The 121,896-nt window shown below is 42.8% G+C and overlaps 1 protein-coding gene across 2 annotated transcripts; it reads left to right on the top strand.

The window, feature by feature from the left end:
* Positions 1-14,338: 14,338 nt before the first annotated feature.
* LOC141476719 (uncharacterized) lies at positions 14,339-60,361 on the top strand. 2 transcript variants are annotated; one of them, XM_074165525.1, is made up of 13 exons: positions 14,339-14,840; positions 23,918-24,051; positions 33,660-33,775; positions 37,122-37,286; positions 38,312-38,490; positions 39,100-39,230; positions 40,057-40,171; positions 40,955-41,074; positions 47,634-47,868; positions 47,935-48,110; positions 53,923-54,009; positions 54,845-54,980; positions 58,112-58,605. In XM_074165525.1, the coding sequence occupies exons 1-13, from the start codon at positions 14,575-14,577 to the stop codon at positions 58,262-58,264; spliced, it is 2,013 nt and encodes a 670-aa protein (XP_074021626.1). In that variant the 5' UTR covers positions 14,339-14,574; the 3' UTR covers positions 58,265-58,605. The 2 variants fall into 2 exon arrangements, with proteins under 2 accessions (XP_074021626.1, XP_074021625.1); XM_074165524.1 differs by having other exon boundaries at positions 47,634-48,110; positions 58,112-60,361.
* Positions 60,362-121,896: the final 61,535 nt, after the last annotated feature.

The following is a 121,896-nucleotide window of genomic DNA, read 5'->3' as shown; positions in this document are numbered from 1 at the left end:
GAAGCAGGGTTGCCCAGAGCATGTCAGAGCATGTTACTCAGGACTGCATCCAGGTGGGTCTTGAAAATCTCCAGAGAAGGGGACTCCACACCCTCCCTGGGCAGCCTGTTCCAGGGCTCTGGCACCCTCACCGTGAAGAAGTTTCTCCTCATATTCGAGTGGAACCTCCTATGTTCCAGCTTGTGCCCGTTGCCCCTTGTCCTGTCACTGGCAACCACTGAAAAGAGTTTGGCTCCCTCCTCCTTCAACCCACGCTTTAGGTACTTATAAGCATTGATAAGGTCTCCCCTCAGCCTTCTCTTCTCCAGGCTAAAAAGTCCCAGCTCTCTCAGCCTTTCCTCATAAGGGAGATGCTCCAATCCTTGAATCATCCTCGTTGCCCTTCGCTGGACTCTTTCCAGTAGTTCCCTATCCCTCTTGAATTGGGAAGCCCAGAACTGGATGCAGTATTCCAGTTGTGGCCTCACCAGTGCAGAGTAGAGGGGGAGAATGACTTCCCTCGACCTACTAGCCACACTCTTCCCTATGCAGCCCAGGATTCCGTTGGCCTTCCTGGCCACAAGAGCACATTGCTTGCTCATTGTCATTTTGCTGTCTACCAGGACCCCCAGATCTTTCTCTTCAGAACTTGGCTCCAGCAGGTCCACACCTAACCTGTATTGGTGCCTAACATTCTTCTTCCCCAGGTGCAGGACCCTACACTTTTCCCTGTTGAACCTCATGAGGTTCTTCCTTGCCCAGCTCTCCAGCCTGTCCAGGTCTCTCTGGATGGCAGCACGGCCCTCCGGGGTGTCAGCCACCCCTCCCAGTTTGGTACCATCAGCAAACTCGCTGAGGATACACTCGGTCCCCTCGTCCAGGTCGCTGATGAATATGTTGAACAGGACTGGACCAAGTATTGACCCCTGGGGGACACCACTGGTTACAGGCCTCCAGCTTGAACCTGTTCCATTAACCATTACCCTTTGGGTCCTGTCACACAGCCAGCTCTCAATCCACCTCACTGTCCCCTCATCCAGCCCACACTTCCTTAGTTTTCCAATGAGGATGTTATGGGAGACAGTGTCAAAAGCCTTGCTGAAGTCAAGGTAGATGACATCTGCTGCCCTCCCCTCATCCAGCCAACCAGTTATGGCATCATAGAAAGCTATCAGATTGGTCAAGCATGATTTACCCTTGGTAAACCCATGTTGCCCACTTCCAATAACCCCCTGCTCTTCAACTTGTTTGGAGATGACATCTAGAATGAGTCTCTCCATTACCTTCCCAGGGACGGAGGTGAGACTAACTGGTCTGTAGTTCCCAGGGTCCTCCTTCTTGCCCTTTTTGAAGACTGGAGTGATGTTGGCCTTCCTCCAGTCTTCAGGCACCTCTCCTGTTCTCCATGACTTTTCAAAGATGATAGAGAGTGGCCCAGCAATAACATCTGCCAGCTCTCTCAGCACTCGTGGGTGCATCCCATCAGGGCCCATGGACTTATGGATGTCCAGTTTGGCCAAGTGGTCCCAAACCTGGTCCTCCTCTACTGGAGGAAAAACTTCCTCTCTCCATACCCTCCCCCCGGCCTCCAAGGCCAGAGGTTCATGAGGGGCAGCCTTAGCAGTGAAGACTGAAGAAAAGGAAGGCATTCAGCAACTCTGCTTTCTCCGTGTCTTCCACCATCAGGGTGCCTATCTCATTCCTCAGTGGGCCCACATTATCCCTAATCTTCCTTTTACTGTTTACATACTGAAAAAAACCCCTTTTTGTTATTCTTAACTGTAGTGGCCAAGATGAGCTCAGCTTGAGCCTTGGCCCTTCTAATTTTCCCCCCGCATATCTTCACCGCTTCCTGGTATTTCTCCTTGCCTGCCAGGCCCCTTTTCCAAAGATCATAAACCTTCTTTTTGTTCCTGAGCTCCAGCCAAAGCTCTCTATTTAGCCAGGCTGGTCTTCTTCCCTTCCTGCTTGATTTTTGGGACTTGGGTATGGCTCTTTCCTGCGCTTTTAAGAGTGCCTCCTTGAAGTGCGACCAGCCTTCCTGGGCACCTTTGCCCTTCAGGACTGTCTCCCAAGGGACACTCTCAACCATGCTCCTAAACAGGCCAAAGTCTGCCCTTCGGAAGTCCAAGGTGGCAGTTTTGCTGGCCCCTCGCCTTGCTTCAGCAAGAATTGAAAATGTTATCATTTCGTGATCACTCTGTCCAAGATGACCTCCAACGTTTACATCCCCCACAAGACCTTCTCTGTTAACAAGCAGCAGGTCCAGTAGGGCACTTTCCCTAGTTGGTTCCCTCACCAGCTGTGTTAGGAAGTTGTCTTCCATGCACTCCAAGAATCTCCAGGACTGTTGCCTCTCTGCTGTGTTATATTTCCAGCAGATATCTGGGAAGTTGAAGTCCCCCATGAGTACAAGGGGGAGTGATCGTGAGGCCTCTGCCAGCTGCTTATAGAATATTTCATCTGCCTTTATATCCTGGTTGGGGGGTCTATAACAAATTCCCACCACGATGTCTGCCTTATTGGTCTTCCCCTTGATTCTTATCCATAGGCACTCAACACTGTCATCGTGCGTATTGCTAAGTTCAAGGCATACAATACTACTCTTAACATAAAGGGCCACCCCACCACCTCTCTTTCCTTTCCTGTCCCTTCTGAAAAGTTGGTAACCATCAATCACTGCACTCCAGTTATGCGAGTCCTCCCACCATGTTTCTGTGATGGCAACCAGATCATAGTTTTCTTGCTGTACGATGGCCTCCAGCTCCTCCTGTTTGTTGCCCATGCTGCGTGCATTCATGTAGATACACTTCAGCTGGGCTAATTGTCCCACTATTTTTCTGGGAGGGCAAGCACTAATTCCCACCTGTTCATGTGCAGACATTTCTGCAGTTACCATCTTATCACTACTCATGTCTTCACTGCCACATGTGTCCTTCTCTCCCTCATCAACTGCCACAACAGGCTGCAAGGCCTTGCTGGCACCTTTACCTACTAGCACTGGCACGCTGCTCCCGGGCACCACTTTAGTAACCCTGGTTCCAACCCCGTCCCCCTTCAAATCTAGTTTAAAGCTCTCTCAATGAGCCCTGCTAATTCTTGTCCCAGTATCCTTTTTCCCCTTTGGGTTAGGCTTCCCCCCCCTGCTGCCAGCATGCCTGGTGACCTGTAGATCTGCCCGTGATCAAAGAATCCAATGTCCTGCCGTTTACACCAGTCTTTCAGCCATGAGTTGATCTTTTGATTCTTCCTATTTATCCCCCCATCCATCCCTGTGCCTGGTGGGATAGAAGAGAACACCACTTGTGCTCCTGATCCCTTAACCAGTCGTCCCAGCACTCTGAAGTCCCTTTTCATTGCCTTTAGGCTTCTGGGGGCTACCTCATCATTGCCCACTTGAAATATCAGTAGTGGGTAATAATCTGAGGGCTGAACCAGGGAGTGAATTTCCCTCTGTATATCCTTAATCCTGGCCCCAGGGAGGCAGGTGACTTCCCTGTGGGACGGGTCTGGTCTACAGATTGGGCCCTCTGTTCCACTCAGAAGGGAGTCACCTATTACAATCACCTTTCTTTTTTTCTTAGTTGATGAGGTCCTGAGGCATGGGGGTGGGTGACTAGTCCTGGGTGCCTCACTGGGTAGATCGTCCTCTTCCTTCTCATTTACCTCGTCCCCAAAATCCAGAACTCCGAACCTATTATGCAGATGTAAATGGGAAGGTGAGGGAGGCTGTTGGGGGTTCCGCCTGCCTCTCCGAGGAAGGACCAGCCTCCATTCCCCCCCTTTCTATCAAGTCCCCTCTCTCTGCCCGGTGACAGGGCGGGAGGGGATCATCTACTTTTATTAGAGCCTCTTCTTGCTGCCTTTGCCTCAGGGTACGGCTCCACCAGTCTATTTCACTTTCGCATTCTCTAATGCTCCTTAACCTTTCCACCTCTTCTCTCAGTTCCACCACCTGCCTGAGCAGGTCGTTTATCTGCTCGCATCGCACACAATGGGTGTCTCTGGGTCCCTGTGGCACCACAGCCAGGCTCAGGCATTCGGTGCAGCCGGGGCCCTGCACGGCCGCGTCCTGGCGCGGGAGCTCGGTCTGAGTTCCCACATTCTCCTTCACGGGGGCTTTGAGGCGTTTCGTTGCCGTTTCCTCTCCTGAACCCGAACGGACCGTTCGCCCTCTCCCTCTTTGTCCTGCGCACGAGCCCCACACGCTCTGCACACGTGCGCCTCACGCGCGCCCGGCACGCGCTCTGCCCCCAGCCGCGTCACCCTCGCGGCTCCCTCGCGAGATTCCCGACTCGCTTCGGGTCTCTCCGCTCTCCCTCGGCTTCTCCGTCTCCGGGAAGCCCCCTCTGCGTCTCGATCTAAATCAAATTTAAAGCCGCAGCACTCACCGCTGCTGCTGTCGCTCTCCGCGTGGTCTGATGTGCTTATTTTTAAGGCATCTTAAGATATCTTAATGCTTAAGATACCAGCATTAGTACTTACTGAACTCAATTTGTTTTGCAATAATGTATATTTTATATCACTTTCAAATAAAAGTTATAAATAAAATGTTAATGTTTATTCATACTGAGTTATGTTCTAGTATATTTTCTAACTTCACAATTATAAAGGTTCTAATACTTTTATTGTCAGTGGAAGCCTATATTCTGATGCTAAGAAGGAGGCTGGGAACTAGAATGACTGACAAAGTGTGATTGTGCCTAGACCTCCTTATCCTCAAATGCAGCAGGACATGCATGATCAGTTTGGGTTGTTTAAGTGTGCAATCTGCCATTATTCTTTTTTTTTTTTTTTATGTCTCAGATAAAAATAATTTGGTTGACTGATATGAGCAATACTGATATGATTTTTTTCAATTTAAAGCAAAAGAAATATTTTTTTAAATTCAGCATGTGAAAGCAAAGCAGCCACTTTAGCTGTGACAATACCTGGATTATCTTCCTTTAAAACAATATCCCCAAGCCAAAAACTCACTTCTGTTGTGATTTTCTAGTTCCAGGTGATAGTATCCAGCGGAAGATGATGTTCTATGATCTCCAGTTTACCAAACCAATACATATTTACCTGGCCAGGGGGAGGGAGCAGGAAGTCACCGCATGGAAGTGGGCTGGGGACTTCCATGGTCTGATTGGTGAGCAGTGGTACACTAATCGTGTTTTGTACGTTCCTCTATCAGTATTATTGTTGTTTTCCTCTTTCCTTTGTTGTTCCTTTAAACTGCCTTTATCTCAACTCACGAGTTTTTCTTCCAATTCTTCCCCCCATCCCACAGGTGTGTGTGGGGGGGGTGAGTGAGTGGCTGTGTGGTTCTTTGTTGCTGGCTGAGGCTAAAAGATGACAGTCCTTTTTTGGCACCCAACGTGGGGCACGAAGGGTTGAGATAACGACAGATCTGACCAGAGTGTGTTAAAACAAATTTGTTATATGCATTTATTATATTAGTTAAATAGTCACTGGTAACAATGTTGCTTTGTGTGTTTTCATGGCTGTGTTTATATAAAGTCTTATATGCTCTATGTACTCCCCGCAATGCTGTTTATCACCTCTGGAAGAAGGATGAGGATTATCATTTTGCTGTCCCATGTAATATCAATTTATGATACGATAACATCACTGTTCAGGTGGTTATTTTGGGGTGTTTATGCAGCATTGCTGTCCTGCCTGTACCTTGGGTGCCGTGTCTCAGAATTTATTAATAATCATACCCAGTCTATGGGGGAAACGGGTTGATGCTTTCCCCAGCTCTTTCACTAAGGAGAATCTCCATCCTTTATTAGACAGTGGCGGAAACATAGTGACAAAGGATGAGGAGAAGGCTGAGGTACTTAATGTCTTCTTTGCCTCAGTCTTCAGTAGTAACAGTTGTTCCCTGAGTACCCAGCCCCCTGAGCTAGTAGATAGGGGTGGGGAGCAGAACGAAGCCCCCATAATCCAAGGAGAAATGGTGAGGGAGCTGCTACAGCACTTTTAGACACAAGTCTATGGAGCCAGATGGGATCCACCTGAGGGTACTGAGGGAGCTGGTGGAAGTGCTCACCAAGCCACTTTCCATCATTGATCAGCAGTCCTGGCTAACCAGGGAGGTCCCAGTGGACTGGAGCCTAGCAAATGTGACACCCATCCACAAGAAGGGCTGGAAGGAGGATCCAGGAAACTACAGGCCTGTCAGTCTGACCTCGGTGCCTGGGAAGGTCATGGAACAGATCATCCTGAGTGCCATCATGCGGCATATGAAGGACACCCAGGTTATCAGGCCCAGTCATTGGACCCAATATTGACCCTGGGGTACACCACTACTGACTCACTGCCAGTTGGATTTTGTGCCACTGATCCCAACTCTTTGAGCAGGGCAGTTCAGCCAGCTTCCATTTTACCTGATTGCCCATTCATCTAGTCTGCACTTCATCAATTTGTCTATGAGGATGTTATGGGACGCAGTCACAAAAGCCTTGCTAAAGTCAAGATAAACACTATCAGCTGTTCTCCCATCATTCATGGAGCCAGTCATTTCTTTGCAGAAGGCTATCAGGTTGGTCAGGCATGATTTTCTCTTCATAAATCCATGCTCGCAACTCCCAATCACCTTCTTGTCCTTAATATCTTTGAAAATGGCTTCCAGGAAGATTTGCTCTGCCACTTTCCAAGGGATTGAGGTGAGGCTGACTGGCCTGTAGTTTTCCAGATGCTCCTTCTTGCCCATCTGGAATCTAGGGGTGACATTCACCTCCCCCAAACACCACAACCTTTCAAAGATAATTAATGATGGTCTCGCAGTGACATTGGCTAGATTCCTCAACACTCATAGGAACAGCCCATCAGGTCCCATGGACTTGTGTATGTCCAATTCATTTCAATATTCCCTAACCTGATTCTCCTCTGTCAAAGGTACGTCTTCCTTGCTCCAGACTTTCCCACTGGTCTCAGGGGCTTGTAATTTCCAGAAGCAAGTCTTGCCAGTAAAGACCAAGATGAAGAAGATATTAAGTACTCTAGCCTTTTCCATATACTTTGTCACCAGGACTCCTGCCCCATTTAGCAGTGGGCCCATTCTTTCCCTTGTCTTCCTTCTGCTGCTGCTGTGTTTGTAGAAGTCTGTCTTGTTGCTGTTCACCTCCCTCACTTGATCCAACTCTTTGTACGCTCAGATAGTGTCTCTGTATTCCTTCTGGGTGATCTGACCCTGCTTCTACCTCATGTATGTTTCTTTATTATGTTTTACTTCTGTCAGGAGCTCCTTGTTTACTTCTGCAAGCCTCCTACCACCTAGGCTTGACTTCCTGCACATCAGGAAGGACTGTTCCTGAGCTTGGAGGAGGTGAGCCTTACAAAAAAAAAAAAAAAACAGCTCTCTTGGGCCCTTCTTTTCAGAATTGTCTCCCATGGGATTCTTCAAGGCCAGTCAATGAGCAGGCAAAGGTCTGCTCTCCTGAAGTCCAGGGTTGTGATCCTGCTACTTAGTTTTTTACCTCCTCTCAGGACCCGAACTCCACCATTGTATTTGGGCTGCACAGCCTTAAGTGCCCCAGGAGTAGTAGAATCTGAAATTAAATTTTACCTTTTGTAAATTGCTTAAGACTTAGAACTATTTGATTTTATATCAAATATATATGCTCTGTGGATAACATTATTTTGGAAGTCCTTAAGGATCCGTTTAAAGAAGGCTTTCTAATGTTTCTGTCTTTATCTTACCTCATTTGCTTTCCATTCCCTAAGCATGGAAGTACAGTAAACGCAAAGACTTTTCTCCTGATTATTTTAAACAGGTTTTACTGTAGCCTCTTTCTGAATTTCAAATATTTTGCTACTGCTACTTGCAATTAACATTTCCCAGTAAATGCTTTTCAAACCTTGTGAAAAGACCAGGAAATACAATCTTAGACAAAAGATTAATAGTTGCTTTTGTTTAAAGACTTTACCTTTTTACACATAGGTAACATGGAATTTAAGTTTCATGATCTCTGTAAGGATAATGTATTGCTGTTGTTTTTCCAGAAGCTAAAAGGAAGAGGGAATGATGCAGTTTTAGGGGAAGATTATTTTCTATACACAGGAAAAACTCAGCTGACTAATGAAACAAAAAAAAGTATGTTGTTGTAAGGGCAAGCAAATGTTCCATATTCCGAGATTTTCCCTGTACCTCTAAAGAACCCCCACTTTTTTGTTTTCAGAAAGGATTGCTTATTTGTCCTCATGAACAGTCATATTGGTGATGCATGGATGGTGCATCATTTAGCATTTGCCTTCACAGTATTTGAAAACTGTGCTCACCAGGGGAACCCTATGAATTGTGAAGTCCCACTCAGTCTAATTTCTGGAGCAACTTTGAAGGAAAGGGAAAGAAGAAAGAGAATGTATGTGTTTTGACTACAGAATGGTTGCTGATAATTCAGTTCTCTTCGAAGCATAGTTTGCATCTGTTTTTACACATTAAGAATAGGAATTATTAAGTAATAATTTTCCTCTTCCAGGATGCAATGACTGTAAAGCTGTTCTCTCAAACACCCCATCAACTCTGGATAACTCTGTAATTGCAAAGGGCTTTCTGAAATCATGGTTAGAGTTCCAGGATTGGAGCTCAGTCAAAATCTATTGTTTGGATTGTCAGGAGATTGATGTTGGAATCCCCAGCTGGGAAAAGTTTAAGGCTTTCTGCACTGCAGGCATAGAATACCTTGGTCTTTGCTAGTTAACCTAATATAATTGCTCATGTGAGTAAGGTGAAAGTAAAATGAAATAATTTATTTCCTGAATCTAAGTGCAACGATCCAGTTACTAAAAGTATAAAAACAGGTGAGCAAAACTGAAAAAAGCCCCTACATGTATTAATCCAGCACTTAGATCACAGCTAAAGTTCTCTCTTGGCCTACAGCATCCTGTACGAAGATGGTAAGAAGAAGGCACGTCTGTTGACCACTGAGTAGAGAGAGAATGATGTTAGGGCACTGCTTATACATTGATTCCCCTCCTGCATGTCTACCCATTTTATTTAACTTTTTTCCTCAATGGCTGTTTTTTTATTATAAGAGAGGGAGTGGCCCTTAAATACTTTTAAATTTTGAACAGTTTGGCTAAAACAGATTCATTGTTTGCTTCTGGCATTTTAATGGTAGCTTGTGTGAACCAAGGCTTTCGGCATTGTTTCTTTTTTTTCTTGCTATTCTTCTGAAATCCAAATATATTTTTTTTCATATTATTCTCCAAGCTAATTTTGTCCTGTGCTAGGGACTGACAAATATAAAATTTAAGCAGGGTTTTGCTTCTGTTTTCGTTTTGGGAAGGAGACCAGTAGCTCAGAATTTCGTATTTACCTGAGGTGGGGTATTCCAGTCAGTTCTGACAGCACAGAATTTTTCTATTTGTGAATTTTAGAGCTCATTTTTTCTGGTACCCTCCACTGAGAGATGCAAGGAGAGAAGACACGAATGTTCAGAGCAGTAATAGATTCTACACCTCTGCTAACTGTCTTCAGATGAAATGTACTAGTCAAAACACAGGAAATCTTTATGTAATGATCCTATAAATAGAATAATCATACCAGAGTTTAATTTTGCATAATATATAACAAAAGATCTTGAATTCTCCAGTTAAACTTCTCTAAGTTTAAGCTAATTAAGAAGCTATCAGGATGGCTGAAAGAAATTATTTAACTTGGATCTTAAATCTGGATTCCATTTAGAAAAACAATATGAGTGCACTGATAAGCATTTTGAAATAAGTACTACCTGAAACAAATGCGTGGGCATTTTTAAATAAAATAAATTTCTGACAATTGCTTGGAATTACTTAAATTTCTGTAACATATTAAGCACTAATAAAGAAAGCACTTCCCAGGCTTATCTATGGAGATTCCATAACAACCGACCTACTTGCTCAGGGAAGTATCACAAATTTGTAATCTTTTTCAGCCCAGATAGGTTAAAAAATACTTCAGTCCCTTCTCAGTTCAGGTTTGGGGTACAGAAGGTCTTAAAAGCCAAAATATTTGTCTGAAACCTTAAGTCTTTCAGTGCCAAAATACACAGTTCTTTACCACCTAAGACAGACAGCAGTTAGATCCTTAATACTGATCACCTACATGCATAGTGCTCAGCCTCATTTTCTCCAGTTGACGTGCGGAAAGCAGACTCCACAACCTGTGGGGTTGTAAAGTAGGTATGTTTATTCGGCGCTGGGCAGCACGGGGGGTCACCCCACCAAAATCGTGCGCACCCACCGCGGCAGTTAGCTTAGCTTGGATTAGCTTAGCTTGGGATTTTTGCTTTCCTGGGCACATCGGTGGCCCATACCCTGGGGTATACCTGGTTCATGATTTCTTCGCTGATTTTTCCTTCTGTGGGAACACTAGCTAGGGATAAACTCATTATTTGGATATACTGCTGGTCATTTACCTCCAGAGTAATCACTCCCTTTTTAAATTTAATTATTGCACCCAATTGTTCCAACAAATCTCTCCCCGAAAGTGCTTTCGGGGAGTTGGGCATGTACAGGAATCTGTGGACACCCCATTGTTTTCCCAATTTATATCTCAGAGGTTCACAAAAATATGCCTTTTCACTTTGGCCAGTTGCCCCTTTTGCCATGATACAGTCATTTCCCAGGGGCATCAGAGCTTGGTTTAAAACCGAATACGTTGTCCCTGTATCAACCAGAAATTCCACCTCCTTTTGCTCCTTCCCTAGCTTCATTATAACCAGTGGATCCGCTAGGGTGGATTTCCCAGATCCCCGTCAGTCTTTCTTCTGCAGCTTTTGCAGCTTGTGCCTAGTATCTCCTGTAGACTGACCTAAGAATAAAGAAACTAGTTGTTGTATTCCTACCTCTGACCCAGGATCCAGCGGTGTGTTACGGCGCATTACGTCCCTTAGTCGATCCAAGAATTCGGATGGTGACTCGGAAGGACCTTGTCTAATTGCATATAATGCTGACCAATTTATGGTTTTGGGAATGGCCCTCTCCATTCCTTTTGAAATCCACCCCTGGTATGCCTGCAGTTTTCTATATCCACAGACCTGTTTGCATCCCATTTGAAGGGGGAGGTATTCTTTAACATCTCCTCCTGTAGTTTTATAATGATCCTCAGCCAAATCCCCTGCAGTTTTTAAAATTAATTGTAATAACTGTAAAATGTTTGGTTACACTTACCGGATCATTCCTGTAATCCTTGGCAACCCTTTTCCATGCCTCTAAATCGGTGGTGGAAAAAGTTACCTTGATTAGCATCGTCCCGCCATCTGGCCCTACCGCCTCTCGGAGAGGTGCCTGTAAGACTGTTAGGGTAGACTTTTTCTAGTACAGGAGGATACAGGGCTGTCCGGGGGAGTGGAGGTTCCGTCCGAGTCCACATCCTGTTCCTGTGATCGAGGGGGAGGCTTAAGCAAATCAGTTAGATCTTGTTCTGATGCCCGGTGCATTTTATTTACTCTAGTGCACCTTTGTCCAATACTACATGCCGAGCAACACCGCCTCAGTTTACCTTTAAGTTCTTTGTTATTTTCCTGCTCGAGGGCGAGTACCATAGGGTCCTGTGGCGGCACATTCCACAGTCCCTTTGCCACTCCGGGTGATTTCGGAGGGTGAAAAACGTGTCTGCATATGACACTTCATCCCATTTTCCTTCCCTCCTTAAAAATGACATTAATTGCAGGATGGTGTTATAATCGATTGACCCATAAAGTGGCCACTTAACTCCATCTTCCAGCTTATAAATCGGCCACCATTGATTGCAATATTTTATGAGAGTCTTCTTATTCTCTGTACCCCCGGTTCCAGCAATGTCCTTCCAGTGTGCCAATACACAACCGAGGGGGCTTTTCTTTAAAATACCCTTATTCTGAGTGTTACCCATCTCTTTAGATTGTTTCTTGTTAGCTATTGTGCCTTGCTTCGATTTCCACGCAAACCTCTCCTCACAGGTCCTTACAGTCTTCTCCTAATCTTCTTCCCAAACGTCCCAATCTTCTGGGATTAAAGTTTTCTTCCCACAGATAAACTTTACTATTTCGGACTCTTGATGGGCCCTTTCCCAATCATAAAACCGTGGGATTAGAGGAGAGCATTTGGGACACTCAGCTCTCCGCCTCCTAGATAAACAATACCAAATTTTCTCACAAGATTTACATTTCAACAGGACCCAAGCCGAATGCCAATTTTCATGTAATTTGTTAGTAAACCCACACACAAAACAAGGAATCACCCCCACGTGTCCGTCAATTTGGGGGTTTAGAAAGGTATCTGGGACAGGTTGTTCCCAGTCTAGGGCCACTGTCTGTCCGGCAGGTGTTAAATACACCCCTCCTAAATAAATTTGTCCCTCTCCCCTCCTTATCCAGTCCCCTGCTTCATTTAAATATTCCCAAGGTTCGAGCCCAAACCACTGAAGCAGTGACTCTCCCTGTCTGGCCACTTTGATGATCAGCCAGACCCCCGACACTTAGAAGATTGACGAAACACCACAGCAGCTCAACTTACATATATCAAGACATTTACAAATTTTTACAGACGTTTCAGGCGCTTTGTCCGTCTCTGGCCGTGTTCCTCGCAGAGTCACGGAACCGCAAATCGGGACTCCCACTCGCTTCACAGTGGTGCTGTGTCTCAAACACACGCATCCACACACAAATGCTCTTAACATAAAATACCCGGGCATTTACAAATAAAACATACAATCATTACTCCAGTTGGTATCCCTCCAGCAGCTGCAGATATTATTCAAGTACTTGTATCACAACTTTGAGAAGCCCGCTTACCCTTCTCCTGCTTCTTATACAGTCATTAGCAGGTCCTTCCCGGCTCCCGATACTGGGATGCAGCGGTGACCTCAGATTTGCTCGATCTACCCCCAAGATCGCTAGCGGCCGCTCTATCGGTCAGCAAATCCCCTACTTCCATACAGGGTACCCTCCTCCCATACGGGGACTATGCCGCACGCCAGACGTCTCTGCGCGATTTACCGGCGGCCCCGGCCAAGCGTGGGCGTCCCCTACGACTTACTGGCCCCCCTTAAACATACCGTTTATCCGCGGCTTCAGGAGGTTGCTGTCTACTCCCGCGGTGAGCGGCTGGGAGTGGAGGCTCCTCCGAGGAAAGTGCTCGGGGCGCGCCTAGGGGCGTCCGCTCCGCAGTCGATCCCGCAGCCGAGCAGAGTGCCTCCTGCCTGGCTCGCCAAACTGACGTGCGGAAAGCAGACTCCACAACCTGTGGGGTTGTAAAGTAGGTATGTTTATTCGGCGCCGGGCAGCACGGGGGGTCGCCCCACCACAATCGTGCGCACCCACCGCGGCAGTTAGCTTAGGATTTATACAATCAGATCTTACATATTCAAGGGGCGCCTATACATATCCATGACCTTTCCCCGAAAAGGCGGTCTTTATTACAATGAGTTCCGAGAAATCATTTCCATAGTCTCCGCCTTTAACTCCCCCCAGCTGCACGTGCGCAGTGTTTCCCGGTGGTCGGTGGTCGTGGGCGGGGGTCTCGGGGATGAAGGCCATGTCCTCCTCGCTGTGTACCTCTCGCTTTTAATGTTAATGTGTTGCTCCAGGCCACGGGGTTGGGAAACCAGATGATCGCTCTGTCAGGACAACTGAATACCAATTGTTCCCTTATCTCCCAGCGAGGCCATGTGACCACTTCATGGTTTCAACACCTCCTTTCTTTGCCTAAACACCTTGGCAATGGCTTTAGGCGATAGATACACAGTTTAAGCCAGGCAATGGCCCTGCCATTAGTGTTATTTCCCCTTATTACAGTCAATTTAACTTTTAAATAAAACTTGAACTGTAACTCCAGGTAAAATCAATTTAATTGGTATAGATTCCCAGTCAAGTTATAACAAAACCATTAACTTATTCCATTACAACCCTTCCTGTTTAAAGATAGTTAGGGTAAGTTTTCAAGGGTTTATTCCCTAGGGTAATTAAACTACCTCTTATTGAACTTGGCTACCAAAAGAGCATTTAAATGGGAAATCTATTTTTCCTTCCATTTCTTGTGGAAAATATTTTAATTTGCTGGCGGAGCATTCAGTGGATTTCATGCAAAAATCGAATAATAGAGCTAAACCTGACCTATTAAAGGTGGGGTTTTTTACCCAGACTCTTTGGTATTCCTGTTTTAAAATAAGAAGCCTTTTGCTTTGCTAAAGGACAAGGAAACCGTTTAACAAGGTACTCAGGCCCCGTTCGTGCAGGGATTAGTCAGATGCGCTCGTAACTGCACCTCCCCCACGTGTGATGAAGCTATCTAATCGCTTCAGTCAGCCCAGCAGGGTGCTGTGTGCGGCGTCCGGAGCTGCTCCTTCCCGCGGCCCCCTCCCCTGGCAGCCTGGGGCGAGTAGAGTATGCGTGTAAGGAGGGAGGGGGGATGCAACTCCGCGCTGGTCACAACGGCCTCGCTGGCTCCTTGGGAAATCGGAGGGAAGAGGGTTCTTTTCCCCTCTCCTCTTGCAGGGGGCCCTCGCGGCCGAGCTCGGAGCCCCATCTGCGCGGAGCGAGGGCACCCACTCCCCCGTGAGCCCCAGCCAGCACGGGAAGAACGGCTGCCCTCCCAGAAACATCTCCAGGGAGCAGTCGAGTTCGCCGCTAGAGCGCTCGCATGTTAGGACGCTCTGGCAGGCGCCGCGTGCTCCTCTCTGTCGTCAGGCCCGCCTTTCCGGCTGTGTGGCACAGCCGCGAGCAGAGCAGTCGTGCAGGCTCCGCCATGATGAACAGCGGAGTGATCGGGGTGCCGCTCGGCTTCCCCTTGGGCCCCACGTCTGTCATCCAGGTCACAAACCTGTCCTCGGCAGTGAGCAGTGAGCAAATGCGGACTCTCTTCGGCTTCCTGGGAGATATCGAAGAGCTACGCCTCTATCCCCCGGAGTAAGTAGGGTCTGCGCGGGCCTCCGGAGCGATAGAGACTTGGGATGAGGAAGAGGCCTAGAGGGGTCGAGAGGATGGAGGGAAGGGAAGAAGCAGAAAGCCCTATGTGCCATTTTGGGTGCGGGCACCAGAGTCTCCCGCACAGGATGGGGTGTCACGTGGTCTCACCCCTTTGTATGGGGCAGGAGCGTTAGAGGAAAGGGGCTTCGCCCAGATCTAAGATGGCGGCCCCGGTCTGTAGGAGGTGAGCAGCCGCGGCATCTCTGAAGCGGCCCGTCGTAATACGGCGGGTTTTGTGTTCTCGTGGTGGTGGCTGCCGGCACAGAGTTACAGTCTAAGGCCTGGCGAGAAGCGTGCTTTCAGGTTGCCCCAAGGCGCTTCCCCGGCGCAGGTCTCGTTTTCCCCCCTTTTCCTGAAAATCTCTTTTCTGTGGTCCACCTTTCTCTTCGCTCGGACTCATTCCAAGTGGAGAAGGGTCGGGCGGGACGCCCCAGGCCCGACCCCCTCCCGGCTGGCTACCAGGCCGCGCCGCCCGGGCGATGCGTGCCGGCGGGGCCGACTCTTTTCTCTTTCGAGAAAGGGCCGCTCGAACAGAAGCCAGCATAACTGTTAACAGAGGAACGGTGTCTGCACTGCGCTCAGAAATGCCCCCGATAAGACGTTTGCAGTAAATGAAAGTTAATCAATCACGGACATTACACGTTTCTCTGAATTGTAGCTGTCCTCATTATGTCAGCTGCATGCGAGGGATCCGTTCAGATGAGAGATAATATTGTTATTTTGCGAACCCTAGTGTTTCTTCCAAGCAGATGGTGGCCAACAGAACATGGGAGGAAAAGAAATACTTATTTCTTAATGCATCTGTTGTATTACAAAGTGGATGACAGATGTGCCCTTTCAAAGCATTTATATTTTTCATTATGAAAAATTAAATAGGAATAGCAGAAAGGGGCAGGGGGAGTCATTCACATCCATACTTCAGTTTTAATACAAAGAGGACAGAGGAATAAAATGTCATTTTTTAAAAAAATTAAATAGGAAAAAAAGTTGGTATTTGTCCATTTTTATTTAAAAATGGATTATACTTGGTTATGTTTGACCATTCAGAAAAATTAAACATGATTTTCATATGTATATAAAGTATATGTAATAGGCATCCATTCACGTAAAGATAAAACAGCCTTACCAAGTTTTAAACACTTTATGGTGATTTTTTTTTACGATTTTCTAGGTTTTTACTTTGCACTTAATACACTTGTTTTCTCCTGGCATTAATATATTTTTTGTTATAGCTGTTGCTCTTATTTTTCACTGTTATATAGCAGATTTTAAGGTAAATAGATATTTTCTTGACATTCATATGCAAATAATGTTTGTGCCTCTGTATAAAATTTTGCCAGTTTGTGTATACACATAAAATATTAAAATTCAGTACTGTAGCAGGGTTTGACTTGAAAACGTCAAGGTTATAATGCAGTAAATATCAGTTCTAAATGATTAATTTAACTTTCAGAGACAGGATGTGCGATTGTGATTACTTATTTTACTCTTGGGTTTATTTGCAATTTTTATGCATAACTTCTAGAAATAGTTCTGGACATTTGACCTGACTTTAAAATTATTACTTTGAAAAAAAATTAGGTATTTGATCTAATGCCCTTCTTGTGAAACAGTAAAAACATGCTTCCTATTGACTCTCTGAAAATATATTTTAATAATATTATGATAAGTTCGGAAAATAGTGTTTCATTGACAAGTGCACAGGTAGTAAAGATATCCCAAGGAAAAAAAATGCTACAGTAGATGTCTGCAATTTGTTAAAACTATTTTCTGCTCCTATTTTTCCTTAGGTATTTAATGATTTAAGGCTTAGATTTTTTTTTTTTAAATAAATTCTTTCTATTAATTCACTTTAAAAGGAAATTTGCTTTTTACGTTAGAGTCAACATCAGACAAAAATTCATGTCATCCCAGTCTTAGCTTTACAAACATTTCTGTAAGCAATCCAAACTTCTGATGTATTCTAGAGCATGAATTTTGTTGCCTTCATGGAACAGCAGGAAACTCACTTTTCGGCTCAGTTTCTAGCTGAAAACCATAATTCAGTAAATTGAATTAATGAATTACAGGTCTTATGGATATTGGCTACTGAATGACAAATATCAATATGCTCTTTTAAATTTATTTCATGCTGAGGAATAAGAGGAAGGTGACATGGTAGCTTTCAGTCCTTACAGAATATTTGTGTTACCTAGGTTAAGTAAAAGTTTTCGCTGAGATTGGGACCCCATTTGCTAGCCTTTGTACAGAAGCACATAGTTAAAAAAAACCCAACAGTTCTTGTTTCAAGAATAATATATAGTCTAATATTAGAGTATTATTCTAATGTTTTTATAGATAGAGGTGTTAAAATAAAGTTACATGTTGCATTGTGTAGAATTGTAATGTTTTCTCTCTAATTCTGTATTGCAAATATTCAGCATGCACGCAAAATATTTTTACTTAGGCGTGAGTTTGCAGAGCAGAGTGAAGTTGTGGTCTCTTCTGTATGCATCATCTCATGTATTAAAAAGAAAGGGCATTCAATTTAAGAGATTTATTGTAATGTTTGTAATCCCATTGCCTTTGCTAGGCATGTTTATTTCTAATGGATATGAATTTGTAGCTCTGTTGATGCTCAACAGTAAACAGAATATATAGACATATATACATGCATGCACACACTTTATAAGGCATATATACTCCCCTTTTTTCTCATCTAGCATTATGGTCTTTCCAAATAAAAGTATAAATTATCCTTCACCTCTTCCAAATCAGTAATGTTTGTCAGCCTTCTACTTTTCCCCTTAATCTGCTGAAGTCTAATCCATAAAATCTGATTGTATTAAATACTCAACTTTTTTAATAACAAAACTACTTTTTTGATTGAAAGGAAATAAATCTCATTTTGGTATTTGGTCAAGGACATGGAATGTTTTGGAGTATTGCTCTTGATAATTACTTTTTGAAATATTTTTTTTTTTCCATTCTTGGAAGATGCAGCATTACATGTTAGCTTTGGATTTTTTTTTCTTCCTAATCCTCTCATATTTTTCTCTGTCAGAGCAATCCAAGAGATTTGTAGAAGCAGTAAATTTGATCAGGTGATCATTTCAACCTTATAGGAAATTACTTTGATAACACTGTTCCACCACACTTCATTCCACTATAATGCATCGTGCAGTGCCCTACTGTTGACTTGAATGAAAAAAAAAACCAAAAAAAAAAAAAAAAAAAACCGAGAAGGTTTATGACTTACTGGGGAGCGAGGATGATGTATCTGGCACCTATAGACTCTTCAGTGATTGTAGAACAAAGTATAGGGCTGTGCTATGGTTGTGTATGGTTTTATAGAGTGCAACAGAGAATTTCTTTAAAAAACTAATAGGGAGTCTCAATTGTTGAATATAATTACTTACATTAAATAGATTGCATTAAATAGAAAGCATTTTAATGTTAGATTAGTTCACTTAATGTTCTTGTAAGCATGCAAAACGTGGAGGGGAAGAGAGAGAAACCACCTCAGATTTTTAATGTATTAAATAAAATGCGGGTTCTTTAAGATTATTTTCAGTATTCCTAGTGAGCTTCATGAACCTGTTGACTTTCCCCAGCAATTAATATCTTGAGACTGTGGTTTTAAAGTAGCAGTTTCTTTTAGGGTCCTTTATTTTGCATACTGAATTGATTGGGAGGACTTTTATGAATGTTGAGGTAGATCACACTATGCTCTTTGGTAGTTTGTCACTTCATGTTTTATCTTCATTCAAAGTCCTTCAGTTTCTTCAGTCACTGCTAATCAGACATCCCTTTAAGAAGGATGGATTTCATACCTGTCATGTTCCTGAAAGCCTAGTTCTCCATGAGGTCTTGTGTATTGGAGGCTTTCACACTTTATGCAGATGGCAGTAAATGCTACTTTATTATTATTGTTATTTTCCAAAGAGGCCTGTGTGAACTGTGAGTAGTCCACTTTCAGATTCATCATTGAGGGCATTGAAAACTCTTGGCACTGAAGTTGTTTCTATATGGTCATCATCCTGATTTTTAGCTACTTGTCAGTGAGCTTTCATTGGCACTGAAAGCAATATTTCTTTTTATTGAAAAAACATTAACATTAATCATCTTTAAGTGGGTCAGAGATGCTTGTTACATGTGACTGTTTGTATTTACCTATTTTCTTACAAGAAAATTTTAAATTTGATTGTACAACTATATACTGTTCTGCTCTCTGGAAGGCTTTCCAATGAAACTTTAATCTAAAAATTGAAAGCACCTATTTGATGAATAGCATCAGTAAACAAGTATGTTATGTGGAGGTGGGAAAAGAGGTGTGTTTTTTTTAATCTACTCATTTTACTCCTAAGGAATTTGTATTTGATTATCAAATCTTAAAGAGACTAGCTGAGTTTGTGTGTTATTATGTCTGCAGCTGTCTGCTGTATTGGTTTAAAATGGGTGTCAAAAACTTGCCCCAGAGACTTCATGAGTTTTTTAACCCTTTTGTTGTAAGACTTGTCTCTTAAAGACTGCTGTAGGTGGCTTTCAGTGCTCAAAGACCCCTTTTATTCCATTTCATTGCTACTGACAAGCATTTTGATCACCTCTTCTTCCCTGTCCCATAAACAGTGCTTTAGCCTTGAGAAGAAGGATATTCAGAGAATTTGCATGCTTTTTTTTTTTTTTACCAACTGCTTAGAAATGAAAGTTAGGGATGATTGTAAAATCCTTTCAGAAAATAGAATTTCTATGTTGTTGGGTTTTTTAATTTACTTGTATGTATAGTATTTTCCCTTTTGCTTACATCTTGAGGAAAATAGGATGACTGAATTGCAGGTTTCCTGAAGCTAAAGACTTAAATATCATAAAGAAAAGTTAAAGGTGTATATGAAAATGACTTGGAAAATTATGGTTGGATAGAGTGAAACAGTCAACAAGAACAGAAAATAATATTACAGTCACAGCTTGCGTAAGATAATTAGTTTATGTACGAAGAGTTGTTATTGCGTCAGGGCCTCGGTGTGGGTTTGCCGCTTCTGTGTAGAAGAGGGTGGCTTTAGTTGGGCTTTGCTGTCAGCTTCAGTGATATTTTGTCTTCAAAGTCTGAGGGAAAAACTCCTGAAGTTTTGAATATCTGTGTATGGTCCTGACTTGGCTAGACATTTGAATTCCCATGTTGAGAATGGAGAATTGCTGTCACTGTTTAACAAGTGCTCTCCTCAGTTTGCCATTTGCAAAACTTTCAGTGCTTATTGAGTTTTCTCAAGTGGCAATACACAGAGGCCATTAAGGAGGTAGGAGGGAGGCATCCTGCAAGCCTGTGTGTGCAAAAGATCTTTGAGAAACCATCCTTGCGTGGTGATGACAGGAGGGTATACTGCATTCCGTGCTTTGTAGAATATTGTCTGAAACTTTTCTCTCTTTGCTGTGTGGTTTTTTTTGTTTGTTTGGGTTTTTTTGTGGTGGTTTGTTTGGTTTTTTTTTAATCGGCCTAAAGTTACTTACACTTAAACTTACAAAATGTGTTGTTCAAGAAAATATTAATTTGGTACCTTTCTGTTGGCTGTTTAAGTAGACTTTTGTGCGAAGACAAAGTATGGCTTCTTTTTCTCACAGTTCGGAACAAGACTGAGACCAGTCTTTATAGATCACTTTCAGTTTGCAGTACAGTTGAAATCTGAAGCTGGTTTGCAGGGTGTGACAGGTCTTTTGCCTTGGGCATGTACTTGAGTATGTCAACTGCTCATATAGCTTAGAATTGTTTTTTGGCACGCTAGGAGGCCAGTGATGTCTGTAATCAGATTCTTAGTCCCAGTCGTGCTTTTGCATTACGCTTGTCACCTAGTTAAAGTCTGTGTTTCTTTGAAACTTTCAAAATTACATTTGTAGCAATAAGCCTTCAAATGTGGCTATAAGAGGATTTTTGAACAGTTAAATATTGAAAAGCTTTATTGAGTAACAATTGAATTTTTGCAGAATTAATTGTTTGAAAGCAGGGAGGCACAAACTGTCTGCATTGGGTGTTGAAAGCCTTGCTTGGAGGCTAGCACACATGAGTGTTTCTTAGACATCATTCTATCCTGCAGCGACTGCGGTATAGGTAAGGCCTTTGAGATAAAACACACAGAGCCTTATTTAAATGTGATCTGCACGATTATTTCAGAACATCTTATTTTGATAGGTTATTAATTTCTGTTGTTGTCTCTTCCACCACCACCCTGAAAAAAATTTGGACCCTTAGAGGGATGTTTTGTAGCCTTTTACTTGATTTTTTTTTTTTTTCACTGTAGCTTTCTTAATAGGTCATTCTTATGTTGTTGTTGGTTGTTCTGTTGGGAGATGGATGTTACTGTCTCCCTACAAAGGAAAACAAAAATGGCAGAAACATCTGAATACTATTGAGATCTTTATTTCCTTTTTGAGTTTTCTTGCTTTCCTAAAGAAACTGGATTATAGTAACCTTAAATCAGATTTGTAGGACTAGCTTTTTTGCATCAGTGCTTTGTAACCCTAGGAAGAAGGCTATGACTCCACCTCAATTCAGCCTCAAAAAAGGTTGGCAGAAAAAATGGGACAAAAGGAATTAAAACAGAATAGGACTTTTCTGTTTTAAGAAAGACTTCTTACAAAGCCTATTGGGAAAGTTTAGGAGGCCCACTTTGTAAAAGGAGAGGATTCAATCACTGTGAAACCTTTTAGAATTTTAGATCTTTTGGATCTTAATCATCTCCCTCGATGCAGCGTTGATATGTTTTCAGCAGAGGTGGTCTCCTTATAAGAGAATTTCTTCTCTTTGTTACTTCTCCAGTGAATTGCATAATTAGCTTAACCTTCAGAAAACACTTTGTACCAAGACTTCTTTTTAGAGCCTTGTTGCAGTAGTGTTCTGATGTTAATGTTTTTTAACATATTTTTCAGATAGCTTTTGTGATTGAAATCCAGGAAATACGGGGGGAAAATATTATTAAAAATATACTTGTTGTAGCTGGCTCTATAGATGTTGAAATTCATAAGAATTATTTATGGAGCCAATTCTATCAGTAGGAAGCTGTGCACTCCCAGCAGGGACAGCAAATGTCAGACACTGTGAGCACAACGGCTTCGGGAGGAAAGGAAGGCCTCAGGGGTCTGGCACCGGGGCAAGGAGTTCTCTGGATCGCAGCCATCAAGGGAGAGAGAACTACGCAGCAAACTCTCTAATGTATATTGAATTGAATGTGATATTCGTAGTATGAAATAATCCTGTTGGCCAGCCTGGGTCAAGTGCCAAGGTCTCGCTCCTCCTCATCCTTGCACCTGGAAAGGCTTGAACGGACTGAGACCTTGAATCCCACATACTATAGCTGGCTATAAAGTAAATATTTTCACAAATTCAGACACTAGAGTCTTCTAAAAGTACAGTTTTCCCCAGCATTAGAAGAGACCTTACTGAAAAGTAAAAATACTGAAAGAGAAATTATACCTGTGTCGCTCAAACCAGGACACGTTTATTTTCTTCCTGAACATGAAAGCTTGAAACTGTGGAACATCATCTACTACAGACAAACTAAATGGACAGAAGAAATGTAGTCATCTTGCAATGTTTTTCCAAATTGTATAAGGTTGATTTTCATATTTATGTTTCTCCCCCTCCCTGTTTGTTTTGCTGGTTCAGTGTCTTCTTTTTCACAGAATTTTCCATCATAAATGCTTCTGATTGCCATTCTGAAATTGGCTGACTCTCTAGATGTTTTACCTAGATCTTACCTTTCTGGTAACCAGAAACGTCCCAATTTGCCTGCCTCAGACTAAGTTCCTGGTTCATTTATGCAATTAATATGATGAAATAATGTATCTTAAACTTCTGAGTTTGTATGTAAATACTAAAGCCTAGTTAATTCCATACAACAACTTTGGGAGTACCTGCTTGGAATTTGAGGGGCTACAAGATGAATTGGGCTAAACTTCAACTGCTTCTGGTACTTCCAGAAAGTTGACAAGTGTTTTAGTTGAGGGAGGGTCAGGATTAAACAGTTCATGCAGTGTATTTTGATGTTCCAGCAATATTCTATTGTATTCTGTCTTTGAAGGCTTCACTGGTACTTACTTCATATGAAGAAATAAACTGCTTGTATAAAGAGTATAAACCTTGAATGGGGAATACATTATTTTTTTAAAGCAAACTTTTTTGGTTTTGATCACGATTACAAAGTTTATGTATTGTGCTTTCTGGCATCTCTGTTGGTGTACTTTCTAATGGAAAAGCAATTTACCCAACATGCATATTTTTAATTTTTTTCCTTATTCTAGCCTAATAGTGAATTCCTCCTACCTCCTTCAGTGTTATCCTGTGCTACATTATGCCAAACTAAAGCAGATGATAAAAAGGATTTTTTGTTACATTAGTGAACTAAGACCTAACATTTAAAAAAACTATCAAAAACTGCTTTTATCTTAATATGAATTAACAAAACTTCTTTTGTGAAGGCTTAAGAGAGTATCAGTTAATATGGGCTAATATCTGAAGGACCCACTAAAAAAATGACTGAGCTTATTGTTTGACTTTCTTAAGGATTATTTGGAGAATAAAAGATAAACTATAAGATATTTACTTAAGAAATGAGTAAATGTGGTAATTACAATCGTAATTTGGAAAGTACTGGTGAATGTGCTGCTCTGACATGCTCTGGGCAATCCTGCTTCAGCAGGAGAGTTGGACTAGATGATCTTTATGGTCCCTTCCAACTCTAAAAATTCAGTGAAATTCAGTGAAATGTTGTTTAGCAAGATTTGTAAAGAAAATCAACCTTGTTAATTTGGGATTTTGGCTTCTGTAAATTTCCATTAAAAAGCAGGAGGCACTATGCTATGCTTTTTTTAGTGACATAGTAAGTAGGCAAATTAGTAAATTTCTATACTCTTGTCTTTTGGGTAACTTTTCCAGGAAGTGTAAAACATTATTATTTTTTTTTTTTGTAATTAAGAAATAATAGTTGAAAATAGATGCATGCAATTATTTAATATAGCTAATTGTGGTTTTTTTTCCTTTTATCTTGCAGCAACACACCTCTTGCTTTTTCCTCCAAAGTATGTTATATTAAGTTTCGTGAAGCATCAAGTGTTGGTGTGGCCCAGCATCTAACTAACACGGTTTTTATTGACAGAGCTTTGATAGTTGTACCCTGTGCAGAAGGTTGGTATTTTAGACATTCTTCTGTAATGTTGGTCTTCGTCCTGTCTGCTAATTGCTTTAAGCTTTCTATGTAAGGAAGTGGTGCTCTGTTGTTATTTTATTTTGTCTGTTTTTTAAAAAAAGTCTTGAAAGAAAATTGAATGAAGAAACCCAAATACATAGATTTAATTGAAATTCAGCATTAGAAAAAATTAGTTGATTTAAATTAGGATAATTCAATTTTCCATAGTTATTACATATTTTGGGGGAAAAGAAGATAAATCATTCCCTTCAATATGGTTTGTGTTGACAAGCTTATTCCCACACAAAGTTCTTACTGAAGCCAATGGAGCACCGAAAAGATTAGGCAATTTTCTGGCACTGATAACACTGCAGTTTGGATCTTAATGTATTGCCCTTGGTGTGTGGGTTTGTTTTTTTTTTTTTGTTCTTGTTGTGTTTTTTGTTTTTGTTTGTTTTTTTTAAGATACTAATTATTTTTCCATTTTTTTTTTTTTAGACTAGTCAGTCTTGTAGACATGATATATGCATTTGACCATTTTAGATTCATCTAATCTAAAATATTTTGCATTTGTGGTGATTTACTGTTTGTATATAAATGTTTACCTACTAGTTTAATAAAAGAAAATAATTCAGTTTTTGTTTCTTGTTCCTGTGGAAAATATTACTTTGTGTGCAATAAGAAGGCTTTCTTATGCATACTGTTATTCTTTTTTGATTTTAGTTATCTCTTTAAAAATGCAGTCAGCTGTACAGAATGCTTCTAGTGTAAAATATTTTTATAACTTAATAAAATAAAATGCTTGGTGAATACTAAATTTACAGTCATTCCTTTAACTAGCTTTGAGGTCATGCTTTTGATGTGTTGAATACAAGGTAGTTCTTATTGTTAGTATACCATCCCAGATCTGAATACAGTTCTCTGAAGCATGGCTCTACTGTAGGCAGATCGCTGGAGTTAGGCAGAGCCCCATTGACTTCATTGGGATCATTGTGGGAATTGAGCATCTGCCAATTTGGATCTGGACATTTTGCCTCTTTGGAGTGGAAATGTTCCAGCTGGTGGAGTGGAGCTAACTTCACTTTGAACGTGGTGGCTGTTTTGCTATGAACAATATTTAGAATGATTGATCCATAAACTGCAGCAAGTCCAGAAATATCTCCTATTACCAGGACTTTTGTAACTGCAAGAGTCAAGTTTTGATTCAAAAAATACTGTTGACTTCTTGGAGGTTGTTAACAGTGGTCCCAGAGTACCATTTTTTGGCATATTTGCCACCTCATGATCTGGATAGTATGAGATTAGTGCTGCTATAATTATGGTCTGGGGTGTTCCCAGCAAACTCTGACAAGTCTCCAAAATTTCATAGACTCTAAAATGACCTACAATATACTGTCTATTCTTGTAGCCTTGTTAATATGGGCATATTGACAAGTCTGAAGCTTAGATTTTTAGTTGCTTTTATGCTTTGTTTTGGGGTTTTTTTGGCTTTATATTTGGAACTTATTCTTAAACCACAAAGAGGATATTGCTGTATCCACTTGAAACTTTGTAGAGGCTTTGGGTAGGCAAAATGTATCAGACCAGAGTCCTTATTATTGAAAAACTGCACTTAATTGACTACAATTCTTCAGGATTTTAGTTTTACACTTCATTGAAAAGACCTTAACACTGGTTCAGTACTGCCAGAGAGGAAAGATTGCTGCCTAATGAATGAACAACACTTCCTGGTGTTTTTCTTGTGATGAGATCACTGCCTGACATGATATGGCAACAGGCAGGTAAAGCTATGTTTTCCTGTGTCTCTTGATAGTAGACAATGAGTGGAAGGAGAATAAAATCAAAGTTCTGAAAAATCTTGTTCCAACCCTGTTTGTAGCTGACTTATTAGGCATTTCTGAGAAAATGTATTACAGAAAAATTGTCACTGTTCTGGATCATTCTGGACCTCCCCACAGAGATTTATGCATAATTAGGTGAACAAGTGATTGGGTTGTGAGGTCAAATTTTTTTAAAAGTCAGAATGCTGTTTCCATGTAACTTTCTAACAGAATCACTAATTTTAATTTGTAAAGATGTTAATTCATATAGGTTTAACTTTCTGAATAATTTATTCTGTGGAATAAGCATGACTTTGGAGACCACAGTGTAAGACTTTATTTGCTGTGTATCATTATTAACAGTCAGTGGAGTATATCATGGGCTTTAAAAGTAGCAATGGCTGCATTCTACTGGAAGGTTAAGTTCTATCCATGACCAACAGTGCCAGTAATAAAATGTTTCATGTGCCAAATCAAACATAGAGGAGGGGTAAAACAGAACTCTGAAAATTTGGTTTTAAAAACCAGAATAAAATCTGAAATTTTGAGTATATTTAAACAGCAGTAAATCAAGGGAATATGAGGAGGGAATCACTACACAATGAAAACAATGTTAATTTTGTGACATTTAATAAACAATTTAACAAAAATGTAAATGAAATGACATCGAGTTTTCAAAATATTACTTTGTGTGTATCAGTAGGATTTTCTTTAAATGTTATACTTTGAGAACGCAAAGGCTGAAAGACACAGATGCCACCCTAACCATTCTAAATTTTATGTCCACATTGTCTAGTAGATGGATTTTGACTATTAATTTGGTTTTGTATGTTTTTTTCTGTGTGATATTTGTGCATTATTAGATGACTAGACTGGCCAAGGCAGACCTGTTACACTTGCCTGAGTCAGGCATTGTTTGCCATGCCACTAAACCTGCCGCCAAGTGAAACCTTCATGGGGGAAATGAGATCGAAGTCTGGCCTGCTGAAGATGGACGCCCTGTCTCTGTTCTTATTTTATTTTGCTTTTTTTCCTTTGTTTCTTTTATTTTTATTTTATTCCCCCCCCCCTTTTTTTTTTTTTGATTTGTCCTGTTAAATCTCTTTCCCTTGTACTTGTGAACTGGTAATTCAGTCTGAAAAAATGTTTCTTCAAAATGAAACACTGTGAACCCTTTAAGTTGACCTGAAGCTGCTTGTGGATGGTATACACAGAATTTAGAATATGATTAACTAAGTTTTATGCTGTGAATTATGGATAAATTTGGTTTGTGATACATTTAAGCATCTAAATTCAACAGATGAGTGCATTGTGTCAGACTGGAATAGTGAAAAATATATCAGTTTTAAGACGCATTCTTTCATATATTATGCTTTATGAGCTTATCTTAGAACATGACATAGAGAAATTAACTTTACAAAGTAAAATCGTGATCTTTCTCTGCTATTTTTCCTCTTTTCAGCAGCGTAATATTTTAGGTTGCATGGTCTGTTTAAAAGAAGGCTTTCTGTTTATGTCTAATGTGAAGAGTTTAAAATAATTTCTGGTATTGAACTCTCATGAATACTGAATGTCATGAGATCTTTGCTTCTGATGAAACCTTGCTCCAATGAGGTTAGCAGCAGGAAGATTTCATCCTTTTGTTTCTGTAATTTTTAGAAAAAAACTGTTTACCACTCATAAGTACAAATGCAGCCTGACGTTTTGGTTGGAATGTGTTATGTGAGACACGTTGTCTTTTAACAGTTATTTGTGGGAAAATTGAAAAGTTCTGTGTATGTGTGTATTGCACTTCTACATGCTCTAGTGATTATTTCAAGAAGAGTTTTTAAAAAAAAAAAAAAGTGTTATCTCTTGATCTCAGAAGACCTGGCAGTTCATGCTGGAGTGATTGAGAAGGTTCTCATCTCTTGGTTTCGCTCTGGTAATGTACCAGGCTGTGAACTGCAGCTGGGAAGGAGCTTTGCTTTGTGATTTCTGTTGGATTTAGCTGTGCGAGTTGAGGTAATTGCTAATAGTTGTAATCTCTTTAATCTCTGCTGCTAAATCCAATAAGAATCATGAATTGGATCACACAAATTACTTTATTTCACAGAATCTTCATGGTTGGAAAGGACCTCTGAGATCACAGAGTCCAACCATACACACACAAAAGACCCCCACAATCTTGGCTACTAGAGCATGCCCTGAAGTGCCACGTCTACACGTTTCTTAAATACCTCCAGGGATGGCGACTCCACCACCTCCCTGGGCAGGCTGATCCAGTGCCTGACCACTCTCTCAGTAAAGTCATTCTTCCTGATATCTAATCTAAACCTCCCCTGCCCCAACTTCAGACCATTTCCTCTGGTCCTGCCATTATTCCCTTGGGAGAAGAGGCCAACACCCACCTCTCTCATTGTAGAGGGCAATGAGGTCTCCCCTCAGCCTCCTCTTCTCCAAACTAAACATGCCCAGTTCCCTCAGCCTCTCCTCATATGACTTGTTCTCTAGACCCCTCACCAGCTTGGTGGCTCTCCTCTGGACACGCTCCAGCAGCTCAATGTCCTTCCTGTAGTGAGGGGCCCAGAACTGAACACAGCACTCGAGGTGAGGCCTCACCAGTGCCCAGTCCAGAGGCACCATCACTGCCCTACTGCTGGCCACACTGTTCCTGATACAGGCCAGGATGCTGTTGGCCTTCTTGGCCACCTGGGCACACTGCTGGCTCATGTTCAGCCGGCTGTCCACCAACACCCCCAGGTCCTTTTCTGCTGGGCAGCTTTCCAGCCACTCTGCCCCCAGCCTGTAGCGCTGCCTGGGGTTGTTGTGACTGAAATGCAGGACCTGGCACTTGGCCTTATTAAACCTCATCCCATTGGCCTCGGCCCATTGATCCAACCTGTCCAGGTCCCTCTGTAGAGCCTGCCGACCCTCAAGCAGATCAACACTCCCACCTAGTTTGGTGTCATCTGTAAACTTACTGAGGGTGCACTCAATCCCCTCATCCAGATCATTGATAAAGATATTAAACAAGACTGGCCCCAAAACTGAGCCCTGAGGGACACCACTGGTGACCAGTCACCCTGATTCTCCAGCTTCTCCAGGAGAATGCTGTAGGGGATGGTGTCAAAGGCCTTACCAAAGTCCAGGTAGACAACATCCACAGCCTTCCCCACATCCAGAAGGTGGGTCACATGGTCATAGAAAGAGATCAAGTTGGTTAAGCAGGACCTCCCTTTCATAAACCCATGCTGGTTGGCCCTGATCCCTCAGCTGCCCCGCACTTGCCACGAGAGCTCACTCAAGATGATCCTCTCCATGATCTTTCCCAGTACCGAGGTCAGACTGACAGGCCTGTAGTTCCCCAGATCCTCCTTCCGGCCCTTCTTGTAGATGGATGTCACATTGGCCACCCTCTAGTCATCTGGTACCTCTCCTGTTGACCAGGATTGTTGATAAATAATGGAGAGAGGCTTGGTGAGCTCTCCCGCCAGCTCCCTGAGTACCCTTGGGTGAATCCCATCCGGCCCCATGGACTTATGCGTGTCCAGGTGCATAAGCAGATCATTAACTACTTCCTCCTGGACTATGGGGGGGTTGTTCTGCTCTCCATCCTTATCTTCCAGCCCAGGCGGCTGTACACCCTGGGGGTAGCTGGGCTGACTATTAAAGACAGAGGCAAAGAAGGCATTAAGTATCTCAGCCTTCTCCTCGTCTTTGGTTGCAATGTTCCTCCCCACGTCCAGTAAGGGATGGAGATTCTCCCTGGCTCCCTTTTTGTTGATGATAAAAACTTTTTTTGTTGTCCCTTATGTTAATGGCCAGGTTGAGTTCCAGCTGGGCTTTTGCCTTCCTAATTTTTTCTCTGTATAACCTAACAAGATCTCTGTACTCCTCCCGAGTTGCCTGTCCCTTCATCCAAAGGTGGCAAACCCTCCTTTTTTTCCTAAGTCCCATCAAGAGCTCCTTGTTCATCCAGGCCAGCCATTTTCCCTTCCCTTTTATCTTGCGACACATGGGGACGGCCTGCTCCTGGGCCTTTAAGATCTCCTTCTTGAAGAGCGTCCAGCCTTCCTGGACCCCTTTGCCCTTCAGGACTATCTCCCAGGGGACTCTCTCAACCAGTGATCTGAACAGGCTAAAGTCTGCCCTCCGGAAGTCCAAGGTGGAGATTTTGCTAACCCCCTTCCTTACCTCACGAAGAATTGAAAACTTGACCAATTCATGATCACGTTTGTAAGTGTGCGTTTTCCATTGATTTAAATAGTAGGAAAATAACAATTCCTTTAGTTATGTTTCGAGTAGATGAGAACAGAAAGTATTTTTAAAAGAAATGTACTTAATGCTGAAGCAGTTTTGGGCAGGGGGGGTTTAATCATGTAGTTTCAGTACAGAATAAGAAACTACTTCTGAGCACGTGGAGCAGGATAAAACTACTGTGATTAATACCTGCTTAACAGATACTTCTATTCAGCATTTAGTAAAATGGATTCTGGTATTGGCTAGGTTGACTAGGGCTCTTAAATACTTTGATGATACAAAAAAGTAACAATTATAACTGATATTTAGGACAACTGTATGTTTCTGAAGAAGCATAAGGTATCTCTAGGCAATGCAGAGCTAATCTACATTTGCTTCCAGATTCCTTTGCAAAGCGAAGAATAAATAAATAAATGATCATAGAATTTTTAATTTACTAAACGCTCATAAGTTGCTAAGAAATATTTCTAAGAATGTTATATAGATGTGGCATATTTTTGTTTGTTTCCTTTATTAGAAAATAAATATCTTTACCTCATTTCCATTCAGCTTGTAAATACCATGAGTTTAAAAACCAAAAGTTATTCTTGAACTAAAGTGTCCTAATTTGTTATGTCATTACCCACATGTTTTGTGGTATCTTTGTGGGCTTGTATTCCTTTTATAAATAAATTCATGGAGCTAACACTCCAAAACTTAAAGACCGTAACTCGTGAGGTTATTTGGTTGCAGATATTAATTTGTTTTTCAAAACCGTCTAAAGAACAGGGAAGTAAATTTGCAAGGTATTTCAGATTTTTTTTTTTCTCCCCATAACAGTTTATTTTCTATAGAATTGTTAAAAAGTTTGACCTGATCTTAAAAACTAGAGGGGGATCTTTTGAAAAGACAGTATCTCTAAAAACACAGGCAAATTTTCAGGGTTCTGTCTGTAGAGATAGACCCTTCCTCATTCTTGAATATAATAAATGAGTGGATCTTTGTGGTGTTGAACTGACCAACTAGATTTTGTATTTAAAATAGAACATTACGTTGTTGAGGGACACAAGTATTCTGGAAATAATGCTGCTAACTTTATAGTTTAGATATGCATGTTATTAATTTTTTGAACTGCTATAATAGTTTACTTAACTGAAAGCGTTCAGTTGATTCCTTAAGCAACATTTGAGCAAATGAATAATTCCAATTATTTCAGTAAGATGACCCATATGCTTAAAGTTTAGAATTGTATTTAAGTACCTTTTTGAACTTGACTCCCCGTCTGTTTAGTTATGTCCATAACTCAGTTCCCATTTAAAAGGGCTAAATGCCTTAAGCTTCTCTTAATTTTATTTGGTTAAGCGTATATTGAATTTTCTGTATGTAAGTGTGTACTTAAGTTAGACATATGCTTACACACACATACACATATGTACATTACTGACCAAGGATCTGAATTAAAATGCAGATGCACCACTTAAGGAGCTAGTTCTGCCATTGGATTTACTTGAGCCATGTCTGTTGATTCTGTAGAAACATGTATGAGTATCCAGTTAATTGCATGATACTGGCTGTTCAAGATAAGGTCTGGTTCATCAATCATTTGAAAACACTTAAGTATTTTGATTTTCAGAAGAAGTGGTATATAATTGTATGCTTAATTTGCACGCACAGTTGCTGGAACTGTATATTTGAAAGCCTCTTAGTTAGCTACATAGTAGGCAGGATGTGAGGCAGGGTACCTGACTCTCATGAGCAGTCAGGCAAATCAGGTACACCTCTTGTTGCATGCCTGACTTCAAAATGAGACCTGTAAAGAGTGGTGAACGTTGTGACAATTACTCAGATTCATGCATGTTTTTATAAAAGCCCTGGAAGACATAATTGCACAGTTAATTCTTAAATGCTATTAATTTTCCTATTTTTCTCCTTTAGATAGCAAAATCAAGGGGTTTGTTACATGTTAAAGAGCAAGGCGCCTCAAAACTTAAATAAAATTAAATAGGAAGCATGAGGAAAAAAAAAAGTATTGTTTTTTTCTCTCTTCTATTCCACCCATGCTACATATAAATTAATTTTCATTTAAATCTTTTTTGTCCTTTGGTCATCTCCAACTGTAACCTAGTCCTTGCACAGTGTTTTGGAACTTTTTGATTTAGAACTTTTTTTCTTTTTGATAACAATATTTATACATTACTTTTTAAATCCTGAAGTTAGAGGTTTTATAGTTAAAACATATACAGTTTGAACCAAAGCATTAAAAGCCACTGGCACAGTATTTGTATATACCTTGACTTTTCAAACAATGTTTAAATAAAAGCATTTACTTTATTAAAGCGCACAGGGTAGTACCAAAGGGCTCAGTTGGATAGCATACATACAGTTACGCCAGTAATTTTGAATAGATCATAGATACCTAGTATAATTAGAACTTCCTTTCTGTAGTTTTAAAGTTCAGTGTTTAATGTTTGTACCAGTTTAAATCCCTTTGTCTTTCAAATTTAATACAGACATTTAATTGTATTTGTAACTATTATTACATCTTTTGATTTTTTTAAAGATTTTTTTTTGGGTTCATCTAGCAGTGTAATTGTATTTAACTTTGAATGAAACCTGCGTTTAGTTCAGATTAGATATTAAACTTTTAGCATGTTGGGGAATACAATATGGTTGAAATAGTAGGAAATACATATTTTAGGAAAATATAGCTTGCTTAGCTGATCAGTTATGATTTTCTTCAATCTCAGTAAATGTAAAGCTAATTTATCAAAGTTTCAGATAAACTGAGGTGACCTAGAATGTAAGACAGTACAAATCTTTAGCAGGGGAGTTGGACTAGATGATCTCTAGAGGTCCCCTTTCAACTCTGACAATTCCGTGATTCCATGAAATCTGAATTTTTCTGCCCTCCCTTCCTCCCCTCCAAACTTCACTTGTAGTATGTCTTGTATGGAGTCACAGTAGGTTTTATTTTATTTTTATTTAGTTTTACATCAAAAATAGGTAACACCAGAAGGGGAAAAGCGCACTAATTTCAGTTAGCACATACCTTTTTTTTATTCTTTTAACTGATTTGGTTATTTGCTATTTCTGGGGATTAAACTTTAAAAAATGATCTTCTTTTCTGTATCTGATGTTCTGTGTGCTATTAGTGATGCAGCCAACACGAACGGTTGTCATGTGTAAAACAACTTTCGATCACCGTGAAAACACCGCCCTGGGAAAGCGTCCATGCTTGATATCGTTTGGTTCATGAACATTAAGTTTCCAGTACAGGTGACCCATAGCTCAAAGTGTTAAATAATTGTGTACATTATTCAGTTTTAAAAATAGTAATCCATTAATGAGATTGCTAGTCTTTGAAGTTTTGCTCACTTTTGTTTTTCCTAGTAGAGCAGGATAAAAGGAAATACTTAAGTTCGTATTTGTTTCTTTGTAAGGATAAGGTAGACAGATTCATTCTTATTTATTACTTTTTTAAATGCAAGGGTAATTGTAAAATCATAGAAAGAGTAACATCTGTGTAGTGTTCCAACTCTGTGTAATGCTTTCATTTGCTTCTTCAGGTAAAATCCCAGATGAAGCCAAAGCCCTTTCTCTATTGGCGCCTGCTCCTACTGTGACGAGCCTGATGCCTGGTGCAGGATTGCTTCCTATACCTACACCAACCCCTTTGACTACAGTAAGTAAAATTCAGTCCCTGTTTGATTTCTGGTTTTCCTCTATACTCGGTAGCCTTTCTGTGTTCAGAGAACAAGAACTATCCGATCCGTGGATGTTGTCTTATATGCTAAATCAGTGAGGAATTAGCTGTGATGCCTCTTTTGAGGGTAGATCACAAGATGTCCATGCACTACCTTTCCTGGGTGTTTCTTTCAGATTCTTGTTTTGCAAAATAGTGGGTACATACTGGTTTTGGTTGTGTCCATTTTAATTGTTGTCCCTCCCCTAGACCCATTAATTTGATCTAGTGGCAATGCTATCCACCTTCTAAAAATTAGTTAAAACATAATAGTTAAATTGACACAGTTCTTCGGAATATTAAAATGCTGCATTAGAGTGCTTTTACTTGATATCTCTATGATAGGGGTTTTAACTGTTAGCCTAACAATGTTTTCACTGCAAAAAACATAGGAGCTAGCTGCTTCTGCTCAGTTCCCTTTTGCCTCCATAAGTCTTTCTTGACATCAGCAGGCTGCTGTGCCCTATTCAGGGAGAATTCTGGAAATAGTAAATCCTACTTAAAAAAAATTGAGCTTAATGTCACTAACCCCATGTTATTTGAAGATGAAAGTCCTCAGTCTTCCAAGCATATTGCAGCAGTGTGTGTATTGATGTTGTTATTGGTACCATCCTGGATTTTTGACTTGTGTTAGGGGTGTCCTGCAGATTCCCAAACTTATCTGTCCTTAAATGATTCCTCATCTCTCTCCACTGCTAGAAACATTATTTCCACTCTCATATTCTTAGCTGATACTGATCAGCATCCTAAAAGAAATGAATGTATTTAGTGTCTTCCTTCTTTCCTTCCTTCCATAAACATTGCTTTAACCAAATTTGATTTCTGCACTATTTCAAAAACGTGCACAAAGCTCAGCATCCTTTTTGAAGCTTGTGCTCCAATAGCTGTTTTAGAGTGTACAATGTTATATAACGAAACAGTGGGACCGAAGTCACCAGTTAGAGGTTTAGGCTAATTCTGTTTATGGTTCATAATTGTCATTGTATAAGAGACATTGCATGACTTGGAAAATAATATTTAGTTCACAAGAGTGTTGGCTTTTTTTGTGTGTCTTAAAAGGGGTGATACTGCCCTCATTGATATGTGAAGTAATAGTTTAGGCATTTGATTTTAAAAATGTGCTTACTCGCAGTTTTGAAGCATAATTGCTGCTAATAAAGCATAAATAATCATAGAATCGTTTAGGTTGGAAAAGATCTTTAAGATCGAGTCCAACCGTTAACCTAACACTGCCAAGTCTACCACTAAACCATGTCCCTAAGCACTACATATTCCCATCTTTTAAATACCTCCGGGGATGGTGACTCAACCACTTCCCTGGGCAGCCTGTTCCAATGCTTGACAACCCTTTTGGTGAAGAAATTTTTCGCACTATCCAGTCTAAACCTCCCCTGGCGCAACTTGAGGTCATTTCCTCTTGTCCTATTGCTTGTTCCTTGGGAGAAGAGACCGACCCCCACCTTGCTACAGCCTCCTTTCAGGTAGTTGTAGAGGGCAATGAGGTCTCCCCTCAGCCTCCTCTTCTCCAGACTAAACACGCCCAGTTCCCTCAGCCTCTCCTCATAGGGCTTGTTCTCTAGACCCCTCACCAGCTTTGTTGCTCTTTGGACTCGCTCCAGCAGCTCAATGTCTTTTTTCATTATGAGGGGCCCAAAACTGAACGCAGCACTCGAGGTGGGGCCTCACCAGTGCCAAATAAAGGGCGACAATCACCTCCTGAGTCCTACTCACCACACTGTTCCTGACACAGGCCAGGATGCTGTTGGCCTTCTTGGCCACCTGGGCACACTGCTGGCTCATGTTCAGCCGGCTGTCCACCAACACCCCCAGGTCCTTTTCTGCTGGGCAGCTTTCCAGCCACTCTGCCCCAAGCCTGTAGCGCTGCAGGGGGTTGTTGTGAATGAAAAATAATTTTTGGTGGCTTGTTGAGAATTTCTAACACTTCTTAGAAACTTTGCTGGAAAGGCAGTTGCTCTTTTGGGTGGGGAAAATAAAATTCAAACCAGGAGCTCAGCAAACCAATTTAGTAGTGATTTTTAAGTGACTTTTTTTAATAACATTCCCCAGGAGAAATTTCAATTCCCAATTCTAAAAATGAGAGTTATATTGTTCTCATTCTCTAGGAAGGGACTGTATTTGTAGGGAAAGATCTTAGACTAAATATCCTTTGAGTTTCATGATATGTTTGCCCAAAAGGGACCTTATCTGTCCCTTCAGTGGACTGATGTCTGTTATGGAACACGTTGGCCCTGGGCACTGCAGATTCCCTTCTGCCCTTGCTGGGCGAGGCCTCAGCAATTCCTTATCCACTTATAATTCTTGTTGTGGCAAAAAAAAATTTTTTTCCCTCCCCCCGAGCGGTGCAGGGGGACAGCGAATGGGGGTTGCGGTCAGTTCATCACATGTTGTCTCTGCCGCACTTTCCTCCTCACACTCTTCCCCTGCTCCTGCGTGGAGTCCCTCCCACAGGAGACAGTCCTTCATGAACTGCTCCAGTGTGGGTCCCATCCATGTGTCCCTTCCATGGGGTGCAATCCTTCAGGAACAGACTGCTCCAGTGTGGGTCCCCCACAGGGTCACAAGTCCTGCCAGCAAACCTGCTCTAGTGTGGGCTCCTCTCTCCATGGGTTTACAGGTCCTGCCAGGAGCCTGCTCCAGCACAGGCTCTCCATGGGGTCAACAACCTCCTTCAGGACACATCCATCTGCTCCAGCATGGTGTCCTTCATAGGCTGGAGGTGGATATCTGCTCCACTGTGGACCTCCATAGGCTGCAGGGGGACAGCCTGGCCTCACCACAGTCTTTACCACAAAGCTGCAGGGGTATCTCTGCTCTGGTGCCTGGAGCACCTCCTCCCCCTCCTTCTTCACTGACCTTGGTGTGCACTGAGGTTTTTTTCTCTCACATATTCTCTCCTGGTTGCTGTTGCGCAGCAGTTTTTTCCCCCTTTAAAAATTTGTTATCGCAGAGGCGCTACCACTGATTGGCTCGGCCTTGGCCAGCTGTGGGTCCATCTTGGATCTGGCTGGATCTGGCTCAGTCTGACATGGGGGCAGCTTCTGGCATCTCCTCACAGAAGCCACCCCTGTAGCCCCCTCCTCCGCTACCAAAACCTTGTCACACAAACCTAATACAGTACTCAGCTGGGACCGTACAATTTAAAATCTTGCCTATATTATATTAGATATATTTTTACAGAAATGCACAAGGCGCACAAATATTAACAAATGAAGTATATCCCACCAGTGCTTGGTTGCAAAGCATATTCTATTTTTGTGTTTTCCAGCTTGGTGTTTCACTTGGCACTTTGGGGGCTATACCAGCAGCAGCATTGGACCCTAACATTACGGCATTGGGAGAAATACCACAGCCACCAATTATGGGGAATGTGGACCCATCTAAAATCGATGAAATCAGAAGAACAGTCTACGTTGGAAACTTGAATTCACAGGTAGCTGTTTTTTTATTTTTTATTGGCAATACTAATGGAAGATGCAGAATTGTAATTTATGAATTATAATCTTACATTTTAAGAGTTTTCGTTGATGCCAATAGGAATTTAAACAGAATAACAACAAAAAAATACTCTTATTGGTTACTAGTGATATTTCAAATTCTGAATGCTCCTTTGCCAGTCAGATCAGACCAGACTCTGAAATTCATTCTAGGATACCAGAGAAATTGCACTGTAGCTGAATTCAAGAAACATACTTATGATTGTGTGTGTTGATCAAATGTCCAGCTGGGTTGTGTGTTAGCTGAACAGTGCCTCAGAAGTTGTGAGATCATGGTAGCTGTTCCATACAACACTGTGCAGTTGCTTAAGTACAGTAAGAAGGAATGATTTGTCATAGTGGAAATTGCAAAATTAGCATAAATACCTTTGAGTTTTTCTGACAGGAAAGTTAGGTCTGTCAGAAAACTGTTTTTTCAGCAATTGATTGAATTAACTGCAAAAACAATTTGCTTTTGACTGATAACAATATAAGTTTTTGATTTGGGGTTTTTTTGAACGCTAAAGTAGCTGCTAGAGTGTAAAAGTACTATTGATCAGAATAAAATAAAGCAAGCTGGAACCTAGTAGAAAAAAAACAGATAAAAGCTAAGTCTTGTAATACTGTTTGGAATTTTTTTTTAATTGATCAAAATTCACAATCAATAGTTTGGACATAGGTGTATAAGGAAATTCCTCATCAGTTAATTCAAATGAGTTTCCTGAAAAGTACAAAATCCTGTGCAAGGGCTTCTTTAACCAGATGTAGGACTTCAGGGCTTGCGGTTGCACTATTTTAAATTGTAATATATTCTTTAGATTAACGGAAGAAAAAAATACCTTTCTATCTTAAAGTGTAACATTACCTGTGTAATAATGGTGAGATGTCTTTCCAAAATCTGTAGCTCTTAGATTACCTGATATGTTGGATAAGTGGGTTTTATATATATTTTACTTCAGCTGAGCTCTTTGACTCTTTCTAGACTACAACAGCAGATCAGCTGCTTGAATTCTTTAAGCAAGTTGGAGAAGTCAAATTTGTGCGAATGGCAGGTGATGAGACGCAACCAACGCGATTTGCTTTTGTGGAATTTGCAGACCAAAATTCTGTACCTCGAGCTCTTGCCTTTAATGGAGTTATGTTTGGAGACAGGCCACTGAAGTAAGAAATTAATTATCCATATGAATATTGAATGAGAGATTTCTTAGTATCCTTATACATTTATGACTCTGATGTGCAGGAAACTGCTGTGATGAATATTTTTTCAGTATAAGGATCTATTGTTAGTAATCTGGAACACTTTTATGAATTCCAATTTCAAGGTTGGGCATAACTTTCTCCAAGAAGAATATGGATGGCATTGAGTAAAATATTTCTACGTCTAATCTTGAGTTACTGAAAGCAATAACAGCGAGAGAATCTGCAAAGTCCTTGGTACTAATTAAGTTTTATATATGATGTGTATGTAATTAGTAGGCCTTAATGTAGAGATTTGATCTGAAATAGAGAAACAGATTTCTAGACTTCTACTAGAAAATATTTTAACACAGAAATATTGTGCTGCATTTATTTTAAAGTATTAAGATTTGAAAACAATAAAAGCCAGACATTTCAGATACTTGGAACAGATGAGTGTTAGAAAGAATCTGTAGTTTTGCTGAACTTCGAAGTTTTTAGTCATATGTGGGAGTTGAGGTGTTTTCTTATTTGTTTTTCATTTTCCCTTTTCAAGAGTTTGGGAGTTAACGATTTTATTTTTCCTTAATTTAGAATAAATCACTCCAATAATGCAATAGTGAAGCCTCCTGAGATGACACCACAAGCTGCTGCCAAGGAACTGGAAGAAGTGATGAAGAGAGTAAGGGAAGCCCAGTCTTTCATATCTGCTGCTATTGAGCCAGGTAGGTATATTATGTTCATTACCTAACAGACATGTTCTGTGTGTACCTTGGTACATGCTTTTAAGAGCACTTTCAAACAGAGGAAAAGGGTACTCAAAGGTGAACAACATCGGAGGAGGGGGAGGATAATCAAAATTGTCTTTATGCAACAAAGCAGTGGAACAAAGCTGACTTTTTATTTCATCATATCTTATTTTCAGATACATGCTCACTGAATGTTTATATTTTATTTTGTTCTCTAGCGCCCATTAATGCTCTAGTTTCATGATCAGAGGGAGCTAGCATGCTGCTGAAAGCAGCAATATTATGCATTCCTTCAGCAGATGAATTTTGTCACTGTGCTATGCTCTTTTTCATGCTGACTCAAGACTGTGCATCCTCATAGCAAATGGGATCAGAGAGTGAATCTGGGATAAAACTTAACATATTATAATGGACTTTTTTTTCGTCCAGATTGGTTCTCTGATCCATGTTAACACTGAAATGCCAGGTCAAGAAGGAAGGTGTTGATGGGTTGAGTGGTTAGACAGACATTTCAGAACGTATTGTAATCTTGTGCGTTGTGGCAGCAACATAAATCCCATTCCTAACAGAGCTAGCTGTTTATAATTATCTGGTTTATGTGTACTGCTGCAGGATGGCTGCACTCAACGAGTATATGCAATGACTTTCTTGGATGTTTCTGAAGGATATTTGCAAAGAAGGAAGATGTGCAAAGCGTAGGCCCCTTGCACTATATGTGTGGTACATTCCACTTGTGCCAGATTGTTAACTGGGATCTTTAAATGTTCTGAGCTTACACTGCAAAGTGGTTTTTTCCTCTCAGAGTCTGGAAAGAGCAGTGAAAGAAAAGGCGGTCGATCTCGTTCCCATTCTCGTTCAGAATCCAGGTCTAGCTCAAAATCCCGATCTAGAAGGAAAAGATCACGCTCAAAACACAGGTAGGTATGTTTTCTATTTTGGACTAAAAGGTTATAGAATCATAGAATCTTCTAGGTTGGAAGGGACCTTCAAGATCATCTAGTCCAACCATCAATCTAACTCTGACAAAAAAACCATCACTAAACCATGTCCCCCAGCACCATGTCAACCCGTCTTTTGAACACCTCCAGGGATGGTGCCTCAACCACTTCCCTGGGCAGCCTGTTCCAATGCTTGATAACCCTTTCTGTGTAAAAATTCTTCCTAATATCCAACCTGAACCTCCCCTGGCACAACTTGAGGCCGTTTCCTCTTGTCCCATCGCCTGTTCCTTGGGAGAAGAGACCGACCCCCGCCTCTCTACAACCTCCTTTTAGGGAGTTGTAGAGGGCAATAAGGTCTCTTATTGCTCTCTACAATAGAAGAAAGAAGAAAAGTGTAACTAATTATTTTTACAAGCTGCTAGAAATTGTCTATAGTAGATTTTATGCACTAGATTTACTAAGCACAGCTATCCTAACATGATATGAGTTTATATTTTCCAGAATATTCATGGAAGTTATTATGAAACATGAGTATTACTTAAATGGTGCATTGTTTCAAAGGAGAGCATGCGCACCTGGTGAAACTTAAAGCATCCATTTTTACAAAAATGTTGGTAGACAGTGTGTTACTGAGATGTAACTCTGTATAATTTTATGTAGTGAGGCAAGATTTATGTGGTTTTTCTTCCCCTCTTGGTTGACCTAATTTTTATGAAGTTTCAATATTAAAGTATTTTTCTTCTGGCATTGTTCATGTAGAAGTAGATCTGGTAACAGATCACTCTCAAGACACAAGGACAGACGCAGATCCAGAAGTCCCCTGAAAAAACGATCTAGATCTAGGGAAAGGCGGAAATCAAGAAGTCGCTCTCATTCTCGGTGAGTTCCATTCTTAAGAAATGATACTGTTCTTCTTAGCACACAGTACAACAAAAGTTTTGAAAAAAATCTAACAAACCCCTGATCTCTAAATGCTTTAGCCTGTCCCTAAGCTTTGTTTGTGGGACAAAAGAATAGAAGTTAAATTTTTATGCTGAGTGTATTGATTTTGGCTGGAATATAGTTAATTTTCTTTATAGTAACTCATATGGTGCCTACAGGAGTACTGTAGTCACAACACTGAGGTACCTAAACTTTGATACCAAAGTCTAGTCTACATTTATACCAATGTGCAAGCTGATCGAAAATAGGTAACTTTAATTATCAGACTTTAACCAACAGATAAGGTATGTTTTGTGTAGCCTGTGCAATGCACAAAAAAAAAGTGAATGATGCTTCTTCAACCTTCTCAACAGATATAGATTGGATTCAGGCTGAACTTGATCCCACATTCTGAGACATATATAAAGTTTTTGTGCATGAGCTTTTATTTTTTGCCTTTGGCTATTTCATATTGGCCATACACTGCTGTAGGCACAAATGCACGTCTGTTATGTGGCATGTTTACATTTCAGGATCTAATACATCTATATTTTACCTAGTCTTTTAATTTTTAAGTCTGTGATTGTCTAATTATTGAACTGCGAAATTCCAACAAGATGATTCCTTTATCTCCTTGGATGATAACGTAATTTTCTGGGGGATGAAATAGCGAATATTCACAAAACAAAAGCGCCTATGAAAGCAGCTTCATGAATAGAAGCCTTGGTACTTTTCTTCCTGTTTCATCTCTGTAATTCCCCTGACTCATTTAAAGGGAGCTTCATACTTAGGTTGTGCAGTTGTCTCTTGTTTTCTGAGGGGAGAAGTTTTGTGGGAAAGAGAACTACAGATCTGTGGACCTCAGTGGGAACAATAAGGAGTAGGTAACAGCTGGGTTTCATTGATTGATCCTTTTGACTGATGTTGTCTGGAGTTTCTTGAGATACCTGCTCACTGGAAGGGGCAAGTCCAATGAAATATCTGTGATAAATAACTGCAAGGCACTTCTTGAGTCATTGAGACCCCTTGCTATTGCAGGGATTGTGTGCTGTTTCATTTTTATGATCTTACATTCTTTCTGTGAGACATCTAAAGAAGTATTTGCCAAAACCCTATGGGAACCAAAGTCTTCAGGTCACAGATCATGAAACAACCCTACTATTTATTAGTAGCCAAACACTTGTTCCAATGAAGAAAGCTGAGGGCTGTGTGTTGGGCTGAAGGAGTCTCTTTGAGAATCTTTAAAAATCCTAGAATAGGTACCAATAGACACAGCAACTTCTGTTAATCTGGTTCTCTTGGACACGAAAAGGTCTGCTGATCAACAACTTCTCTAGTGCTTTCTCCTGTTTCTCTCTCTGAAAAATTGTCTAGGAGTCTAGAAAAGGAAAGAAAGAAAAGATGGGTCAGAGTCTCGTACTTCCAAATAGTCCTTTACCAAAATAGAATCATAGAATCATCTAGGTTGGAAGGGACCTTTAAGATCATCAAGTCCAACCATCAACCTAACTCTGATAAAAAAAACCCCATCACTAAACCATGTCACTAAGCACTATGTCAACCCAACTTTTGAACACCTCCAGGGATGGTGCCTCAACCACTTCCCTGGGCAGCCCATTCCAATTCTTAATAACTCTTTCAGGGTAAAAAATTTTCCTAATATCCAATCTGAACCTCCCCTGGTGCAACTTGAGACTGTTTCCTCTTGTCCTATCACCTGTGACTTGGGAGAAGAGACCAACCCCCGCCTCTCTACAACCTCCTTGTGGACCAGACCCATCCCACAGGGAAGTCAGCTGCCTCCCTGGGGCCAGGATTAAGGATATACAGAGAAATCTCCCTACCCTGGTTCGGCCCTCGGATTAGTACCCATTACTGATATTTCAAGTGGGCAATGATGAGGTAGCTACCAGAAGTCTAAGGGCAATGAAGAGAGACTTTAGGGCCCTGGGATGGCTGGTTAAGGGATCAGGAGCACAAGTAGTGTTCTCCTCTATCCCACCAGTTGCAGGGATTGACGAAAGGATAAACAGGAACAGCCAGCGGATTAACTCCTGGCTCCGAAGCTGGTGTAACCGACAGAACTTTGGTTTCTTTGATCACGGGATGATCTACAGGACACCAGGCCTGCTGGCAACAGGTGGGGCAAGCCTTACCCAAAGGGGAAGAAGGATCCTGGGACAAGAGTTAGCGGGGCTCATTGAAAGGGCTTTAAACTAGGTTTGAAGGGGGATGGGGATGAAACCAGGATTACTAAAGAGGAGCCTGGGAGCAGCACGCCAGTGCTTGTGGGTAAAAGTACTAGCAAGGTCTTACAGTCCATTGTCTCAGTGGAGGTGGGGGATGGTGATCCATGTGGTAGCAAAGACATGGGGGGTAGTAATAGGTTGGCAACTACAGAAGGGTCTGAGCATGGTCAGGTGGGAATTAGGGCTTGTCCCCCCCAAAAAGTGGCAGGACAATTAGCCCAGCTGAAGTGCATCTACACAAATGCACGCAGCATGGGCAACAAACAGGAGGAGCTGGAGGCCATTGTACAGCAGGAAAACTATGATATAGTTGCCATCACAGAAATGTGGTGGGAAGACTTACACAACTGGAGTGCTGTGATCAATGGCTACCAACTTTTCAGAAGGGATAGGCAAGGAAGGAGAGGTGGTGGGGTGGCCCTCTATGTTAGAGACAGGTTTGAATGCCTAGAACTCAACAATGTGAATGACAGTGTTGAGTGTTTATGGGTAAGAATCAAGGGGAAGGCCAATAAGGCAGACATCATGGTGGGAGTTTGTTACAGACCCCCCAACCAGGATGTAGAAGTTGATGAAATATTCTATAAGCAGCTGGCAGAGCTCTCGTGATCGCTCACCCTTGTTCTCGTGGGGGACTTCAACTTCCCAGATGTCTGCTGGAAATATAACACAGCAGAGAGGGAACAGTCCCAGAGGTTCCTGGAGTGTGTGGAAGACAACTTCCTAACACATCTGGTGAGGGAGCCAACCAGGGAAAGCGCCCTACTGGACCTGCTGCTTGTTAACAGAGAAGGTCTGGTGGGGGATGTAAAGGTTGAAGGTCGTCTTGGGCAGAGTGATCATGAAATCACAGAGTTTTCAATTCTTGGAGAAGCAAGACAGGGAGCCAGCAGAACTGCCACCTTGGACTTCCGAAGGGCAGACTTTGGCCTGTTTAGGAGCATGGTTGAGAGTGTCCCTTGGGAGACAGTCCTGAAGGGCATAGGTGCCCAGGAAGGCTGGTCATACTTCAAGGAGGAACTCTCAAAAGCACAGGAGAAGGCCATCCCCAGGTCCCGTAAAACGAGCTGACAGGGATGAAGACCGGCCTGGCTAAACAGAGGGCTTTGGCTGGACCTCAGGGAGAAAAGGAAAGTCTACGATCTCTGGAAAAGGGGGTTGGTTACTTATGAGCAATATCAAGATGTAGTGAAGCTATGCAGGGGGAAAGTTAGAAGGACCAAAGCTCAAGCAGAACTTAACTTGGCCACTATGGTTAAAGATAACAAGAAGAGTTTTTTTCAGTATATCAATAAAAAAAGGAAGGCTAGGGAAAATGTAGGCCCACTGAAGAATGAGGTGGGTGCCTTGGTGGTGGAAGACACAGAGAAGGCGGAGTTGCTGAATGCCTTCTTTGCTTCGGTCTTCACTGCTAAAACTGTCCCTCATGAATCCCAGACCCTGGAGACAAGGGGGAAGGTCTGGAGAGAGGAAGACTTTCCCTCTGTTGGGGAGGACTGGGTTAGAGACCACTTGGCCAAACTAGACATCCATAAGTCCATGGGCCCTGATAGGATGCACCCACAAGTGCTGAGAGAACTGGCAGATGTTATTGCTGGGGCCCTCTCCATCATCTTTGAAAGGTCATGGAGAACAGGAGAAGTGCCTGAGGACTGGAGGAAGGCAAACATCACTCCAGTCTACAAAAAGGGCAAGAAGGAGGACCCTGGGAACTACAGGCCAATTAGTCTCACCTCCGTCCCTGGGAAAATAATGGAGCGACTCGTTCTGGATGTCATCTCCAAACACATTGAAGATCAAGAAGTTATTGGAAGCGGTCAACACGGATTTACCAAGGGTAAATCATGCTTGACCAATCTGATAGCCTTCTATGACGTTATAACTGGATGGCTGGATGAGGGGAGAGCAGCAGATGTCATCTACCTTGACTTCAGCAAGGCTTTTGACACTGTCTCCCATAACATCCTCATTAGGAAATTAAGGAAGTGTGGGCTAGATGAGGGGGCAGTGAGGTGGATTGAGAGCTGGCTGTGTGACAGAACTCAGGGGGTTGTAATTAATGGAGCAGGGTCAAGTTGGAGGCCTGTAACCAGTGGTGTCCCCCAGGGGTCAATGCTCGGCCCAGTCCTGTTCAACATATTCATCAATGACCTGGACGAGGGGACAGAGTGTATCCTCAGCGAGTTTGCTGATGATACCAAACTGGGAGGGCTGGCCGACACTCCAGAGGGCTGTGCCGCCATGCAGCGTGACCTGGACAGGCTGAAGAGCTGGGCAGAGAAGAACCTAATGAGGTTCAACAAGGGCAAGCGTAGAGTCCTGCACCTGGGGAGGAAGAACCCCAGGCACCAATATAGGTTAGGGGTGGACCTGCTGGAAAGCACTACTGAGGAGAAGGGTCTGGGTGTCCTGGTGGATAGCAAACTATCCATGAGCCAGCAATGTGCCCTTGTTGCCAAGAGGGCCAGTGGGATCCTGGGCTGCGTAGGGAAGAGTGTGGCCAGTAGGTGGAGGGAGGTCATTCTCCCCCTCTACTCTGCACTGGTGAGGCCACAACTGGAATACTGCATCCAGTTCTGGGCTCCCCAGTTCAAGAGAGACAGGGAACTGCTGGAGAGAGTCCAGCGAAGGGCAACTAAGATGATTAAGGGATTGGAGCATCTCCCTTACGAGGAAAGGCTCAAAGAGCTGGGGCTCTTTAGCCTGGAGAAGAGAAGGCTGAGGGGAGACCTTATCTATGTTTACAGGTACCTAAAGGGTGGGTTGAAGGAGGGTGGAGCCAGACTCTTTTCAGTGGTTCCCAGTGACAGGATGAGGGGCAACGGGCACAAGCTGGAACATGGGAAGTTCCATTCAAATATGAGGAGAAACTTCTTTCTGGTGAGGGTGCCAGAGCCCTGGAACAGGCTGCCCAGGGAGGTTGTGGAGTCCCCTTCTCTGGAGATTTTCAAGACCCGCCTGGATGCAGTCCTGAGCGATGTGCTCTGGGCAACCCTGCTTTGGCAGGGGAGTTGGACTAGATGATCTCTAGAGGTCCCTTCCAGCTCTGACAATTCCATGATTCCGTAGTTGTAGAGAGCGAGAAGGTCTCCCCTCAGCCTCCTTTTCTCCAGGCTGAACACCCCCAGCTCCCTCAGCTGCTCCTCATAAGACTTATTCTCCAGACCCCTCACCAGCTCCGTTGCCCTTCTCTGGACTCGCTCCAGCATCTCAATGTCTTTTTTTGTGGTGAGGGGCGCAAAACTGGACACAGCCCTCGAGGTGGGGCCTCACCAGTGCCCAGTACAGGGGGACGATCACCTCCCGAGTCCTACTCACCACACTGTTCCTGATACAGGCCAGGATGCTGTTGGCCGCCTTGGCCACCTGGGCACACTGCTGGCTCGTGTTCAGCTGATAGTTAAGCAACACCCCCATCTGTAAATGTAATCTTCCAGCCAAAGTTGTGATCTAATAAATTTTTATTTGGCTTGACTACTAGAGCATCCATTGGAATTTTCCTCACTGTTTTTATGAACATGTATCATTCTGCCTATTCCAAAGAAGCTGACTTATTCTGTTACCTTGCTTCTGGTTTTGCTGTCTTACCTTTTTTTTTCAATAATTTTCAAATTTCTAATGATGTTACAGATGATTGAATTGTCTTGGTTGAGTTTTGACCTTACATTTGCCTTTTGAGGGAATTTGGTGAAACTTTATCCCTGTTTTTTTGTTTCTGTGTATTAACTGATGTTGTACTTCCAAGCAGTTCCAGGATATTTATGTGAGAGAATACTGTAGAATAAAGACTTCTGTCCAGTCAGCTGTCATTATTAACGTGGGGGTGGTTATTCTGCAGTCCATTTTACATGTACACACTTTTAGTAAAGAATGGATTTACAAATTGTAGAGTTTGTCTCACTCCTGACAAAATGTAGAAAATGTATGTATGTTTAGTAATGTAGATGTATGTATGTATGTACGTATAGTAACGTAATGCCTGTAAAAAGGCATATTATTTCAGAGTGTAATACTATCACTTTGAAGATCACAGTTTGATTTGATTTTTTGCCTGCCCCCCCCCCCCATTTGGTTTCCAATTTTTTCCTAGCTATGTAACCTCTTCCTCGTGGTGAACAGGGGTGGAAAATTGAAATTTGAATAATTACTATTTTTCAACAGAAACACATATTTTCTCTTGAGCAATTAATGTATACTAAAGAGTTAGTTGTAATTTTTATTGGAAAGCTCAAAGATGAATTAATGGATTTGTGTTTGGCTTTTCACAGGGACAAGAAAAGAGACAAAGAAAAGGTCAAGGAAAAAGACAAGGCCAAAGAAAAGGAGAAAGAGAGAGACTGGGACAGAGACAAAGAAAGGGAAAGAGAGCGAGATAAAGAGAGAAACAGGGATAAGGAGAAGGACCAGGAGAGAGAGAAAGAGCGAAACAGAGAGAGAGTCAGAGACAAGGATAGGGATAGAGACAGGGACAAGGATAAAGATAAGGAAAAAGACAGGGAAGAGGTAGACCAGAACAAGGAAAATGATGGTGTTGAGAAAGAGGGGGAGAAGGAAAGAGAGAAGATTAAGGATAAGGAGGGAGATAAGGACAGAGGGGACAAAGAAAAGGACAAAGAAAAGGAAAAAGATGAGGATAAGAAGAAGGAACGAGAAAGAGAGAGAGATGATAAAAAGAAGAAAGAGAAGAGATCCAGAACACTCCCAAGAAGCTATAGCTCTTCAAGAAGATCTCGTAGCTCCAGCAGGTTTGTTTAGAATTTTCATGCTTTTTTGGACTTGTCAGTACAGTGATGCACCATGAAAAATGCGCATCCTAATTTCTATGCATCAATATCACCATATCACTTCCTAATTAAATTTGTACTCTTTCTGTTTTGTAGATTTCCCTATAAAGTAAAATCTATTACAAGGAGCTCTGTAATAGAGCTATATCTGCTTGATATAAAATAGTTTATTGTTGGGCAGCTGGTATAGTATAGTCCTTGAGGACAGTAAGTAGATGGTTCTTATGCCATTTCTCTGTGTTGGAGCCATCCAAAAGTTATGACAGAGGGACATCAAATATCATCTTTGGCCTGATGAAAGTTTGAGTCACTGTTACATAGTTCCTTGGTTACTTACATACTGTACAGTGTTTGTCTGTAGAGCAATTTGTTGGACTTACTAACAGTTGGGTGGTAGTATTTGCCACTTGGCCACCTTAAGGATGGCAAGCAATGAATTCTCCCATCTGGATGGCTGAATGGCAGGAAACAAGCATGTCACTTGGCTGGCTAGCAGTTCAGAAAGTGAATGTATTTCAGTTGTTCAGCTGGTTAGATGGCCAGATACAAGTAAAAATTAACATTCCTTAACCATGCTGATAGTAGACAGGAAAGCAGTCAAGGTTAATCTAGCTGTTGTTTTTGCCTCTGAGGAAGGGTAAACTGGGTGGAAGTCTGGATAAATTCAGTACAGCAGAAGGAGGCTGTGAGATTGAGTATAAGCTCTGTAAGTAAGACTAACTCTGGCATATTCTAAAAGCGTTGCAGCTAACTTAAGTTCAGAAGCTTTTGTGGAAAAAGTCCTTTCAGAATACCTCAGCGATTACAGAGTTCAGTAATCTCATGTGTCAAATTTAGATACCAAATTTTATCAGTTACCTTGAGAGAATGAAATGCTGAATGAATTGGGAAAAGTTCTACATGTGTTATAATCAGTTCTCTGGACAAAAGCAAAATTTCCATAACCCTCAAAATTCAGGAGTTCACGGTTCATATAATGCAGAAAAGGCCATAATGGTTTCTGAACATTCTGTTTGGGTTATATGAAATGTCCATGTTGTTTTGGAGGTTTATGGGCAAAATACTGTGGCTTCTTTAAGCATATGCAGCTTCCTATTTTAATGCATTGTTAACATTATTTCACGGGTTGAATACCTGCAGAGCTCTGTCAGCTTTGAAAATAACATTTTCTGCCTGTATACCTCAGTAGTGTTGAATTAGGTAAGTACTTGTGGTGGGTTGACCTTGGCTGGACACCAGGTGCCCACCAAGCTGCTCTATCATTCCTCCTCCTCAATTGGACAGGGAAGAGAAAAAATATGACAAAAGGATTGTGGGTTGAGATAAGGATAGGGAGATCACTCACCAATTACCATCACAGACAAAACAGGCTCAATTCAGGGAAATTAATTTATTCCCAATTAAATCAGAGAAATGAGTTGAATTGAACGCAAATCAAATGAGAAATAAAACCAAACCTTAAAACACCTTCCCCCCCCCCCCTTTTTCCTGGTATCAGCTTCACTCCCAGTTTTCTCTACCTCCTTCCCCTGAACAGCACAGGTGGATGGGGAATGGGGGTTGCGGTCAGTTCATCACACGTTGTCTCTGCCACTCCTTCCTCCTCACACTCTTCCCCTGCTCCTGTGTGGGGTCCCTTCCACAGGAGACAGTCCTCCACTACCTTCTCCAATGTGGGTCCTTTCCACAGGGTGAAGTCCTTCAGGAACAGACTGCTTCAGTGTGGATCCCCCACGGGGTCACAAATCCTGCCAGCAAACCTGCTCTAGCATGGGCTCCTCTCTCCACGGGTTCACGGGTCTTGTGAGGAGCCTGCTCCAGCACAAGCTGTCTATGGAGTAACAGCCTCCTTTAGGCATCTACCTGCTCTGGTGTGGTGTCCTCCGTGGGCTGCAGGTGGACATCTGTTCCACTGTGGACCTCCGTGGGCAGCAGGGGGACAGCCTGCCTCACCCTGGTCTTCATCATGGGCTGCAGGGGAGGCTCTGCTCTGGTGCCTGGAGCACCTCCTCCCCCTCCTTCTTCACTGACCTTGGTGTCTGCAGAGTTTCTCTCTCATATATTCTCTCCTCTCTCCGGCTGCTGCTGTTGCACAGCAGTTTGGTTTTTCTCCCCCCCCCTTCTTAAACATGTTATCACAGAGGTGCTACCACTGTTGCTGATTGGCTTGGCCTTGGCCAGTGGCAGGTCTGTCTTGGAGCTGGCTGACACTGGCTCTATTGGGCATAGGGGAAGCTTCTAGCAGCTTCTCACAGAAGCCACCCCTATAGCCCCCGTGCTACCAAAACCTTGCCACGCAAACCCAATACAGTAATGTGTAGCTTATGTAAGAGCCTTGGTGGAAGACCCTAATGTCAAATAGCAAGTGTAGTTAGCTGGGTGTTAAAAAAATTCATACTCTAGTTTGCAACAGTTATACTTCCCTTTAAGCATTCTACTATTTAAGAAAGCGTCACAGAAGTCTCATATGTCATGTACTTGGGCTGAGAATTCTAGAATTCTAGTGAAATTTAGTGCATCTCTTCTAATGGACTCACAGTACAAAGCCCCACTTTGATATGAAATGAATTTTTTGTACAGATGCCATTAAACAGGCACAATGTTCTATCTGAAGATGGAGGATGAGAGAACTACATTGTTTTTTATATGTATCCATCATACAAGGAGAGTCTGAGAGGGCTGGGATTGTTTAGCCTGGACAAGAGAAGGCTGAGGGGGTATCTTATCAGTGCGTGTTGAACACCTGATGGGAGAGTGTGAAGAAGATGGAGCCCAGCTCTTCTCAGTGATGGCCAGTGACAGGGCAAGAGGCAATGGGCATATATCGAAATATGGGAAATGAAAGGTGTTTTTTTCTAATGTTTAAATTGTGTGTTTTCTGGGCAAACTGGAACCAGTTGCCCAGAGACATTGTGGAGTCTCCATCCTTGGAGATATTAAAAACCTGACTGGACATGGCCCTAAGTAACCTGCTCTAGTTGATCCTGTTTGGGAGGGTGGGGGTCTGGACTAGGTGGTCTCCAGAGGGCTCTTCCAACCTCAGTAATTCTGTTATTCTGAAAAGTATTTATCAATAGGTTAGGGTACCAAGTCCCCATTAGCTTGTATTTAGGGGTGTGCATTTACTTTGGTGATTGACTTTGCCTAATTGAAATGGTTACAAACAGTTCAGGAGAAGATTATCCAACAACCTGGCATTTCAACTGTCTGGATTTACACTGCAGCATTGAGTTGAGACTGTTTTTGAAGATGCAGGTCCTTTTTCTGAAGAGTGTAAAATATTGGACAAATAGTCTTCTAGTCTTCTTTTTGGAGAAGAGATGGAGGTGGAATAGAACATATAGGACCTTCTAATAACTAGGTGGCAGCTCACCTTGCTTCACTGACAAACAGCATGCAGGTACTAGAAATTGGATGGCTTTTTTGATTCCTAGCTGAAGGAAGAGACACAGACCAGAGGAAGAGGAGAATCAGGCTCCTTTTCCAAGAGACATCTATAGGCTAGCAAAGGAGATATGTCTCCTCTGAACAAAATCCCTACCTCTTGATGGCTGAAGTGGTATCTTCCTTCATAACCCCATAATGGCCCAACCTGAAGCTGGTAATATCAAGTCCAGTTAGTCTTACCCATTAAATATTGTTTGTTTGGGACTTTTTCTTAAATTTTTTCCTTTTTTTTTTTTTCTTTTTTTTTTTTTTTAACCCTAAAGAAGGCAGAGGGACCCCATATATTCCACTGGCAATTTATGCTGGCATTAGCAAAACTCAGGTTCCATCAGGGTCAAAAACAAAATTTGTGTCTTAATTAGGGGCAAACAGAATATGAAGATGCTGAAAGCTACCTCTCTTTCCAGGAAGTTAGTTCATACTGTCACCATTCTTCCAAGTACTGCTAGTTGGAGACAGGTATTGAGAAATCTCTCTGCCCCAAAGCTTCTGTCTGTCTTAGAATTAAAAGATTCTAGCAGTGCTAGACTCTGTATTGGTCCAAGGCAAATCTCGGAGCCATTCCTAGTGACCTTTATTTAAATCAACAGGAAGATGCCTCTAGTCATGAGCCTGTGGGATTTTTCCTTTGAGAAAAGAATGTTAGTTCTGTGTATGATTTAGAGACACAGGATCACTATCACAGTTTTCAAACTTCTTTTTCTTAAATTTTGCTTTATTAGTGTTGCTTAAGAGTGTTAATAAAAACAGGTGTACAAAAATCACTGTATAGACAAATGGAATGTAGAGGTATGAATGCTGTCAGACACAGCTGTAGTCCTTCAACTTGAAATATGAAAAGCAGAAACTAAAAATTAGATTTCATGAATAAACAGTTTGAACACAATTACTAGGGCACTTACTTGGTTGCTCACAGATATGCATGCAGGAAAGCGAAATAAAGTGGGAATGTACTCAATGTAGATCAAGTGAGAGCATTGTCAGAATAATATATTCATTTCCAATGTCCTCATTTGAAAAAAGGTGATGATAAATGTGAGGATGTTCAAAATGAGGTCCATGTTAACCAGTGAACAGCTGATCAGTGATTGTGGTTTGGTTTTTTTTCCCCATGATTTTGAGGCCACTTCATATCTTTGTTTACCAAAGATCAAATCAAACTTAAGAGCTTGCTGAACAAAATAGTTATGAACTTATGTTCTGTGCAGCTTCAGGAGGTCAGGCTAGATGGATGATATTGTCAGAGTTTGAATCCAGATAGTGATACTAGGTATATCTTAATATATCCTTTTGTAATTTATCTAATAACTGTTGTTTTCTTGGCCTTTCTAAATATTAAAGAAATTGGGTGTGAATTGCAAAAGCTGGTATGCATAAGTGTAGCTTTTGTGCTGTATCTTAAAGTGCCCCATCAATTAGTTTTTAACTTCCCTGTTTTTCTTTGATGGTTCTTCCTGTCTGCTTTTCCTGCTCTATGAAGAGGTGATAGGAAAGAGTAATTTTATTTTGACAGAGATAGGTTCTATGTTTACATTTAATTAAGCTTTACTTGCTCAGTTTTTACTTTATTTTAACATGTGCCTTGGTATGTTTGCAACCAGTTATTTAATGTTCGGTTCTATTTGAGATCAGACTCCATAACAGCAACTTCAGGAAATTCCATACATCTGTGTAAAACAGATTGTGAAATACTAAGAGCTCTTCAGTGCCTTATAGAATGATACATAGGTTTGCTGAGCATGGACTGCTAGGAAAACAATAGATATTAACTTATTCATTTTGATTTTGAACAGCTTTGAGCTTCACTTTTCACTGTTTGCTTCTAAAACAATAGGAATGCTAGCTCATGTATTTAGGAATTAAACTTCAGTCACACTGAACTGAAATTCCAGTGATCTTAAGCTTGTAATGTTAATTTTTGAAGTTTGTATTGCTCAAGATATGCCTTTTGTCTTAATGTGGCTTTTCATTAAATTGGAATTCTTTTCCTCACTGAAGAAACTCTTACTTAATATATGATTAGTGAATTCAGTGTGTTTCCATTGTTATCAGGTACAAGTTACAAGCATGTGAGGATAAACATAAAACTAAAATCTGAAAGGGCACAACTTTTTTTCCTATTCCCATTCTTCCCTTTCCCATGAAACTGAAACATGAATTTATTTTTTTTCTTTGTGCAGTTCATATAATATTGGTGATATATAATGTTAAATTGAGGGATATTTGCTTGGTTGTGTCAGATGATTTTAAGAGCTTTCTGTTTTTATGCAGTTCCTGAGTTTATTAGTTTTCTTCTTTGGTGATCTTGAATTTCTTGGTCCTCCAGAGAAAGGCGTAAAAGGAAGAGTAGAAGTCCCTCCAAATCTCCTAAAACAACAAAAAGAAAGTCTTCACAAACTCCTTCTCCGAGAAGGTCAGTTTGTAAACGTAAAAGTTAATGAGCAGTAAAGGAGGAAAAAGTTACAGTATTTTTGTTAAATTGAAATGTGATATAGAGATCAGTGTTACAAAAGGAGCTAACTCAATTTGTGTTTCTTCTGGAATGTTTTTTTTCGTTGTGCAAGAAGCTCTTCAATCACTTTCTTTTCTAAGGAAAAGATATGCTTTTCAATAAACAGAATGCTCAAAAGTGGATGCAGATACATATATTGAAAACAATTTGGGAAGTATTTTCATTGATTTACTATCTTTTCACTAGTCATCTCAGATAATTTCAGTTGGTCAGTATGATTCAGTTCTAATTGAAAACAAAACAAAAAAAACCCTTCATGGATTTGATCTTTGGTATCCTTTTCAATTGGAGTTTTAAATGTTAACAATGCAAATTTGCTTCAAATCAATAAAAACCCTTTATCGGATACAGATTAATTTGGTTTTCTCTTTGCAAATGCCTTGTACACTGAATGCATGCATTCTATGCATTCTTTAGCTCTCTTCAGTCAAAAAATACCCTTTTTGAAGGGATTTTTGTTATGTTTTGGGTGTTTGTGTTGGTGTAGGTTTTTTGGGGGTTTTTTTTGGTTGGTTTGTGGGTTGGTTTTGTTGGAAACCCCCCAGGTGAGAGTTTAGTTTGCAGTTAAATGGTTTGAAGGTGACCGAACCTTTCTGAAGGAAAGCAAACCAGGATACCAACATTCTTGGTTACTGTACTGTGCAATTTACTGTACAGTACACTCAATGTATGCATTGGTAGTACATTTGTTGCTGTTGGATCAAATTCTGATTTGAGAAAAAATTTTCTTAAACAGAAACAAGAAAGAAAAAAAAAGAGAAAAGGATACAAATAATGAAAGAAGAGAAAGGGAACACTCTACCTCCAAGAAAAAAAGTAGTAAAGAAAAAGAAGGAAAGGAGAGATCTGACAAAATCATCAGTACTTTGAAGGTAAGCTGTATGACCAAGTGATAAGTAGAGTGGAGTGTTGCAAGTGGAACAATTATTGGAATTCTTTCCCTTTTTTTCTTTCTTTTCCTCACCCTTCTTTTTCCCCTGTTTTCCTTACCAAATTATTGCCACTTGGGTTTAGCTTTTGGCAGTCAGAGACATGAAAGACATTTTCCAGTTGATGTTAGTAGGCCAGTTTGAGAAGTCTGTGTGTTTGAACTTTACTGGACCTATAGGAGCTTGTGTAAATAGGTTACGGAAGCACTTTGTTTTGCTCTCTTTTTTGTTCGGTGCCATGTGTTAGGAGTTGGCTGCCTGCCTATCTGTATGAGCAGGCAGGAAGCAGATTGCATAACTGAGAAGCAGGGTTCAAGGTTAGTTTGGCTGTGTTGTGGCTTAACCCCAGCCACCAACTAAGCACCACACAGCTGCACGCTTGCTCAATCTCCCACAGTGGGATGGAGGAGAGAATCGGAAGAGTAAAAGTGAGAAAACTCATGGGTTGAGATAAAGATAGTTTAATAGGTAAAGCAAAACAGGGAATTCATTCACTACTGAGGAACCTGAACATACAGAAGTCTATGGGACCTGATGCATCCTAGAGTCCTGAAGGAATTGGCTGATGTAGTTGCCAAGCCACTCTCCATGTTATCTGAAAAGTCATGTCCCCAGCAACTGGAAAAAGGGAAACACTGCACCCATTTTTAAAAAGGGTAGAAAGGAGGACCCTGGGAACTACCGACCTGTCAGCCTCACCTCTGTGCCTGGGAAGATCATGGAACAGATCCTCCTAGAAGCTATGCTAAGGCACATGGAGGACAGGGAGGTGATTCGAGACAGCCAGCCATGGCTTCACCAAGGGCAAGTCCTGCCTGACCAACCTAGTGGCCTTCTGTGATGGAGTGACTCCATCAGTGGACAAGGGAAGAGCTATGGATGTTGTCTCTCTGGACTTCTGTAAGGCTTTTGACATGGTCCCCCACAACATCCTTCTCTCTAAATTGGAGAGATATGGATTTGATGGGTGGACAGTTTGGTGGATGAGGAATTGGTTGGATGGTCATATCCAGAGTGTAGCGGTCAACAGCTCAATGTCCAGATGGAGATTGGTGACAAGTGGTGTCCCTTGGGGGTTCATACTGGGACCAGTACTGTTCAGTATCTTCATCAATGACAAAGACAGTGGGATCGAGTGCACCCTTAGCAAGTTTGCAGATGACGTGTGATGCGGTGGACACGACATGCCTGAGGGACGGGATGCCATCCAGAGGGACCTGGACAAGCTTGAGAAGTGGGCCTGTGTGAACCTCATGAGGTTCAACAAGGCCGAGTGCAAGGTCCTGCACCTGGGTTGTGGCAACCCCCGGTATCACTACAGGCTGGGGGGGATGAAGGGATTGAGAGCAGCCCTGCTGATAAGGGCTTGAGGGTACTGGTAGATGAAAAGCTGCACATGAGCTGAAAACGTGCGCTCACAGTCCAGAAGGCCAACCATATCCTGGGCTGCATCAAAAGAAGTGCGGCCAGCAGGTCAAGGGAGGATGATTCTGCCCCTCTACTCTGCTCTGGTGAGACCCCACCTGGAGTACTGTGTCCAGCTCTGGAGCCCTCAGCACAAGAAAGACATGGACCTGTTGAAGCAGAGAAAAGGCTCTGGGGAGACTTTATTATGGCTTTTCAGTACTTAAGGGGGGCTTATTAGAAAGATGGGGACAAACTTTTTAACAGGGCCTGTAGAAATAGGACAAGGGGGTAATGGCTTTAAACTAAGAGAGAGTAGATTCAGACTAGATATAAGGAAGATATTCTTTACTGTGAGGGTGGTGTGACACTGGAACAGGTTGCCCAGAGAAATTGTGGATGCCCCATCCTTGGAAACATCCAAGATCAGGTTGGACGGGGCTCTGAGCAACCTTATCTAGTTTAAGATGTCCCTGCTCATTGCAGGAGGGTTGGACTAGATGACCTTTAAAGGTCCTTTTCCAATCCAAACAATTCTATGATTCCCATCGGCAGGCAGATTTTAGCCATCTCCGGGAAAGTAGGGATCCATCGTGCGTAATGGTTACTTGGGAAGACGAACACCATAACTCTGTGTGTGTGTGTCGTCCCCCCCCTTCCTCCTTCTTCCCCCAACTTTTTATTGCTGAGCATGCCATCATATGGTATGGAATATCCCTTTGGTCAGTTGGGGTCAGCTGTCCCAGCTGTGTCCCCTCCCAACTTCTTATGCACCCCAGCCTACTCGCTGGTGGGGTGGTGTGAGAAGCAGAAAAGGCCTTGACTCTGTGTAAGCACTGCCCAGCAATAACTTAAACAGCCCTGTGTTATCAACACTGTTTCCAGCACAAATCCAAAATATAGCCTCATACTAGCCACTATGGAGAAAATTTCCTGTATCCCAGCCAAAGCCAGCACAGGCTGTCAAGTTGAAAAGATTTTTAATAAACTTTCACTCTGCAGTTCAGCCTCTCCCTGGTTGCTTTGGTCCTGGGCTTCATATTGGATTCTGCAGGAGTGAAGTTGAAGATTTGCAGAAGAGTAGTATGGGATTTTTCCCTTGCAAAATAGAAGGTGGTGTGATTAAGAAAAGAAACATCTTCAAATTGTTTAATCTTAGAATTTGAAAAGCAGCATGCCTTTAAAGAGTAGGTTGTGGTACTCAGAATTATTCAACTGTTATAAAACAGCTGATGTAGGTGACTCTGTCTATGTGCTTGTGTATTTGTCTTACCCAAGAACTCTCTTAGTATTTCAGTGGCCTGACAAAAAATATGGAAGAAAAATTGTAATCCTGTTTTATTTAGAAAATATGGTGAAGTCTAAATTTCTGGAGCTGTTTCTTGTAGGTCCCATGATGCTGCTTGTTCTGTTTTACCTGAATATTGATGATAAAGACTGGTGACTTTATGACAATGATTTCTTGGGTGACAGATTGTTATGAGTGCCTAACTTCAGCCAATTTAAAAAAAAAAAAAGCTGACACATCTATTCTGAAAATTGCTGAGACAAGATAGGCGTATAAAAATTGAGACAATCAAAATACTAGGAGTTGATTGGAAGACATATCCTGTAATGCTAAGAGTATGATTTTTATTTTATTTTTTTAAAAATAATTTTATCTTTGGTAGGACAAAGATCACACTAAAGAGAATCTGAATTCAGAAACTGACAAGGAAGTAGGCAATATTGATACACAAAGGACAGATGAAGTCAAACTACAACAGAATGGGAACTGTCAACCAAATGATGAAAACCTCTCAGTTAAAATGGAAGAGGTTTAAAGCAAAGAATGGACCTCTGACTCAACGATAAGGAATGAAATTCAAAGCTTTTTATTTCCCAGAATGAGGAAGAAAATGTCAAAGCAATCAACCTGAACATAGTGATAGTACTAATAGCTCTTCCAGTTCTTGTGATAGCTTTGTTGATTTCTTGCTGTAAAGCAAGAGAGCACGGACCAGTAATTATACCATGAAAAGGCAGATGCCATCAGAACTATTAATCTCTGAAAATCCATGCATTTCCATGATGGCTGTACTTATTTGTAAAATAATTTATGTTAAGTTTTGTCATGAGCTGTTACAAATAAGTTGAAACTGAAAGATGTAAACCTGTACTATCCAAAAAAAGCTGAAGATATGCATTGAAGGTTGTTTAAAATACTGCTCGTTGATGAATTTTGTATTGTTTTAATTTGTGGGTTAAAAATTCACAAAAATTTCAATGTGTACTGTTTGATTTGCTTGGAAATGGTGCATAAATATACACACTTTCTTTTGTTGTAAATGAAAATTATAGAAAAAGGTGTTTTAACCATAAACACAGTTTTATGGTTCTTATGTTAAATGCCCACTGACTAGTTTGTTTTTCATTTGCTCACTGCTTGAGATCCTTGGGGTTTATTTCAAACAATTTCTTACTGCTATCACTAAAATGAATATTTCTTTTAAAGTATTTGAACAATGCATGCTACATTTCTGTTCCTAAAAGGAACATTGCCATGTTATAGATAATAGGTTAGCTTACTGGGTTATTTTGGGGTTGTTTTGTTGTTTATTTTTGTCCTTCCAGAAGTGAGCACATCTGTATGGTATTATTAGAACTTACAGCTTTGTTTTGAGCCGTACTGCAGTGTGTCTGTTCAGCTGCAAATAGTATAGGTGCCATTATGAAAATAATTTTTTTCTTATTTGTTAAAAAAAATATGGGAGCAGAAGCTCTAGTGCCTTCTTAAAATAATGTGGTATTTTCTAGAAATGTATAATGTCCTATTACTCATTTTCAGCTAAGTCTTACATGATCTCTATTGCTGTTTTGCCACCACCATACTGTAGACAAGAATGCAAGCGATTTGTCAGAATGATTGTTTGATTCACTTGTTAAAATACTAAAACTCTAGTTTTACTTTTTTATTTTTAGAAGAGATTTATAGGTGAAAGCAAAGATGCATTTTGGGGACCACCACTGTACAAAAGTAGTAGCTGAATACAAAGCATTTTCTGACCTTCATCAAAGACAGCCCTTTAGACATTTAATCTACATTTGGATGGCCTTAATTGTTACCTCTCCATCATCATCATTGATACCTGTTGGGTGATATAAAAGGAATCGTATGCAAAGCTGAGGGGATAAATAATTTTGGAAAAAAAAGTTCTAATTTACACAGGAGTTATATGGTAGATATTCCTTTTACATTCTTTAAAGAGAAAGCAAGTAAGAAGAGAATGACAAAGCAAATATTTTTGTCAAGGTAAAATATGGCTTGTGCACTCTGAACTAATTTAATCAGTTTCATCATTGTGAGATTTCTTAAAAGTCATACCTTTAAAATTTATACCTAAAATCAAGTAGATTATTTATAATACAACTTAATACAATCAAATGACTTAATTGCCTTACCTCATGGGGAAGAGATATTTCTTTTAGTTTAAAAAAACTTAAAAACATATTAGCTATTTGCTTTCAATTTGCATGGTTAATTCTTACCAAAAGGAAAAGGAAAAGTGAATTACAGGGAATGAAAAAATTGCCCAGTTCCTAAGGTAATGAAGCCCAATTTGATTGTGAAGCTGCTTAATCACTTTTTTTTTAATAGGATTTTATGTTACTGTGTACATTTAAGACTATAGAAAATGCTTTACCATGTAAAGTATAGACAGTAATTTTTGTGATGTTTAAGCCACATGCTGTTGACTGGTAAGCAGCTTATTTGATAAAAGAATGACAAATCTGTAGGCTTATAGAAATACTGTGAAGGATTGTGTCTTGCAACAATAGTTGTCTTATTTATGATGTGCAAGTAGCATAGAGCAAAGAGATTCTTTGTATACTTGTTATCTTTGGTACCATTTCACTAATAAAATTAAGTATTTTAGAGGGAAGTTTCTGCTGTTGCATACTCTTGGTTGATCTGGTCTTATTCAGGTAGCTTCTTTGATTTGAAATGTGGATACAAGTGAAAATATACATGTATTATTTATATCTTTGAACAGCTAAGTTTCTCCTTCGGGAGAAATTAGAATTCTTGCAGTGTATCTGAGATTCAAACAAAAAGAAAATCCACCAAACACATAAATTTTCTCCCCACCCCAAGTCATGTTTTCTTACAAATGCTGTATTTTCTGGTTTTGCTTTGTAAATACTGTGCAGATCTGTGAAGTAGTTAGGCATTTTACAGAATAGATATAACTTATCTCTGCAGAGGGTTGCTCATTTTTAAACCAGTAGCTTAGCACAGGAATGAAGTTCCTGCTTGCTCTGCCAGGATTGTGTGCATCATCCGTTAAATGTGTACATCTTCCACTGGAAATTCATTGCCTTCATCGTTAATAAGTTTGCATGCTGTGCTGCCACATCAAGTTGTTCGGTTTTGCACTTTATAAATGAGAAGAAATTGAGTGGAGGTTTAGAGAAAAGTGTAGTTCATAATAGCTGTATTGTTTTAAATGTAATTTCGTTTGAATCAGCCTTTATTTGATAAATGTCGTGACTCGTAATTGCTCAGAAAAGTGATGATATGGTGCCATTTTGCTAAGACCATGTAAAGCACTTATGTAGACGCTTTGATTAGTGATCACAGTTATTTTACAATGGTGTTTCTGGAAAACAGATAGGATTTTTCTTTGGATTTTAAGAGGAAGGTAGCAGAAGACACCTGCTGGTGGATGAAGCAGGATTCCAAGCTCAAAATAGAGGTGGCTATCTGGTAAACCCAGATGTGAGGGATGAAATTTTGTTAGCAAACACTGGTAGGAGCATGGTGGTAGTGGTGGGGGAAATCTTGTTTTTCAGAATTAGAACTAAGAGGGGGAGGAAAAAAAACATCTGAATAGTGCCTGAGAAATAGGTGAGACATGGGTTCTGCCTACTCATTAGTCACCTGCTAATTTCTTTGATTGCGATTTCAGATAGATACATCTGAACTAGCTTTAAATTAGCTGGCTAACAGTGGTAACCTACATACAGCTTGGATTCTGAAATGAGCTGATCCTTTGAGTGTATTTACTCTGCTGCTAAGAAGGTACATTCTGCAGTCTGAAGTATGCTTGTCATTGCTTGCTAGTGTTCTCCAGCCCAGTTACATCTAAGGAAATACCTGAAATTAATTTGAAACCCTGCAAATCTATTGTTTACATGGTAGCTTATCTGTGTTGCCCTTAGCTTGAACTGGTATTTTGTAATAGTTTTTAGATTTAGGTATGTCTGTGATTTTTCTTTTGGTCTAAGGAAGAGATAATGAGTAAAGGCTGCTTTGTATTATACAAATTCTTGTATACTGCATACTTGTCCTTGTTACTGTGACCAGTTATTTTTTTTCATTTATATGTATGACTGTTGCAAGCAGTAATGCCATAGTGATGTGTGTATCTTCTACTTTTAGGTCTGAAGCATCTCTGCATCACTGTTGTTTTGTTAGTTTTTAATGAACTTTTTTTTGTTAATTTGAAAATTGCATTATAATGGTAAACCAAATAATTTTAAAGACGTGAAATCTGAACCAACAAAGTATTGCAAATTGGGGCGTATTACAGGTCCCATCTGCCACTTGGTGACACTTTCAGTTTTATAGCAATAGATTATTGGTTTGGTGTTGTCATAATTTTAAAAGTGAGAATTGGACTTAGTGACACAAATGGCTAAAATAATGTAAGTCAGTAGGCGCTCAGTTCAGAGAGATGTAGTTTTTCACCAGAGAATGGAGTGTGGACAGTTGAAATTTGTAGATACTGTTAGTGTTATTACCTAAAGAGAATCTAAAACTTTATTTGGTTTGCTAATATATAAACAGAAAGAAAACATTTTCAGCCTGTACCTTAGGTTTATTTTTATATGTTGAAAAGTGTAATTAAAATAATATTGAAAACTAAAAGCACTATATAAAAGAAATACACTTTCAATTGTGTTTAAAACTAAACTTCTCAAAAATGCCTCTGCATGCTGTATTTATTTTTATTTCAAATTCAAGAATGCTTCATCTGTAGGTAAGTCCTATTGCAGGATCTGAGCATGTTAGTATGGGATTTTCTTCTGTACTCTCTTCAGTATAAAACAGTTTAATAAACTTGTCTGACAATATGTGGAGGCAGCTACTTTCCTCCTAGTTTGAGGAGGCACAGCTCTAACTTAGATTTTGTATTGTTTAAGTAAATACTACAGTTGAGAAGCTATGAACTTCAGTTTTCACGTTTTCTGAAACCATGAACTTTTACTATCCAAGAGGGCAAAAAAAAATTTAAAAAAAAATTGTCATGGCAGTTTTATGATTGTTGAGATTAATACAGGAAGACACACAGCAAAAATGAGTTGTTAGCTGTTTATATATTCTCTTCTGGAAAGATTCAGCTTACAGGGATTTTTTTATTAGTTGCATTTTTTCTGTTAATCTAGTGCCAAATAATTACTCACTAAAGCAGGAAATAGAAATAAAGAGAGTATATTTTTAGAGTAGTGATTAAAAAATGACTAAAAAAAGTGACAGTCTTTTTAAATCAAACTTTTTTTTGTGTACGTGGCTTGTCTGTCTACATGTCTTCTTAAAACGGTCAGACATGAGTATTAGTATTAGTCTTTCCATAAGCGTGCTGCTGCAGTTTCAGACCTGGGGAAAACTCCATGCTTCTCTTTGGTTTTTGTGGTTTTTTTCTCTATAAATCTTACATTTCTTTTTAAAGATAGAGCCTAAAGAAAATCTTTAATATTTTAAAGGGTTGATTCAGATTACTGGATTTTGAAGTTCAAAGCAAATGTGTCGATCTGCATGAAATGTTGTCATGGTTCTGGTGGGGATAGGGTTAATTTCCCAAGGATCTGGCACAGGGACATGGGTATTCCATACCATGTGATACCATGCCCAGTCTATAGTCTGGGAGCTGGCCTGGGGAGGGAGCAGGATGTTGCTGCTTGGAGTGGGTTGGGCCTTCCCTGGTTGGGGGAGTGTGGTGGTACAGTAATCATGTTTGTACGTTCAGTATTATTATTGTATTATCATATTATTATCAGTATTATTGTTGTCTTCCTCTTCCCTTTGCTGTTCTGTTAAACTGCCTTTGACTCAATGCATGAGTTTTGCCTTTTTCTTCTGATTCGCCCCAATAGGTGTGTGTGTGGATGAGAGTGTGGCTGTGTGGTTCTTTATTGCTGGCTGAGGCTAAAGCACGACAGCCCTTTTTGGCGCCTAACGTGGGGCTCAAAGGGTTGAGATAACGACAGATCCAACCAGAGCGTGCTAAAACAAATTTGTTACATGCATTTATTATATTAGTTAAATAGTTGCTAGTCATGATGTTGCTTTGTTTATTCTCATGGCTGTTATGTAAATTCTTATATGTTCTATGTACTCCCTGCGATGCTGTTTATCACCTCTGGAAGAGGGATCAATTATCATTTTGCTGTCCTGTGTAATATCAGTTTATAATACGATATCATCACTGTTTAGGCAGTTATGTTGGGGTGTTTATGCAGCATTGCTGTCCTGCCCGTACCTCAGGTGCTGTGTCTCAGAATCACACCCAATCTATGGGGGAAATGGGGGGATACTTTCCCCAGCTCTTTCTCCACCCTTTTCTCTTTTGGGCAAAATTTGAGAATTTTGAATATCCTTGGGATGATCAAGCCAGCCTGGTCCTATTGCTAGGTCTCCTGAATGTGTTCCAGGTCTTGTTTAGGGTTAAGCAACTATTTAAAACTACCACCCAGAGATCTGCCCCAAGGCTGGATAGTCATGGGTGGCATGGCATGTGGGAGAACATGGGCAGGTATCTAGAGAACTTCTCGCCTTCAATGGTCTGGACTTCACCCCCAAATAACTACAGGACCCTGATAAAGTGATAGAATATTTGAAAGGAAAATGCTGTGGCTATTCCAGAGAGGCACAACTCACTGCATTGTGCTGGGCCCTGGCCAGTATCTACCAAGCATTGCTCAATATTATGCAGCCCCCTCAGGGGAAAGAGAGGGAAACCAGATCGGCAGGCACTGCAGCTACTGAAATCCTGGTGCCAGGCACAGCAGCTGAATCAGAAAACCAACCCGTGACGGTATCAGTTGCCCCTATACAGAAGAAGAGATACACCAAGAAATCAGTTCACTTCATAAGGGATGATGATGAACCAGGGCCATCATGAGAACAGGAGGCAGAACCAGAGATAATCACCTGATCCCTATCCCTGAGCGAGCTGCAGGATATGCAAAAAGATTGTGAGCACGTTGTCACTTGGCTGCTCCGGTGCTGGGATAACAGAGCCAGTAGCTTGGTATTAGAGGGTAGGGAAGCCAGGCAGCTGGGATCTCTGTCTAGAGAAGGGGTCATTGACAAGATGATTGGGAAAAAGACACAAGCCCTCAGCCTCTGGAGGCGACTCCTGTCAGGCATGAGGGAAAGGTATCCCTTCAGTGAAGATGTATGTCATCCAAGCAAGTGGACCACCATGGAAAGAGGTATCCAGTACCTGAGAGAATTAGCCATGTGGGAGATGATTTATTATGACCTGGACAGATCCCGATGAGGTCCAATGCACAAGGCCCACATGGCGGAAGTTTGTATGGAGTGCACCATCATCATATGCCAACTCTTTGGCAGTGATGGAATGGAAAAGTGAAGAGGGACCAGTGGTGGATGAGGTGGCTGCCTGACTCTGGCAATATGACTCTCTTCCCCCCCTCGTCTCAGCTGTGGAGAAACTGTCCCGGAAGGTCCAGCAACTTGAGAATATGTCCTACTCCCCACCTGTACGAGCCAGTATCTCAGCTGTTAGGAGCAGGCATTTCTCCACTCGAGAGAGAATACAGGGGGTACACAGCATGAGGCACCCTGTGGTTCTGCCTGCGTGACCATGGAGAGGACATGAGGAAGTGGGATGGACAGCCTACTTCGATCCTACAGGTACATGAGTTGCAAGGAAGAACAACCACAAAAGAGGATCCCTCCAGGAAAAGTGCCGCCCCAGTTTCCAGCGGGCAGTTCCCCAGACAGAGTAGGCAGCCTGATCTTACTTCTGATCCTCTTGAAAGGACTTCCAAGTCATTTCTGCAAGAAGTGAGTAACGGATACTATGACCAGTATTAGAGGGGCCCTGCCTCCAGCCAGGTGGGGGAAAGGGACAACCGGGTTTATTGGACAGTGTGGATTCGATGGCCTGGCACATCAGAGCCACAGGAGTATAGAGCTTTAGTGGACACAGGTGCACAGTGTACCCTCATACCATCAAGCTATAGAGGGACAGAACCTATTTGTATTTCTGGAGTGACAGGGGGATCCCAAGAGTTGACTGTACTGGAAGTTGAAGTGAACCTAACTGGGAATGAGTGGCAAAAGCATCCCATTGTGACTGGCCCAGAGGCTCCATGCATCCTTGGTATAGATTATCTCAGGAGAGGGTATTTTAAGGACCCAAAAGGGTACCAGTGGGCTTTTGGCATAGCTGTCTTGGAGGCGGAAGAAGTTAAACAGTTGTCTACCTCGCCTGGTCTCTTGGAGGACCCTTCTGTTGTGGGGTTGTTGAGGGTCGAAGAACAACAGGTGCCGATTGCTACAACAATGGTGCATTGGCAGCAATATGGCACTAACCAAGACTCTGTGATTCCCATCCATAAGCTGATTCGTCAACTAGAGATTCAAGGAGTGATCATCAAGACCCACTCAGCCTTTAACAGTCCTATATGGCCAGTGTGAAAATCTAGTGGAGAATGGAAGCTAACAGTGGACTATCGTGGCCTGAATGAAGTCACGCCACCACTGAGCACTGCCATGCTGGGCATGCTAGAACTTCAGTACCAACTGGAATCAAAGGCAGCCAAGCAGTATGCCACAGTTGATATTGCTAATGCATTCTTCTCAACCCCTTTGGCAGCAGAGTGCAGGCTGCAGATTTCTTTCACCTCGAGAGGTGTCTAGTACACAGGGAACTCAGAGGAGTACACAGGAACCTTAGAAGGAGGCTGACGGAGACCACATTGTTTGCTTTTGCCTAATAGTGAACTTCCTTGCATCTTTCTCTCCTTAAGTGCTTCTGCTCCAGTTTTGCTGACACTTGATACTAAAAGTCCTTCCTCTAGGACACCTCAGTTTATCTCCCAAGTCTCAGACCACCAATCATTATGTTGTTGGAGCTAGGAATTTGTATGGCTTTCCTTTTTAAATCACTTTGATTTTCCTGGCAGACCTGAACTTAATTTGGCACTTGTAGATCTAGTTTCTCAAGCCAACTTGTGAGCTTTAACAAAGCAGAGTTCTATCTATTTAGGACAAAAGCATGACAGAGAAAAATTATCCTAAATAAATGACCAAGTGAAATACGTGTTTCTCTGTGGAGCCTGATATGTAGAGATACAAGTGTGTCACTTCCTTGTTCCTAATCATTAGGATGATGACAGGAAGTATATGCCAGTGTCAAACTAAGCTGAAGGCAGGGAGTGGAGCCTTCAAAGTTACGTATTCACACAGGAAAAGGCAAGAGCACAATCAAAGATCAGGCAGAAGCTGGAAGGTATCTACAGCCAGACACTGTCTAAATCTAGGACACCAGAATGAAATCACCAGCAAGGAAATTTCAGAAGACTCTGATAGACTGCTGGTAATCAAAAGGTTAGCTGAATATCAGCATTGCTTCCTTTGACAGAGCATGTCTGAACTTTCATATTCCAGATCAGGACTTCCTTGCTTGCTTGCTTCCTTTCTTCCACCTAAATGTAGATAAAGAAGTCATGAGCTCAAAGGTAGTCTCAGATAATCATTTTGCCAAAGTCATATAATGCTGAACAAAGGAGGATCAGATGTACAAATGTACAGCTGTACAAAGAGTTTCAAAAGTGATGCTATTAGAAGATTGCAGTTTCACTGTTTTGTTCAGTTAAAGAACTTGATCTGCTTATAAGCACCAGGCAACTTCCAGTTCTCAGTTCTGGGATTCAGATGTCCCTCACTGACCACTCCAGTAAAAATAACTCCACTTAATTCTCTTGGTTCTTCTCCACCATGCATTTAGAAAGCAGGAGATTTGCAGATTCAATACTTCTTCAAAGTGAGACTTCTCAAAGGCAAAAAAGAAATCTATTATATTCAGCGTTAAGGGAATTTCTGCCTTAAAGTGCAAGACCTGAAGTTGTTTCAATGTAGTAATAAGGTTAGGTGGAGGAGACAGTTGAATTGCAGGCTAGAAGTTCAGAAAGAAAGGAGTAAGAACTACCAGCCAAAATAACATAAAAGGAAATGAAGCTTGTATTAGCCAAGTCTGGTAGAGAAATACTATGGCATTGCTAATGTAGGATATGACCATATATGACAGTGAGATTGTGACAATAGTTATTCTCTATTTCAGTAAGCTTCCTTGGTGAAATATTGATTATATAATTAGGTTAGCTATTTCACCACAGTCATTCTGTGGAAATTCCTACTGTCTTCGCACAGGCAAACTTTCAGGGAACTCTATGAAAAACTTTCCAGTAAGGTTCATCTTCCTAGTTGCTTGGTCCCAGGGAACTCAGGAAGCCATTTCAAGGCTTCTACTCTAAACACAATGTTGTTCTAGTCCTCAGGAGAGTTCTCTAATCAGTGCGACCAGTTTAAGATCTAATTTTCAGGTCTGATAAGCTCTTCAGTAAAAATTCTAGCAGAAGTATCTCCAAAGAAGCTTTCTAGTTGGTCAAAGCTGGCCAAACAAAAGAGTGAAGATGACAATAAGTATCATTATTATTACTCAAGTTTTTACTTCCCTTAAAATAAGGCTATTTCTTCCTACATGTATCTAAACAGACATAGAAATCTGTTATGAGATGTAGTTGCAGATACGATTTCACACTGTATGCAATGACGATATCTGTCAAACAGACTTCAAGAGCTGAATAGATAGTTCAGTTAGTCATCCCCCCCAAAGCTTGCATAGAGGAGGTGTCATTGGAATATAGGGGCAAAAATGGTCTTCCTCAGTATGCTCTCTGTGTGACTCCATCATGTATCTCCACGATGCAAGGAGTCTGAAATGGTTTTCCAGCTTACAACAGGTTTTTACCCATGAACTCTGTAGGCGTTAATGGTTTGCAGTTATTTTAGAAAACCCAGTTTATTACTGTCATCTCTAGTTTATGGAGCATTTTATTAACATTTTGTGGAGAAAGAAATGGATCAACTGTACCCTAAGCACCGGAGGCTCCTTAGATGGGCATCTCTCATTAGAAGTGAAGGATGAGTCACATTCACACAAACATTTCAATGCATATTAGGCAGTATGAGTTATAGAATAGCCATGCTTGCAAAAAGCTCAAAATAATTGCAAATCCCCCCGCTTGACTGATTCAGTGAAGCCCCATAATAAACCTGTTTTATTCACTTTCATTATTTATATTCACTCTCTCTTTATTTATATCGCTCTGTCTGTTAGGATTGACAGGGACCAACCTGTATTTCACTGTGGGTTTTGCATTGTTCTTTCTTAGCACTTAAAATGCATTGTTTTGCCACAAAGCAATGTACCCATTACCACCTACCCTTGTTACTTCTGCTGAGGAACCAACGAGGAGAGGTGCTCTGCTGGACCTTGTACTGACAAACAAAGAAGGTCTGGTTGGGGGTAGCCTTGATTGCAGTGACCATGAGATGTTGGAGTTCAGGATCCTGCGTGGAAGAAGCAGGGCAAAAAGTAGAATTGCAACCCTGAACTTCAGGAGAGCTAACTCTGGCCTCTTCAAAGACCTACTTGGAGGAATCCCATGGGCTAAGGCTCTAGAAGGAAGGGGGGTGCAAGAGAGCTGGTTAATATTTAAGCACTGCTTCCTCCAAGCTCAAGATTGGTGCATCCCTAGGAGCAAGAAATCAGGCAAAGGAGGCAGGAAACCTGCATGGATGAGCAAGGAGCTTCTGGAAAAACTCAGATGGAAGAAGGAAGTTTACAGAATGTGGAAAAAGGGACTGGCCACTTGGGAGAAGTACAGGAAGGCTGTCAGAGTCTGCAGGGATGCAATAAGGGAGGCTAAGGCCCGCTTGGAATTAAACCTGGCAAGGGATGTCAAGGACAACAAGAAGGGCTTCAAGTACATCAGCAGTAAAAGTAAGGCTAGGGAAAATGTGGGCCTGCTGCTGAATGAGGTAGGTGCCCTGGTGACGGAGGATGCAGAGAAGGCGGAGTTACTGAATGCCTTCTTTGCTTCAGTCTTTGCTGCTAAGGCTGGCCCTCAGGAACCCAAGAGCCTGGAGTAAGGAAGACTCTCCCTTGATTGAGGAGGATGAGGTTAGAGATCATTTGGGCAAACTTGATACCCACAAATCCATGGGCCCTGATGGGATGCACCTGTGAGTGCTGAGGGAGCTGGCAGAAGTCATTGCTGGGCTGCTCTCCATCATCTTTGAAAGGTCCTGGAGAACAGGAGAAGTGCCTGAGGACTGGAGGAAAGCTAATGTCGTGCCAGCCTTCAAAAAGGGCAAGAAGGAGGATCATACAATCAATACAGGATGACAGATGGGTGCAGCAATATAATGTGTTGTGCTCATGGCTAGCATGTTCCCTGTCACTGGATGCCATTCGATGAAGCTGGCTCTGGTTTCATTACCACTATGTTCTCCTGAAAAACACTTATTGAGCACTGTTAGTGTTATGTACACTGGTGGTCAATGATTCAATGTCTAATTGGTGGCCAGTGACGAGTGGTGTTCCTCAGGGGTTGGTACTGGGACCAGTGCTGTTCAACATCTTTGTTGGAGACGTGGACAGTGGGATAGAGTGCACCCTCAGAAAGTTTGCCGACGACACCAAGCTCGGCTTGGTCGACACGCTGGAGGGAAGGGATGCCATCCAGAGGGACCTGGACAGGCTTGAGAGGTGGGCTTGTGCAAACTACATGAAGTTCAACCAAGCCAAGCGCAGGGTCCTGCATCTGGGACGTGGCAATCCCAGGCACAAATACAGGTTGGGCGGAGAATGGCTGGAGAGCAGCCCTGAGGAGAAGGACTTGGGGGTGTTGGTGGATGAGAAGCTCAACATGAGCTGGCAATGTGCACTGGCAGCCCAGAAAGCCAACCCCATCCTGGGCTGCATCAAGAGAAGTGTGGCCAGCAGGTCGCGGGAGGTGATTCTGCCCCTCTACTCTGCGCTCGTGAGACCCCACCTGGAGTACTGTGTCCAGCTCTGGAGTCCTCAACACAGGAAGGACATGGACCTGTTGGAACAGGTCCAGCAGAGGGCCACGAAGATGATCAGAGGGCTGGAGCACCTCCCCTATGAAGACAGGCTGAGAGAGCTGGGGTTGTTCAGCCTGGAGAAGAGAAGGCTCCGGGGAGACCTCATAGCAGCCTTCCAATATCTGAAGGGAGCCTACAGGAGAGCCGGAGAGGGACTCTTTGTCAGGAGATGTAGTGACAGGACAAGGGGTAATGGTTTTAAATTGGAAGAGGGGAGATTTAGATTAGATATTAGGAGGAAATTCTTTCCTGTGAGGGTGGTGAGGCACTGGAACAGGTTGCCCAGGGAAGTTGTGGCTGCCCCATCCCTGGAAGTGTTTAAGGCCAGGCTGGATTGGGGTTTGAGCAACCTGCTCTAGTGGAGGTGTCCCTGCCCATGGCAGGGGGGTTGGAACTCGATGATCTTTAAGGCCCTTTCCAACTCTAACCATTCTATGATTCTATGTAACAATTAACACCATACATTTTAAAATAAAGGATTCTCACCCAAAATCGGATCTCCTAAAGGTACACATCGAACCTCTCCGTTCTCCTGCATCACCCACCAAGTATGCCCTGGTCCTTCAGCAAAAGCAACCCCATGAGTGGGTTTTGCCTTTACCTGAGGCCGGGGTAACCCAGACTGTTTTCCCCAACATATTCTTTACGTGCACCACAGGGACCTTATCCCCTTCTACAGTAGGTAAAAGCTCTGAGTGAGCAGGACCAGCTCGGCTGACAGTTCACCTGGTGTTGACTAACCAGGTGGCTTTTGCTAAATGTTCATCCCACTTTTTAAATGTTCCAGCACTCATCGCTTTCAGTGTGGTCTTCAGTAGTCCGTTGCATCGTTCCACTTTCCCGGCAGCTGGTGCATGGTAGGGGATGCGATATATCCACTCGATACCATGCTCTTTAGCCCAGGCGTCTATAAGATTATTTCTGAAATGAGTCCCATTGTCTGACTCAATTCTCTCTGGAGTACCATGTCGCCACAGGACTTGTCTTTCAAGGCCTAAAATAGTGTTACGAGCAGTGGCATGAGACACAGCATGTGTTTCCAGCCAGCCGGTGGTTGCTTCCACCATTGTAAGCACATAGTGTTTTCCCTGGGGGGTTCGTGGAAGGGAGTTGTAGTCAATTTGCCAAACCTCCCCATACTTGTACTTCAGCCACCGTTCTCCGTACCACAAAGGTTTAGATTGCTTAATTTCAGCATGTTTCACATTCATGGATGGCCTGTGCAATAGTGTCCATAGTCAAATCCACCCCTCGGTCACGAGCCCATCTATATATTGCATCTCTTCCTTGATGACCTGAAGTGTCGTGGGCCCACCGAGCTAAAAACAATTCACTCTTATGCCAAGTCTACTTGGGACACTTGAATCTTAGCAGCCTGATCCACCTGCTGATTGTTTCGTTGTTCCTCAGTGGCCCGACTCCTAGGTATATCATAGAATCATCCAGGTTGGAAGAGACCCTTGGGATCATCGAGTCCAACCATCTACCCTACACTACAAAGTTCTTCCCTATATCATATCCCCCAACACCACATCTAAACGTCTCTTAAACACATCCAGGGATGGTGACTCAACCACCTCCCTGGGCAGCCTATTCCAGTGTCTGACCACTCTTTCTGTGAAAAATTCTTTCCTAATGTTCAGTCTAAACCTACCCTGCTGGAGCTTGAAGCCATTCCCTATTGTTCTGTCATTAATTACCTGTGCGAAGAGACCAGCACCAACCTCTCTACAGTGTCCTTTCAAGTAGTTGTAGAGAGTGATGAGGTCTCCCCTCAGCCTCCTCTTCCTCATACTAAACAGTCCCAGCTCCTTCAACCGCTCTTCATATGATTTATTCTCCAGGCCCTTCACCAGCTTTGTTGCCCTCCTCTGCACTCGCTCCAGCACCTCGATATCTCTCTTGGATTGAGGTGCCCAAAACTGGACACAATACTCCAGGTGTGATACTATGGGCATCTACATGTTGTACCTTCACAGACAGCTTTTCTAATCAGTCAGCAATATCTTGGCACAAGTCAGCAGCCCAGATGGGTTTACCTTTGCGCTGCCAATTGCTCTTCTTCCATTGCTTTAACCACCCCCACAAGGCATGTGCTTCCATCCATGAGTCAGTATAAAGATAAAGCACCATCTGCTTTTCTTGCTCAGCAATATCTAAAGCCAACTGGATGGCTTTCACTTCTGCAAACTGACTTGACTCACCCCTCCTCAGCCACTTCTGCGACTCGTCGAGTAGGACTCCACACAGCAGCTTTCTACCTTTGCTGGTTTCCTACAGTACAAGATCCATCAGAGAACAGCACATATCACCTCTCATTTTCCGATAATTGATAATATGGCAGGGCCTCCACAGCATGCATCACCCTCTCCTCTGGGGACCCTCCAAAATCTGTGCCTTGTGGCCAATTGTCGTGGTTTCGGCCGAATTTACCAAAACCAGACCAACAGATGGCCCTTCCCCCCCCCTTCCCCCCCCTAAAAGAGGAGAGAGGAGGAGAAAGAGATAAGGAGATTCAGAAGTTTAGAACTAAACTAAACTACTTTAATGAAGAATTAATATTAAAATAAAAATAAAGAAGAAAATAATGAAATAGATACAATATATACAAAACCGTGTCAAGCTCCCAGGATGACAGTCACGTCACCGGCAGGCACTGGGGAAGTCCCAGACTGGACTCAGTGACGGATGGGAACTGGGTTCCAGCTCTGGAGTCAGGAACACACGGATCGGGATCAAAGGCAGATGGACAGACAGTCCTCTCTGGACGTCGGCCATCGCAGGAAGGGGCTGACCCTTTGATCCCTCAGCTTTTATACTGAGCATGGGGCAGATGGGATGGAATACCCCTGTTGGTCAGGTTTGGGTCACCTGTCCTGTCCGCTCCTCCCCACTGATGTGACCCCTCTATGCCTTTCCACTTCCAACCCTCTAAAGGGGCAAATAACAAAGTGAGCTGACCTTGGTTGTTACAGCAATAGGTATAAGCAAGAGCCTCTCTGCACACCATCCCTTGGCATTAACTATAAACATAGGTTTTATCACCCTGAGCACAGTTTTCTGCACAATATGCTGTTTATTTCAGAGAGTGAGAAGAGGCCTAGCTAAGATGTAGAATTACTGAACAGAAAGTTGGTTCTGTTTTACCTCAAACCAGAACACATCCACCGTCGGTGCCTCATCATCTCTCCAGCAAAATAATGCCAATACATTAGCATATGCCAGTGGTGCGCTCAGTACCCACTTGCACCAAATGAGTCTGATAATTTGGAGTGCATCTGGATTTAATAGTGTCTGCAGGCCATCCAAATTGCTGAAAATCATCTCTCGCACAGCTATTTCCCTCAGATTCTTAACACCTCTCTCAATAGTTGTCCACTTGGATGGGTGGTACACGATATTGTCCCTAAGGGGATACCCGCTCCTCACACTTAACAGGAGTCACCTCCAGAGGGTGAGGGATTGTGGTGGTCTTCCAAGAGCTCTGTCAATACCCGATTCTCTAGCCAATGGTCCCAACCGCTTGGCTTCTCTGCCATCTAAGTCCAAACTATCAGCTCCAGTATCCCAGCATCGGAGCAGCCAAGTAACCACTTGCCTTCCCGATGGCTGTAATCCTTACGTATGTCTCGCAGCTCACTTAGGGATAATGATCGAGTAGTTTCCTCTCTTACTGTATTGCCTGATGTCCCTGGTTGACCATTGCTATCTGATGCTACTGCACGTTTCCTCTTATGTACAGGGTTGACTGATACTGGCTCTGATTGAGTCTGTAGGTCAGCTGCATCATCCATCACCAAGGTCAGAGTAGATTTAGTACTCGTTGCAGTTGCGGGTCTTGTCATGAGAGCCAGCAGGGTCTGGATAAGATCAGGGTCTGTCAGGAGGGCTGGCGAGGTCTGCACGGGCACGATGTCAGCTGCCAACATAAGCCTACACAGAGATAACAGAGGACTCTGTCTATAGTCCTTTGAAACCACTCCAACAGATCCATAATGACTGTTCTACAAATCCAATCAAATCTCAGGAAGGCCTCAGGGGTCCAGCATCGGGGCAAGAAGTTCTCAGGACTGCCGCCATCAAGGGAGAGAGAGATAACTACATAGTAAACTTTCTAATGTATATTGAATGTGATGTTCATGGCATGAAATAATCCTGCTGGCCAGCCTGGGTCAAGTGCCCAGGCCTTGCTCCTCCTCATCCCTGCACCTGGCAAGGCTCGAAAACACTGAGACCTTGAATCCCACAGAGCCTGGCTGGCTATAAAGTAAATATTTTCACTGATTCAGACACTAGAGTCTTCTAAAAGTGCAGTTTTCCCAAGCATTAGAAGAGAAGTTAGTCCTGTGTTGCTCAACCCAGGACAACTTCCTGTAAACTCTCAATTTCAATGGATAACACTGTTGGATAAGATTCAGAATCTGAACAGTGAAATTGAGTTTGCAAATACTGTGATTAACTTATAGTTTTTGATATCAGAGGTAATTGCTGGAACATGCTGGAGGGCAGGGAGAATTTATTTCCTGATCACACCTAGTAAAATGTTTTTGCACGTCATCAGCTCTTAAGCATAACATTAAAAAAAAAAATCATCAGACCAATCAATGTTCCTATACATAGTGTAGTTTCCTTGCTTTTCCTGAAATCAGGGAGAGCAGAGACTTTGTGAACTGAAGGAAAAAGGCAGCATGGCACCCTACCAGGTATCTCTTCATTTAAACCTGCATGATTTAGAGCCTTGCTCTGGCTAGCATTTTGCAGGTACATTTTCATCCAGATGAAAATATCACATCCCATGTCAAGGCTGGAGAGATGCCTCCTTTTAATGCAGGGGCTACTGGAATAAGAACAGTCATATTAAATGGAACTCGATTATTTGAGGCAAATTGTGGTTCTAGGATATAACTATGCTGGTATCCTAACCTGAGCGGTATTTGGAGATCAGTTGATGTAACATCCTGGAGAGATCATGCATGAGCTTCCATTCTTAGAAATAAATGTAAAAAAAAAAAATCTCACTGGATGTGGGACAGAAGAATCACTATTTAGGAAAAATAACACTGGAGTGTTGTGACAGAACACTTAGGACCAACAATTTTAAAAAGTAACTTTTAAGATACAGGACAGGTCTACTTCTGGTTGCTAGCCAGAGCCAGTAAGATCATCAAAGCCAGTCTGCATGGGATGGTACCCGGCTACAGCAGTAGTTAATTTACTTGAGAAGTGTCCTTTGTCCACATTCAGGTTGTTTTTAATTGGATTGATTCTTGGTTGTGGAGTTATCCTGACTGGATGTCATCCATCTAATCATGGTGGGCAGCCAGAAGTGCCCCTTTCAGTAACGACCATTTGCCTGACAGAGGACCTGGCCTTTATTGTGTACTTCATATTCAACCTTCATGGGAGAAGAGACATGGGAAGATATATCATACACAACCCTTTTCCCCCAGGAGCTCAATTTCTCACTTCTGATGTTTCATGGGATTTCAAACAAGGGCAAAGCCATACAAATGTCTTTATTAACCATAATCTGGCTTAACAAAGTGATATGACATACACATCAAATCAGGATAGCTGAAGTGTTGCTCTTAGAGCAGATAAACGAATCTATGCTTCCTCACTGTGCAAACATGGCCTGAGAGGAGGAACAATTTCTCAGGTGCATCAGTTTAAAAAGGTTCTTTAAGCAGCAATGTTTTGAACAAGTCTGCACCACAGTAACTACCACATAGTATAGTCATATCTAAATCAGTTTTATGGCAGATAATTCAGGTTCTTGTAGCAGAGAGCTCGGCAAAGGATATAAAACTCACCTAATGAAATCAGAGAAGTACTTGGATGATTAGCAATATTGCTAGCACTTCTCAAGCTCATTAGATTAAAGCTGTCTTGAGTATGTCTGCACTGTAACACAGTCACAGAAGCAATTACAGACTTTTCATCAGCTGTATGTAACCTGCCTGGTCTTGTGAGGTGTGGTTATGTAGCAGTAAAATCCTACATCTCTGTCTTGCTAGATTACAGACAGATCAGGATTATAGTTCCCCTAAACAGTTGTGCAATTTTATGCACGTTCATGCCTCTATTGAAGACTACAGAATACTATACAATAGTACTAAGCATCAAGTTTTAACTTATTGTGACAAAATAGGGCTTCCAAAATTCATGGGCTGACTCTGCACTGGTCAGTACTTGCCAACAGGGCACCAGTTTAATGAGATTTCCCCCTTGTCCTAGCACTTGACAATATCAGCCCCAAAATTGTTTCTAGCTCTGTGGGAAATGCAGTCCCAAAGACTTTTCATCATTCTCAGTACTAAATTTGGGATGTGGCAACTTGTTCCTCTGTCCATGGCCCTCTGCCTTAGGAATATGAAGCTCTTTTAGCAAACATAGCTATGAAAACTCACTCCTCTTCTCCCCTTGCTTTCTGAAATTCAGCTTCTTCCCCCTGCATACTTCTCTGGGTTGAGTTGCAAAATGCAGCTGTGGCCCTCTTCCTAAGGGCTTTTCGATATTGCAGTCCTACCATATTCTGTATTTCAGATTACACAGACTCTCTGGGGATTGCAATATTTTCAAGGTTGTCACAGTATTTTATACATCAAATATGATAACATGTATTCACTGTACATTCACTTATCCATCTTGTAATCTCTTGGTCACACCCAGCTCTTGCTGCAGACCATCCATGATATTAATAACACAGAAGACAGATTTAGTAAAAGACATACTAAGTCCTCCCTAGCCAACTTGTGTCAGCATTAGCAGTTCTTGCTGTCCCAGTTACGCATATGCTTAAACACCTTTGTTCACCTCGTGCCTCTGTGCTGCAGTTTCCTCTCCATCTGACTGTCTTTCCCTAATGCTCTCAAAACTATACTTTCATCTTTCTTTAGCACAAAGCAGGTCATTACCTTGAAAAGCCTTGTAAGTCACTTGAATACATTGTGCAACTGACCACATATGGGTAAAGGACGCTGGCAAATTATCATCCTGAGGTAAAAAAATAATTGTGAGACTATGCTACACTGCCTGAAGCAAAAGGTTTAGCAACATGACACTATGCACAATGAAAAGAGCTATTTTACCTGGAGATAATGTCCCTTCTGCTTCTACCCTCCCATGGCAGAGGGGGCAGAACGAGATCATAGAATCATAGAATCTTCTAGGTTGGAAGGGACCTTCAAGATCACCTAGTCCAACCATCAATCTAACTCTGACAAAACAAACCCATCACTAAACCATGTCCCCCAGCACCATGTCAACCCGTCTTTTGAACACCTCCAGGGATGGTGCCTCAACCACTTCCCCGGGCAGCCCATTCCAATGCTTGATAACCCTTTCTGTGTAAAAATTCTTCCTAATATCCAACCTGAACCTCCCCTGGCACAACTTGAGGCCGTTTCCTCTTGTCCCATCGCCTGTTCCTTGGGAGAAGAGACCGACCCCCCCCTGGCTACACCCTCCTTTCAGGGAGCTGTAGAGAGCGATAAGGCCTCCCCTCAGACTCCTTTTCTCCAGGCTAAACAACTCCAGTTCCCTCAGCCTCTCCTCATAAGACTTGCGCTCCAGACCCCTCACCAGCTTCATTGCCCTTCTCTGGACACCTGGACACGCATGTCTTTTTTTGTGGTAAGGGGCCCAAAACTGGACACAGTACTCGAGGTGGGGCCTCACCAGTGCTGAGTACAGGGGGACGATCACCTCCCGAGTCCTACTCACCACGCTGTTCCTGACACAGGCCAAGATACTGTTGGCCTTCTTGGCCACCTGGGCACACTGCTGGCTCATGTTCAGCCGACAGTTGACCAACACCCCCAGGTCCTTTTCTGCCAGGCAGCTCTCCAGCCACTCTGCCCCAAGCCTGTAGCACTGAAGGGGGTTGTTGTGACCCAAGTGCAGGACCCATCACTTGGTCTTGTTGAACCTCATCCCGTTGGTCTCAGCCCATCCATCCAGCCTGTCCAGATCCCTCTGCAAAGCCTTTCTACCCTCCAGCAGGTCAACACTCCCACCCAACTTGGTGTCGTCTGCGAACTTACTGAGGGTGCACTCCATCCCCTCGTCCAGATCATTGATAAAGATGTTAAAGAGAACAGGTCCCAGTACCGAGCCCTGTGGGACACCACTCGTGACCGGCCGCCAACTGGATTTAACTCCATTCACCACAACTCTCTGGGCCCGGCCCTCCAGCCAGTTTTTAACCCAGTGGAGAGTACTCCCATCCAAGCCATGGGCAGCCGGTTTCTCCGGGAGGATACTGTGGGAGACTGTATCAAAGGCCTTACTAAAGTCCAGGTAAACAACATCCACAGCCTTTCCCTCATCCACCAAGCGGGTCACTTTGTCACAGAAGGAGATCAGGTTTGTCAAGCAGGACCTGCCCCTCATGAACCCGTGCAGGCTGGGCCTGATCGCCTGGGTGTCCTTCATGTGCTGCATAATGGCACTCAGGATGATCTGTTCCATGACCTTCCCAGGCACCGAGGTCAGACTGACAGGCCTGTAGTTCCCCGGATCATCCTTCCAACCCTTCTTGTGGATGGGCGTCACATTTGCTAGACGCCAGTCAGCTGGGACCTCCCCAGTTTGCCAGGACTGCTGGTAGATGATGGAAAGTGGCTCAGTGAGCACTTCTGCCAGCTCCCTCAGTACCCATGGGTGGATCCCATCTGGTCCCATAGACTTGTTTATATCCAGGTGTTGGAGCAGGTCCCTCACCACCTCCCTTTGGATTACGGGGGCTTCATTCTGCTCCCTGCCCCTGTCTGCTAGCTCAGGGCTCTGGAGACTTAGGGAACCCCCTACTCTACTACTTAAGACTGAGGCAAAGAAGGCCTCAGTACCTCAGATGATCTTTAAGGTCCCTTCCAACTCAATCCGTTCTATGTTTTGTTTTGTTTTGTTTTGTTGGGGGGTGGGGTGGAGGGGTGTATATTCCAAACTCCTAGAATCATGAGTATTTGAATATTTAAACACTGCTCTGCACAAACCACTATTCACAGAAGTTCTGACTCACAAGCCTGCATGGTTCCTGAACACTTTGTGCAGATATTTACCCTGTACACAGATTCAGACAGAAAACAGGCTTTTGAACACGAAGGCTGGAGCTATTGGTTATTTTTCACTTAGCAGATGAGGGTCAGATAGCCAGCTGCCAGGTGAGCGATCTCTTTTAAGGAGCATTTGTTTCTATCAGACATGGTGAATGCTATTTCAAGTGTTTTATTATCCTTGTCTAGTCATGGAAAACACAGCTGTAGCAAGTCTTGTCAAGAACATAGAACTCCACTGCTTGGAAAGGAAATGTAAAACTGCAGTCAGTGGGTTTGAATAAGCAACACAGACCTACAAAGTTTCCACACTGATGTGGCAATTGCTGCTTCAGTTTCACATTGGAAATTACTAGTATGGCAGAAGTACAGAGGAGCCCAAGTCAAGTACTGGACCCTACCATCAGGAGGGTTGTGGTAATAGCGATTAAGAACAGAAGCAGTCACTACCTTATTACCTCCTTGGTATGCAATTTCCTACTTCAACCCATTTTCAAAATTAACTAACATAACAAGCTCCAGAATAAGTGCTGGAACACAAAATTTTATTTTTGCATCTGAAGACTAATACATAATAATGCATACAGAATCTGCACCAGCTCACACTGCAGGGCCCTGGAAAATAGAATCTTCCAAACAGAAATGCTAGCATAGTGCAGCTCTCAATATCTTATAGCTTACATTGTGATTCGAAGTGGGAAATCCCCTATGGCTCTCTGAAAGAATATATATAATGAATTAAACACATTATTTATGTACAAATCTATCCTGTTGAATATTCTGCTCTTTCAAAATTAGATTTGACAATAAAACTTCTTTCCTTCACTGGTAATCAGCAGAGTATCACAGTCATTCCCTTCAATTTATTCATGACAATAGTGGAGAAGTCTACTGTGGAGTAATCTCTGCTTAGGGAAAGCCATTCAAGGGAAAGAAAGAAAAAGGGATTATGCCACATGAACATAAATTAGAGATAAGGCAAATACTACTTACGCTTGAGAATTTGCTAAACAGAATAATCATTATTTGAAAGTTAAAGGCTGGTAGCAAAGAACAGGCAGGCTTGGGGCACCTGTGAGTGTCACTAAATTACCAGCAGTGCTAAAGCATAGTTTTCATGTAATCTCGCTCACCTAGAATCCCAAAAAGGACAAAAACCCTCCTGATGAGATCAAATGGAATACCATCACAGTGGCAGATGCTCATACAGTGACCTCTCTTCCTTCTCCAGAAGGGCAGATATTAGTCTGGTTACATAGAGTAAATATTATGAAGTCTACTGACATTTTTGTCTTTTGAAATGTAAGCTAGGGGACACATCTCTAGAATTTCTCTAGATTCATTTAGCAGAAGTAGCCAGGAATTGTTCAGTACAGTTGTGTCCACCTTTACAGAGCTTTCCTGTTTTGTTACGAATCTCTTTCTCTGCAAAGGTGGGATTGCAGCTGCTTCAGGTACCAAAATCAATTGAGCTGTGGTTGCATGGAGTTCAGCTTTGGCATCATCTGGATCATTAGTAGAATCCCTATGCAAGTTTTTCTGCCAAGGCTACCTCAGCTTGCACTTACAGTAAATAATCTGGTTACAAAGGCTCCTTTTAATAATTCAGTAATGAACTTTAAGTGCAGAACTAATTCCATACCTCTTCTGCAAAGCACTTTAACATGCATTGAGATTCTACTGTCTTCAGAAGGACCTGAGCGTATGCTTATGTGTCTCCTGAGCTGTGGCCAGCCCTCCCATTTCTGATCATGTCAAGTCCACAGAATGTGGCGCAGAGCTGTTAGCACTGTGAAACCTCCAAAGGCACAGTATGGCATGGCAATGACAGCAAGTCCAGCTGGTGACACTTCTTTACCTGAGGAAATGTCGCTGGTGAGATACTGCCATCAGAGCTGCAGGACTGTGTCTCCATGGAAGTGCTCAGTGGGGCTAAATCTTTTCTAAGATGGTGAGTGCAGTATCAATTTCAGCATTCAAACGTCCTAATACAGGCAGTACAGAAGAAGGATTTAAAATCATTGGCATTTCTGGTGCACTCATTTGCTCATATGTGGTTAGACTGCAGGTTTACTGAAACTTTACAAAAATTTGGGTTCTTTTTCCAGGTAGCAATTAAGAATTAGTGACTGAAGCCTACCCGTTACATCTTTATGATGTTTTTCTAATATGTGTCTCTTTACTAATATTGCAGTGGTTCCTTATTACAAATGGCTTTGCTTTGTTGCCAAGTACTATGTGAAAGGTACATGAATCAGCCACAGCAGATCAAAGATATATTTTAAAATTTCCAAAGCAGGTGTAGGTGTTTATCAGGATAATCTATCATATAGTGGTGTTTTGCAAAGACATGGGTTTTTTTAAAAGCAAATGCAGCCAGCGAGGTCTCATACCATTTATTTATTTAGATGGCACTGCAAGTTTTGTAAAAGTTACAAGTGAAGTTTCATAGAGGAAAGTGACCCTCCAGGATTGTTTGTACTACAAAGAATAATCATGGTCTTTACAGAATATAGAGCAGTCAGACAGCAAGTTCTTAATCTGATTGAAATTAACAGATCTGACTATTTGTCCCGGTTTGAAGTAAAACCGAACCAATTTTCTGTTCTGTAACTTTACATCCTAGCTAGGCCTCCTCTAACTCTCTGAAATTAACGGCATATTGTGGAGAAAACTGCTCGTTCTCAGAATGATCAGCCCAATGTTTGTGCTCCATGCCAAGGAATGGTGTGCAGGGAGGCCCTTGCTTATACTTATTGCTATAACAACCAAGGTCAGCCAATTTTGTTATTTGCCCCCTTAGAGGGTCGGAAACGGAAAAAACGTAGAGGGGTCACATCGGTGGGGAGGAGTGGACAGGACAGGTGACCCAAACCTGACCAACTGGGGTATTCCATCCCATCTGCCCCATGCTCAGTATAAAGGCTGAGGGATCAAAGGGTCAGCCCCTTCCTGCGATGGCCGACGTCCAGAGAGGACTCTGTCTGTTCATCTGCCTTTGATCCCGATCCGTGTGTTCCTGACTCCAGAGCTGGAATCCAGTTCCCATTCGTCACTGAGTCCAGTCTGGGACTTCCCCAGTGCCTGCCGGTGATGTGACTGTCATCCTGGGAACTTGATACGGTTTTGTATATATTGTATCTATTTCATTATTTTTTCTTCTTTATTTTTATTTTAATATTAATTTTTCATTAAAGTAGTTTAGTTCATTCTAAACTTCTGAATCTCCTTATCTCTTTCTCCTCCTCTCTCCTCTTTTTGGGGGGGGGAAGGGGGGGGAAGGGCCATCTGCCGGTCCGGTTTTGGTAAATTCAGCCGAAACCACGACACTATTAACCATACTTCTCTGATTGGATGAAAGTCATGCAAAAAACCCCCTATGAACCAAGAGGATTAAGATGAAGACACTTGTTTGTCTTCAGCAAAATAAGGCAAAATGTTCTGTACCATGAGATATGCATTAGCCTAAGCATCACTCAAGTAACGAGCACTGGGTGTGCACAAGGGACTTACTCATTCCCTGTCTTAGCTATTATTTCTGAGCAAGCTGTTGATTTAATACTACATGAAGAAGGCAAGACTAATATTCAGTAACTGTGATGCAAATTAGCTGCATCTTTCTGAAAGTCTAATGATTGCAGAATCTCTCCTGTTTTATTCAAGAAATTGTCGATATCCTGGCTGTATTACAAAGTTGGGTTTTCAGTCCATTTGCTTGTGTCAGCTGGATCAGCTCACAGGACCAGACAGAACTGAACCATACAAATCATTGTGTCAGAGTACTTGACTGTTTTTCAGAATGTGGATTTTGCACAATAACATTGTACATTGAACAGAACTGTGAATAGCAGTAATATATGTAGGCTCCTTTACTTGTTTGTAACACCTTCTTTTCATCTGTATTTCCTAAGGTCCAGGTGCTCACTAGCATGTAAATACGCAAAGATACAAAAGACACTGGTCACATCCACAGCAATAATCCACAGGCAGCAACAAGATAATGAAAACTGAGACATCATAACTACAAGTTCCAAAATTCCATCTATTTGTATGAGAGAGTTGTTGAGTACAGAAACATGCACAGACTTAGCACTTTCTCAAGCTCACATCACTCTGAGCTGTTTCATTCTCTGCGCCACTCAGCTCACTGCCTGTGAACTGCGAGCCCCCTGCAGCAGATCAGGAGATGCAGAGCTGCACACTTTGGTTAGAAGAAAGCCCAGAAGATACACATTCCCATGCAGTTAGCTGGTTTTCAACAGAGCCTGCTAGCAAACATGCTGAAGAACCAATTCCTGAATTCTGCAAGCACCTCATCAAAATGTTTGCAATTAAAATAGTGATATGATTATGGTTTTATAACTACTGTCCTTTCATTTACCTTTGTTTACAGTTATGTATGTATTACCTCTCTTTCTTGTCTACCAAATGATGTCTACCAAGATGGCCTATGAGGGCTGGGGGATTTCCACAGAAAATGTTTCCCTCTTACAGAGTAAGGCAAGGGCAGATATTAAGCTCTTGCACTGGTGCCACGTTGTTCAGGAAGGTAGGATATGGGTATGAAGTATGCATGGGAAAGAGGACAAACAACATTTTAAGCATAAAGAGGTAGAGGGACTTGCAATGGGGGACACACATGAATTTCCCTTTGTTAGAATAAATTAGGATCCTCCCATATCTTATCTAGCCTTGGAATTTGCACAGTTCAGAAGTACAGCAGTCTGACAGGTCAGGTTTTTCAGGCAAACATGTCACTTCTCAGGAATGGAGTGCTACAGCAGATCTGTCTTTGTTGTGGAACAGGAAAGTACCATGTGAGCCACATAAAGCATTGATGCTGATATGGACCACATCTACATGTCTTTTAAATACCTCCAGGGATGGTGACGCAACCACTTCCCTGGGCAGCCTGTTCCAATGCTTGATAACCCTTTCTGTGAAGAAATTCTTCCTAATATCCAGTCAGAACCTCCCCTGGCACAACTTGAGGCCGTTTCCTCTAGTCCTATCGCTTGTGACTTGGGAGAAGAGACCGACCCCCACCTCTCTATGACCTCCTCTCAGATAGGTGTAGAGAGCAATAAGGTCTCCCCTCAGCCTCCTTTTCTCCAGGCTGAACAACTCCAGTTCCCTCAGCCTCTCCTCATAAGACTTGTGCTCCAGACCCCTCACCAGCTTCGTTGCCCTTCTCTGGACACCTGGACACGCATGTCTTTTTTTGTGGTAAGGGACGCAAAACTGGACAAAGTACTCGAGGTGGGGCCTCACCAGTGTCGAGTACAGGGGGACGATCACCACTCGATCCCCTCATCCAGATCATTGATAAAGATCTTAAACAGAACCGGCTCCAATCCTGAGCCCTGGGGAACACCACTTGTGACTGGCTGCCAACTGGATTTAACTCCTTTCACCACCACTCTTTGGTCCTGACCATCCAGCCAGTTTTTAACCCAGCGGAGAGTACTCCCATCCAAGCCATAAGCAGCCAGTTTCTCCAGGATAATGCTGTGGGAATGTTGTGGAATAAACAGGGAATAACTCACAGGCAGAAACACATGTCAGTCTGAGACAGCTTGTCTGGTCGCTGGGATGTGCTTTCTGCACTAACATCAATGGGGGAGGCTCATCAGATGTTCTGCTTGTGAAGCAGGAGGTAGCATTTTGCTCTGAGGGCAACCTCAAAAGGAGCAAAAATGTTGGTCTCTTTTTCTTTCAGCAAAAGAAAGTGGTTGGAACAGAAAAAAGGCTGAGTTTTCTACTGGAGAAGGAACACTGACAATGGAATGACACTTAGAAAAACAAAGAATCCTGTTGGAAAGCTATGTTTCTCTGGATTTGGCAAAATGTGACTGTGTCTGGCTCTGAGAGCACAAGCAAGTGCACAGGCTAGTTTGTTCAAACAGAGCAGGGTGGGGAGTGGTAGAGAGAGCAGGGAGCTTCCTTCTGAAAGAAACGCTACAGCCTGCCTGCAACACAGGGCTAGCTCTTTCTGGGTCTGATTTTACTTCAGTGCTTAAAAACATTTATTGATTGTCACCTAACAGACATATACATCATTTAAGACAAACAAAGAAACAACCCCCCCCCCCCCCCCATTCTTTTTCAAGATCCCACTGTTTTGACCCTGGCAATCTCTAAGATGGTATTTGTCGTGGTTTCGGCCTAATTTACCAAAACCAGACCAACAGATGGCCCTTCCCCCCCCTTCTCCCCCCCCCCAAAAGAGGAGAGAGAGGAGAGAAAGAGATAAGGAGATTCAGAAGTTTAGAATGAACTAAACTACTTTAATGAAGAATTAATATTAAAATAAAAATAAAGAAGAAAATAATGAAATAGATACAATATATACAAAACCGTGTCAAGCTCCCAGGATGACAGTCACATCACCGGCAGGCACTGGGGAAGTCCCAGACTGGACTCAGTGACAAATGGGAACTGGATTCCAGCTCTGGAGTCAGGAACACACGGATCGGGATCAAAGGCGGATGAACAGACAGAGTCCTCTCTGGACGTCGGCCATCGCAGGAAGGGCTGACCCTTTGATCCCTCAGCCTTTATACTGAGCATGGGGCAGATGGGATGGAATACCCCAGTTGGTCAGGTTTGGGTCACCTGTCCTGTCCACTCCTCCCCACCAATGTGACCCCTCTACGTTTTTTCCATTTCCGACCCTCTAAGGGGGCAAATAACGAAATTGGCTGACCTTGGTTGTTATGGCAATAAGGATAAGCAAGGGCCTCCCTGCACACCATCCCTTGGCCTGGAGCACAAACATTGGGCTGATCATTCTGAGAACGAGCAGTTTTCTCCACAATATGCCGTTAATTTCAGAGAGTTAGAGGAGGCCTAGCTAGGATGTAAAGTCACAGAACAGAAAATTGGTTCAGTTTTACTTCAAACCGGGACAGTATTAGTCAAGCTATGGTCCATGGGCTGGCAGAGCCCTGCAAGACACGACAAGATTCAGCATTTTCTTTTATGAAAAACAAAAAAAAACCTGAATACTACATACACACATTCCCATGCAGTGGGCATGTGACTGTGACTACTGGTGGATGGTTCTCATCTGGAACTGAGGAATTCATTAAGGTTCAACTCACCACTGAATATTCAAAAGTAGCCTCCAATTTTCCACCAAAACCTAAAAGGTCTTTTCAAAATTAATCATACATCAAGAAAAAAAAATCATGTTGAAAATATGTAAAAACACACATTGTGTGCAATAAAGGTGAAATTACGGACACCTATACCCCCCCCCACCTCAGGGGTCTGGCACCAGGGCAAGGAGTTCTCTGGACCGCTGCCATCAAAGGAGAGAGAGAGCTACGCAGTAAACTTTCTAATGTGTATTGAATGTGATGTTCATGGTATGAAATAATCCTGTTGGCCAGCCTGGGTCAAATGGCCAGGCCTCGCTGCTCCTCATCCCTGCACCTGGCAAGGCTCAAAAACACTGAGACCTTGAATCCCACAGAGCCTGGCTGGCTACAAAGTAAATATTTTCACAAATTCAGACAGTAGAGTCTTGAAAAAGTGAAGTTCTCCCCAGCATTAGAAGAGAAGTTAGTCCTGTGTCACTCAACCCAGAACAATTTATTATTGTCAATTTCCTAAATCCTACCATAACAGCTGAAATATCTTCTGTGCTTTGGGTAAATTTTTCACTCAACAAATTATCATGACACAGAGTTGAGAGATATGTACATGTAGAATCATAGAATTGTCCAGGTTGGAAGGGACCTTTAAGATCATCTAGTCCAACCATCAACCTAACTCTGATAAAAAGCCATCACTAAACCCTGTCACTAAGTGTGGGAGAATGGCTAGCTGAGAAGGGTCACGTAGACATGATCCAGCTGGCCGAGCAAAAGCTTGAGAAACATCGGATTCAGCCCCCGTAACTGCTGGGCTGGTAAAGACACCTCGTCCTTGACTATAATTGTTGTAAGATAACAGAGAGGTTGCAGCTGCTCAGGCATGGGAAAAGAGGATGAAAGTAACTGTAAAGAAGGAACCAAGGGCGGAGTTGATCTTTCTAAGAACTAACCAATCATGAGCTTAACTTTTGTAATATGTATGAGCTAATTATGTTAGAACATAAAAGGCCACTGTGTGAATCAATAAACGAAGCTTGCTGATCACTCATATTGAGTGGCCCTGTCTTCCCTCCGTCGCGACAAATGGCGCCCGAAACAGGGACCCTACAGAGGGCTGAACCTGCGAGCCACGGTCAACGGAGTCTCAGTGCTGGTCCTGTAAGCAGCGCAGGAGGCGAAAGGGATTAAAGGAAAAGGTCCCCGCACCCGAGAGCGAAAGGGATTAAAGGAAAAGGTCCCCGCGCCCTGGAGCACCTATAGAGAGTGTCCTGCCGGCTACGCGCCGCCGAAGTCTGGAAGGCTGCAACAGCGCGCTGACAAAGGTATGAATAGACAAGCGGCGTATGATTTGCTCAAATGCTTTTTAGAAAAGCGGAGCATAGAAGGTTTACATTGTAAAAAGGAATTACCAGAGTTATTAGCTTATGGGGCAGCTAGAGGATTCTTTGCCAATCCCGATACAGTTTTTGAGGAAGAGGAGTGGCGGAGATATGGGGATAAAATATTTGATGAAGTAATAAATGATGAGAAGTTAGCCAAGAAACTGATGAAGCCTTGGCGTGCAGTTACGAACGCTCTGGTGATGCATAAAGCAGAGCAGAGAGCTGCTGCTGCTGCGTCTGAAAGGTTAGGGGGATTAACTGGGACGGGTGCAACTGCCTCGCAACAAAAGCCAGCTCCCCCTCCCTCGGGTTGCCCGTTGCCTCCCTCGGTTCGCACTATAGTCGTCCCTGAAGGGGTAGCGGGAACGTGGGAGCACTCGGTCTTTGTTCCATCTCCTCCCGAGTCACCTGGAGATAGTGAGGACCCATCGGCCCCCCCCGATGGAAACAGAAAAAGGAGAGAAGTCAGAAGAAAGTTATGCAGGGAAAGGAATGAGCCATAATCCCTCCACGGAGGGGCAGAGTATTATCACAGAAAGACAGAGGATGTGGCAGCAAATTGCAGAGGAGGCGATGGCCTCCGGAGATAGAGAATTTGCCTCGAGCATTGTACATGAGGTGTTCCCGGTAACTTACCAGCTAAATGACCAAGGGCGAATAACTGCCACAATTCAGAACCTAGATTGGAAGTTATTAACTCAGTTGCGATCCACGGTGAGTGACTCAGGGATCAAAGGAGAGCCCACAAGGCAAATGCTAGACTTTATCTGGGGCACCAATATATTACTCCCGGGGGATGTACGTAGTATTATGAAATTGATTTTGACACAACACCAGCAGCTGTTGTTTAATGCGCATTGGCAAGCTGCTTGTCAGCAATCAGTTGCCACAGTAAGGCAACCGGGAGATCCGTTACACGGAGTCACCCTTGATGAGCTATTGGGGGTGGGACTGTATCTGCGGCCAGAAGCACAGGCACTTATGGGACCGGATAAAGTAAAAGAATCAATGACATTGGCAAGACAGGCTTTTGATCGTCTTAAGGAACCTGGAGGTGTGCCTTCATATATGGGTATTAAGCAGGGAAGGGAGGAACCATTTGGCCTATTTATAGATTGAGTAGCAGACGCCATACAGGCGGCCGGGGTGCCCGATTATCTCAGAGGCACTATACTAAAGCAGTGTGCTATACAAAATAGTAATCCGGCCACACGCAACATCTTGGCTACATTGCCAGGGACATGGACTATCGAGGAAGGACTAGAAAGGATGGCTCAGGTACCGGTAGGGCCACAGGCAATGTTAGTTGAGGCAGTAAAGGAACTAGGGAATAGTTTAAAGGAACACGCGCAGGCTACGCAGAGTCAAGTTCTTGCAGCCCTTGCTCCTTTGCAAGCCTCCGTTCATCGATTAAATGCTACTGGATCACCTCGCCCACGATGCTACCGTTGCGGCGCTGCTGGACACATCAGACGGAACTGCAACGCCGGCTCAGTATGGTGCAGAAACTGCCGGTCGGACAACCACAATGAGACTGCATGTCGCGCTTCTAAACCGGGAAACGGACGATTCAGCGGGAAGAGCCGCCCCGCGCCGACACAAAAAGCGGCTGCATATCCGGCAGCACTCAATCCCTTCAGCTCAGACCAGCCACAAGCGGAAGCCTCGGCTTGGACCTGGCAACAGCAGTAGATTGTACCCTGTTGGACTCAAAGCCTGTCCGGATTGCTACTAGCACTCAAGGACCAATCTGTATCAATGGACAAGCTGTCGGAGCACTACTTATAGGCCGTTCATCAGCCACCATGCTGGGACTTAATGTGTTGGTGGGACTGATTGATAAGGATTACCACGGTGAGATCCAGATCATGGCCCACACGTTATTTCCACCGCTCTTCATCGCTAAAGGAACCAAGGTGGCGCAATTAATTCCCCTACCACATCTTGCGGGAGCCCTTCCACCGCTGCAAGGGCAGCCACGAGGGCAAGGAGCCTTTGGATCTACAGGACAAATGGCCTTACTAACTGTCGGCTTGCGCCAAAGGCCACAACGCCCGGTTGCTGTGCAATACGCCAACCTAACTATATCACTTGTTGCTCTTCTAGACACTGGCGCTGACATCTCCATAATCAGCACGCATAAGTGGCCGGCTCAATGGCCGACCTACGCGAGCAATGCCACGGTCGCAGGAGTAGGAGGATTGACCCTTGCTCGCAAATCACCCCTTCTACGATGGACCATAGGGGACAAGGTACCATCTGGGTTCCCAGCCGTTGGGTAAGGCCTGCCATCGACCACCCTGAAGTCACCGCTGAAGGTGACCCGACTAATCACCGTAAACCAACGGACTGAGACCGCTGCGCCTGAGTGTGAACCACGAGGTCGCAAAGACAGAAATTAATTGTACAGTCTGTGGGGTCTGTAACCCCTAGGTATTATGTGCATGCTATTTGCTTAGAAGTTGAAACAGAGAAAATGGTTAATTTAGGTATAGAAAGCTTTATAGTAGTTGCCTTAGTTGTAAGCATAAGAGCCATCCCATATAGCGAGATGTTTGACCCACGAGAAAATGTGTGGATAACTTTAGCTCGGTCACTCAACACGACCAGCTTTTGTGCAAGCCTAGCAACACCCCGCTCCCCATTTACTACGTGCCTTATAGGGGTGCTCTTGGAGACTGGTTGGGTCTGTCCGGATGGCTGAGAAACCTTTTACAGACGGGATTGCTAGTCTTAATCATTGTACTAATAGCATTGCTTTGTGTGAGTTGTGTGTTGTCTTGTATGAAAACCCTTGTGTTACGGATGTTTAACCAAGCCTGTGTCATTCAAAATAAAAACGGGGGAATTGTGGGAGAATGGCTAGCTGAGAAGGGTTACGTAGACATGATCCAGCTGGCCGAGCAAAAGCTTGAGAAACATCGGATTCAGCCCCCGTAACTGCTGGGCTGGTAAAGACACCTCGTCCTTGACTATAATTGTTGTAAGATAACAGAGAGGTTGCAGCTGCTCAGGCATGGGAAAAGAGGATGAAAGTAACTGTAAAGAAGGAACCAAGGGCGGAGTTGATCTTTCTAAGAACTAACCAATCATGAGCTTAACTTTTGTAATATGTATGAGCTAATTATGTTAGAACATAAAAGGCCACTGTGTGAATCAATAAACGAAGCTTGCTGATCACTCATATTGAGTGGCCCTGTCTTCCCTCCGTCGCGACAACTAAGCACCATGTCAACCCGCCTTTTAAATACCTCCAGGGATGGTGCCTCAACCCCTTCCCTGGGCAGCCCATTACAATTCTTAATAACCCTTTCAGTGTAAAAATTTTTCCTAATATCCAGTCAGAACCTCCCCTGGCGCAACTTGAGGCCGTTTCCTCTTGTCCTATCGCCTGTGACTTGGGAGAAGAGACTGACCCCTGCCTCTCTATGACCTTCTCTCAGATAGGTGTAGAGAGCAATAAGGTCTCCCCTCAGCCTCCTTTTCTCTAGGATAAACAACCCCGGTTCCCTCGGCCCCTCCTCATAAGACTTGTGCTCCAGACCCCTCACCAGCTTTGTTGTCCTTCTCTGGATCTGCTCCAGCACCTCAATGTCTTTTTTGTGGTAAGGGGCGCAAAACTGGACACAGTACTCGAGGTGGGGCCTCACCAGTGCTGAGTACAGGGGGACGATCACCTCCCGAGTCCTACTCACCACGCTGTTCCTGATACAGGCCAAGATACTGTTGGCCTTCTTGGCCACCTGGGCACACTGCTGGCTCAAGTTCAGCCCACAGTCAACCAACACCCCCAGGTCCTTTTCTGCCAGGCAGCTCCAGCCACTCTGCCCCAAGCCTGTAGCGCTGCAGGGGGTTGTTGTGACCCGAGGGCAGGACCCGGCACTTGGTCTTGTTGAACCTCATCCCGTTGGTCTCAGCCCATCCATCCAGCCTGTCCAGATCCCTCTGCAAAGCCTTTCTACCCTCCAGCAGGTCAACACTCCCACCCAACTTGGTGTCGTCTGCGAACTTACTGAGGGTGCACTCCATCCCCTCGTCCAGATCACTGATAAAGATGCTAAAGAGAACTGGCCCCAATACCAAGCCCTGTGGGACACCACTCGTGACTGGCCACCAAGTGGATTTAACTCCATTCACCACCACTCTCTGGGCACGGCCCTCCAGCCAGTTTTTAATCCAGCGGAGAGTACTCCCATCCAAGCCATGGGCAGCCAGTTTCTCCAGGAGGATACTGTGGGAGACTGTATCAAAGGCCTTACTAAAGTCCAGGTAAAAAAACATCCACAGCCTTTCCCTCATCCACCAAGCGGGTCACTTTGTCACAGAAGGAGATCAGGTTTGTCAAGCAGGACCTGCCCCTCGTGAACACATGTTGGCTGGGCCTGATCGCCTGGGCGTCCTTCATGTGCTGCATAATGGCACTCCGGATGATCTGTTCCATGACCTTCCCAGGCACCGAGGTCAGACTGACAGGCCTGTAGTTCCCCGGATCATCCTTCCAACCCTTCTTGTGGATGGGCGTCACATTTGCTAGACGCCAGTCAGCTGGGACCTCCCCAGTTTGCCAGGACTGCTGGTAGATGATGGAAAGTGGCTCAGTGAGCACTTCTGCCAGCTCCCTCAGTACCCACGGGTGGATCCCATCTGGTCCCATAGACTTGTTTATATCCAGGTGTTGGAGCAGGTCCCTCACCACCTCCCTTTGGATTACGGGGGGCTTCATTCTGCTCCCTGCCCCTGTCTGCTAGCTCAGGGCTCTGGAGACTTAGGGAACCCCCTACTCTGCTACTAAAGACTGAGGCAACCAAAGCATTAAGTACCTCAGCCTTCTCCTCAGCCTTCTCCTCAGCCTTTGTCACTATGTTACCTCCCAGATCCAATAGAGGATGGAGATTCTCCCGAGTCCTCCTCTTGCTACTAATATATTTATAGAAATTCTTTTTATTGTTCTTAACATCCAAGAACAGGTTAAGTTCTAGTTGGGCTTTGGGCTTTGGCCTTTCTAATCTTTTCCCTACATAGTCTTACAACACCTTTGTAATCTTCCTGAGTGGCCTGCCCCTTTTTCCAAAGGCCATAAACTCTCCTTTTTTTCCCTGAGCTGTGACCCTATCTCTTTGTTCAGCCAGGTCAGTCTTTTCCCCCGACGGCTCGCTTTACAGCGCACAGGGATGGCCTGCTCCTGCGCTTTTAAGACTTCCTCTTTGAAAAACGTTCAGCCTTCCTGGACTCCTTTGCCCTTCAGGGCTGCCTCCCAAGGGACTCTGTCGAGCAGGTTCTTGAAAAGACCAAAGTCTGCCCTCTGGAAGTCCATGGTGGCAGTCCTGCTGGCTCCCCTCCTTGCTTCCCTGAGAATCAAGAACTCTATTAATTCATGGTCACTGTGCCCAAGATGGCCTCCAACCATCACATCCCCCACAAGTCCTTCTCTATTTATAAACAGCAGGTCCAGCAGGGCTCCCTCCCTAGTTGTCTCCCTCACCAGCTGTGTCAGGAAGTTGTCCCCAACACAGTCCAGGAACCTCCTAGACTGTTCCCTCTCAGCTGTATTGTGTGCCCAGCTGATATCTGGTATGTTGAAGTCTCCCACCAGGACAAGGGCAAGCAATCTTGAGGTCTCTCCCAGCTGCTTATAGAATATTTCATCTATCTCTACATCCTGGTTGGACAGTCTATAACAGACTCCCACCACGATATCAGCCTTGCTGGCCCTCCCCCTGATTCTTACCCATAGGCACTCAACCCTACTGTTACCCTCAATTAGTTCTTGACATTCATAACCCTCCCAAACATACAGGGCCACCCCACCTGCTCTCCTTCCTTGTCTGTCCCTTCTGAAGAGTTTGTAGCCATCCATTGCAGCACTCCAGTCGTGCGAGTCATCCCACCATATTTCCGTGATGGGAACTGCATCATAGCTTTCCTGCTGCAGAATGGCTTCCAGCTCCTCCTGTTTGTTGCCCATGCTGTGTTGCATTAGTGTAAAAGCACTTCAGCTGGGCTACTGGTCCCACCACCTTTTTGGTGTAGGAAGGCCTAACTTCTACCTGACCATTCCCAGGTCCATTCCACTTGGCCTTATTAAACCTCATCCCATTGGCCTTGGCCCATCGATCCAACCTGTCCAGGTCCCTCTGTAGAGCCTGCCGACCCTCAAGCAGATCAACACTCCCACCTAGTTTGGTGTCATCTGTGTCGTGGTTTCGGCCGAATTTACCAAAACCGGACCGACAGATGGCCCTTTCCCCCCCTTCTCCCCCCCCCTAAAAGAGGAGAGAGGAGGAGAAAGAGATAAAGGAGATTCAGAAGTTTAGAATGAACTAAACTACTTTAATGAAGAATTAGTATTAAAATAAAAATAAAGAAGAAAATAATGAAATAGATACAGTATATACAAAACCGTATCAAGCTCCCAGGATGACAGTCACGTCACCGGCAGGCACTGGGGAAGTCCCAAACTGGACTCAGTGACGAATGGGAACTGGATTCCAGCTCTGGAGTCAGGAACACACGGATCGGGATCAAAGGCGGATGAACAGACAGAGTCCTCTCTGGACGTCGGCCATCGCAGGAAGGGCTGACCCTTTGATCCCTCAGCCTTTATACTGAGCATGGGGCAGATGGGATGGAATACCCCAGTTGGTCAGGTTTGGGTCACCTGTCCTGTCCACTCCTCCCCACCGATGTGACCCCTCTACGTTTTTTCCATTTCCGACCCTCTAAGGGGGCAAATAACGAAATTGGCTGACCTTGGTTGTTATGGCAATAAGGATAAGCAAGGGCCTCTCTGCACACCATCCCTTGGCATGGAGCACAAACATTGGGCTCATCATTCTGAGAACGAGCAGTTTTCTCCACAATATGCCGTTAATTTCAGAGAGTTAGAGGAGGCCTAGCTAGGATGTAAAGTTACAGAACAGAAAATTGGTTCGGTTTTACTTCAAACCGGGACAATCTGCAAACTTACTGAGGGTGCACTCAATCCCCTTATCCAGATCATTGATAAAGATATTAAACAAGACTGGCCCCAAGAGTGAATCCTGAGGGACACCACTGGTGACTGGCCGCCAACTGGATTTCACCCCATTGATCACAACTCCCTGGGCACAGCCATCCAGCCAGTTTTTTACCCAGTGAAGAGTACACTTGTCTATGCCATGATTCGCCAGCTTCTCCAGGAGAACGCTGTGGGGGACGGTGTCAAAGGCCTTACCAAGGTCCAGGTAGACAACGTCCACAGCCTTCCCCGCATCGAGAAGGCGGGTCACATGGTCATAGAAAGAGATCAAGTTGGTTAAGCAGGATCTCCCTTTCATAAACCCATGCTGGCTGGCCCTGATCCCTTGGCTGCCCTGCACTTGCTGTGAGAGCTCACTCAAGAGCTAGTTGAGCTAATTTGCCCATCATCAGGCTCCACAATACAGTCTTCACTCACTTGAATTCATATAGTAACTAAACCCAGTAGGGTACTGGGTGTGGGTGGCGCAGGGTTGGCAGCAGAGGGCTGCAGGGGCAGCCTCTGAGAGAGGAGGTCGCGGCTGCCCCATGCTAGACATAGCTGACTCCACAGTGGACCCACCATCAGTCATGGGGTAGAAAATGCCATACAGGCAGAGAAGGAGAGAAAATAAAGAGTGAGGAACAGCAGAGGGAACACAGAGGTCAGAGGACAAAAGGTGTTTTCCTTGAGTGTTTTAATGTTTGCTTCTTTCCTCTCTTTGTTTCCCAATACTCAAATCAGTAATTAACTATTTATATTAATTGGCAATAAATTAAGTTCAATTACCCAAAGCCGGGTCTATTTTGTCCATGACAGCAATTGGCAAATGATCTACCTGCCTGTATCTTGACCAACAAGCTTTCTCACTCCTGTTCTTGCTGTTTTCTTTCCTGTCCTGCTGTGAGGAAAGAAGGAAGGAGCAAACGAGAAGCTGGGGGGGAGCTGGCTGCCAGCCAGTGCCAACCCACCACAATCATGTTATCTTTTATGTGAATGAACCACTAGCAGGGTAGAAATGTACTCCTTACACAAAAGATTTGCCACAGCTGTTTGGTCTCAACCCAATTGTAAAGTTTCACACCAGTTGTTTGACAGAAGTATTAACAGAAAGTGTGAGATTATGGGATCGCCTGCAGATGCCAGTGCAGATTATGCCTAAAGGAGTCTCGATTCCCCTGTCCCTGTCTCCTATGGCCTGTAGCATTTTTGGCCTTGTACTTCTCTTTCTTCCTGCCTGAGATCCTGCTTGTCCTTCTTTCCAATGGTTTCTGCACATATTCATTGAATGTGCCACACTTCCATGTTCTCGCTCTGACCCACTTACTACTCATTCCTGTCTGTGGTGTCTGATCTCTATTCTTCCTGTGCTCCTGCTCCTTTCACTTCCCTCCGGTTTGGATCTTAATGCCCTTTGCTACACAGATTCAGTAGCAAAGGCAACGAAAGCACAGGAAAGACAACCCACAACTATTTTCTGCATTTTAAGAAGTAGTGTCAGTAAAAGCCTCTCTCAGGCTTTGAGACTCTCTTACACATGGGTGAACGAACAGCAGGGTGATTTCAGACAAACTCTGGATGATTTATCTGTCATACACAAAGATGTTTCTACTGTTCCTGTATGAATTAGGATAGGTCTATCATCAGAATTGGCTAGATTTTCATAGGGATAGTAAAATCACATTCCTGACAGCAAGGTGATCCTCCCAACAAATTTTGGTTCTGGGTCTAAAGCATAAAAGCACAGGAGCTTTGTATGGAAAGGCTGTGAGAATTTTAGAGTGATTAAACAGTGTATTAAACAGTGTATTGTTGGAAATGGCTGAATTGTTTTGGTTGAAAATTCCATGTGTGAAAAAAAAACAACCCCAAAATAAAAAAGCTACAACAATAACAACAGAAAAACCACATGGATGATCATAACCTCAGCTAAACTGGTGGACACTGGTGCACAGTGTACCCTATTGCCATCGAATCATAACGGGGCAGAATCTCTTATTATTTCTGGGGTGACAGGTGTATCTCAAGAACTGACTGTACTGTGAGCCTAACTGGGAAAAAATGGGAGAAGCACTCCATTGTGACTGGCCCAGATGCTCTGTGCATCCTTGGCATAGACTACCTCAAGAAAGGGTATTTCAGAGACCTGAAAGGTCTATTGGTGGGGTTTTGGTATAGTAGCTGTAGAGACTGAGGATATTACACAGCTGTCTACCTCACCCAGTCTTTCAGATGATCCTTCTGTGGTGGGACTGCTGAGGGTTAAGGAACAGCAGGTACCAATTGCTACTGCCACAGTACATTGATGACAGTATTGCACCAACTGAGACTCCCTGGTTCCCATCCAGAACCTGATTCATCAGCTGGAGACCCAAGGAGTGATCAGCAAGACTGACTCACTCACCCTTTAACAGCCCTATATGGCCAGTGCAAAAGTCTGACGGAGACTGAAGATTAATGGTAGACTACTGTGGCCTGAATGAAGTCACACCATCACTGAGTGCTGCTGTGCCAGACATGCTAGAACTGCAATATGAACTGGAGTCAAAAAGACAGCCAAGTGGTATGCTACAATTGACATTGCTAATGCCTTTTTCTCTATTCCTTTAGCAGCAGAGTGCAGGCCACAGTTTGCTTTCACCTGGAGGGGTGCCCAGTACACCTGGAATCGACTGCCCCAGGGGTGGAAACACAGCCCTACTATTTGCCATGGACTGATCCAGACTGCACTGGAGAAGAGTGGAGCTCCAGAACACCTGCAGTACATTGATGACATCATCATATGGGATAATACAGCAGAAGAAGTTTTCAAGAAAGGTAAGAAATTAATTGAGATTCTTCTGAAAGCAGATTTTGCTGTAAAAAGAGGTAAGGTCAAGGGACCTGCAGGAGACATCCAGTTTTTGGGAATTAAATGGCAAGATGGGCGTTACCCAATCCCAATGGATGTAATTAACAAAATAACATCTATGTCCCCACCTACTAACAAAAAGGAAACCCAAGCCTTTTTAGGTGTTGTGGCTTTCTGGAGAATGCATATTCCAGGTTATAGTCAGATTGTGAGACCTCTCTATGAAGAGACTCGAAAGAAAAATGAGTTTATGTGAGGTCCTGAGCAACAACAAGCCTTTTTTGAAATTAAACAAGAGATTGTGCGTGCAGTAGCCCTTGGACCAGTCCGAACAGGACAGGACATTAAAAATGTGCAGTACACTGCAGCCGGGGACAATAGGCCTACCTGGAGCCTATGGCAGAAAGCACCAGGGGAGATTCAAGGGTTGACCCTAGGATTCTGGAGTTGAGGCTATAGAGGCTCCGAGGCCAACTATACTCCAACTGAGAAAGAAATCTTGGCAGCATATGAAGGAGTTTGCTTCGGTCTTCACTGCCAAAGCTGCCCCTCATGAATCCCAGACCCTGGAGACAAGGGGGAAGGTCTGAAGAGAGGAAGACTTTTGGGTGGAGGACTGGGTTAGAGGCCACTTGGCCAAACTAGACATCCATAAGTCCACGGGCCCTGATGGGACGCGCCCACGAGCGCTGAGAGAACTGGCAGATGTTATTGCTGAGCCACTCTCCATCATTTTTGAGAGGTCTTGGAGAACAGGAGAAGTGCCTGAGGACTGGAGGAAGGCAAATATCACACCAGTCTACAAAAAGGGCAAGAAGGAGGACCCAGGGAACTACAGGCCAATTAGTCTCACCTCCGTCCCTGGGAAAATAATGGAGCGACTCGTTCTGGATGTCATCTCCAAACACATTGAAGATCAAGAAGTTATTGGAAGCGGTCAACACGGATTTACCAAGGGTAAATCATGCTTGACCAATCTGATAGCCTTCTATGACGTTATAACTGGATGGCTGGATGAGGGGAGAGCAGCAGATGTCATCTACCTTGACTTCAGCAAAGCTTTTGACACTGTCTCCCATAACATCCTCATTAGGAAATTAAGGAAGTGTGGGCTAGATGAGGGGGCAGTGAGGTGGATTGAGAGCTGGCTGTGTGACAGAACTCAGGGGGTTGTAATTAATGGAGCAGGGTCAAGCTGGAGGCCTGTAACCAGTGGTGTCCCCCAGGGGTCAATACTCGGCCCAGTCCTGTTCAACATATTCATCAATGACCTGGACGAGGGGACTGAGTGTATCCTCAGCGAGTTTGCTGATGATACCAAACCGGGAGGGCTGGCCAACACTCCAGAGGGCTGTGCCACCATCCAGAGTGACCTGGACAGGCTGAAGAGCTGGGCAGAGAAGAACCTAATGAGGTTCAACAAGGGCAAGCGTAGAGTCCTGCACCTGGGGAGGAAGAACCCCAGGCACCAATACAGGTTGGGGGTGGATCTTCTGGAAAGCAGTTCTGAGGAGAAGGATCTGGGAGTCCTGGTGGATAGCAAATTTTCCATGAGCCAGCAATGTGGAATCCTGGGCTGCATAGGGAAGAGTGTGGCCAGTAGGTGGAGGGAGGTCATTCTCCCCCTCTACTCTGCACTGGTGAGGCCACAAGTGGAATATTTTGTCCAGTTCTGGGCTCCCCAGTTCAAGAGAGACAGGGAACTGCTGGAGACAGTCCAACGTAGGGCAACTAAGATGATTAAGGGATTGGAGCATCTCCCTTATGAGGAAAGGCTCAAAGAGCTGGGGCTCTTTAGCCTGGAGAAGAGAAGGCTGAGGGGAGACCTTATCTATGTTTACAGGTACCTAAAGGGTGGGTTGAAGGAGGGTGGAGCTGGACTTTTTTCAGTGGTTCCCAGTGATAGGACGACGGTCAACAGTCACAAGCTGGAACATGGGAAGTTCCATTCAAATATGAGGAGAAACTTCTTTCTGGTGAGGGTGCCAGAGCCCTGGAACAGGCTGCCCAGGGAGGTTGTGGAGTCCCCTTCTCTGGAGATTTTCAAGCCCTGCCTGGATGCAGTCCTGAGTGATGTGCTCTGGGCAACCCTGCTTTGGCAGGGGAGTTGGACTAGATGATCTCTAGAGGTCCCTTCCAGCTCTGACAATTCCGTGATTCCGTGAGTTAGAGCTGCTCCAGAAGTAATTGGTACTGAAGCACAGCTCCTCCTGGTTCCCTGAACACCAGTACTGGGCTGGATGTTCAAGGGTAAATTTCCTTCTAGTCATCATGGTACCGATGCTACCTGGAGTAAGTGGGTTGCCTTAATCACACAGCAAGCTCGAATAGGAATCCTCAATCATCCAGTAATTGTAGAAGTGATCACGAACTGGCCCAAAGGCAAAGACTTCAGAATGCCACCCGAGGAGGTGGTGACACATGCTGAGGAAAGCCCCACTGTATAATGAACTCTCAGGTAATGAGAAACAGTATGCTCTGTTTACTGATGGATCTTGTTGTATTGTAGGAAAGCATCAAAGGTGGAAAGCTCCTTTGTGGAGTCCTACATGATGAGTTGCAGAATCTGCTGAAGGACAAGGTGAATCAAGTCAATTTGCAGAGGTAAAAGCCATCCATCTGGCCTTAGACATTGCTGAAGGAGAAAAGAAGCCAATACTCTTTATACCGATTCATGCATGGTGGCTCATATTCTATGGGGGTGGTTAAAGCAGTGGAAGTAGAGCAACTGCCAGCACAAATGTAAACCCATCTGGGCTGCTGAATTATGGCAAGATATTGCTGACCCGCTAGGGAAACTAGTCGTAAAGATACATCATGTAGATGCCCATGTACCCATGAGTTGGGGCACTGCGGAACATCAAAACAATCAGCAAGTGGACCAGGCTGCTAGGATTTTCCAGACAGATGTGGATTGGGAAGATAAAGGTGAACTATTTTTAGTTTGGTGGGCCCATGACACTTCAGGTCATCAAGGAAGGGATGCAACATATAAATGGGCCCGTGACCGAGGGGTGGATTTAATCATGGACGCTATTGTGCGGGATATCCACGATTGTGAAACATGCGCTCAAATCAAGCAAGCTAAACTGATAAAACTTTTGTGGTATGGGGATGATGGTTAAAATATAAGTATGGGGAGGCCTGGCAAATTGACTGTATCACACTCCCTCAAACCCATCAGGGTAAGCGCTACGTGCTTACAGTGGTGGAAGGAAGCACCAGATGGTTGGAAACTTATGTCGTGCCCTATGCCACTGCCCGGAATACCATCCTGGGCCTTGAGAAGCAAGTCTTGTGGTGACATGGTACTCCAGAAAGAATTGAGTCAGACAATGGGACTCATTTCAACAACAGTCTTACAAGTAATTGGGCAAAAGAATATGGCATTAAGTGAGTATATCATATCCGCTATCATGCACCAGCTTCACAGAAAATTGAGCGATACAGTGGATTGTTAAAAACGACTTTGAAAGCAATGGGTAGTGCATCCTTTTAAACTTGGGCCAAGCATTTAGCGCAAGCTTCCTGGTTAGTTAACACCAGGGGATCCATCAATCAAGCTATTTGTGCTCAATCAGACCTTTTACATATTGTAGAAGGGGATAAAGTCCCTGTGGTGCATGAAAGGAATATGCTGGGGAAAACTGTTTGGGTTTTTCCTGCCTCGGGCAAAGGCAAACCCATTTGTGGGAGTGTTTTTGCTCAGGGACCTGGATGTACTATGTGGGTGATGCTGGAGAATGGAGAAGTTCAATGTGTACCTCAAGGAAATTTGACTCTGGGTGAGAGTACTTAATTCTGAGCTGTATTATGTTAATTGTTATATAATACTAAGTGTTCAATAAGTGTTTTTCAGGATAATATAGTGATGAAACCTGAGCTGGATTCATCAAGTGGCGTCCAGCAAAACTCTTTGAGATGGACATGCTACCCATGGGCACGGGCCACAATGAATTTCATCTATCTTTCCTGCCCTTAGAATCTGCTGTGATAGATTAAATCCTGCAGTTATGAACTAAATAGACTTAGTGGATTTTTGTGTATAACGATAAAACATAAATGAGTCACCTGTATCTATCTATATATATGTTTGTGTGTATAAATTTGTTAGATAAAAGTAATAGTGATCTCAGCATGATGCAGATGGTATGGAATAAAGGGTGTAATGTCCTGGTTTGAGGTAAAACAGAACCAACTTTCTATTCAGTAATTTTGCTTCTTAGCTAAGCCTCTTCTAACACTCTGAAATTAACAGCATATTGTACAGAAAAATGTTTGTTCTCAGAGTGGTAAGACCTATGTTTATAGTCAATGCCAAGGAATGGTATGCAGAGAGGCTCTTGCTTATAACAATATTTTATAATTATTGTAATATTGCTATAGCAACCAAGGTCAGTTAACTTTGTTTTTTGCCCTGTTGGAGGGTCAGAAGCAGAAAAGAGTAGAAGGGTCGCACCTGCGGGGAGGAGCGGACAGGACAGGTGACCCAAAACTGACCAACAGGGTATTCCATCCCATCTGCCCCATGCTCAGTATAAAAGCTGAGGGAGCAAAGGGTCAGCCCTCTTTCTTCAATGGCTGGTGTCTGAGGAGGACCCTGTCTGTTCATCTGCCCTTGATCCTGATCTGTGCACTCCTGACTCCAGATCTGGAATCCAGTTCCTGCCCTTTGCTGAGTCCAGTCTGGGACTTCCCTAGTGCCTTCTGGTGATGTGATCTGTGATCGTCATCCTGGGAGCTTGATATGGTTTTGTATATATTGTATCTATTTCATTATTTCCTTTTTATTTTATTATTAATATTTCATTAAAGTAGTTTAGTTCCTTCTAAACTCATAAATCTCTTTATCTCTCTCTCTCCTCTCCTTGGAGTGAGAGGTGAGGGAGAGTACCTGTCATTTTGTCATTGGCCAATCTGGCCCAAACCATGACAATGCTTCCAATCAAGTTCAGACAGATTATGCAAGTAGAGGCATTAGGTTTGTATTGGATCAGTGAAGGAGAAACTGATTTTTAAATGCCTTTAATGTTCTTTAAAATGGAAGTCTGTAGACATGGCTGCTGAAGAGACTCGGTCCCATATTGCCCTTATGAAGCAATTTATGCTGACAAGGTTTTTAAGCCATGATTACTTTCCTTTTATATTGGAGGAGAGGAAGGTCAAGAAAGCATGGGTTAGAATCCAATAAATTGGATTTTTCTAGACAAATGTTAGCAAAATGGTTAGTTATGGTTGGACTTGATGATCTGAAAGGTCCCTTCCAACCTAGACGATTCTATGATTCTATGAAATGACTTCTTTAATATTTGTCTAGCTTAATTGGAATGCCATAGAAAATTGTGTGATTTGCTGTTCTTTCTTTTCTTTGTCTGTTTTGATGATATACTACATTAAATTGCTATTAAGTATTCTAAGCCATTGAACACGTTGTCATATTGCATCTGCCTACAAGGAAATTGTTTGATCATTAAATTACTGGGGGGAAAAAGATACAGCTCTGCACACTCTCTCTTTTTTTTTATGGTAAATAATTCTCAAGCTGGAGTGTTTCTAGGTATGCTACTAGTTGCAGGCTTTTCAAACATGGCAGTGACAGCATTAAAATATTCTTTTAAAGCCCTAGCAGCAGGCATCAGCAAGACTTTAGTCTTGCACCTTTAATTATATATTTAAACCTTGAATTTCCTCAAATGCAAGAAACTCAGCAATTTTTGGCTTTTTTTTTCTCTCCTCACAATTTTATGTTATTTAATGTTATATTGCTATAAAGTTAAAACAATGGAAAGGTTGCTAGATACTTCAGTTGAGGATAAGTTGTTTGGAAAAGATGATGTATATTTTCAGGCAGGTTTGGGGCACTGAGGAATGGTTTGGTCCAGAGTCTACAGTATACATAGAATAATCCTGCAGGCAGTGTAACTAAATGGAAGTTAACTGGACTGCCTGCATGATGGATTACCCTATATGAACAAAGGTAGGTCTGGGAGTTCATGGTAACAGCAAGTATTTAAACTATATTTTTAAGATATGTAAATTTTGAGAGCTGCAATACTTGAAAATTGGCTTCTCTTGATCTGACAAGTTGAAGTTCATGCTTTGTTGGTCTCTGCAGCAGCACGTGACATCAGAAATGTTATGACCACTTTGTTAACACATTTATCTTCTGTTAGAAAAAAACCCCCTGGATAATTCTAGTGGTGCAGCCACATAAATGAGTTCCCCTTCTTGCTGATTAATGTCAAAAGGTAAATCGGTTATCCTGTTTCTCTTTGCATTGTATATGAACTCTTAATGACTTGTTAGATATTTTAGTGTTAGAATTAATGATTAAATGTGTGTTGCACACATGCCTGATATACCAAGAGTTTCCTAATATCAAATATGTTTTATATAAAACAAAGCCAAATCCACAAATAAACAGAAAGCCATATGTATTCAAAGTTAGGTTAGGAGATTGTTTCCCTAGTGTTGAAATAACATGCTAAAGTGTGTTGTGATTTTTTTTTCTTTTTCTTCTTTTAATCATGATTTGTTAATAATCATTATGTGTATTTACCACTCTAATGATGGGAGGCTTAAGAGGAGAGAGAAGACAATTAGAAAAACAACATTACTGATAAGAAACAAACTTATTGAGACTTCAGTATGGTAAGACTGAGTATCCGGGATCAAGCAGAAGAAACATCAAAACCCCCAAATTTTTGTGAAGTAATGTGGCTTAGTCACCTTAGTGACTTCTAATTTCTTTTTTTTTAACCCTCATTATTCCTACAGACATCTCTGTCTTTCACTGGTCTGGTAGGTAATCCAAAGCAGTTAAATGTTGCATGCAACTTTCTGTACCTTCTTATGAATGTACTGAGGCTCATTCCATCCAGAGTTTCTGATGATACTGGTAGTTCAGCAAACTCATTGCTCTCTCATCCACAAAAGATGTTGGCAGTAATTCTAACCTTTCTTGTTTTATGCTTCTTAATAATCTGGTTTCTATTACATGTTGCTAAACTATTTTTCTTAATTTACTGTTATAATCCAGTTGGGCCTGTCTCTCAGCACATTCGGAGAGCACAAATGTATATTTAATTTCTGTCCCTCTTTTCTCTGCAGGCACAGCTGCATTGCTAATCTGCACAGATGACTGGGTGTCCCTGTGCAGGGACAAAGACAGATCCCACCCTACGAAGCTACTGAAATGGTAGAGTGGTAGGGAAGGGAGGGCGGTGGGGAAATAATTAAGAAATAAACTTCCAATTTTTGTAACATAAGCAGCTTATGCTCATTCTACAGGAGAAAGTAAACCAGTTATTTTTGATGGAACGCTCTGCTGCTAAACTGAGGGACCAAGACTCCCTGAAAGTGAAGCTGTCTGTTTTAAGTTTACTGTCTGCTTGTGTGGACTGCCAGATAATGAATAGTGCTCAATGACTTCACTTTCAGCCGCTTACTAAAATGTGACATCTCTATGCAAATTCAGTATAAAAAAAAAGAGAAATAGAAATATATGGAGAAACCCACATGAAATGTTAAACGTTTAATTTTTAAGCTCTACCTTAACAAGCATAGAGCTGTTTTAAATTGAAAAATTCAAATATGCCAAAAAAGTAATGTTTCCAAATATAGCAGAAAACTCACTCAGTCTATAATCTAGAAGTAGGTGAGAGCAGGAGAGTTTATTTAGAATTATATCCTCTTGGCCACTATCTAGGAGAAAATATGGTCACAACACAAAAATAGAGAAAATTACTGTGAATGCTTATATATTACGTTGCAAGGCAACACTGGATCAGAAACCTTCCAGAAAGAGATCAAGAATAACATGCCTAGGTAATATATAACATAGCTATTCACTTCTAGAATTGTACATTATAGGTAAACTGAAGCAATAAATAAGATAAAGACGAATGCTAGTCAAATAATTTACTTGTAACTTTTTTTTTGGCCATGGAAGTTTGGCTTGGGGGGGTGTCCAGTTTTTGAAGGATCACGTAAAAAGATAGTAGCAGAAAGCAAAATTTTTACAGGAGGTTTTGACATGCACTGTTTTTGCTGCTGATCTGGTAGTGTAAATGGAAAATAAGCTCTCTGAGACCTCTTGGCTTTAAATTTATGTAGTCCAACTTGACTTGATTCTCCTCCTCTCCCCTCCAAGTGAATTTATTAACAGCAGATGTTTAGCCTGGATCTTCGTAATTGAAATGTATTGTCCCACATGCCTTCTGAGTTATTATTGTAGTAAAAAAAAACTATTGGCACTTCATTACAGCAATAATTAAAGTCTTTGTCAGCTTGTTTTACTTCCACTTTTTAAAAAATTGGAATTCCCACATTGTGAAATATTGCAGTATAACTTACTATTTTTAGTATAATTTTTACAGGGCTTGTAGTCTGACCTATATTGAATTCTTCATTTCGAAGGCTGTTTTTACAATAGTGTATCAAGGTTGCTTTTTAGATACTTTTAGGATATTCCATTAACACACTTGCATGAGTTGCTAAAGTAATTAGGAATATCTGAATCTCTTAACATAATACTCTTGTGGTTCATGCTGCTGCTTGTATCAATTATACTTTGCTGTATGTATTCCATACAGAGTGTCTCAAGTGTTATTTAACACCTGAATCCATTCCTTTAGTGTGTATCTTACTCCTGAACTTCACTTTGTTTCTGTACCGTTCCTCAGACCAGCCCACACTTGGTGATCCAGGCTGCTGTGGCACCGCACTCTTAGTGCTTCAGGGAGTGCTGGTTACTAACAGTGTGTAACCATCCATCTCTGCCCCCTTTGTTTTCAATAAGGAGGTGGGAAGAGACTTCTGGAGCTATTAGATGTTTCCAGTTTTCATCTACTTGGTTGTGCTTGGGATTATGCCAATTGAATGGAAAGATGTTGCTCTTGGAAACAAGCCTGGTACTCATTAGTGCATGTCATTTCTTGTCATAATGCTAAATCGTAAATGGCTTTATAAATGATGTTATGAATGTGCTGTATGCATTTTTTTCTAAATTAATGTATACTAGTATCAAAATACAGCATGGTATTTTATGTTGCTTCTAATATGTTGTAGTTCTTTTTTTAAAAGACAGTATTTCAAACACTTTCTGTCTTGGAAATGAACACTGAAAATAGTTTCTTTAAATATAATCATCTTTAGTAATAAGCTCCTGCTCAAACCAGAAAACAGCACATGACGTACAGTATAAATTGTCATAACACTGGACCTCTGTTTAGATCAACAGTCCTGCTGTGTGTGTCACTCAAAAAATCCAAATGTATAGTCGTTTGGATTAATGAAAGAATAAAGACACAAAAAGGCTCATTTTGACAGCGGGGATAATCAGAGAGAAAATCAACTGGCATTTTATTCTCCATTGCCTCCAGCTAAAACATTTGACAGTGGTCATGTGATTTAAAGATTTCTTAAATAAAAAAGAAAATTTACATACCAAAAAAGCCCACTCAACCTTGGAAATGTTGAAATATGAAGTTTTTGATTGGCTGACTTTGCTAGAAGATGCCCGCTGTAAGGAGTGCACTCTCTCAGCTTGTGGAATTTCAATTAAGAACGTTGATATTGAATCTTGAACATCCGTAATGAAAGGAATGATGCAGTAATTACTCACTGAATTGCAGTAGACTAAATGAAAAAGGAATGATCCTAACTCCTGGCTATTATTTTGTATAGGTCCTGTTACACCGATGGAGCTTCCATGCTCTGTCTTGGAGTCTTTTCCCAAACTGAATTTCTGTTGAGAAATGAAGCTGAGCTGTTTGCAGCATCAGAATCTTTTAATAATACTGTTAATTAATATTTTTTTTCTGAGTCAGGAGAGAATCTCTTCTTCAAAAAAGTGGCCAATGCACCTCTGTCCATGCAGTAGCCAAGAACTGGGGTTGCGTGTGGTAGGGGCATGACAGGCCTGGTTCTGCTTTGCTTGATTCAGACAAGAAACTGAAATCCTGGGTGTCCTGCCTGGTCCTCAGGGCCATTTCCCTGTTCTGGGAGAAAGGGGCTCTTAACTGTTTCTGTGTTTGTTTGTAGCTGTTGCACATGCAACATCTAGTTGAGCATTCACTAAGCCAGACAGAGAGGGACTTAACATATTCTAAAGCATTTTGTGCAAGCCTTGAAGTCCTTTAAATATTAAGTTCAATCTTAGTCTAATTTTTAACATGAAAGCTATCAACTTAAATTATTCAATGACTGGATGTTTGTTGAAAAGATTGGGCAGCCTGGCAGGGTTGAGATCATAGTTTTTGAGATGAGTTTCTCTGCCGCTAAAAGGGGAGTAGTCTTTGATCAAGCTGCAAGTGAGAAAAGCCACAAGGGCATTTTCTGATGATTCAAAGAGCAAATAAATCCTTTTCCTGAAGAATCAGTATAATTTGTGGCTATGAGGGTGCAGTATCATGTCAGAGAACAGGGGAATGTGGTTGTTACAGCAGAACTGAAGGCTGTGACTCACCAGTTTGTAACACTGCTGCTATAGCTTCATCGTGCTATTTCCAGGTAGTAAACATTCAGAAGCTGTACCCCCAAATCTGCAGTGACTCAAAGCTGAGGTTTATAAACTAGTAAGTCTGTAGTTTACCTCTGCCAATACACATACTTGGATTACATTTTTTTTTTTTTTTAATTTTGTACTTGCATGGGAAACTTCCAACTCCCCCTTGCTTTTGGCCACATGCAAAGGCTTAGGAATGCTTCAGCTACTCTTTTTTTTTCCATATTGGAATATGGTTGCTAAGTACTAAATGGGTTTGCCCAAAAACTTTCATCTATATAATCTGCTAGTGCCTTGTTCTGCAGGTAATTTGTATCTTAAAAAACCCCACCCAACCAACCAAAAACCCCACAAAACACCAAAAAAACCCCACCACCCAAAACCCACTGAGTAATAGAATCACAGAATGATATGGGGTTGGAAGGGACCTCTGGAGATCATCTAGTCCGACCTCCCTGCCAGAGCAGATTCACCTAGAGCAGGTTGCACAGGAACACTTCCAGGTGGGTGTCAAAAGCCTTGCTGAAGTCAAGGTAGACAACATCCACCGCCCTCCCCTCATCTATCCATCCAGTCATGCCATCGTAGAAGGCTATCAGGTTAGTCAGATGTGATTTCCCCTTGGTGAATCTGTGATGACTACTTCCGATAGCTTTCTTTTCCTCCATATGCTTTGAGATGACGCCCAGAATGAGCCGTTCCATCATCTTTCAGGGATGGAGGTGAGGCTGACTGGCCTGTAGTTTCCCAGGTTTCCCTTCTTGCCCTTTCTGAAGACTGGAGTGACATTGGCTTTCCTCCAGTCCTCAGGCACCTCACCTGTTCTCCAGAACCTTTCAAAGGTGATGGAGAGTGGCCCAGCAATGACTTCTTCCAGCTCCCTCAGCACTCATGGGTGCATCCCATCAGGACCCATGGACTTGCGGATATGCAGTTTACTTAACTGTTCTCTAATTTGATCTTCCTCAACCAAGGGGAACTCTTCCTTCATCCAGACTTTCTCTGTTATCTCCAAAGTCTGTGGCTCCTGAGGGCTGGCCTGAGCAGTAAAAACTGAAGCAAAGAAGGCATTCAGTAACTCCGCCTTCTCTGCATCCTCTGTCACCATGACACCCATCCCATTCAACAGCTGGCCCACATTTTCTCTAGTTTTCCTTTTGCCTACGATATACTTCAAAAAACCCTTCCTGTTGACTTTGACATCCCTTGCCAGGTTTAATTCCAAGGAGGCCTTGGTTTTCCTCGTTTCATCCCTGCATACTCTAATGGCATTCTTGTAAATCTTCCCAAGTGGTCAGTCCCTTCTTCCACTCAGTGTAAACTTCCTTCTTCCACTTGAGTTTTTTCAGAAGCTCCCTGCTCAACCATGCAGGTCTCCTGCTTCCCTTGCCTGTTTTCTTGCTCTTAGGGATGCACCAATCCCGAGCTTGGAGAAAGCGGTGTTTGAATATCGTCCAGCTCTCTTGAGCCCCCCTACCTTCCAGAGCCCTAACCCATGGGATTTCTCAAAGCAGTTTCTTGAAGAGGTCAGTCTACTCTAATCTACTCTTTCTGTTTTTTCTGATGTTCCAATGCTGTGTTAGTTACAGAACCGTATGTTAATTTTATGTGTTAGTTGGTTATCAGTTGTGTAACATTTGAGATGTTGCTATCTGTATAGGTATGCTATCTGCTTCAGGTGTAGCAGATAAAAGATTTGACATGTTTTGCTGTTCTAACAAATAGAACTGAGGGGTTCATCTGCTCTCTTGGAAGGAGTATTAGTAAAATTGTTAACATCAGTCTCTTGTGTATTTGGATGACATAATGTACAAAGAATTGGCTGTATGCTCTCCTCTTGCGATTTTTCTAATATGAAAGAACTCTGAGCCAAGCAAGGATTATCTATTGAATAATCAAATTCACCTTGTAAAAAGGAAAAGAAAGCTGAACATACGTTTTCTAAAACTGTTCTTGCATGAGAGCATGAACACAGGAGTGGAGTGATTTGTGGAGCTTCTTACACGCAACTTAAGACTCATGCTTGGTGGGGGGAGTCTGATTTAAGTGCACACTGTTTTGAATGGGGTCTCGCCTGTCCCCTGCCTTTTTATTCTTGAGATGAAGTTCTGCATCTGTGTGGCACAGAGCTGGTAGTGACAAGTCGTTAAACTTTGTGCAAGCAGAACAAGGAAGTGGCCTGCCTGTGTATAACTTCTGATGTAGTGAACAGCCTTGCAGGTGTTTCTTGGGGTGCTTTTCTTGAGTGCTGAGCAAAGGAGATGATGGAGACTGAAGAGAGGAGGGCTTTTACTGCTGTGCCAGGTGAGGGAAGAGACCAACCAAAGGTGAAAAATGAAAACATTGAACTTGTGCTCTAATGGAAAAGGAGAGAAGGAAGATGAGAGGCACCAAGGCTCTTTAAGTATAAATGCTGATGAAAACTTTAGTACCAAGAGAGAGAAGCAGAGGCATGCAAATATATTCCCTGTGATGTCTAAACTGGAGAAAAGTGAGAACTTGCAAAAGAATTTTAAGTGCATGCTTCAGTCCCTGTTTAGTTGAAGGAGTAAATGGTAAGCCAGATTGCTTCCTTCTTCAAATTGCAATTTTACCAACCCAATAGCCTGGTATATCCCCCAAGTGATATTGTGCCATACTGATTTGTTATAGATTTGCTTTAGTTACTGTAGGAATTTCAGAAAGTTTGGCAATCCTTTACAAAAGACTTGACGATAGGACTTTATTTTGTGTGAGACACCACTGTGGATAATGGACATATTTTAATGTTGAGAACTGCTGAAATAATGCCGTAAAAAAATATTTTTTTTTCCTTCCCCTAATCACCACTCTCTTCTCTTAGGCTACCTTTATTTAACAGAGCAATTTTGGAATATCTGTCTTTAGTCTGAACACATCAGATGTCTTTAAGCAACTTGTATTTTATTGTCTCCTACACTGATTCATTATTTTGTTACAGCCTCTTACTCCAGCACTGGCCATACTTTTTTTTTTCTTCAGTTATTGACTGAATAGACTCCCAAAACATAATATTTTCATACAGCTAGCCAAAAATTTAGTCTAAGTTATAACTTCATATTGAATCTTGCAAGACTATTTCTCTGATGCTTAGTTGGGCACAATAGGTGGTCACATGCCAAAATACTCTTCAGTGCATACTGAGCAGCAGTTAAATTTAACCTTTTGAGCGAAGTAACTTACAAGAAGTGCTTGGGGTAAATAATGCAGGATACAGGATTTCTTTATGAAGATGAAATCACGGGATGATTATTGTGCTCATTGAAAATCTTCATCTGTTTTTTACCTGGAAGGCACAATGCTCATTAAATTACTGGAACTGAAAAAATATGCATAATGTATTTAGGATTTTCTCCATGTATCCCTCAAGGCTTATAAAATTAAGACAAAAGATACTTGAATGACCAACATATAATCCATATATGATGACAGAATTTCAAATTACTGGCGACTAGGAAAACATTTGGTTGCAATTTTGTAAAATAGTGATTCATGCTAGAAAATGATACACTGATTCATACATGTAGATGCCATTTTGTGGCTTTAAAGTGTATTTATGTACATACTCTAAAGGATGGTTATAAGGTTTCCTAGGGTTTTGTAGTTAAACTGAAAATTGCAAAAACCCCTTTAGAAATATTATCCTACATGAGCGTTGTAAAGAGTAAAAAAATCCCTTCCCATCCCTTCTAAATCTGGGATGTGATTAATAGTTGTATTGGGTTTGCGTGGCAAGGTTTTGGTAGTGGGGGGGCTACAGGAGTGGCTTCTGTGAGAAGCTGCTAGAAGCTGCCCCCATGTCCAATAATGCCAATACCAGCTGGCTCCAAGATGGACCTGCTGCTGGGCAAGGCTGAGCCAATCAGCGACAGTGGTAGCACCCCTGTTATAACATATTTAAGAAGGTGGAAAAAGTTGCTGTGCAACAGCAGCTGTAGCTGGAGAGAGGAGTGAGAATATGTGAGACAAGCAACTATGCAGGCACCAAAGTCAGCGAAGAAGGAGGGGGAGGAGGTGCTCCAGATGCTGGAGCAGAAATTCCCCTGCAGCCCATGGTGAAGACCATGGTGAAGCAGGCTGTCCCCCTGTAGTCCATGGAGGTCCATGATGTAAAAGATATCCACCTGCAACCCATGGACAATCCCACGCCAGAGTAGGTGGATGTGCCTGAAGGAGGATTCAACCCCATGGGAAGCCTGTGCTGGAGCAGGCTCCTGGCAGGGCCTGTGACCCTGTGGACTAATTTCCCCAAGTTGAGTCTGTTTTGCCTGTGATGGTAATTGCTGAGTGATCTCCCTGTACTTATCTTGACCCATGAGCCTTTTGTTATATTTTCTTTCCCCCATCCAGCTGAGGAGGGGGAGTGATAGAGCAGCTTTGGTGGGCACCTGGCATCCAGCCAGGGTCAACCCACTACAATGGTAGAAATTAGTCTGCAGAAATTTCATTCTCAGTAAAACATTATTGCTGATTATAGCTGAATACAAAGTAATTTCAAAAGTTTAAATAGAGGAGTTTGAATAATTTACCTTCAAAAGACATCCTTTTTTTTCCTGTTCCTTAGAATTCTAAAAATCACATTGTGGATTTCCAAATGGAAAAAGTAGGAGCAGTGTCCTGTGAAGTGGCCATGCTTTCATGAAATCTCCCTTCTCTTCCAAATTGAAAACTCTCCAGCAGAGTGTAATGTATCCCCCCCCCCCAACATAATGTGACCTCTGTCTCCGTTGGATTGTAATCCAAAGATAACCGAGACTTTCTCCTGTGTAGTAGGTTGCATCTAGTCTGAAAGTCAAATCATAGAATCATAGAATAGTTTGGGTTGGAAGGGACCTTAAAGATCATCTAGTTCCAACCCCCCTGCCATGGGCAGGGACACCTCCCACTAGGGAAGGGGTTGCTTGAAGCCCCATCCAACCTGGTCTTGAACATTTCCAGGAAGAGATAATGCTTCTCTAATTGTTGCCAAAGTTCAGTTCAAAGTAGGTGCGTTTTTAGAGCCCGGCCTTCTTCCTAAGGGTACTGCATTTACTCTGTTCTGTCCTTTTCCCTCCTCTCCCAGGTTCATATGCTTTTGTTTTCTCCTATGTCTGTGCAGAAGACCCATAACAGGGATTACAGTGGACAGTGAAACTTGCCATCTTTTTTGGGGCAGGGAAACTGAGAATAGGCTGGTGGGTAAACCCCTTGAGGTGTTGTGCTTGTGGGGATATATGTTCAGGTGGTTATTTTAAATATATGTGACTGAAATGAAACAGTTCTCTTGTTTTATAAATAACATGGAAAAGGGAAAATTTGTTGTGTCCACCAAGTGTCAGATGGCTGTCTTGCATGCAATGTTTTGAAAAAAGTTGATGCCTTTCTGAAGTACATTATTTATTTTAAAACTTTCAATTTATTTTGGGAATGTGGTAGTAACATAAACTCCCCCACCTCCAAGAGAGAACTGATGGACCCTTTTGGGGAAATCGGCCATACCTTCTCCAGGGCTGACCTGTAGGCATGTTCTCTATTTCCTCTTCTTGTCTGACAGCTGATGTCCTCTCCTGAGGACTGCTGCTCTATTGTCTACCTCCTTTGACTTTTATTTGCACAGCTATGTTTGGCTGTACTGCTCTGTGGATTCGCTGAAGAATTTTACAGGCGCTTTGTCTCAGCGCTTCTGCTCCCGAGCACACTAATGCACGAGTAGCTGCTATGTCCTAACCAAGGCAAAAGTCGTTTGAGAAATCATGTAAGACAGTGCACAAGAGTATATTGCAGTTATATTATTGTTGTTTTAGTACCATGAGCAAGCTCACTGTTTCCCTTAATGGGAGACAGACGCTTTACTTGACAAATCTTTATGTTAGAACATCAGTAACTGTTGTGCCCCTGCAAATTCTGCTTGAGCTGAACTAAAAAAAAAAAAAGATTAGTAAAGATGTATCTAAGTATTCAACAATTTCCTGTTGTTTTAAGTAGATGATGAACATTTCTCAGAGGAAGTAAAAGAGGAAGAGGAATCTCCTCACAGGGTACTTGCTGCTCAAGATAGGAAGATAATGTAAAGTCTTGAACATAAACATTTCAACATTTTATCTAAATAAAAATTATTTTACTTGATATAAAATAGAATAGTTTGGGTTGGAAGGGACCTTTAAAGGCTATCTAGTCCAACCTCTCCTGCAATGAGCAGGGACATCTTCAACTAGATCAGGTTGCTCAGAGCCCTGTCCAACCTGACCTGGAATGTTTCCAAGGGATGGTGCGCCTAACACCTCTCTGGGTTCCAGTGTCTCACCACCCTCAGAGTAAAGAATTTCTTTCTAATATCTAATCTAAATCTTCTCTCTTTGAGTTTAAAACCATTACCCCTTGTCCTATCAAAACAGGCCCTGCTAAAAAGTTTATACCCATCTTTCCTGTAAGCCCCCTTTAACTACTGAGAGGCCGCAATAAGGTCTCCCCGGAACCTTCTCTTCTTCAGGCTGAACAACCCCAACTCTCTCAGCCTGTCTTCATAGGAGAGGTGCTCCAGCCCTCTGATCATTTTCGTGGCCCTCCGCTGGACCCGTTCCAACAGGTCCATGTCCTTCCTGTGTTGAGGACTCCAAAGGTGGACGCAGTACTCCAAGTGGGGTCTCACGAGAGTAGAGGGATAGAATCACCTCCCTTGACCTGCTGGCCATGCTTCTTTTGATGCAGCCCAGGATGCGGTTGGCCTTCTGGGCTGCCAGCACACATTGCCGGCAAAACAAGTTTTTCTTGTTATCCTTGATGTGTCTGGCCAGATTTAATTCTGTCTGGGCTTTAGCTTGCCTAATCTAGTTCCTGGCCGCTCGGACAGTTTCTCTATATTCCACCCAGTCTACCCGTCCTCGCTTCCACTCTCTATAGGCCTCCTTTTTGATTTTGAGGTTATCCAGGAGCTCCTTGTTTATCCACGCAGGCCTCCTGGATTTTTTGCCAGACTTCTTTCTTGGGATGTATTGCTCCTGAGCTTGGAGGAGTTGATCCTTGAATACTAACCAGCTTTCTTGGGCCCCTCTCCCCTCCAGTACTTTTTCCCATGTTACTCTGCTAAGCAGATCCCTCAAGAGGCCAAAGTCTTCTCTCCTGAATTCCAGGGTAGTGAGCTTGCTGTGTACCCTCCTTGCTGCCCTAAGGATCTTGAATTCTACCATCTCGTGATCACTGCAGCGAAGGCTACCCTTGACACTCTAAGGCTATTTAGGAATAAATTTGCCTATAAAAGTGCAACTGGCTTCAGATTCTTTTTATCACAGTAGGTATTTTTTGGCTTAGCTGCAAACACATCATGCTTTTGCCATGTGTTAGGCCTTGCTTTCTATCTTAGGTAATTTTGGTAACTAATATTGATTTATTTCTGAAGAAAATAGTTGTGTCTTCAAATAACTCAAATTAGCTGTCATGAAACATGAAATATAATTGTTGATGGTTGTCTTTATGGAAAACTTTGAAATATTGCATGAAAGGAGAAAAATGAAAAATGAAATTATTGAACATAGCCTATGTCATTTTTGTACCAGCTTTGCTTACCTGGTTAATTTTTAGGGCATTAGTGAGTAAAAGGGGGCTTGCAAATTCTTTTCTAAGTCCTAATGATTCAATGTCGTCACATTAATGTCTTGAAAAATGTATTTTTCTCATCACTTATATTCTGTATCTGAGTGCTGTAAAATAAACAGGTTACCTAAGAATATGCAGTATGTCACTACCTAAAAGTAATGTTCCTTATTAACCTGAAGGAGCTTGTTTATAAGCAGTAAATATGTGAGTAAATATCATGTAACCAAAGAGTTTACAAAGCCTTTAGTTGGAAGTTGATGGTAGTTTTTATTGCTTTCTTTGATCAAACCAGGGTGGTTTTTCCTACTGACATGTGGACCCTTGCTTTGTATGTTTCTTTATTCCCCCTCCTCCCCCCGTGCCCCATTTAAAAAAAAAAGGGGGGGGGGGGAAAGAAAAGCTGGGGTTATTGCAGGTACCACTTGATTGACAGGAGTCTGCAGTGAGAGGTAAGTAACTTAAGACATTGTCATATCCATTTTAAAAGCCAACTTGGTAAGAAGCTAATAAATCAACAGTTATGGAGAAGGTGTGCTTGCAGTTTCTGACATGGCAAATTTTGAAGTTTTTAGTGGTTATTTCAGATTTGTCATAGCTGTGTATTTAAAGAACTACTTCAAGTTCTAATACTGTCACCACAAAACAGTCAGAAATGGAGAGGCCTTCCTAGGAACGTACTTGTCTGTGATGTCTCTTGTCAGCTAAGCTTCAAAAAAACATGTTTGTTATGCTACAGTTTCCTGGTCACCTGCAAACTTTCCAGGATTTATTTGAACTTGGCCCAAGTTACTGTCCTGATACAGGTTTCCTTAGGAAGCAGCATTTGTGACAGCTCTGTGGACAGAAGGAGCAGTCCCCCAATGCTGATGGATAGCAGAGCTCTCGAGAGCCATGGGAAGGTGGGCAGTGGTTGGAGAGTGGGGGCCAGTGTAGTGCCCCCACCATGTATGAGGCTTAACTCAGGGTACATTGCATTGCACGCTGGAGAAATTTTGCTTGGGAAAATGCTTCACAGCAGCTTCAAAAATTTCTCTGCCCGAGGAGTCATTTACATGTACAGTCTCTATGCAGGGTGGAAAATGGGATGGGCAGTTTTAGTTAAGACTCCACTTAAGACCTACTCTTCGGGAGCTGTCTTTGCTAAGCTGTGGTTCAATGACGATGGAGATCATGAGAGCAGGAGGCTGGGTTGGATGACCTGGGAGGTACCTTCTGGCCTTGTGTGGGGTTTTTTTTGGTTTAATTTGGGTTTTTTTGTAATTTTCTGTTTTCCTGCTGCTTCCACTGCTCTGCTCTCTTCATGCTGCATCAGCCATACTGTCTTCACATTTCCTTAATTCAGGCAAAAACCACAGGTTTTCTTATTAGTAATAGGAAGAGGGCGGAGCTGGAGGAAAGAAACAATCCATGCAAAAAGGTTTTGGTCATCTCCCCCTTTCTGCTTCTAAAGGTAGGGCAGGAAAAGATGATATTTTCTAATAGATTTCATAATAACTGAAGTAGGACAGTCCTCACAATATCCAAGAACACTCTATATCTTGATATGATACCTGTAATACTTGATCACCATTCAGAAAATGGAAATCAATTCTTAAGTAATACAGTCATCATATATAATGAATTATATTAATACAAATATTAGTGTGCAACAATGAAACAGTTAATTTTAAAGCCTAACAGTAAACATTAGTCTTTTGAAACTGTGGGAAGAAAATGAAATTTGTCCAAAAGATATTTGTGGTATACACAGACTTTAGAAAACTAAAACATTTAAGCATGAAAACTAAAACATTTAAGCATATGCAAGAAAGACCTAATTACCTCCTTTTATTGCTGTCACTTAAAAAGTTGGATATAATTGCAGTCTTGTTTGTTAGTTAATGATGTAGGTATTTGAAAATCAACCAACAGTTTGTATAAATCATAGAATCATAGGAAAAGCAGTGCACTTTGTGCAAAACTGGATATGCCCATGGGCATGTAAGGTGTGCTCTGTGACTTCTGGGTTTCAGTGAGTGCATGTAGACTTAGCCATGTATTGGGATTCATCTGTAAAGTAGGGTTGTGTTTCTAGGATTAAACTGCACAAACTTATTTAACATAACTCATTGTGGTATCAGCTTTGGCGCAACCTGTGTGGTTTTTACTCAGACCAACCCTCCTGCTGCCTGGTACCCATTCAGCTGGATTCCTTGTGCTGCCTCTAGGAGAGGTACTGCCAGGATGACTAATCCTGCTTTTATTGAAGAGCAAGGTGTCATGGTTTAACCCCAGCTGGCAACTAAGCACCACACAGCCACTCGCTCACTCCCCCCAATTGGGATGGGGGAGAGAATCGGAAAAGTAAAACTGAGAAAACTTGTGGGTTGAAATAAAGACAGTTTAATAGGTAAAACAAAAGCTGCATGCACAAACAAAGCAAAACAAGGAGTTCATTCACTACTTCCCATCAGCATGCAGGTGTTCAGACATCTCCAGGAAAGTAGGGCTCCATCATGCATAACAGTTACTTGGGAAGACAAAAGCCATCACTCTGAATGTCCTCCCCTTCCTTCTTCTTCCTCCAGCTTTATATGCTGAGCATGACATCATATTGTATAGAATACCCCTTTGGTCAGTTGGGGACAGCCATTCCACCTGTGTCCCCTCCCAACTTCTTGTGCACCCCAGCCTACTCGTTGGCAGGGTGGTGTGAGAAGCAGAAAAGGCCTTCACTCTGTGTAAGCACTGCCCAGCAACAACAAAAACATCCCTGTATTAGCAACACTCTTTCCAGTACAAATCCAAAACATAGCCTCATACTAGCTATCACGATAAAAGGACTGTAGTTTCGATATTTATCTGTCAGAGTCCCAGGACTTTCACTGATTTGCTATCAGAGTCCCAGCAAAGGACTTTCACTGAGTCAGATTCACAAATAATCAAAATTAGTTATTTTATTGAGAGCAACAGAACAGATTCGAGATTGCCGTTGATAAATTCACTAACTACAATAGCACTAATTAATTAAGGTTAATATTGCTAGCAAAAATAACGATAGTACAACAACCCGGGGTTAACATTCACCAGAGGGTGAAAGGCGCAGCGCTTACCCAGAAAGGCATCCCTGCCTGGGGTGGAGGAAGAGAACGCAGCCTGTCGACTGGTCCATCAGGTATCAAGTTTCTTCTCTCCCAATTTAACAGTCATTTTCTCCATCTTTTATCCCCAGAATTATGAGGTTTCCCTCCCCTAGGTGATGTGTAGTATGATTTGGGTGGAGAGACGAGTGCTATAGTCATATATGTTTAGCATGATCTCTAAAATCTTCATTAGCATATACAGGTGTCCCGGTTTGAAGTAAAACCGAACCAATTTTCTGTTCTGTAACTTTGCATCCTAGCCAGGCCTCCTCTAACTCTCTGAAATTAACGGCATATTGTGGAGAAAACTGCTCGTTCTCAGAATGATAAGCCCAATGTTTGTGCTCCATGCCAAGGGATGGTGTGCAGGGAGGCCCTTGCTTATCCTTATTGCCATAACAACCAAGGGCAGCCCATTTCGTTATTTGCCCCCTTAGAGGGTCGGAAACGGAAAAAACGTAGAGGGGTCACATCGGTGGGGAGGAGTGGACAGGACAGGTGACCCAAACCTGACCAACTGGGGTATTCCATCCCATCTGCCCCATGCTCAGTATAAAGGCTGAGGGATCAAAGGGTCAGCCCCTTCCTGCGATGGCCGACGTCCAGAGAGGACTCTGTCTGTCCATCTGCCTTTGATCCCGATCCGTGTGTTCCTGACTCCAGAGCTGGAATCCAGTTCCCATTCGTCACTGAGTCCAGTCTGGGACTTCCCCAGTGCCTGCCGGTGACGTGACTGTCATCCTGGGAGCTTGATACGGTTTTGTATATATTGTATCTATTTCATTATTTTCTTCTTTATTTTTATTTTAATATTAATTCTTCATTAAAGTAGTTTAGTTCATTCTAAACTTCTGAATCTCCTTATCTCTTTCTCCTCCTCTCTCCTCTTTTGGGGGGCGGGGAAGGGGGGGGAAGGGCCATCTGCCGGTCCGGTTTTGGTAAATTCAGCCGAAACCACGACAGATTTATTGGCGCCCAACGTGGGGCTCGACGACTGTGGTCTGTTAAGATTGCCTGAATAGTTTGAATTCCAGTTTGCTCAGGGAGAACCGATAGCTTTCACCATGTTGTACCTACAGGATATGGTATATGATATTTTTAGAGACTTTTGTATGAAGTTGATTGATTTAGCGGTGCTTAACTGGTTGGACATATTGACTTGTTGTATTGAGATAGGTTTATATTTGTTCTGTGTTTGGATGCGATGGTATAGGTGTGCTATGTTGGTGTGGGCTGGTGCTCAGGTGTATAATCTGAGATTTGCATTTGGTAGGGTATCTTCATGTTTCGAGCATCGTATAATAGATTCTGCCGCTAATTACACTTTTGATTTTACCTGGGGAAAGTTTACTTTGCCTGTTCATGATTATTTAAAAATGTTACCAATTGAACTAAGGGGTGGAAAACCTTCGGGCTGGTCAGAGAATGATTGTTATGATTGTCTCTGTCATGTGGGCCTGATTTTGATGCTTATGACACTGAATGTGCTGCAGGCGTTAGATGTTATTAGACTTGAGGAGTATCAGAATGAGCATTGTGTGACAGGCAACCTCGCTACTCAGACAACGGAGACACAAACAGTTGCTCCCCCAGCCCCAGCGACAATCGTAGCAGGAACACAAACCGTTGCCCCTCCAGCCCCAGCGAGAGTCACAGCAGGGACACAAACAGTTGCCCCCCCAGCCCCAGCGAGAGTCTCAGTGCAGACACAAACAGAACCAGCCCCAGCCCCGGCCCAAGCCAAGCCAGCGGCACCGGCCAAGGCCACGCCGACACCGGCGCCAACGGCATCGGCTGCTCCCCCACAGCCACCGGCACAAGCCAAGGCTCCGGCACCGGCGAAAGCCACGCCCCTGGCCCCGCCGACACCAGCCCCAGCGGCAGCGGTCGCCCCCCCACCGGCTCCGGCTCCGGCCCCGGCCCAAGCCGCGCCCCGGACCGTCCCGGCCCCGGTCACTCCGCAGCCGGCGGTAAAAGTGGCTCCGCCGCCCGCACCCCCCACATCTCCATCGCCAGCCCCTCCCCCGCCCGCAGCTGCACCGGCCGCTCCGGCCCCGACAGTCAGCGCTGTCACTGCTCCAGCTCCCAACCCGAGCCCTGCCGCTCCCCCAGCGCCAGCAGAACCGGCACAAGTTGCCCCGGTGACCGGGAAGCAGAAAAAGAGGTCGGCTCGGTCCCCTGCCCCTTACGACAAGGACATGCCCAAGCCAGACAGCAAGGGAGAAGGCTCCTCTGATGAAGACCCAGGACAGGGTCCTTCTGATGGGGATAAAGAAAAGCATGCCCTTACAACACAGCCAACTAGTTGGGCAGCTCCTTCTCAGGTAGATAGGGGAGAGGGTCCTTCTCAGCCAGCCTCGATACAGGATGATGCCTCAGATGTAGATGTAATTATTAACTCTTTGTCCTTAAAGGATTTGCGAAATCTAAGGAAGGATTTTACTCGTCATGATGGGGAGCCACTTCTCTCTTGGTTGCTCTGATGCTGGGACAGTGGAGCTAATTCCATAGACTTAGATGGTAGAGAGGCCAGCCAGCTGGGAAATCTGGCCAAAGAGGGAGGTATTGATAAAGCGATTGGGAATAAGGCAGATGTTCTCAGTCTCTGGAGGCAACTGTTGTCAGCTGTAAGGAGCAGATA

The sequence above is a fragment of the Numenius arquata genome, chromosome W (assembly GCF_964106895.1).
Source record: "Numenius arquata chromosome W, bNumArq3.hap1.1, whole genome shotgun sequence".
Taxonomy (NCBI): domain Eukaryota; kingdom Metazoa; phylum Chordata; class Aves; order Charadriiformes; family Scolopacidae; genus Numenius; species Numenius arquata.
Note: the sequence above shows the minus strand (reverse complement) of the source record. Positions and strands in the feature narration are given on the sequence as shown.

Bases quoted from the DNA above. Each gene is read 5' to 3' on its own strand.
- LOC141476719 (XM_074165524.1), top strand. From the start codon at position 14,575: ATGTTAGGACGCTCTGGCAGGCGCCGCGTGCTCCTCTCTGTCGTCAGG. The intron at 14,841-23,917 runs GTAAGTAGGGTC...TTTATCTTGCAG, and splicing joins CTACGCCTCTATCCCCCGGA to CAACACACCTCTTGCTTTTT. The intron at 54,981-58,111 runs GTAAGCTGTATG...TATCTTTGGTAG, and splicing joins AAATCATCAGTACTTTGAAG to GACAAAGATCACACTAAAGA.